This window comes from Simochromis diagramma, unplaced genomic scaffold (assembly GCF_900408965.1).
Source record: "Simochromis diagramma unplaced genomic scaffold, fSimDia1.1 OVJJ01000205.1, whole genome shotgun sequence".
In the NCBI taxonomy this organism is placed as follows: Eukaryota; Metazoa; Chordata; class Actinopteri; order Cichliformes; family Cichlidae; genus Simochromis; species Simochromis diagramma.
In genome coordinates, this window is record NW_024386782.1 from 3,110,006 (window position 1) to 3,252,524 (window position 142,519).

The window sequence follows — 142,519 nt, forward strand, 5'->3', positions numbered from 1 at the left end:
CATCTGCCTGCAGCTTCCCATGCCTGCCTCTCATCACCATTCGCACCGCTCTGCCTCATTTTTGCAGCTTTTACATTCTCAGCTCTACTTTTCAGGCTTGAAACCATCTGATTCTTCTGCTCTGCTCCAGATTTAAATCTTTATTTACTCAGATTGGTTCCCCTGGTTCTCCATGTGTCCACAATCCGCTACGCCACAGCTCAATATTCCATCCATGACCTTCAGTGAGCTAGGTGCTATGTTGATGATAATGGATGGCTAATGTGGGTGATTGCTAATAAACAGCTAACGTTACCTTGTGCACAGACCAAGTTAACATTTTATTTAGTTAATACTGGATATTGCTGAAACAGGAGCTTTATTGACCTTTGAAATTCCTCCTAAAGTGATATGAAACTACTTAACTACTAATTACGATATTCATTTGCAACAGCATCTTAATTCAATTTTAATGTTTAGTATGGATTGATGTTTTTTTACAACTCTATTTCATTGTATATGTGCATGTTTCAATAAATCAGTGCACCTATTTTCATTTTTCTAGCAACATGTAAAAAAGTGAGCTGTGACTCAAGACTGCTACATATCACTTTTTTCACACAGTTGCATAATGTGAATACACTGACTGCTGGAATGTTTTGCTTTTGGCAGGAATTAGCTACCTTCTTTATCATTTCCCTCCAATTAAAGCATATTTGGATCTTATTAATCTGTTCTTTACACCTGTAATTCATGTTCTGCAGCAGACATTTTTCACAGCCATAATCTTGACATGAAATAGTAGCATCCTCTTTTGTCACATCAACCATCTGCATTTCCTCCTTCACTAGATCCATGAATCTCTCTGTGGTCTTTCCCTTGTCCTCCTCCCTGGCAGCTCCTTCTCCAACATACTTTGTCTAATATATTCACTATCCCTCCTTTGCACGTGTCCAACCCATAACAGCCTCACCTCTCTAACTTTGAGTCTTTTACCCCCCTCTGATATACTCATTTTTAAACTTCCATCCTGGTCAATCATGAGATCTTCAACTCTGCCACTTCCACGTCAGCACCATGTCTTTTTGTCCGTGCCATCATCTCCAAACCATACATTATAGTGGATCTCACTACCATCTTGTAAATCTTCCCTTTCACTCTTGCTTGGTGTCCTTCTGTAACAAATCACCCCTGACACTCCTCTCCACCCACTTCACCCTGCCTGCACTCTCTTTTTCCTCTCTCTCGTGCAGTGTTCTTTGCTTTAGATAGCTGACCCAAGTTATTTAAACTCATCTACCTGCACTCTCTCTACTCCTTAGACGTTCACAATTCAAACACATGTATTCTGCTGTGCTTCTACACACCTCCACTTCTCTCCAGAGCATACCTTCGTCTCTCCAGGCTCTCTTCCACCGGCTCTCTACTCTCACTACAGATCACAATATTATCTGCAAACATCACAGTCCACAGAGACTCCTGCCTGTCCTCATCTGTCAGCCTCATACATCACCATTGCCACACTTACATACTTCTCTGATCCAGCCACAAGGGGGTCACATGCCGGTGTACATCTAGTGCCGGTCCAAGCCTGGATAAACAGGGAGGATTGTGGAAAGCCAGAATACTTTTTCCTCTGTTTCTGTCTACTGCCCTCACACAGACTTAACGTTATTTTATTAAGCATTTATTCGTGATTTATTACAAAGCAGTATTGACTTTGGCAGTTAGTGAATCAAAGGATTGCTATTACATGTATTAAAAGAAAGCTGGAGGTAGTGGCACAAATAATGGGGTCAAACAAGCAGAAGAATATAAACAGAGAATGACAAAAACAGAGTGACAAAGACCGAAGTAACATGAAGATAGACAGCTTAGATGCAAACAAGGGGGACAAAAAAACAAAAAAGGGAATCAAGTGGGAAGAAATAATAGCGGGAAGACAGAAACCTTCATCACAAAAGGCTGCCATGAAACAATGGTTCCCTGATGGAGGAGGCAGCTGTAAACATGAACACCCCCATTTGGCAGACCTGAAGGAAAGGGTTGGAGGAGAAGAGGTAGACATGAAGGGGGGTGGGGGGTGAGCAGGTGGGGTTAGAGACAGACAGACCCTGCCAAAGCAAGCCCCCATGACAAGCACCACCACCTCGTTAAACCTGTCCCCGGGAGTCACAGGCAGATGCTCTGCTTTTCCTATGATAATGACCGACCTGCTAAGCAGCTACCAGCGTCACGCTCCTGTGAACAACTATTGACCTCAAAGCTGTCACTCGCTTTCACGCCACTGCTGCTTCCAACTCGCCACACTCAGAAGGGGCTTGTTGCATCATTCGTTTTAATGCAGGCCTGGACATTTTAATACTGCCTGTTATCAAACGTTGTATTAAATCTCTTCCTGCCGATGCGGTCCTCAGAGGTTTTGTGCACTGCATGTGGACATCAGATACAGCGGCTACAGATTCGTGATCGTCAATTATGTCTTAAGAGCTTTGAAAACATGCTCCCCAGCCTGTGCAAATTGACATTAAGGATATGAAAGCATTACCCATTAATACACATTTATTCACCATTTTACATTTAGAAGACCCACCGCTGTCAAGCATCAAAGCGCAGTCAGCACATGGAGCCCATGAGTCAAGAGGAAGTAACTGGGGTGAGGGAGACACGGAGAGAGAGACAGACAGAGAGCAGCGGTTCTCTGAGGATTAGCTCATTTAGACTGCTTTGATCTGTGAGATCTTAATTGCTGGGTAGCACTGATAGAGTCCTCATGGAGACTTAGCAACACCATACAGGCGAGCAGGGAGGAGGGTGGCTGTGTTCTTACCTTCTCTTCTTCTCTTGTTTTACTGATTAACTCGTCTCAGTTCGACAGACCATTCAGCAATGGTGGCCTATGGCATACTTAGCAATCACTGCATGTGACTACAGCAAAAAGAATTAATGAGCATTTTCGACTTTGTCACCGATACTCACTAAGTCTTCTGTATAATTTCTTCTTTCCTCGATACCTTTCCTCATAATGACATTTTTGAAGCGTTAAAGTCAACCGCTCATACTTCTTCTATTCTCTTGTAGGCACAGAATTGATCATATCCCTAGGGTTTTCAAATAGGTCATGTGACTCAGGGCCTTTCTCCTAGTGGGCCAAGTAACTGTAAGGACTTCCAAAAAACAAAAGCACTGTGGTCAGATTGAGTTATTTTCTAGCATATAAATTAATGAATTAAGCAAAACTACCGTTCATGTTTGCTCATGTTTCTAAATGAACAATCAATACAGTTTTTTGTTTTTTCTTATGAGGGCAACTTCCCCATAAAATCCCAGTAAGAGCACTAAAAAGAAGAATAACACATTATTTTCAGATTTGAATCAGAATGTTTTGCATGTATGAGGTGGAGCTGCCATCAGATCATATATGTCATGTTATAACAATTCAATTCATCCACCCATTTTCTTCCGCTTTTCCAATTCAGGGTCGTGTGAGGTTGCTGGAGCCTGTTCCAGCTGCTATGGGGTGAAGGGCTAACACAGGGAGAGATTCACTCTCACATTCATATCTACAGCCAGTTTAGAACTGGCAGTTAACTGAACCCATTGCATGTCTTTGGACCGAAGCCAGAGTACACAGAGTGAACTCACACAAGCTCTACATACAAAGGCCGCAGCTGTACGACCCCAGCCGGCAGATTTAAACCCTTCTTGCTATGACGCAACAGCGCTAACCACTGTGCCATCATGCTGCACCCCTACCCATCCATTTCCGTTCACTTATCCAATTCAGGGTCAGGTTTGGGTTTTCTCATAAGATCTGATAACTTTTTCAATCATTCCCTTTTTTCTTGTGAGACATTTTATATGCACCTTCCCTCAGTGAAGAAAAACATTAGCTGCAGTTTTAGTTTGTAAGAGGTTTCATGGTCAGAAGTCATCAGTTGAATGTAAATCATACTGTTAAACTCTCTCAGAGAGCCGAGCCCCTTTGAGGGGACGTGAGAGCTCACTCTATTTGCAGTTTCAGCTTTTGCTAAACTCCCTTTTAGCCCCATATAGAGATCCAGAGGGACTGACAGGTGAAGACTGGGGTTAAGAAGATCATCCCAACAGATGAAGATGATGCAGGGCCTCCTTTGCTTTCTCTTTCTGCCTTTGTCGCTCTCTCATATCCATACACACTATCGTGTTTCTACCTGTTCTTTATCTCACCATACTCCATGCAGCCTTGTACATCCATTTCTCTCTCTCTCTCTCTCTGGCTGGTGTCCAACTTCTCTGTTGTCGCCTTTCATCTCCTTGGCTAAGACAAGAACAGACAGATTAAGGAGAGGAAGAGTATTAGGGGAGCCATTTTTTCTACCTCTTTTGTGATGGGAGGGTTACTGTTAGCTGAGCAGAACCCTCCCTCTGCTGGGTTTGGTCATTAGAGTGGCTGCAGAGCAGTGGGGGGAAAGAAAGCCTGAGGGAGTGTTTACATTACAAGAATACTGATACTGTGAGGCTCCAGTGTGTAAATCTATCCATTGTTATATTTGATAGAGAATTTCATCTATGGTAATATATGATCAGACTGTATAAAACAGCAGGAAATGCACATTCAGTAATTAAGAGAACTAGCTTACGGCATCACGGCATTAAAATAAACCGAAACCAGTAAAATGAACACACCTATAGATAAAAGAGCAGCATCTCACTAGATGCAGTGTCATCGGGATCACAAGGGATTAACTGGAGCATTTGCTTAATTTGTTTGCTTAAAATACATAAATTTAGCTAATTGTAGCAAATTCTGACTTTTGAAGTCAGTGAATACAAGGTGGAAACAATAATGTGAACCATGTCATCTCTGTACCAGCAGTCCCTCGAGACTGCCTGATGTGCCCATCTGCACATCAATAAAGACCTTTCCGTTGATGTTGTGAAACTGTTTCTTTTAGATGGTATTTTGATGCAGTTGTTACCATCTCTTACTAACATGACACATAAGAGCTGCGAAGTATAGTAGTGTGTAGTGTCTACAGCTTAGACACAAGTTCAGCAGTGAAATGCTATTATAGGCACCCCTGTTTTTGGTAATGCTAACAAAGACTTTCTTATTTTATTTATTTAGGTTTTGGTTTTCCATCATTATTTACTCAGTAGGACATTTTTCTGTAATGCTGACCTATCAGCCCCACAGTCCTATGACTGTTTTCTCTATAATAATTAATCTATAATCCACCTCCTACGCAATTATTCTAATGCCCACTTTGGGGTGCCTGCAGAAGCCCATCAATCCTGGCAGACTCCCATGTTTAATAACTTTAGCAAGACAAAATGCTAAAAAGACTTCAAAATGCAGGGTCAAAAACACTGTGCGACATCATACTGGCTATATCTATTTTTTTTTTTTTACATATACTATATGGTTATGACAAATACATGCATGTGACGAGTGTACAAGAAAATCCTTGCATTTGCAAATACTGGAAATCCTGCAGTCACATTCTTTTACTTTAATTGAGCCATTGCGCTAAAGTTATAACTAATTTAGGACAAAGGATCAACAAATATAATTTCCAAGAGAGGAAATATGTTGCAAATTTTAGCCTGTACAATGCAAATTTGCTGAAAGTGGCACTATTTTGTGCCAAATTCCAGTGTGGCAAAGAAAAAAAAATACTGTTCTACATCTACATGTTCCTACATCATAACGGTTTTCAGTCGTCTTCCCTGTTCTGTTTGTTTGGACATTATTTGAGCACTGCCTGTTCTCCACTGCGCCTCCAAAAACCATATCAGACACAGCTGTGATTTGTGATGCAACCTCGCAGAGCCTTTGTTCCTGCAATGTAACATTTGTCCGAAGAGGGAATAATAGCCTATCCCATTTTAAAAGTGCAATTCAAAGAGCGTGCTTTTATTAAATATTTATGTCAAACACATGGTTAGTGGGGTATTAATGTTTGAAGGAAAACAGCATCACTTAACGCCCTTGTGCTACCTTGCTCTACAGTGAACAGCAGTTACATCACCCTTGAATCATTCATACTGAAACCAAAAAAAAAGAAGAGAGAGAGTTGAGGTAAACACAAAATCCGTGGAATGCAAAAGGGCTCTCTGGTTTCCACAGTAAATGATCAAAAGATCAAGGAGCTCATAGTGAAGTATAGACCTATCCACACCACACATGTACTTTTAAAATTTATTTGGCTTTGTAATTCCTTTTATGCATACACTTTTTCTCTTTGATGTCTAAAAATGTATGAGAACTGGGCATTATATTTGCTCTAGTGTCATCAAATGGGAACACTGTGAAACCACCTTTTTCACTGTGACAAGTTGCCATATTCATTTGTAGTCTTGTAGGCCAGGAATAACCACGGCTGGAATAGGTTGATATTTTGGGAAATGCTTATAGAGTTTCTTGGCGAGTGTAACAGAGGACTGATAACTCTTGTGTCTTTCCACTAAATATGAACCTGCAGCCACAAGGAGGTTAGCTTAGCTTAGCATAAAGACTGGCTTCAGTAACCCAACTTGCTATGGAGATTTCAATACCCACCTACCAGCCCCTCTTAAGTTCTCTAACATCACTCGTCATCACTATGGGTTTGCCAGACAACCCACAGAGACATAAAAAAGTCCCCACTGACAAGAAAGTCCAACACATATACAAGTAAAACCGCACATTGAATGTTTTACAGTTTTGCTTTATTACAAATTGAACAAATGAATTCTAACCTCTCAATAAGTGAGCCTTTATGCCAATGACTGTTTCATACTTTATATTAAACAGATTAAATTCAGACTGGTATTAACCTTCTCATCTAATTTTGCCAAAGGAGCAAATAAGTACATTTCTCAAAATGTCAAACTATAGCTTTTCAGGCTAAACACATTTTTAATGATTTTCATCAACTCAATGTTTATTGAAGGCTGCACTTAAAGTTGAGGTGATTATTTAAATAAAACAGTATTTAAAAGGACAGGAATCTAATTTGAGAGATGTAGCTTTATCAGTGGCGTCCTATGGCCACATAATCAGCTGTTTCTCTGTAGATGTCCATCACTTCTGCGTCCACAGGTCCACTGACTGACAGATCAGTCCATCGTGGTTCCATCCTTTTCTTCCATGTTCCTTTTTACAATTAGGGTCAAATTCAAAGTTTGGCAGTTACAGTTTTATCAAAGGTTTGTGTCCACGCAGTTTGGAATGCAAAAAACAAGATTAAAGAGAACTGAACGCAAATATCGACACAGCCATGAGGGCTATAGTGTTCCAGGAAGAGTCAAAAACTTCTCAACACTTTCACTTTAATTCGGTACCTGAGCAGGGCACTATCAGCAGAATCTGTGGTCCAGCTAGATGATTGAGCCTTGCTGACCTCGATACATGACAACAACGAAAGGCAAGACTCATACCAGATGATGGAGTCATCAATAATAAGAGAAGTTGAGTGGGAGAGGACGGGAAGGAGGAGGGTTATCTAGGCACAGCACATGTACTTCCCAGTGGGCTGCAGGGGCAGACAGGACTGCGTAGAGGTAAGATATGACATGACGCTCCTGGAATCTGTTATTTGACATTTCTGTGTGAGAGTCTGTCAGAGGACAGGAGAAGGTTTTTAAGGGCACTGCCACCTCCTCTTGTGTCCAAGTCTCTGGATTTTTATCAAAGAGAGATATGACTGTGGGCCCAGACAGTGGCAGAGCAGCATGGCGTTCACTGGAGGGTTTCAGCCTGAATGGGTGCTGAATACGCGTTCCAACAAGCGAAGTCAGTCCTCCTCCTCCACATACGTAGAGGGAAACCATCCCACCTAAGAAGAGAAAAGTAGCATCTAGATCAGCATTTCAAATTCAACCAGACCTCCGCTGATCTTGTGAAGAATTCTTCTCCTGTCACAATGTACAGACTGTTATATGTAGTTTTGATCAGAATGGGTCAATAATTCTGACAATTTGGAGGTGAGTACAAGAGATAATTCATTGTTAACTCTAGGATGAGTGGTAACTGTGATACTGTGCCTGCATGGCAGGGTTGGAGAAGTGTGTTCACAAGCAGTGCCATACTCAGATGTGAGCAAATTTAGTGGCGAGTCGTTGTGCATCGAATTGCATAACAACTGATACTTTGGCTAAACAAACCTGGTAAAAAAAAATAAAAAATTAACTGACGGACGTTTTGTTGTGCCAATGTGACATGTCCCATTAAAACTAAGGAGCTTTTTTCCATTTAACTATGGATGAAGTGGTTCACCCTTCATGACATGCACACTCACAAGCTCCCTGCCAAACACAGCCATTTACTGATTCACCCTTTTTAATTTAATTTTTAATACAAAATATTTGTGAAATATTTATTTGTTGTCCCACTTTGAAACAAGTAAAAAAAAATCCTGCCAGCTGCAAAGAGCAAGTTTGTCAAAGACATACCCTGCCACCGACTACTCCCTTCCACCACCCATTGGGCATCTTGGTGTAGATAGTGATAACGTCTCCCTGTTGCAGAGAAAGCTCCCGCGTGTCTCTGGAGCAGAAGTCGTAGCGTGCAATTGCATAACCCACCACTCTAGGAGAAAAGACTGAAACAGAGAGAGATCTTATATTACTTTTGGACCCATTTACAAAATTTCACCTTATCTTAGACTCTGTGAAAACATCTGCTGACACTGATCCAGCAAGAAATATCACACTTACAGATCAGAGTTACACTCCTTACAAAAATGTAAGCTGAATTTAATATTTAAAGACAAAGTTTACAGATGTACTGCTGTTTTCAGGGTGAGATTAAACTTTCATGCTCACTTACTGTAAGAAAACTAACTAACAAGGATCAAGAGGGAACTTGAGCCAAACTAAATTCAGTTTATCTAGCTTTACTATACATGGCTATAAAATTATTATGGTTCATTGATTTTTTTTCTTTTTTTTTTAGTACAAAACATATTCCTCACAGGTATTAATCGTAGTAAACTGACTATGTCATTTTGTGAGAATGATAGGGCAGCGATTCTAAAAAGCCTTGACTCATGGGTTTGATTCATGTAAAAGCAAAACCGCAGAGACAGAAATGAGATAATGCTTAAGGTTCGCGGGTGAGAGAGGAGAAATGTATCCGACAGCTCAGCTTGGTGGGTCCAAGCACGCAGCCAGGATGAGAGAACTTGGGTTATCATGGTCATTCGTTCATCTTATTAAAAGTTAAAGGTGAATTCAAGCGATGCATCCAGCACTTATCAGGTTATCCAAGTTTGTTCCTACGCATGCAGGTCAGGGCTCATATCACACGTGAACACGGCTGTGCATAGGTTTGTTTACCTTATCTGTGAAAACACAGATGACACGACTGTGCAGATATGCTGGACGAAAGGAATACATCTATCCTCTCATGCACACAGACATCCAAAGTTAACCCACATCACAACAACTCAGGTGCTCAGTTCCACACACGCATGCTTAAAGTAAGCACAGAGAGAGATCATTTAATTCTTAAATATTCTTAATAAACTAAAATTTTTGCATTTGTGTCTTGCTGGAAACACGAAAATGTGAAAAACCTCCAGTTATTCTGACTCGGGAGCCCTTACTCATTATTTCAAGAGGGTAACCACCACTGTTGGCCTTAAAGTCACAACTTTTAATGGATACTAAAGCTCAATTAACTGTTTTATTGTGTAACATATTTGTCACAGTTCATTAAGTGAAACCATACAAATAAAAGCGCATGTCATCTTTTTAATTAGCTGAATTGATAGTGTTATTGTTGGATGTAGTAAAATGTAAATGCCAGCAATGGTGGCTTTGCAGCTCTTTGCCAGTGGTTTGCTGACATTTCTGCAGTTATCTTGACCAAATGGGAGATATCATAGTCGGCAGAAATTCATAACATCTGTGATATTTAATTTCCAGAAGACTGATGTGAGGGTTTTTCCCCAACGGGGTGACTTATACACTCTGTGTAATTACCAAGAAAAAAAACTGCATTATTTAAAAGAGACAAGAAAACAAGACAGCTCATCTTTAGAAACGTGGAAATGTGGACATACAGCAGGGGGAATTCAAAGAGAGTAGAAAAGCTGTACCTGTACCTGACCAGAAAGGCGAGGAGGAGGGAGGAACAAAGCTGCAGCCGCCAGGAGAAACTACAGAGAAACGAAGCGAGTGATGGGAGGGGGTTCAGGCCGTAGTGGGAGCAAAGAGAGAACATAAGCAAAGTAAACACAAGTTTGACAGAAAGAGAGCGTGTTTGTGTGAGGGTAAAGGAGAGAGAAAGAGTAAAAGTTGTCAAAGTCAAAGTACAAGCAAAAAAGCAAATAAGGTTGGGGATACGCAGTGAGAGAGGAGGGCAAAACAGTGAAACCATCAGACAAATTGTTACTGCCCCGGGCACATGCGCAAAATCTTACACAGCACAAACCGCAGTAAGGTGGGTTAAGTGAGTGAGCCTATAATGCGTTTTGATGCCTGAAAGTCAGTATAGGTATGACTTTTTTTAACACTTATATGTTGCTTTTTATGCCTCAGTACCAATTCAGCAAAATGTCAGTGGTAGGCAATGGACCAATATTTAAGACAATTGTGTGCTTTTGACGTAGCAGAAACAAGTCTGAGAAAGTATCATTCCTAATTCAGGATAAAAATGTGGAGACAGGAGCACTACAGTGTGGCAGTCCTACGCAGAACTGCCAAAACTGCCACAGCCATATCAAGACATTACAAGATATTTCACAAAATGCTGTATAAAGTCCTTTATTTGGTTACCACTTCTTCTCTAATTGTGGTCCAATCCTAAAAGAGAAAAACTTCAACAAAAATAATCAGAATATATAATTTAGTTTGCTTTGGCATACTAATATAGCAGGATAAAATGAATGATAATGTGTTTTTCACCAAAGGACCTAACCCAGTGAAAATGAAAAATTGATGGGAGACACTTAATTTGGAGATGGTATGAGCAGGACTGCTGGTCTGAATACTAAAGACTATTTGGGTATACAGATGGATCTACTTGTTTTAGGAATTTCTGTAAAGAATCCCTTTGCCTATTAACGTCCATCATTTTTGGTTTACTATGCTGAATAATAAGTCTCGGATGTAAACTTTTGGCTACATAATGTGGCTTTCTTCAACTTTGTGCTGGTTACACTGCATAAAAATCAGCAATAGCAAAATTTTCAGCTTCAGACTAAAAAAGCAGCGGCAGCTTGTGTGTAAGTATACATCTGAGCAGAAGCACGGTGCTGTGACAAGGCAGCGTCTGGGATTCCACACTGCAAAGCTAAGAGCTCCTGCTCCCATATGAAATCTCACCTGAGCCAGCAGACCCTCATGCTCAGAAAACAACTCCCGTCAGCACAGCAGTATGGTTTCATGCCCTCTCTTTGTACCGTACAGGCAGAGACCAACATGCGTCAAGTGTCTGACCAGAGTTCGCACAACTATTAACATACTAACATAGCATGAGTATTTATACTTTACATGAAAATATTTTTGATTCTTTTAGACAAGAACATATGTGCATGGACCGTGCACAGGGTGACACGAGTTTCTATTATTTAAAATATGCTATTTATATCAATGTGGGCCAGAGAAATGACCACAAAGCTACAACAACTGAATACTAGAAACCTTGTGAAAATGTATTGCAGGGCTGATGTATTCGATGTTTTCAGGTGAATGCACAAGTTGAGTATCTTAAAATTCTTTCAATAATTCTGTCATAAATATTTTCAGGACATTATACATCAAATTTAATGATATTGATATAAGATAACAGACTCCGGTGTCCCAGTAAAAGTTAGACAAAATGATTACCCTGACAGACAACACAGGATCATTGCATTGCTAATTAGTTCCCAACTCAAGCTTTCACACACACAGGGAAATGCACTCAGTCAGACTTAATTAAAAATTCTAGCTGGGGTTTTTCCAAGCAAATTACTCCAGAGTTTTGATGGCTTTACAGTAGTTCTGCATCTTGTGATTGTTTACTCAGCCTTGCATTCTATTTTCTTTGCTATGAGGTGTCTGTTTTGAGATTGTTGTTGTTTTGGCATGACATCTGTCTTTCCACAGAGGTTGTTTACCAGACAGAGAATACGGTGCCCACTCTAAGTCTGTCTATGGGGGTGGACGACTTAAGGCAATAATAATCTATCCCAGAATGCAATGAGGCAGCGGCAGGTCTGTCAAGAGTTTTTCAGAGACAGCGGCGCAGTGAATGGCAGCAATGCACAAACACGGCTCTTGCAGAGCTGCTTTGAAGCTTTATGCGCTAGGAGACCGATGCTGACAAAGGAGTGAGAGGGACAAGGATGTAGCAGAATTTTACATCCGAAAAGACACAAAGGGCTAACTTTGACTTTGTTCCTGTGTTCAGTTGCTTGCCTCTGCCACTCTTGCGGCAGCTATGGTTGTTTACACATACACCTTTCTTTAAGTTAAGACAGTTTACCTCCAGCTGCTTCCTGCTCTTTTACATCAGATCATATTTGCAAACTTTTCCCACTTTTGCGGAAACAGTCACGGTCTCTCAGTTGGACCAGGGGTATCCCCCAGGTGTGTGTCAGCAGGCGGCTGTCACAGGTTTTTTTTCCACGGCAAGCCCAAGTAAAATGTCATGTCCTGTCAGGAAAATTGTGAAGCCATCTCAGAGCTGAGCAGAGTGCGGAATGTGACGTTTGGAGTAGCAGGCTCCTGGTGCTTGCCTCGGGCACTGGGCTCTAACTGGGACCTCGCTTTCCCAAGCCTGGTGAGCTGCAGAGGCTCTTTTATATTTCTCTCACTCGCTGTCTCTGACTCTCTTTTGTGTTTTCCTCTCCTATCTCTCTGACTCCACATCCCTTTGTACTCTTTGCCTCTCTTTGCATCTATTAAGATGCAGTAAGATGTATAGGATGAAAACATACAGAGATTAACTTGACGCACAAATGCACACAGAATAAATAACAATTAGAATAGAAGTAGATCACATATAGGTGGTCTGTTTTATCAGGTCTCAGGTGGCCATGAATGTCACAAAATCAATGGATTTTAATGTTTTTTTCCAAATTAGTCATCTATAACTGTGAGTCATTTACAATGAGGGTAAAATCAACATAACAAGAACAGCTATTAATAGCCAGCGTAAATCATCATCATTATCCAGATTACGTATCCGGATGCATGTTAATACAACGTATCATCTTTTGCACTGCATTCTCTGTCTCGCCTGTTCTCGCCTTCTGCTGCTGTTATTCTCCGTCTCCGGGCTTCCTCCAAATGTCTATCCACATTTTCTACTTCTATTTTCTACTTTCTACTTCTAGTGTATGCTTCCTTCTTCACTGAAGACAAACTGAACAAATAATTAACACAGAATCAATTAATGAAGTCATGTTTTTTATATTCTTCATTTAAAACCTAGATTATACACCACCGCAGATACAGACAAGGACAGCTGGAGACCCAACTGCTGACTACTTCTTTGAAGTCCGCCACCTGGGGCACATGTGTAGTTGTTGTACTATAATGTAAATTCTCTACGGAGTAGTCTGTGCAGTCACAAAAAGCAGGCAGGCACACCGACGGTCACATGGACCCTCGTGCTCGCTGTCTGATGACGAAATTTACGTCAATGGGACCCAAGCGGACTCTAACAGGCTTACTGAACATATAATCGAAAAAGTTCATGCTGGTTTTTATAGAAAGGTGTCAGAATACAAAGTGCAATGCAGTTTGTTGTGTGCAATGCAGCTTCTTGGTGCTACATACAACAACACACCTTCAGGGGTCTAGTGAAGTCCATACGTCAATGGGTCAGGGCTGTTTTGGCAGCAAAAGGTGGACCAATACAATATTAGGCAGGTGGTCATAATGGCATGCCTGATCGGTGTACTATTAAATACACCGATCAGGCAGTTAAATCTTAAATGACATGAGAAGACCAACCAAGCAACAAAAAAAAAGAGGTTCGAAGATAAATCTGCTGCTGTCTATGCTATGCTATTCCAAGGGGAATCATGTTAGCTCATTATGCTGAACTAAGTGTTTCTAACATGTCTCAAATGTTAGGAATATGACAGCCTTGGTATCAAGACAGAGGTATTAGACACTTAAGTGTCTAATAATGAAACAACTGCTTTGTCAGCATGTTTTTATATATATATAAAGCAAGAGTGTATAGTACACTGACTTGACTGTAATGTAAGAAACTGTGTAGTAGGTGAGAAACTGATTCCAGCAAATGGTTTTGGGGTTTAGAGTGTTTTATTGTGTCTATGAGATGGCATGGGAAATATAGACCACTGACTATATCCATCATAAAGACAGGTCTAAACTTCCCAGGGAAAAAAAAAATACTACTCGCCTTGCTTTATCTGACCTGGTCTGTTGTAGCAAAAGTCTGACCCTCTGGTCCTCCAAACAGGTCAAAACAAACGCTCAGAATATCTTTCAGCTACAACTGGATAAAGCTCTGATCTGAACTTGGAGCTTTTCAGCCTGTCATACAGATACCATCAGGAAAGGAACCTGAATGTTTGCAAAGCAGACTTACCACTCCCGACCTTGGTAATGGCCGTGGGCACGTTTCCATTGGGCTGTTCCCTGTAGGGGTGCTGTAGAGTGGTGTCGAGACTGCTGAAACCCTCCTTTAGAGAGTGCTGTTGGTAGTATTCCACCAAGTCCTGTGTCAACCACACAAGAAAAAGAAATGTACCCAAAGCACCGCTAAGCCATAAAAATACAGACTGTATAGTGCACAAGTCTATAGAAGTGAATGCAAGGACAAGTTGAAAGGTTAGCTGCTCATTATTCTTGACAGTACAAGCAATGCAAATACAGAGAGTATTACAGAGAAAGTGTCCATGGGGCAGCGTACCACAATGTATTTTTTTGTTACACCAATGTCAAGTGCAAGCACTGAATACATTTGAATATCAGCTGCTGCGATACAAAGCCACAGCTTTAAAGCATGTCCCTGTGGCTTTCTAAGTGGGTACAAACATGTCAAAATAAACCAGTGGTAGTTATATAATTTTAATTTTAAAAAGTACATTTTTACTTGTATGGAAATTGCATTTTTCTCAAGAGAGGTCTGCCAAAATAGTGGAAAGTAAAAATGATTATGCTTATTAATGCTATAGCAGATTGTAGGCTGCAAAAATCCATAGAAAGATAAAGCCATTACCAGCACAGTTTTGAACACCCGACTCTCGGCGATGTAAAAGCCTCCATCCTTGGTCAGAATCTTAATGTGCTTGACTTTATCATTGAACCTGTGGAGGATGAATAAGACATGGGTTGTTAATCAAGTAGACATGCTTCTGCATCAGTCCAGTCTCTATGATGAACTGTCACTAAGGTCTGTCTGTGCTGAGAGTTGGTTACTATGCTGAGCCAATTTCTATCTCTTACCAAAGCACCGTATAGTCAAAATTATGCTAGAATTAGACTGATCCTTTTATTATAATTCACAAAAAATGTAGAAAAACTAAAAAATGAAGCCAGGGGCTTTGTTCGGTGCTGGCTTTGTTCAGTGCTGCCAAAAATATGTTGCCTACCCCAGCTTTAAATACATTAGCTGACACAACAGTGTCACAACTGTGCTCAGGGTTAGACAACAGTAATTATTTTACTCGTAAATTATACTCCGTAACAGTTTCTAATCAGCCAGTCACAAATAGACAGAATAACAAGAGTGTCAGCTTTTGACAGCCACCATAATACCAAAGTACAGCGTGCCCTCTTTTTACTAAGGAATGTGAATTCTGCAATAGAGTTGCCTAATTACTGCTGCTGATTGTATGGACTTGGTGTGTTTGCCACACTGAAAGTTAGTACAATTGCATCACAACCAAATGTAAAACATAACAGTTGCAACTGAGTGATATTGTGGATTAAACGACTAAATCATCACTCAGTGCTGTGCAAAAGTCTTGAGCCATCTCTCATTTCTTTATATTTTTCAACAGCTGTCCAAGGTTCATTCATTCATTCATTTTCAGTGCAGTCTTTGAACCTGACCGCTTTCAGAGGAATGCTTTTTGTTTGTATATTTTTTACTACGTCATATAACATTGAATCTTAGTCAAAGAGCAGCTGTTAAGAAGCATTTCCTAATTAAAGGAAACAGGCTGAAGTATGGCAAATTACACAGGAACTGGACTGAAAAATCACTGGCCAGGTCTTATGGACTGATGAATCAAAACTTTACATTTTTGCTGCATAGTTATCATACAGTATGTACTGAAAAGAGTACGACAGAGGACAAATGCTACAGTCATGGCTTGGAGTTGCACTTAAGTCAAATTTTGATGATCTTGACAAAAGTGATGAAATTATAAATGTAGAAACTATTGTCAGATTTTGATTCGGTGTGTAATACCATCTGGAAAGTATCTGATTGATAAACTTCTAGCATGACAATAACCCCGAACACACTGCCAATGCAGCAAAAGAAGACCTGGATAGAAAAAACAAACAATTGAATGTGATCTGCCATGGATTGGGCTCCCCGGGGCTAGGACCTCAACATTAATGTGATGTAAAAAGAAGAAGAAGAGCTTTAAATGTCCTTCAAGAGGCATGGACAACTATTCCCGGAGACTACTTAAAGAATATACAAGAAAGCCTGCCTATGATAGTTCAGGCTTTGTTGAAGAATAAGTGTGGTCTCTAGCTTGTTAAAATTGGACAAACCTTTTTTTTGCCTTGTAGACTGTATTCCCATGTATGTTTGCAAACGTTTCAATAAAACACTGCATCTATTTGAGATTATAATACTATATATAGTTCTATGTTTTAATGTAGGAGTGTTTGAAGTGGTAATGAAAGTAAGTTGGGAGTTTGAGCCATTTCCTGTAGTGTGCTGTATCTAACATGTCCTTGATATACGAAGACAGACTGAAAATCTCTCAGTGCAGTGTATAACCAATGAAAAGAATATTTTCAAGTTGCATGTACGACTGTATGGATGTACTGAATGTATGACTGTACTGCAAGTAACATGTTACTGATTTGCAGTCATAGGGTGCCTAACACACAGAGACAGATAACCCGTTTGGTGAAGGCAAGATGTTTCCTTCACTCGTAAAGGCTCCCAAGGTGTTACACACATGCAAACAGCATTCAGCACACACAAACTGACCGCTTGTAGTGTTTGACACCAGACAGTTCCAGTTGATTAGTAGCAGCTCTCTGTGTAAAGCTCCATTATCTCAAATGGCCATCCTGATAATGATCTTAAGCATTGAGACAGGCAATTAGGATTGGAGTGTTCAGAAACCGGCCCTGTACATCAAAGCTTTGAATGAGGAACGGTATGAGTCCACCAAACCAAATGGGCTGGAATGGTGTGTCTGAATAGTCTTAACATCCAAACACTATTTCAGAGTGCACCCTCACTTGTTATAATCTCTTGGAGCCATCATGGCAGGTCAGAGGGACTCTATAGTCCTTTCTTTTTTAACAGAGTGAACAAGCTTTGATGTGCCCTGAAACGTATTCACTAGTTAAATGGACAGGGCTGTATTTGAAAAGAGGAGTACGCAGGCACTCAGCTTGTAGATAAAGCAGTCATTTGTTGAGGCCTTAAGGGAAGTATATTTTATCTACAACTCAAGTGTGTTTCTAGCCATCTTTTGAAATACACAGACTGATAACTGAAGAGCATCAAACAGTCTGATGCAACGCTATCAAGTTTTCGTTGAATATACGTCTGAGACAGATGGTGAAATAGACTATCCGATTCCCCCTCTTTCCCATGCTATATTCAGTTGAATAACTGTCATACAATAACAAAAATGAACTTCTACAAACTTTAGGCATGATGTGCAAATGCCGGACAAGGTCTCCTTCACCAAAAAATGTTTTTAACTAAAACTAGAAAAGTTTTGAGAATTTTGTACTTTAGCAGTGACAATTGAAAAATGTGTCTTTCAAGGAACATTGTTAATCTAACTCTATATTGTCACAATTACAGGCGTTTGAGAATCAGAGTACAAATACAAAATGCAGCTTTTCAATGATGATTTCATTCATTAAGGGGAAAAAGCCATACAAACCTACCTGGTTAAAAATGCAAAAAAGTAATTGCTCCCCTTGTTAAATAATGAAATAACTGTGATTAACTTGGTTGTTTGGAAATCTGAGTTCAATTTCATTAGCCACACCCAGGCCTGGTTACTCCCACACCTGCTGATTCACTTAAATAGAACAGCGTCTCAATAACTGCAAGCCTCGCTTGGCTCAGTTAAAGTTTTTGTGATTCAACAATAAGGAAGATGCTGGGGAAAACGGCATTCATGGGAGAGATTCAAGGTAAAACCACTCCACCACGAACCAATATAAACACTAAGGTTCGACTCAAATTTGCTGAAAAACATCTTGATGAGCTACAAGACTTTTGGGAAAATATTCTATGGACTGATGAGACAAAAGTTTAACTTTGGAAAGTTTGGGTCCCATTACATCTGGTATAACACTAATACAGCATTTATTAAAAACAATGTTATACCAATAGTCTAACATGGTGGTTATGTGATGGTCTATGGCTGCTTTGCTGCTTTAGGACTGACACGACTTGCTTTAATTACTTAAACCATGAATTCCACTCTCTAACACAAAATCCTGAATGACAATGTCCGGCCATCAGTTTGTGCCTTGAAGCTCTGGTGCACTTGAGTTATGCAGCAGGACAATGATTCAAAACACACCAGCAAGTTGACCTTTGAATGGCAAAAAAAAAAAAGAATTGAGGTTTTGGAGTGGCCAGACTTAAATCAGATTGAAAGGCTTTGTTTTGATGTTAAACAGGCCGTTCATGTTCAAAAACTCTGCAGTGTGACTGAATTAAAACCAATGTGCAGAGAAGAGTGGGCCAAAATTCCTCCACAGTGATGTGAAAGACTCATTGCCAGATATCACAAACACTTGATTCCAGATTGTGCCACCCTCTGAAAATTTAGTGGATAATTACTTTTTCACATAGGGGCAGATCGATTTGGATGGCTTTATTCCGTTACAACATGAAATCATCATTTTTGAAAGCTTTATTTTGTATTTACTCATTTATCTATCTCTAGTACAATATTTCTAAGTATTATAAGTACTGTATTTCTAATTAATCTAATTAACAGACCAGTAAGCTCTAACTTGACATTATTTTATTATATAACTTTAAAATTATATAACTAGAGAAGGGCCAAGTTTAATTAATTATAGAAAAAGTTGTAAAATAAACCACAACAATGGCAAATGCAGTTTAGCGTAACCTTGAATAATAACTGCTGCGTGAAATAAACTTAACTGATGAAATTTAACCCACAAATGCGCTAAAGCGCAAAATTAAGTAACTGTGTAAAACCATAACAAGATGCATCCCTGGATCCATTTCAGCGAGAGACAGCGTTATAGAAAAATCCCCCAGGACGAAACTCTTCCGATTTTAACCAACAAAGCAACAACAGGATTTAATGAATTCAGTTTTATTTCTTCACGCCTGTAGAGCAAACGGCGGCACTTTTTGTTGGGTGAAGGATTTTTTTTCACTGTGAAAATGAATTTTTAATTTGTTGGATGCTTGTGTCAAGAATAGTGAAATTTTTTCGTTGATAAGATGGTCTCTTAGGAAATTAGCTACCTCAGCAGTCAGCACTGATGCATTTACATACTAGGAGGGCTGGGAACAGTATGTTTTCTCCCAGCTATTTTGTCAACATTTAGAAGCTTGTTAGAAAATTAGGGTGAAAGCAGACACTTCAAAACTTGGACCAAATAGGTTTATATTGCTAGAACAAACCCTAAGAAATGTTTCTTTTCTCATTTTAGACCTTTAGAAGCGACACTGCTTTTCCAAACGTTTGCACTTCAGTATAAACTGTGACTCATTACACCAGACATGATTTTTTTTTTTTTGTCAATCTTCAGTTACTAGATATTGTTGATTGTATAGTCACTACAACTTCTTATTTTGCAGTGACGACTGGAACACAGCATGATCTCCTTCTGCTGCAGCCCATCCACTTCAACATTTGATGAATTGTTTGTTTTCTGAGTTATTTGCATGTGGGCATTTTGTTTGCTTGAATTATTCCCACCATCCGTCTCTCGCAAGAAGGTGTTTTTGCCCACAAGACTGGTGCTGACTGCATGTGTTGTGTTTATTTCATTTTTATTTATTTTTTTTGGTAAAAGAGTGAAAAATGTTGGAGAAAATAAATAGAAAGCAAGATGTCACTTACTTTATGCTGATTGCATATTCAGTGCACTCTTTACTCCTGTGCCGAATCAGATACGTGCTGTTTTCCCGGTCCAAGAGGGCGACCTCAGCTTGGCATCTTTCCATAGGCCCTGCAAACCTCAACATCCATAAACAGCTACTGTAATTGCACGGATCCACTCACAATGCATTGTCATAGACAATGTATAGCCAACATTATCTATAATCTGGAGTAAGAATGAACTGTGGCCATCCTTAGACATTTATTTTTGCCACTTACCAGAGCTGGGCAGAATAATCGACAGGTTTTGGAACCTGGCATAGAAAAATAATTGTGGTTATTTTGAGTTTTGATTGAGTCAGATCAGAGGGTAGAGGTCATTTATGTGATATTCAGGGTATATCTAATAGCTAAAATCCATCTTCTACAGTGAGAAAACTGCAATATAAAAGCACTACATTCTTCTGCCAAAACATCAATACACTGAATGCATTGTAATGATACTAAATTTGTCTTATTGATTACAATAAACATGCACACTTACACACGGGCAAGGCCTCACAGCATCGCTTGGAAAGAAGCCAATCTTGCTTGTAGCCAGATTTTTGCCCTGCAAAGGCAACCGCTTGTTAATCGCATTATATTTGTCTGGGAGCAACTGCACCTCTCTCTCTCTCTCCTTCTCTTCCTTTTCTCTTCCCCTCCCACTCTTGCCTCAATAAATCCTCAGCAATTAGCACACAACAAGCACTGCATCTAATTTGTAGCCCGAGTTAATTATGGTTCAAACTCTGCCGGCAGTTAGATTTGTACTGCATCAAAACAAGAGCCTCGTTTAACACTAAATAATGGATCTTATTCTGGTCTTTGAATATCCAAACAGCGTGAGCTCTTGGGTTGGTGCTAAAGACTCACAATTGCATTTTAGCTAACCCGCCTGAAGCAACAGGCTTTATGTGAAATCATTAATTCCTCCAGCAAACATGGAGTAACAGACTTTTGTTCTCCAGTTAAATAAACCAATTTGGTCAAACAAATTACTTGTTGTTGTTTTTTTTTTTACATAGACTTGTCTCTACTTGGATTGTTTAGTTTATTGTATAACCTTGTTTCTCTATTATGTACCTTGTCTGGCAGACAGTAATAAGAATATGCATCAGCATTAAGCTGAAGATAATCTGAGTTTCCAGTTCCAAGTTAGAGGTCAATTTGAAGTCCATTGAGCCAATCTGAGAAGACGTTGAGTGGTGAAGGCATGTGGAGCTCTTCATTCGCCTTCCTGCCCCATTTATGCTTTCCTACTCACTCCTCCTTATTAGAGTATAAAATGCTTTTTGGGACCGTGCAAGCCCCGAAAGTAACTAGATTGGAAAGCAAATCTTTACCCATCTCTATGATTCATTCTGTGTAATAACATTTCATCAAAGGTTTTTTGAGAGCCCTTCTCTATTTGTTATGCTTTCGATAAGCGTATGATAAAGATTAAACTTATTACTCTGTTGGCATAAACAGGCAGGAGCCAAGGGATCAAATGAAATTACAGTGATTGATTGTATTGTTCTGCCAGTGGGATGGGGGATAATTGCCTTCTGGGTAACAGGGGATATGAATTCTCAATGTTCTGTAATTCCATCCTCTGGCGCCACTGGGGACATTGGAGATTAAAGATACCCTGTGGAGTTTTCATTGTAAGCAAACATGACTTTGTTAGGATTCAGGGTTTCTTTCCAAAATGTAGTGTGTGACTGTAAGACCTCACAAACTTACTGAAAACAAAACCTTCTATTCCTTCTTTTATTATAGGTATCACAGACCTCTTCTTCAAATGTAAAAAGTAACAGAGGCAAAAATAAACATTTTGAGGCTATATAGTTAATAATAACAAGAAGAAGAAGAAGAAGAAGAGAATAAAAGGCAATACTCTTTAAACTGATCGACATAGTGTTGAAATGAATGAGCGTGGTTAACTGATCCTTGCTGCATGCAGAATGCCAGATAACCAGAATGGCCCAGAGGTAAAAGTTCCAGAGGAATTTATCCCATGGAAAACTAGGCCCACATCATTATTCAAAACAACCACCTTTAGCTGCAGTAACTCAAAATAATCATTTCTGTGTGACTGATCAGTTTCTCACATTGTTGTAAAAGAATTTTGGTCCATTCTTCTTTACAGTGTTGATTTTGTTCAAGCATTCATTTCATCTGCTCTCCCTTATGTAGCAGGCTTGTCAGAGAAAAACTTTCTCCAAGTGTGACAATATGGTGCATTTTTATGACCGAGCAACAGCCTCAGACATAAACTGGTTCATCCCAAGGACAGAACGCCCAAACACAGGGTAAAAAACAGTTTATGAGCTGAGTGCAGTGAGGAGTGTTTGGACGTCTACATAGCAGAAACCAAACAGGGACTGCACAAATGCATGGCACAACATAAGAAAGCCACCTTAACAGGACAAACTTCAGCTAGGGTGGCCGTAGTTCAGGTGGCAGAGAGGTGACCTCAGAGTAAAGATGGACAAAGATGGACAAAGATGGCAGATGGGTTGAAAGAACAGTAAAAAAGGCCATCTACATCCATTGTGAATGATCAGCATTGAACACAGGTGATGGCTTACGACGCCAACTATCAGCCACCTGCAACCCAGTTCTGAGATCCCTTCCCAAGTACGTCAACCCCTATTCACACTATGCCTAAGGTGACCTCAATAGCTCATGTGATGCTGGAGTGGGACAATGTCTTACAGTGGTTTCGCCTGTCAGCCCCGGTGACAGGAATGACTCGTGCCTTTTTTCACACCTTGGCTCACAGAACACACCTCAGAACCTCAGAACCACCTCCAACTCCCACTAGGGGTTTTTAACCTGGGACTCTCCATCAGTTGTTTTGAGGAAACCTCTTGGATAAGAGGCAAAAAAACCCCTAAAGAAGTCCAGTTTCTTTCTTTTCAATTTCTGAAGGCTGCCAATACCAGGATGCCAATGAATCTACACAGTCCTGATAGATGATAAACTTCCGTAAAAGAATTTCTTGAAACATGCATTCACACCACTTGAAAACTTGTACAGTCATATTACAATAAGGTTGATTACAATAAGGCGGGTGTTGATAAACCTGGAAACTGCTTGTGTAGCCACTTCTCCCTGCTTTCATAGAGTGCTTTAAAAAATTCTGTGTCAGTGCACGTGTGGAAACCAGCTTCATATTTAAACCAATGGGAAAAAAATGATACAAACATAACAGGAATCCGCTTATCAAATACTGCTCCACTGTTGGTTATAAAGTCAACAGGACAGCTTTTAGTTAAGCTATTTACATTATCATTATGCAGAGCTGAGGAATACACAAATGTGTTTTATCAGATAATTCCTGTGATTATCCCCTTCCAACATGCAGGGTTACCATGGTAGCAAACAATGCAGTGCCATCAGGTCTGTGGCATGACATTCTGGTCGCTGCTCTATCAGCTTACATGAAGTCTCATGGCATTCATGTCCTCACCCTCCACTATGTGCTCTGTCACAACAGAGAGAAACATGAAGCACAGGAAATCGGGCTAACTGCCTACTTCCAGCTGCGCTGTTGGCAAAGGCTGCAGTACGATTGGACCTGTACCAGAGGAGAAGGATGAGGCTTTAGCACCAAAATAAAGCAGAGTGAGAAAAAGCTAAGGAGGCTGCCGGAAGACCCCAGATAAATCGCCATCCCTTCAAAAATAGAAAAGGTCAAATGCTCTCAACCGCTGGCTGACCTCGTGAGATGGTTGTTAATGTGCCGGTCCCCGAGGTTGCACACCACCATTAGAACGTCCTCCAGAGCCTGAGCTGTATGCCGTTTTATTGTTTCGCCGTGGCAGTCAATTAATCAAGTGGAGCCACTAATTGGTTAGATCATCTGATGTAGCCTCTAATTCAATCTAAAGAGTGAAAGAACAGCCAAATACCCCGTTTGTAATGTAACAGGGGTCCAGTGAAGCTCATACAAATCTTCAGCTGATATTTTTAATTGGAGCTGACCTCATCATGCTGTCACATTTGCGGCTCACCTGATAGGACACCCGATGTGATGAACAACAACAATGCAATTAGTGATTTATAGCAAACGGCGGCCAAAGGGAGATAAATTGTTGAAGTCACCACATTAATCGACATTTTTGAAAGCTTTTCTGTCACCTAACGGAGTCATCCAGCATTAAAAGAAGATGTAACATACAGCACAGATTCAAAGTCATGACAGTGCAAAGACATTGCGTGCACCACACCAAACCTAGTCAGCCATAACATGTTACTTTTTCATAGAGTCACAGATGTTGAGATAAAACAAGGTTGAGCTGAGTGACACGCACCTGCCACCAAGAGCTGTGCAAGTCGGCAAACATCAGTTCAATGATATCCCCCACGTGAATACTCAGTGGGGGCGCACACTGAGAAGAGGGGATGCCACTGTAGTCTCTGATCACAACCATCCTGGGCAAACCTAGCAGACAGGGAGCGTAAAGACATTAACACTCAAAATTAGAAACATTTTGTGTGACTTTTTTGAGCAACATAGAGAACTAATACATTGTGATCATTCATTTTATTTAAGGGATATAAATAGTGCAGCTACATGACCGAGAAATGTCATGAAAAAGGTGCTTTTGGTTGATTGCTCAACAAGCAGACCTGGGCTATGCAGTGAAAGATATGAGAAAATACACCTTTTTTTTTGGGAAATTCAAGTGAACCACCCATTCCATCATTTTATCCACTTTCACCACTAAAATGCTCAAAATAAATTTCCTGTATTCTTCTTACCCTGAAGGTTTAAGTACATTCTCTAACCTGATGTGTAACAGGTACATAACTACACAATTGATGACAGTGGATTCTGTCAATTTTGATAACAGCCTAAACCATCATACTGTCACTATTCTCAAAAGCAACAATTTGCCATTGCAGGAAATTCATCTCTTTGATTCCTGAATGGCTCAGTACCAATCTTTCCACAGCATGGCAGACAAATACAGCCATGAGCACGGGGCTAAGGCTAAGACTAAATACCCCTGCCAACTTAAAAGACACAGCCACTTACTCTCTCCTGACTCACACATCTAGACTTCTCAGACGCATCTCCCTTCCAGCCACAACTGCCTTGCAAACCAGCCTGGGGAAACTATTAGCTGGCTCTGACCTCAGATGAATGGAATATCTCACATTCATGTTTTTAATAAGAACAATAAGCACAGATGTCTTTCTCATAAAGGCCCTTATGGAAATTGATTTATCACAAAGGCACAGCTCAGCAGTTGAGGCTGAGGCATATAGACTGCTGGAAGTGTTTTTCTGCCGACATTTCTCCTGCCATGGTTCTCATAATGATTCCACCCACACCAATTCATCTCGGTGCTGTCTAGAGTTTAAGCATCACGGCATGAAGTGAGAAAGAGGTTTCTGTGGTCTGGTTAAGGATTTCTTCTGCATTCTATTATTCATTGGTTATTCTTGCTTAAGTATATTTGTCAAGAGGAAACTGTTGCTGTTCATTACCTCCCTTTAAACACTGCATGCATGTGAGCAAAAGAGATTTGAGTATTTGTGCACAAGTGCATTTCTAAGGAAGAATCTTGAGGATTTTTTGTGGCCAAAAAAAGAAGCATTTCAGTTGAGTAATATGTGATCAAAAGCGAATCACAGCATTGAAGGGTTAGCTTTAAACCACCCTCTATCTGTTACAAAACTCACTCTGGCCTGTGACTAACCATCTCCTTTTCATCCTGTCTGCGTTTCTGTTTTGCTACAGAAGTGAGATGAAAGAAGCTTAAGAGGTACCACGTAAAGCCCTTAGCAGGTTCACAAAAGTGGTCAAGCCATACTGACCTGGGTCCGCTGGTGTTGTGTTGTCCTGTGAATGGAAAGAGAAAGCAAGATGCAAGAGAGAGAAAAGAACATGAAACCAAGAAAGGAAGAAAGAAATATGGAGGAAGGAAAAGATTGATAAATATAGAGGTAGAGGTTTCTTACTCCCCGTGTAGGATCAGCCTGACTTGCACAGTGAGTCACATTCTTAATACATCATTCTGTGAGTGTTCTATTTTTAAGGTGGTTAGTTAAACAATATGAAAAGTTAAAGACGGAAATCAAGAGTAAATTGTTAAGGTTTCATCTTTTTAGTATAATAACCAAATAAAAACTGTAAAACACATAAATATTGTATTATTTTATCCTTGTTATGGCTACAATAGATTGTCTGCAAATTATGTGAACACAATGTCTTTATTCTGCAATTGCAGTTGAATAAGGAGAATGAAACTTGGCCATTTAAGGATATTTTTGAGGATTTTCTGCATAAACAGTTGGCTGTTACATGCCACAGATTTAGCTATGGACTTCTATACTTCTTAATTGAGGCTCTGTTTCAAAGTTGACACATAAAGACTGCCATCTAAATAGTCAATAAAGACTAAACTGGCGAGATACACCAGCTGCTGTGATTGGACAGCTGTTACATGCTAGTGCTCTGCCTTGTATTTCATTCAAATTGTAGGCGCTACACTCTGTACAAGTCTTTCAATTAAGGAGAGTCTTTAAATCAGTGTAATGTTGCTGCAAGACGAGGAACAATAAAATTACCACTTAAGCAAAGTTTTCAAAAGGGAGTTGACATTTGTACACCAACATCTTTTATCAATTTAACAAGTGCAAACTGTTCACTAGTATGACCAACTCACTGGAATATCAATGGTTTACATGGGCACAAAATCCTTTCTCACTTATATCTGTCCATAGATGAGAGTGCTTTTGTGCTCGGCGCTAGAGTTCATCTGTCTCCATAATTATGTTAGCTTAAGTGTCTAAGTCACAGAAGAGAAACAGACCGGGTCTTACCTTGGGTCTCAACTTGACAGGCTCTGCAGTGAGGTGAAGAACAGCTACAGTGAGAGGAATACAATATGAGTGCGTGGTGGCTTTCTGACATGCAACCTCAACTGTCAACCTCTGCTAGCCCTCATCATGCCTCTGAATGCATAAAGACCACAGCACTTCTGTTAAGAAGGCTTGTCAAAGGCCTCAGCTAGCTTTAGCCAGCCTGTGCATTCAAGTAGAGTAAAGAACTCAAACTACAGCACCAGAATGGTGACACAGGCCCACAACTAGACATAGGAATAAGATTCAGCAAGTACTAAATGAAGCAAACAATTATATATGTAATATATATAATTATATGTAATATAAATATTTTTAATTTGCTACTTTGTTTGCTACTTTGCTACTAATACAGAATTTAGATTTTCCTTCAGGGAGAAATAATCCTATCTGTACATTTTCAGAGGAGTAACAGTGTGTGAAAAACTAAGTACATCGAATTAATCGGTAGCCTTTAGAGCTACCTTTAGCAGCAATAACTTTAAATGACTGTTTTATCTCACATCATTGTGGAGGATTTTTGGCTCCCTGTTGTTCACAGCATTATTTCAGTTCACTGAGATTGTGCATTTCAGTCAGGTTGAGGTCTGCACTTTGACTGGGCCAACTTCATTTCTTATTCAGCCATTCTATTGGAAATCTGCTCATGTTCTGGGGATCATTGTCCTCTTAGATGACCCAGTTTTGGTCATTTCATCATTTTCATCAGCATTATGGCCAAACATCTCCATCTTGTCTGTCCAAAGGATACCGCTCCAGAAGTCACAAACCTAAGCCATGCTGCCATGTTCTTTTTAGAGAAAAGGTGCTTTTTCTTGTCAACTCTCCCAAAGGAGCCATACTCATTTAGTCTTTTCCAATCGTAAAAAGGTGATGTGTCTCTGAGATGTGTCTCTTGGGGTTCTGTTTTGGGTTGGGTTTGTTTTTTTCAAAATTTCTCTTGTGTATTAAACGGTCTGCTCTTGACCTTGAATTTGCCACTCCTGAGAAGATTGTGGCATTGTGTTAAGACAAAGATGATGAGTTAATTAAGTTCCTTTGATTAGCAGCAACTGGTTTCTACTTTCTCTCTTAATTCTTATAGCAGCAGTTTAGGTGTACTTAGATTTTTCACATGACTGTGAAAATCCACATGGCTGTAAATTTTCTATACAGTTGCAAATCTGGTACGAGTGTTTTATACCATAAAAAAACTCAAAAGAGTGACCAAACTGTTAAAAGGACTTTCTCTAAGGAGCACAAATGTGCTCAGTCGACTTCATGTTTTTTTTGCTTTTTAGATCTTTATATTTTGTGTGTTTTTAATCAAAACTGTGGCATGATGGTGATGACAAGGGTCACCCAAAATGTGGGATTGAGCAAAACAATTGGTTTGAGAGGTTTTTGTCTCACCTGTTCTCCCACAGACTCCCAGTCGACCCAGACACTCTTTATGAGCCCCCAGGCCACATTTTAGACAGAGATAACCCTGGTTAAAGATCCCCCTGGAGACAACACAGAATATATTTCATGTACAACAGCGCCCTTATAAGAAACACACTGACATTTAGAATTTGCTCTGAACACCCTCAAGATAAGAGGAATGGTACAGGACATACCATTCAGCTTTAAAACTGATGATTTCTGTCAAACACTGAGATTCAGTTCAGTATCATGCTCTTGATAAAATAATACTACTAACAATTAAACTAAGCTCATTTCAAAATAACCTTCTTTTCCCCCAGAAAAAGTGACTGAAAGCCAAAATATATAATGGGTCATTATGTTCCTTCATGCATTCAATGGAAAAAAGATTTGAAAGTTATCTTAAGAGAGCTATCAGTGAAATAACACATGATGGTTTGCTATCTTTGAGCTATTCATGTAGTTCGAGTTCATGGCAACCCTGTTTCAGGTACACGAGTGTTCGAACTTCATCCCAAAAACATAATCATCTTTAAAAAAAAACAAAAAGAGCTCACTGACAATTAATCTTACCTAAGCAAAAGATGACAGAAGCTGCAGGAAGTGATCCTTTCAAACGTGTGCATCTTAAAATGGTGGGAGTTGTGGGTGGCCTTCTCTGGTCGGATATTTGATCTAAGACAAAGAAAAATGAGCAAAACGTTGCTTAAACACTAAAATGAACTAGCAGCTCTGCATGGTTGTGCTTAACCAGAGCGCGTTAATGCTAACAAGCATGCATGTGAATATGGTTATGATCACAATGCTACCATATGCTTTGCGGCTTTCATGTTTACCACAACCTCTATTGTAAGCTGTTTCACATATGAGTGTTCTGAAAATGCCGTAACAATCAGGTTAGAGCTTGTCCAAAGTTGTCCTTCCTCACATGTAGCACACAGTAGAAGCTAGCGCATGTCAGCCACATTATTACTGAAATATTCTGTTTTTTTAGCCAAGTACTGGCCAGTACTTGAATGCTGTGACCACAACATTGCCTGCACTACTGTGAAATTGAACACCTGACATACTTTGTTTGAAGAAGTCGACAGGTTAAACCACCTAAAATGGTTCCCATGCACCTTTTTCAGGTAGGCTTAAAAAAAATCCAGAGCTGCATTGAATATGCACAAACAGCTTTAGTTTAACGTGTGAGGATGCTAATATTTGCTAATTGTCTCTAAACACAAACTACAGCCCTAGAATCATGCTGCTCATATGGCTAAAAACATGTAAGGACTATGTTTGTATGAGTGGGCGTCTCAGTAGTGGGAACAATTTTCTTCCTGTTTACTCAAATACAATTCATTCTTAATAATTTCTTCATCAACTAAACAGAGCAACTTTGTTGTGGGAAGAACAATCTTTAGTTTATTCCTTCAGCTGATTGAAATAAAAGCAATTTTACCTACAGTGCACGCATCCGAATAAATGAAGAGGACTTGAATGAGCCCAGGCAAATCTAATTTTGATCTGCATGTGTGCATCTGCACCATGAGAGGTGGAAACGTGAATAGCAGGAATAGGCAGCCTTTCTGGAACGTGAATAAACACACAAAACATTTTTGTATTAAACACGCCATCCAGAAGCCACTTAGACTGAGTGCTCCCATAAGTGAGTCCTTCATCAAAAGCCCACATCCTCTTAGGTAGGTACAATTTTCACTTTTTGAATTGGCCCCTTCTGGTGTCATTACTCAATGCACAGAGGCACAAGTCGCTGTTTTCAGGTGCAAACCCTGCCCGTGCGGCAAAACAGTTTTAAACCTGGGGTGAAAATGGATACAGCCTTTTCTTTTAAATTTTGGAAATTACACATTCAGTTTTTTGTGCCAGGGGCTTAATGGTAATGGAAGTGTAGAAATTCATACGTCACTGCATAAAGTTTAAGTTCAAGGAAAGACAGAGAAGTACTAAAACTGCACATTGTGTACTGTACAATTTGCATTGCTGGTACAGTAAACATATCAAGAATACTTTCACTGAGAAGTGTATTTAGAAAGGCCACAGCATACAGTTGGGTTTCACATATATATACAACCCCAACAAAAAAAACATTTGTTCAGTCAGAGTGTGATGTCAAAACAAGACAGTATTCTTCTAAATCAACCTAAAATAGGATGCGGATGGGATATCTGCCCGCAAAAGCTTCCTACTGTTACAAAATAATATGAAAGATATATCTCCATAAAGCACTGATTTGAAAAACCATCGAGGCAGAGTGACTTCTTTGTAGTTCTGCAGCTCTCTGGAACAGTTTATGTTAACGTGCAGCTGTATATGTGTGTGTGAGTGTGTTATCTTACTGTTGTCAGCAGTGTGTGCTTGGTAACAGCTAAGACCTGATCAAACAGTGCACATGAAAGAGTCAACACCTCTTTTGGCCTTGGAATAACACACATGCAAACAAAGACAAATAAACAGCGTACACACCCACACATAAGACCAGTGTGATTATGTGTCTGCAGCACGGCTACCAAACTGTCACCGCTGTGGTGTTCATGTCTCTGTATACTCACATGGCCATTTCAAACTGATCCAGCCACTTCTTCTTCAGCTCTCTGGTCTTAAAAAAGAGTTCAAAGCCCGTGTGCCCCTGCTGGTGTGTCACATAGAACCCGTAGCACCACTGTGGGGTTCAAGAAGAAGGAAATAATCAAATTCACTGGTGTGTTTTGTTTTCTTTTTCTTTCTGATGCATTTTGGGTGCAGAAGCATTTATGTGTGGGGCTAAACTGACTAAATGTATACAGGAATAATTACCTCACAGAATCAACACTTTCGTGGCGGGGGACACAGTAGTTTGGTTGGTGAAAATCTTTCTTCACAGCAAGAACAAACTTTTCATCTATGTCATAAATCCCCAATACCATGACAGGTTGTTGCAATGTAGTTATCCGTTTAACTGTAAATAGTGCATCGTGCTCTGTAATTGGGATGGATGCATTGTCTGAAATACCAGAGAATGACTACTGAGCTACTGGCTGTTAAAACAGCTGAATAAAAACCTTTAGGGAAAATAAAATACACCCAAGTAAACTCTGAGTGACTCCATCCGATGCTGTTGTTTTACTGGTTATCATATATTCCAGTTTGTGAGTTTGTATTTAAGTTAGGAATGCAGACGCCCACACGGTCTTTTGTCAAGCTGAAAATATTGTTACACATACGATAATAATAAAATAGCGCTGCATTTTGGGAAAACATGTTTATAGGCCTTTTTTTCTTTTTTATGAAAAAACAGGACAATTTTTACATTATTAAATATGAAACTCAAGTCGAGAGACAGTCACCTTAGCTTCAGTTAGTCTACACTCATTTTTTAATTTAGACTATAATTCAATTCAATTTACTTATATGCCATCTGCTGCAACTATAGTTCTGACTATACATTCATACAGTACTTTAGAAACCAATGCAGGCACAGTGACACCGTCCGCACATTGACAGACCTCGGGGGTCCAAACCTGCCCAATAAAGTCCTTGGGGCCCCTCTAGTGAGACCAGTGACACTTGAGTTATAAGTTACACAAACCCATACAAAGTGGCAATGAAAAACTAAAGACTCATATTGCTGATAAGCTGCAGTGTGAGCTCAATCGATTCAGCTCCCAGTAGTTGCTTCTAAGTGAGGACGATGGGCAGGTCAGACTTTGAGAACTACCCCTTATCTCGCTTTAAAACTAGCTTGTGAAGCTGTTTCACTCAAAAACTACAAATACGTTGGAAATGTGTTGAGGACACTGTGTGCTCACAGTCGTTGGTGATTTCCCTGATCCATTTCTGCACCTACAGAAAATGTCTCTCTTTTCTTTTTTCTATTTTGCCTCTGCAATCAAAGACAACCATGTTTGCACTGTTATAACTATAGCTACATTTATCTATGATTGTACTGCATGTATGTGCCAGTGCAAGTACAAGTGCAGTTTTTTTGTTTTCATTAAAAAGCGAAGTCACTTGAGCCAAATGCCCCCCCCCCCCGTCAAAGTTGCCTGTCCAGTTCATGTGGTCTGTTGCCAAGCTTGCACATGCAAGGAAACCTCCTGCTGTGAAGTGACAGTGCTAACCACTGCAACCAAAAGTGCTACAGACACAGTGCTTCTAGTGTATGTGATAAGTCGATCAGGATTAGCTTCATATCTACCATACAGACATAAGAGTGGTGCCTGTACTGCAGTATAGGGGAAATAAACCCATTCACCAAAATGCCAAATTCTTCCTTTATTGTTCCATCACACACGAGCCATGTCTAAAGAAAATATTATATATGCTATTAAAAAAAATATATATATATATATATATGCTATTCCTCATCACCAGCATTTATGCCTTGTATCTGACCAAGACAACTAAGGGCTTACTGAATCATGGTAATCTCAAAATATCTAAAATACAGTCTGGGTTTAATTTTATTTAGCATCATTTTGAACCACCTTGTAATTTGTAATCTTGCCAATCACACATTTCTTTTAGTTCAAACAATGACATGACAAGATAGACAAAAAGAGGAAGACCACAGAGAAAGGTTTAGAGAAGCAGTGACAAGAAGACAAGCAGATTGCTGGTGTGACAGAAGAGAAGAAGATGATGAAGGTGGAGAAGAAAAAGACAAAGAATGGCAAGGCAAAAAGAAATGCAGACACCACCCTTCTAACATAAAGCCATAACGCTTTTATCAGTCTCCACTGACGTCTTTGTGCCAAGATGGCTGCCACCAGCCTCACAGATCAGTGCATCAAGAGAGCAGCAGCAATAAGATTTTAACACGTGCTCTGCACAGAGAGTACTGAATGGCTTAAGCTGTGTTAACATTGAGACAGAGCGTTCTAATCTGTCTTAGAGAAACTAGAAAGCTTCGGAAAGTCCTAAATTTCAGAACATAACTTCTAGGCCAGAAACCGGCCAGCTATACCAGATCTTGACCACGTCTTCTGAATTTTAAACTGACAACTGTTTGCTTGTTGTCTTCAGAAGCATATTCAATTAACCAGCTATCCCCAAATGCATTTTTTTCAACCACTAGCTACTAAATAGCTCCACAGGAGCACTTTCAGTTTAAGTGCCTTGCCCATGGGTCCATTAAGGGACTTTTTAAATCATTTCCCAAACCTCTTGGCTTTTTCAAGTCTAATCTGCTTCAGCTGATTGTATCATATTTAATAACAGAAAAAGTGGTTGGGCTTTACCTGTCTGTGACTGGCTCTGAAAAGTCCTGAGAGTTTCTGAGTGTTAAATCATTGATAACCGTGAGGGTGCTCGGTGGTCACAGCGCTCAATGAAATCTACCAAAAAATAGGCTGTAGCTTTAAATGGCCTCGGAGGATTGCGCACATCCTTCACCTGATATTAATATCGCTGTCTTGTGTGTTCATGGGGGTAGGTACAGAGTATCTCTTTCTCTGACTATTAGCTTTTGGGTGCAAGTCTTGCGACAAAGAAATTCTTACACATGTGTCTGTGTCATTTTGTGCAGCATTAAATAAAGGTCGTATGTGATTGATGGAGCTTTAGGTTGAAAGCAGGATAAAAATGACGGGTAGAAATGTATCCGACCGTGTTAAGAATCATTAAGGGGTTTATGTCACTGCATGTTTCAGACGAGATTTTTAATTCAGAAATATTGAATAATCCTATCTAAAATATACCAATCACTGTCAAACGGAAAATAGACAATAGAGTAAATGAGGATGATAATAGAGTCTCTTTGAGAAAAACCACAGAGCCATTTCATTCTGGCAAGCTGTCACTTTCACATTAGCAATCAGCAGCAGAGTGAGAAGACACCATCTGTGGGCATACATCAACAAGACATCAACAAGTCCACTCCACTACAATACGGCCTGCAAATGTTCCCACAAGCCGAAAGATAGCATCGTGTGTAAACTGTATGCACCTTACGGGCTTCTACATCCGTGTTTGCCAAAAAACAAATAAACGCTACAGCCAAACTGAATGACAACATTCCTTAGTGTATTCATTAGCGTAATTTACAGACAGATAAAGATCCATTTCACAATAAAAGATGACTTAGAAAAATACTAATATAGTACACCGTGTCTGACCTTTTTACCCTCTCTGTCAGGCGTGGGGTTGTTTGTGATCTTGAAGTAGTTGAGGTCAAGTATGTCTTTCATCTCATAGTTGTCTCCTCTTCGCTTGCAAACAATGACGGCCACATCAAATAAAAAGATGTGCCTATGAAATAAGAAGACAGAGTGTTACATTGCTTCATTATTAACATGAGTATATATGTCACGTACAGTTGTTGCAAAGTAGGTTTGTTTTTATTGTTGTTACTTTCTTGCCTTAGAGGTTAAGAAAGCTGACACCAGTATTTGGCTTAACTCTGAAGGTAAATATATCAGATACCACAGTTTTAGTCTGACGTTTTCTTGGATGCCTGAAAGTGTTTGTATCCCGCAACTTTTGTTGTAGGGTAGGGTTCTTTTTTGTTGCCAACAAAACAAGAACCCTATGACCCCAAGTCAGTAAACTCAATATTGCTGATTCTTTCTTTCTTTTTTTTTATTTACAAAAATGAAACCAACTTATTTTCACTCCAAATTCCACATTTTTCTGAAAATTTGAAAACCATTACATTAAAATTAATTTAACATGCATGTGTTTCCTGTCTGCAATCCTAATTTTCCTTCCCAAACAATGAACTTGGAGGTACAACAACCTGTCCTGTTTCTTCTTGTCAACACTGGAGACTATGCGCACCTCTCCATCTCCCTTTGGCCGGCCGTAGGTGACTAGCGGCGTGTTCTGCAAACAAAACACGAAGGAGGTAAAAACGCTAGACTATACACTTTGGAGATCAAGCAACTCTTAAAATGTCAAGGCTCATCTTTCTCAAGGCTTGAAAAACATACAAGGATCATATCTGATTAAGTCAACATTTTGATGCAGAACTGGGACCTACCAACTGGAATCCAAGCGAAAGTTGAATTTAAAGAGTTAAAAAGAAGAGAAAAATAAATGAAGATAGTTTGAGAAAGCAAAAGGTTTTAATCACACCTAACAGCTACTTCAGGAATGCAATATATATTCAAAAGTACCTAAAAGTATACTAATATGAATCAAATCCCCATAAAATATTAACTTCTGCAAATAAATTTTCACATAATATTCACAATAAGACATCAGGTAAGTTTTTGGACATTCAATTGATTAGATCAGTTGATTCCTGCCACCTGATTCACTGATTAAAGTTCATTCATGTGCAATCAGGTCAAGACAAGGATGAGGGTCTTTGTAATCTGACAAGCTCTCTTGTCTCTGATGCTGGGTTTCACGACTCTCTGTAACCTCCCTGTTTTTTCTTTGACCAGCTTCTCTCAACTACTGAAACCTTCAGAAATGTAAAAACATAATTTACATTTTAATGTCAGCGGTAATGCTGAACAATAATATAAATATATTTCAGTGGATGCAGCTAAATTGCATTAATTATCCACAATTATGCAGATTACTTTTAAATCATTCTTAACTAAAATGTTTTATTATCCCATCAGACACTTATTATGATTCTGTTTTTAATCACAGTTGAAAAACCTACAAAAAAAAAAAAAGAAAAATTCTTCACATCTCGCACCTAAGAAGAATGACTGAAATATTTAGTAAGCTATTACCCAATACATTTTCTGTGGATAGTCATCACTGCAGCTCTAAATGGTATTATCTTTCTCTAAATCTCTGATATGGTTTAAGGCGGGATTTTTAAGACCTCAAAGATACATAAAATACACTTTTTACCTCTATTATTAGCCGTATATAGTGGCATCTTTTATCATTGTGCATGTTTGAGCTGAATTCTGTTTCGTGGTGGATTCCCTTAGACTACATTAAATTTAGACAAAGACTGGACTTTTTAAGCACTTGCGAAAACTAAATGTCTTCTAAAAGAAAAAACACGTTGCAGTGATATTTTACACTCTTATGTGGTCAATCCTAACAGCTGCTGCTAATTGTTGAAAAAATCTTTATTTTACCAGGTTTTCAATAGACCTCTGGTACTGGTCGATCTCCCTTAGAGTCTCATTATCTCTCTTCACCTCGTTGACGTACTGAGCCAGGTCCTGACAATACAGACCCACACAGACACAAAAACACACATATTATGTTTTGTAAGTTCAGTCTGAAGGAATTTAAACATGAAAAACAAATCGTGTTGTAAAGATAGTATCATGTCTTTTGTGCTACATTTTGGGGAAATCGCCCATTTAAAATATGTGCATGTTTCAGTGCTGAGAATTAGATGGGGAGACAAAGTGAATGACAATATTCTCCACACCTTTATTTTAAATGGATAAATGCGTGTTTGTATTGTAGTTTCTTTTTCTTGTTTGTTTCTTCAGTCAGAAAAGCCATCATGTCATGTTGTGTGTGTGTGTTTGAGTTTGCTTCCTATTTTTATTTAATAGGTATTGATAGCTGAATGGCACAGACCGTTTGGAATAATCTGCTGAATCAGCCTGCTTTTGCTAACAGTCTAAAATCACTATGATTACGTACCATTTACCATAAGCACTGCACTTACTTTCATGGCATCAAGAGCGATCTTCAGGTTGCTCTTGTCAGCAGCATCCTGAGTGTGTTTGACTAGCTCCTGTTAGAGAGGAAAAGAAAATAAGTGGCAGACTACATCCACTAACAGAACTACAATTGCATAGGCAAGCACATTTAGCATCACTGCATGGATTGATTTTATATTAAGGATCACTTTTAAATTGTATGAAAGACAAGATTCATCCTATACCAAATGGGTCCCTTCATATTCAGAGGACAGCTGTTAAAACATCAGGATAGCGTCAGGTAATTAGATAATTACACTCTGAAATCAAAATTAAATGAATGAAGAAAGAAAGGGAGGGTTTCTTTCTTCTGCTTTGTTTAATTTTCAAAGTATATGAAAAAAAAAGCTTCTCGGCAAAGGCTGGTGATGGGATTTATCAAAGTATAAATATCATTTGAAGCAAATGAAGTAAGTTTAATTCTCGTCCATGATCTTTCAGAACAATTAGAAATACAATACTGTGCAAATGTCTTGAGTCGTTCCTCATTACTTTATATTTTACATGGAAAGTGGGATAGTGCAGTGATTCGCTGAAATGTGCAAATATTCATGGAAAGCATACAAAGCAAAACAGTTCTAACGAACATGAAATTTTATATTTGGTAAGATCAACTTTATTTTTCAACACAGCCTAAAATCTTGTGGGCAAGCTTCGGCTGCTGCTGCCTTTTGTTCCATTGTATATGAAGTTGAGTCCACACTGCTTCACTAATGTTGAGGTTTGGGCTCTGAGGAAGCCTATAACTGACAATGTTTGTATGTTTTCGAATCCAGGTATGCTTTTACTGCATTGGTAGTGTGTTTGGGATCATTTTTATGCTGTTGCAGTTGGCAATCAGATGCTTTTCAAATGGTATTGCGTAGGAGAGCAAATTCTGATGGTACTTTTCTCTGTTTATACTTTCATCAGTTTGACAAGACCCCAACACCATCCATCGCCTTTGCCTCCACCATGTTTTAAAGATGGCTGTAAACACTCACTGTTGCTGTCCCAGCGTCCTCCTTAGTGGAGATTTGAACCAAAAATTTCAATTTTGGATTCGTGACTCAATAAGACCTGCTGCCACTTACTGTCAGTCCAGTTTCAGTATGGCGCATAATTGATCTCAGGTTTTTTTGTGCGGTTTCACATCCTCAAAAATCCTTCCGTGACAGCCACTCTTCCACCGAGACCATTTTTGATGAGGCTTCAGTGAGCAGTAGATGGATGAACTGAAGAGTCAGCGGCATCTCTCAGGTGTCGTGTCAGGTCTTTGTTGACTGTCAGATACTTTTCAACGACTAAAAACACTTTTTATGCCTAAACCTGGGCATTCTGGGGAAATTCAACTAGAGAAACGGGAAGAAATTATGTGGTCTAAGGCGTTTGGAAAGAAAAGCGTCTAGACTTCCAAGAAGCTTCTTCAGTTCTAAGGTCAAATTTTGGAGAGTCCCAGACTTAAGCCCTGTGGGAGTGTTCCCCCAAGAGGGACAATGGACCCCCTAGTGATCCTCTAACCTAATCACACGAACCAAGGTGTGAAAACGGGTGTAGGTCACAATCAGCCAAGGTTTCGGGTGAACTCATTGTGAAACCTAGCCCCATGCTATTATGTGATTTCCTGAGGTCAGAAGGCCCAGGATGTGAGTGGGTGTTAAGGTGTCTGGGATCCTACACAGACAAGAAATCGCGTGCTTCTGCAACAAGCTGCAAGTAACAAAGTGCCTAAATACACTGTTTAAAATAGGTTCTTTGCTAAGTTGCCTGTTATGTGTAGACACAACATTGACTCATCTGATGAGTTGGCCAAGAAAAATAAATAAATAAATTTTTAAAATGGTCGGGTACAAGGACTGGATGCAAAATGAGTGAAAAAGCAGCCAATGTCCAAAGATAAATGAGGAAGGAAAATATAAAGACTTGAGGAGTGGCTCAAGACTTTTGCACACTATATAAATATCAGTAATGTAAAGGTAAAGATAATTAATTCCATAATATATTCATAAAATCCATTATATAGGTAAATTTGACAGTGTACATCCATCCATCCATTCATTCGCTTCCACTTGTCCTCTTTCAGTGTCGTGGGGGGGGGGAGCCTATCCCAGCTGTCTTAGGGTGAGAGGCAGGGTACGCCCTGGACAGGTCACAAGTCTGTCACAGGTCGCAAGTCTAGCACATAGACACAGACAACTCTTCGCACTCACTCATAAAACAGTTTTAAATTTTAAAGTTCTTCTGTTCTTCAAGCTTGAAGTATAAAGATGAATACACACGTGGTTTTTCTCTTCCTAGATGCAATAAACAAAACTCATATGAATACACTGCACTGCTGACATTCAAATACTATTTGAATGTCAGCAGTTAAAGTGCAGGAAGAAAAAGGGATGTCACACACACACACACACACACACACACACACACACACACACACACACACACACACACACACACAGAAACACCTATTTCTTTAATCACATGAAAGTTACTGTTGTGAGCGCAACCTGCACAGGGGAATCAATCTGTTGATGAAACCTGTCCACAATCTCCCATGGAAGACGTTGGGTTCATTACCATCAAAACAACTGTTAAGCAATAAAGAAAAGATGCAACAATTCTAGACCACAGTGAATTGTTTCCACAGCAAATAAGACTACGTACTTGAACAGAAAACGTGTTTGCTAGCATTGTGCTTCATTTTCTGCTGACATTTTATTTTTAATTCTAGACAGATGCTGCTAGTTAAAAATACATGCCGCCAATACTCTGTTTGTTGCGTGCGTTTGATGTTCGTGGCAGAAAAACTGCGTTAGCGAGATTTAATCATTATTACAGCATTATGTATATTATATGTGCTTAATATTAAAAGTGGTAGAATGACTTTCGGTGTGACTAGCTCTGTGGTAACGTGACACAATAAGAGATTAACTATTGTTCAAACTGGTGTGTCTGCACCGTGTATGGCACAATGCTCTTTCCTAACTGTGCTGTAACCTCTTTCGCTTAATTTCCACCTCGCCACTTCTTTTCCCCTTTCATTCTTTTTTGTCCCTCCATCACACAGTTTTTCCTCAGGGGTGTCTGAGAACTCCCAGGATCAACACCATTCACCATGGAGGGCTTTACCTTCGACAACAATTTTTTTTAAAAGCTCTCCAGGCAAAGCCCTCATCTATCCTGCCAGCTGTAGTCTGACCTCTGATTCATACTGAGCTGGGGAGATGGTGTCATACAGTAAATCAGTATGCAGTGAAATCTGTGGGAATCTAACAAGCTTGAAGTCTGGAATCCAGTATGTGAATGAATACTTTATGTACAACTGTCCTGCAAAATGTGTAACAAATCTACATAAATTCTGAGAATGATTTAAAACAATCTTGGTTCAGTTAATTTTGGAGGAAAAAGGAGAATATATCAAAATGCACTAACATAATGAACTAAATAATAACCTAGACTTTTTTTTGAGTGTGGTTCTTCTGGGATATCAAAGGGAGAGAACAATGAATCAAATTTGTGGAGGATGTCGCCCTCAAGTGGTCACTGACATGCTACAAGGTAGTTGGAGCAACTAAAATAAAGTTGACAAAAGCCCTTTTCACTCTGAAGTGATTAAAACTTGCACCAAATGTAAAAAATATTTTTAGTATTAAATAAACATCAAACTTTTTATGGATTTTTCTAGGGCACACATAGAAAAAAACCAAACAACATCTGGAAATTCTGGATGTTCGTTCCTCCCATAGCAACAAGTAACAGTGCAAGCACCCCAGCAAGAAGCTGGGTTGCAACTGACAATTATTTTTATGACCAGTTGATGAATGCTTTAGTATTTAAAATATTTGCAAATGATGATAAAATTCTTTCAATAGCAGTATGTGTTCCGGTGTGTTTTTAGTGGGTTACCCATCTTTCATTTCTTTTTTTTTTTTGCCAAATTAAAAATGTTTCCTTTATTATCGCAGAAGATTAAGAGAAAAAAAAAATCCCACCTATGAACCTGGAACAACCCAATTTTTTTTCAATTTGACATTTTTGCTTTCTTTTCTGGGATCAATCAACTAATCTTTCGCTACACATAAACATAAATTATTCCACTGAAATTGCTCAGTATAAATGTAGATGTATATAAAGTGATAAGTGAGTCATAGATATTAAAATAATACCAAATACTTGTTAACCCAAAGAAAAAATAACAAAGCCACAAAGACTTTTCTGTCACATGTTATTTTTATGCTACTGCGTGAGTCAAACATCTCTACCTGCAAAAGGAGATGATACTTTAGGACTCTCTGCATTGGGACAACCAGCAGGTCCCTCAGTGTAAACTTCCCATTGTTGGCCCTTTTGGAGCACTCCTGGAACAAAAATGTAGCAACTGAACAGTACGACCTAGAATGCATCAAATACATTCACTTTAAGTGTCCTGTTGATGTAACTCTGACTGGCAGTAAGAATGACAACATATATATTTTAAATTCTAGTATCATTGTTGTTAAAGCTGAAGCAAAGGAAGCGCATAATGCATTATCTAAAGACGTGTAAGTGTAGTGAAAACAGTATACACTAGAGGTCACTGAAAGCTTGATCTGTATATCGGTGGTCATTGCATGTTATAGACAGGCCCGCTTCTTCTAATGTCTCACCTCCAGCTTCAGACGGACATCCTCCTTCTCTTTGCAAATGAGGTCTAAAACGGCGATGGCAATTTCCACTCGACTGCAGTATATTCCATAAATGAGCAATCTATAAAAATTCAATGGAAATGAGGTCATGATGAGTGGTGACTAGCAGGAAGGGACATTGGGTGTGCACGGAGGGCCACACATGTTGTTAAGGATCATTTCTCAAACAGCTGTATATACATATATATATTTAGTTTTAATCTGAACCTTTCTGAAACACACCTGTACAAAGTTTAAGGACTTAAAATGTGTGGGCTTAAAGAATGATTTTTTTATACAACACTGACAGCTTTAATATAAATTTTGCAGATAGCAATCAATGAAAATTAAATTACTACAAAAATCAGCACTTCTGTAGTTGCATATTTCCACAAGCGAAAGTTCAACTCAAATAACTGAGACTTTTCTTTTTTGTTACATGCAACATGTTCATAATTCCTCACATACCTCTCTTTGTAGCTGATAAAAATCTGGTAGAGATTTAAGGCATTTTTGTTTAAGATGGAATCCTGCACTTCAGCCATCAGGCTCTTGTGAAGTCTAACCAAGTCCTGCATCAGAGAAAGAAGCCGTCAGTATCTGAACAGAAAAGTGTATCTTTCAATTGTGTGTGGCAAGAGTGAGAACTAGCGTGACTTACTGGAATGTTTACAAAAACTTTGTCTATTTCAGAAGTAGAGAAGAATTTCTTCAGTGGGTTCAGGAAATACTGGAGACAGAAGCATTGAAAACCTAAATGAAACTGAATTCAGCTCCTCTTCTTAGGCCATTTTACTTATTTACTGTACAGCTGGAAACTACAAACAGCGTGAAAGTGAATTTGTAAATAATTTATAACTCATACTGAAACCATTTACACACGTCACGTAGGATGTTTGACAGCAAACAAATTAGGGAATTGGCAACTGGGGATTTCCCCAAAATTCCCCATAAAAACCCCAATATTGTGCTCCGTGTGTTGTATAAAATTATAACAATTACAGAATTTACTGTCACTGAGATTAGATTTAGCATTATGATGCAGTAAATCCATCATTTGTTAGTTCAAAAGAGGAAAAACAAGAGTTCAGTACCTTCTCAATTGACTCGAGGGTTTCCGTGTATTTCTCCTCTGTCTGTTTAATCTCTGTAAGGCAGCAGCTTCGGATATCAACCTCTGCTTGCTTCTAGAAAGACAGATATCTTAGAAACTGTTGCTTGAATGTTTAAAAGAAAAGAAAATCTTTTTGTTAAGCCTTTATTTCTATCTGCAGACAGGAAAGCAATGTTTTAACAGCCACCAAACAGAGAGTAAGGTGCAGCAGGTGGCAAGTGAATAGATGAAGAGAACAGAATTAGGCCCCTTCAAACCAAAATTTACTAAAATACTTTTAAAACTATCAAGAAATCGGAAGAATCTGCCTTTGATATGCTTTAAATTTTAGGATTAGTTAGGAGGATTTTTCAATTTGCAAGTATAACCCATATAAAATGTTTCAATAGTTAGATTTATTCTATTCTTTATTCTAAGTAGTAGGATTTAAATAACAGACTAGTAAGGTATCTCACCTTATTTTATAATATAATTTAGTCATTCATGTGTGTGTACATGTTTAGACATCTTTGTGAGGACAGAAAATTGTCATGCTTCTTTACTTGTGGGGCCCCACACTCACTTATGGGGACAAAATGCCCGTCCTCACGAGTTCGAAGGCATTTTTGAGGCTCAAAATGTGGTTTCAGTGTCAGGGTTACAATTAGGTTGTGGTTAGTACTTATGGTTAGCAGGTTAGTACTTTTTTTCACAGGACTTACAATCCCATGAAATTTTTCTACGTGACTCTATAGAGATTAGGGGCTGCAGAGGGGCGTAAGACTACTATAACATATACCGTATTTCCCGGACTACAAAGCGCACCTGAATATTAGCCGCACAAGCTAAAATCAGTGGAAAATCCTGTTTTGTACATACATTAGCCGCACCTGACCAAAAGCCGCAGGTGTTTCAATGTTGACTTATCATATGTAAGAGAATATGCACAAAGCGAATTGTCAGGAAAGAGATGGCTGTTTGGAGACACATCACTTTTATTAATATTTTGAAAAACAAGTTATGGGTACATATTTGCACATGTGCTGTGCTTCATAAATGAGTAACAAATGTAGTACATAACAGTAACCTACAGCACACCAGAAAAATAGATTCTGACTACCTTTTAGGCTCAGGTGCAGTGACACAGCTTTAACAAGGAGAAAAGTCAGTCATTCACCACCATCTTCCTGCGCACTAAAACCACCAAAGTCCTCTTCTCCAGTGTCGGATACGAACAGGCTCAGGATGGCTTCGTCATCCACTCTCAGCTTCTTTCCTTCGTTGTCACTTTCAAAACAAAAGAAGTCCTCGTTGTCAGTGTCAGAGTCGAACACCCTCTGAAGGGCCGTGGCGGTGTCCTCCTCTTCATCATGCAGCAGTCCAGCCCTTCGAAATCCGTTGGTGATCGTGGATGTTTTCACACTTTTCCACGCTGTCAGAATCCACCGGTGGAGTTGAGCATAACTTGCTTTTCGCAAGTTTATCGCCGCTGGTCATCCACGACTCCCGCTGAACGCGTAGCGCTACTTTGAAGTTTGTTTTTCGCGCTACTTGTACGGCACTATGTTGCCTGGCGGATGGACATGTGAACCCCGATCCTTCCGCCAGGCAACGTAGTGCCGTACAACAGCGGAACAAACAAAACAAATCGTCTTACGATATCACAAAAATCATGGACAATCCATAGAAAAGCCGCACCTGACTAAAAGCCGCAGGGTTCAAAGCTTGTGCAAAAAGTAGCGGCTTATAGCCCGACAATTACGGTATGTCTCTTAACTCATTATATATTAGTATATGACTGGAACATTTTTTACACTGTGGAAGTGTAAGTTATTTAAATTATGAGTCTTGCTCAGTAAAGATGTTGCAATGCTGAGTTTTAGAGGATTATCCTGCACCGGGTAAGAAGCTGCACTAAACTTTTAGTAATTAGGATTTTGTGGATTTTGTTTCCAACAACGCCCACCAACTATTCGACATGTGAGTTAAAGGTATTCAGTGTTTTGTGTGGTGTTTGAGAGGTGTGTGTGTGAGCGCTGACTAATTGTGGTACCAGTGGGGGAAGCTGCTCCGTTCTCATGAGGTCTTCATAGATCTCGCCACCAGCATAATCGTCTTCTAGGCCATAGACCGCTGCATACAAGTCATCTTCGTCCTCAGGAACATTCTCACTATGACATACACAAAAAATAAAAATAAACACCACTGAAATCTGCTGATTATCAGTAAATTTTTGCATTCACAAGAGATGCAAGAAGTAACCTTTGTTACACCGGTTGAGTAACTCAGCATTAAATAACAATCACTGCGTTTAACATTCAGGAATTATGTATTTCCAAAAGGAATGATTCACAGAAATGAAAATTCTGGAGATTATTAAAAGCCTTATTTGCCACGAGCGTAATGCAAAAATTGCTCTATACACCTGTGATTACTCTTCTCTGTCGATCAATCACATTGTCAGCAGCACCCATCCAGATCCCTGATGTGGGTGTGCAAGCACTCAGCAAAAACATGTAGAATTACTCATTCATTTCCTCTGACAGTAACATCGAAACGGAGCCAAGCCAGTTAACAAAACATGTGGGTGTCCAGACCCCAGGAGAGCATGGATGATGAGCAGAGCTGGTTCTGCTACTGAGTGAAATAATCACGTTCTATCAACACTAGTAATGGGCCCACAGAGAGAAGCTTCATACATACTCAATCATGTCTTCCAGATTGTTGTAAATGTCCTCGTTTTGTAGGCTCTCGTCCGTTGGAAATGGCCTGGAAGTGACAGTAAAGTAGTATAAGCTTCCGTATTTAACAGAATAAATGCTCCAGTCGGGGGGGAAAAGCACTGCTGAGTAACTTAGGACAAGAAAATAACTTTAGATAAATCAGCATGTATTTAGATATCAAGAGCAGTCTAATAGAAAAAGATGGAAACTTATAAAACCAAGCGTACTTTGTTCAAAAGAGGAAGACTTGCAATTGTTTAAAATATATTTTACACTAAAAAATGATTAATGATCACTTGTTAGAACTGCTGAACTGATCATTGAGATCAACAGTATCTATTCTTAACTACTTTGCAGCCTGTGCTTCATTTCTGTTTTTGACATATTGATTTTGTATACTTACTCAACAATTATATCTTGTCTTTTAATTTAATACCACTGTTTGCACAGTCAAGTATAAATAGAAACATTTTTAATCATTAACTAAAACAGCTGTTAAAGATGGAAATTAGCCATAGCTATAAATGTGCCTGCAGTGTGGGTAAGGTGAGAAGGAGGAGGAGATAAGATATAAGTGAAAGGAAAGTTCACATGGTTAGATGACCTTTTTTTCCTAGAAATAACACTTAGAAGCAATTTACTGAAAACTTGATGACTTACTTGAATCCTGCTTGCTGAGCAACTGTCGTGTGAGAAAGCTTGGACAGAGTGTCCATAACCTGGAGAAACAAAATGTGAAATTACATTTGTTGGTTTGGTATAGAGAGACAGAAAGAGAGGACTGACTGAAGAGAGAGAGAGAGAGAGATACATGTTTAATAATGCAAATATATGACGCTTATTGTGATTCCCAGTTTCAGAATTAAATCGGATTCACTGAGTTAAGCTTTCAATTTAAGCTTTAAATATCATATGAAAGTCAGATTTAAAGCTCTGATAGATTTCCTGCTTAATAACAATACCAGCTTGCAGGGTTAACAAGCCAAATCGAAACAAATATGGGTGCTTCACATAATTAATTACTTTTATCCAAATGTTCCAGCGTGGAAACAAGATGTATCAGGGTCTAATCGCAAGCAACACTGTGTACTTCAACCAAGACAGAGGAGCTGTCACAAAAACATACAATTAAATAACTAGCCTTCTTTTACTAAATTATGTATGGATGTGTTCCCATAGCAACATAAAGGGGCAAAATGTAGCTTTTAAGAAAACACTGAGCCCATGCATTTCTTATATAACAAACATTAAGGACGAATGGGCAGTTGCCGGGTTATTCTGTGAAGGAAGACTCGCACACTAAGCTGAATGCACAACTTGAGGAGTTTGTCCCAAAGAAAAAAAAATTGCCACTGTTTGGAAACATTTTTGGCTTTAGTAAAGAAAACAAACAAAAGGAAGACAACAAAAAATGGTTTCTGCTATCGAAGGTAATACCACCATTTATTTATTTATGAACAAAGCAGAACAGCACTACCACAAAGGTAATACCACTAACCTGTTACAACACTTGGAGCACAATTTTAATAGCTGATTATATTTATAGTACAAACCTAGTGAACTATGAGTTTAGGTTATGTCGCCCTGGAGCTTACTCAGTCAATGTCTTGGGTGTGTCATTAATCACAATCTTTAATGAAGGAGCATTTTTGATGAGTTTTCCACTTGCAATTAATAAGCATACAAATCTATCCCATCCCTAAAATCTATCTTTTGACATGAACGCAGCAAAGACCAACGCACAAACAAAAAGAAAGAGGCCACATGGAATTGCACAATAGATCATGTTATGACCATGTGAACAAACCTCACTTGCCCACAAGTAAAAGTTTACACTAAAACCACCAGTAAATAGCTGTAAGCCAAACTCACTGACCACTTTTAATGATGTAATGGTGTGAAGCACTGAGCATCATTTAAACGCCACATCTGTCCATCGCTTTATGTGTTTCTTGAACGCGACAGTGAGTTGTCTGCACTCAAATAGCCTACAGTTACCAGCTCTCAGTGCAATAGGGCATCTTTGGGAACTGCGGTGAAACAGAAAATTCACATTATGGATGTACAGCTGACAAATGTGCAGCAACTCTGTGATGCTATCACGCCAAGGCTTTCCAAAATTTATGACGAATGTTGAACATGTCATCAAGAATTAAGGCAGTTCCTAAGATAAAGTCAGACCCCACCACGTACTAGCAAGGCAGTCGTTAATGTATAGGTGACAGTTACAACAGTTTCCTTCACCAAAATAAAAGTTAGCTTCATTCAATTAGATTTTTTTATTTCAATTCACACAATTGTGTCGGGAAACTTCATTAAAGGTCCCTGTTAGTCAATATTAAGAAAGAAAACCCAGAGTGAAAAAGCACTTGGTGAGAACAGGTGGAAAAAGCTGCCTTGTGATAGGAATCAGTAAAATTATCAACTATTAGCCTCTTCTGTATGGCTGAAAGGAGAACAAACCCGCAAAAGTTAAGAAACGGGTCCCTACTAGTTAAACACCACATGATAGTAGCAAAATGTGTCAGCGCATGACACATGACAGATACACACGACACAGACGCAGCTGTTCCGAGCTGTCAGATTCACTGTTTCTTTGATTTTCATTTCTTTCTCAATTCCATCTTCTGTGGTTGTTAAATTACATATCAACTTATCTCACATCATAACCGTGAGAATTTTTTGTAACAGTTCACTCTCTAATAGCAGTCTCTGTGCACAGAAGCATTGCGCAAACTACTAGTTATTCTTTACCTATATTTTAAAAATTTTGTATTTATTTATTTACTTTATGTGTTTTAATGTGTATCGTGAATAAAATTCAAATTATGAATGCAAAGAGGGAAAGGCCGACAGTGACAGGGAGATGAATTCTCTGGAAGGAATGTTAAACTCACACCATGTGTTACACTTTGTAATGTTCCATAAAATAGTCAAATGTGTGTCAAATTAGTACAAATGTTGTTACACTGACACCTCAAACAGTGCGTATCTGTAAGGGTGTGTGCAGAATTGCATTAAATCGCTTTTGAGTTATGTGTTAACTACAGAAATACATGATCACCCTGCACATGACAAGGACATAAATACAGGTAATTCGCAGCTGTTCATCCTTAACATAAAAATGTAAACTCCTAATAATATTAATGCATGTGCAACATTGTTATCAGAAAAGTATTTGTCATATTTACTCAGAAAAAGGATTGGAAACATCACTTAAAAAAATCACTTAAAACTGTGTAATTATATTTTTTTAAGAGGACCTGTAAAAATCAGTTCATGATCATTATTTCTTTCCGCTGCGGTACTTGATCATTATGAGATGATTAATTTCTTAAACTTGCTGTAGTTAGTGTCAATATATAGTCTTGCCAAAGCTTACAGTGCTGTCAGAAGTCTCTACAAGTGAAACATTGCAATGTAATGCAATGTCCCAATTACAACAGAAAAGTAAAATAAATACCAGTTATCTCATTCACATCATAGTTTCTCTCTATGATAAATTATCCAGTGACAAAGCTGCAAAGTTCGCAAAGTTACATTTTTGGATTTGCAGCTAAGATAGTTATTTGGGTTAGATATAGCACCCTTTGAATCTTGAGTTTATCTCCCCTTCCTGTGTGAATAAGTCCTGTGGCTTTGGCTAAACCCAGGTGTGCTTATGACTTGAAAAGAGGCCTGTTTGTAAAGTGTACCCAGCTTTAAAAGTGCAACATTGTGATGTTTGCAGCACTGGAAATGTTTTGTTTGTTTGTTTGTTTGTTTCCCCTGCATCACTGTTTGCACTTAAAAAAAATTAGATGCCATAGTGCAGCATAACGTTCCACAATGCAAACAATTATATTGATCTCTGTGAAATTTCTGCGAAAATCTAAGACCACTGATGTAAATGTAACCCTGCTCCTGCACACTTTGTCCACATCATAGCTGGTTTACTTCTAGTGATAGTGATAGCTACTGAATACAAGATTGAAAATCTAAAGAAACATATTAAAGCCAAACTGTTTTTAGATGGATTCAGTGTAACTTGCACAAGAAAGGAGAAAGATCTCTTGTGAATACATGAAATGAACAATCTAACACTGGTTTAAATCACATTCATTTAGTGAAGTGTAAATCCTTCTAGGCTGTCTTTTTTAAAAAACAAGTTGTTCTCACACCTGACATGTCTGAAAGCCATTTGGCTGAAGCTACATGTGAGTTGAGAAGCAAAGCCACAAGCTAAGCTGAAGACCAACCGCCTTGGTTAGTGTGGCCTATTTACGATGTCTATCGTAAATCCCCGGAGCACTGTGAAAAAGACAGAGAGCTGTAACATCGGATAAGAAATCAAATGTTCATGTTTGCCACTCTGCAGGTGCAATGCAGCCACTTCTCTGTGAAACTTGTTCTAATTTTAGCAAGTACAAATAAATTCATCACACATTCTGCCCTATGTTGTTTTTGAGTCCCCGAAATAAAACGGTCCATCAAACTTCTGTAAATGCTCTCTTGTTTATGCAACTGCACAAAAGTAAAAAGATTGAAACTTCATAAAGGAGAAGCAACTTAGCAGTGAGGTGATTATTTGCCTCCTTACACTGGGTTTCAGTCCATTTCAGGATCCATTTAAAAAGTGTATTTCTTGTTTTTAAGACTTTCGATGGATTAGCACCACTTTCTATTATAGATCTTTTGAAAATCCACATACCAGAGATCTATGAGCCAAATGCTCTTGATATCTTCCTAGATCCAGGCTTGAAAGCAGAAGTAACAGAGCCTTTTCAGCAGGGCCCTCTAATCTTTGGAACAACCTGTTTTCACATAAGATCTGCCCAGTTTGAAACTCTTAAATCATTTAAAAACTCTTTTACACACACACACACACACACACACACACACACACACACACACACATATATATATATATATATGTGGAGAGAGAGAGAGAGAGAGAATAAACTTTGACTTTACTTGACTAGTGCAGCTGACAATGATCATTTTTCATTATTATTAACACAGAAATAACGGCACTAAATATAAAGGTGAAACTTTACATGGCGTGATGATACTAATGGACCATACAGTGATAATCTCTACATGACAGATTTTCAGTTTGGTTAAAGGAATAGATTGACATTTCAGGAAATACATATATTTGCAATAATCAAGGTTGGGGAAGAAGATTAAGATTACCACTGTCTAGTTTGAATGCTAAATATTAGCTTTACCCAGAAATAGGAACAGGCAGTGTGACAGTGTAGCTCTATCCAAAGGAAAAGCGTGTTAAAAGACATATTAATTTAATCGTTTTGGCAATATATATATGAAATTCATATTTCTTTTGTTTTGTGAAATTCTGTGCTGAGACAGACACCGAAGTTTAAAATGATAATTTTCCTGGTAGCAGACGGAGATTCTGATATTTCTTTCTAATTCTTTCTTTTATTTTCCAAGTTATTTGTTCAATATTTAACAGCAGAGAAACAAATACATTTTTTGTATATTTGCAGATTATTCTGTGCAGAATTAACGTGTTACTTAATTAATTAATTAATTACTAATGGTCACTTTAATGGTCAATTTGTAAATATATTCAGTTTTTTAAATAATAATCAAGCTGTTCCCGTCTATCACACTGTACAAAATATACATTTTTTTTTATTAGCTTCCCAAAACAAAATTAAAGTCCATCAACTTTCTGAGAATGCTCTGATATTTATTTAGCCACCCCAAGGATGATTCTACGAAGATACAGCCAGAAAGAGAATGTAGTGTCGTTAACACAAATTATAATCAGGAACACATTATTGTTGAGAGTTTTTTGAGGCTTTTGGTAATTGTCAGACTTTATGGGTTATGCAAATGCAACGTTTCAGAAGGGGCTACTTCACACTCTTTGTTTAGTTTTTACCAACCTTAATGTGAGCATTGCAGAGTTAAGCATCAAAGCACACATTTAAAACGGTATTTTCGCATTCTTCAGTGTGTGATGGTACCAACTGATCACACAGTGATAATCTGTGCATGAAGGTTGCATTTGGCAAGTTAAGGTAAGAAGACCGACAGCGCTCTTATTTCTAAACGCTAAATATTAGATTAGCGCAGAACAGTGAAGCAGATCGCTTGATGTAACGTCCACCTACCTACACTTAATTAATTAAATTAATAAATGTTTTATTTGTTTTTTTATTAAATGATGGGCAGATATGGACATTTAAGTTTAAAACAACAATTCCCCGACAACAATTCCAGTTATCCATGTGCTATCAGCGTATTTCTTTCATAACAAAAACCTGAATGGTTTAAATCGTTTTGTGTTTTTCACATTTTTATCACACAATTTTCAAAAAATTTGCAATTTGCAAAATTGATGTTTTGCAACAGATAAACACTGAAAACTGACATCGCTGAATACGATCCTGTTCGCCGATATGCCGATACCACTCAACAACACTGACACTGTTAACACTTTAATTTCATTTCTACAAAGATTTGAATGTAAAATATATCTGTCAAAAAGCTCAAATAATAATGTTTAGAATGTATAATAATGTATAGATACAGCAGTTCTGGGGTAGGCAGGTAAGGAATACACCATGCATAAATACGTAACATGATAATTATTTATAGTGGTAGGGAATTTTACTGACGTCTTTCGATGTTTTTAGCTTAAGCCAAACTAACAGGTTGCTAATAATATGATTATATTTTATGTGCTGACATGTGTTATCAATGTTCTTATCTTACTCTCAGGAAGAAAGAGTGAAGTTATTTCCCAAAAAGAAAAAACGCATGAACTTCGCACAAAAATAATGTTGTTTTGTGAAAATATTAATAATAGTTTATACTGAAGGAAGAAATAAACACACTTCTTGCCCCTCTGCTTTATCTCTCTAGCCTTCAGCCTTCTACGTGCAGTCAGTTTGACTCCCTGCAGTGAAGCCTGTAGTAACTCAGCTGAGAAATGTAGGTTACAGAGCTCTCATTAGATATTCAGTGGACTAATACTCAGTCCACAGGCAGAGCTGGCACAACTCGACCCCAAGTGGATTACACTGGTTGAGATTTGAGATGTTCCTTTTTTGGATTTTTCTGTAAAAAAAAGAAGAGATTGAGCATTTCTTCTTTAGACATACAGCCCTTCATGGAGCCAATCCAACCCAACTGCTTAACCTACAGTCACCCGTATTTCTAACTACCAATAAAAAAAAGCAATGATCTGGTGCAATCTTTATCCTCCAGAGGCTTGTTTGTTTGATGGACAACCCTTGAACATGGCTGAGATTATGCAGCCCGGCTTGGATGTAGTGTACATATTTGCAAGCCCTACCTCCCCTGTGGGATTATCAGCAGCCAGATTAACTAGAAGCTTCTTTAGAGCACAAAACACTGAACTGAAAGAAAAGAGAGCCTGTATGAGAAACTACACACACAGCTTGGTATGCACTCTCATAGTTCACGTATGACCACTTCCATTCTACAGAGGGAGGTGAATTCACTATTGCAATCATATATAGTATGCCTAAGTTATGATGTATATAAGATATATGGTATTACTTTACCAAACTAAACTCATGAGATACCGTATACATTATTTAGACACGATAAGCATTCAGGCAAAACAACTAAATGTAAAAAAAATGTAATAAGAGACAAACAAGCCTATTTAAGCTTCAATAGACTGGCGAACTGGCCCAGGTCTGCCCTGCCTCTTGCCCCATGTCATGTCAAATAGGCTCCGGCCTTTCTGGAACAGTGAAATGGATAATGAGTTAAGAAAACGCATGGATGGATAGCACAATCTAATGTACTTCAGAGGTAAAAAAAAATCTCAGATAAAATACATTCAGCATAGATTAATACATATGCTCCAATAGTTTTATTTAAAAAAAAAAACAAATTATAATTTTCTTCAAGCCTCTCAGTGCTTAGACAGCTCATAATGCCCCCAGGTAAAATGGTGTACTTAAATAAGGAAATGTGGGAATAAGGCTCCTCAGAGTAAGTGTGCTTTCCGTGGCGAAGTTAAATTAGGCTCCTGTGCTTTAAGCGACAGTCCGCTGAGTGGCTGCACAGAGCGCACTACAAACCCACTGACCTGGTAACGCTGTGTACACACACTAAAAACAGGTCCCACAATAACACAGCAATAAAAAGAAGTCAGCCAATCCCTTCAAAAAGCTCCATGAAAATGTAAGACCAGGCAATGGGTAGGCAAACAGCGAACGCTTTCAGACTCACACACAGAGAAGAAGCACACGTACACTATGCTTCCATCATACCTCAGACTTGTATTTTAAAGAGTTGGCAGGATTTATAGATCAATTAGGACAGAAAAACAGAGCAGGTGTGGCATCACTTACATCAAAAGTCAGCTACGAAGACAATAATGCAGACGTTATCCATCTTTTTTTAGATGGATAACGTCTAAGTTTGGACAAAATCTATCATAACACTTACTCTGAACTATTACTTATGTCTAATATCTGAGCAATGGAGAAAAACTGTAAACTGGTTAACTGGGACAGACAATCTGCACAGTTATTATTACCAGTTCAAATGTAATAGTGCTGTGACATGTAATGTATTCACTCAAACTAATTTACAGACTTTTATAAATTATTATAATAACTGTATGAAAGGAGAGAAGAATGTCATGATACATGAAATTACTGGACTGTTTCATAATGCAATGTTAGAAAATCATAATGACAGAAATGGGTGCTACCTTTCCAAAGTCTCGGACATCGAAGAGATCAAAGGCTTCAAATAAGTCACTCTTCTTCATCCCAAACACATCACAGCAAGAGGCCAGAAATGTCCGGATGTTTTTCAAGCACAGGAACTGCAAAGGGCAGAAACAGACTGTTATATAACATAAAAAGTTGTACGTAGATAGATTTAATTTTACATTGTTTACATTTTTTGTAACTAGTTTTTGTTTAAATACATATGTGCAAACATAAAAAGTTGTTTTTAAGGTTATCTCAACCCGAACTCAGTACAAATTACAGGTTTCAAGAGGGTTTTATCTCCACAAGATTTTTTAACACTCATCATATCGAAAAACTAACACCAAAGTACAGTAATCTGACTTTTTTTTAAATAAACAATTTTACTTGGAATTACTTTGAAGAAACGGATCTTATGTTCCGAAACTGCTGACAGCACTGTTTGCCTTTTTTCCTAGAATAACAGTCGTGCTGTTTCTGAAAATACCTGTCGCTGTTGAATTAGTTACGTGGGATCTCATTTAATTTAGAGCTAGCAGACAAAAATTAAGTCAAATAAAAACTAAACTACCAACATGAGTAGATACCACAATAACATTAAAAGTGTACTTTCCGTTGTTTGGAAAATAAAAACAAACTCTTTAACCTCCTTTGTAATGTAAATCAAGTTTAATTTACAGCATAATTTAAAGCACCAAGAATTTAAAGTCCCTTTTCTAAACATAAAAGTAAACTACAGCCCCTACAAACTGAAAATGAAAAATGAAAGTTTTATACTGTGAAATGAAACCGCCAACTATGTCCTCTGTTGGTGTCACTTCCTATTAGGATCTTTGTGTTAGTGGGAAGACAGCAGCCAACAGAAACATTGGACATAAAGTTATGGTTTAGAGTTCAAGATACTCGTCTTTGTCTAGTTTGAGCCACTTCAGTTAAAAAGAAAACGTATACAGCACTGTTAGATCGCCTCAGTTCATTTTTCCTGTCAAACACATTGCTGAGAAATGGCTGATTTAGAAACTGAATATTTAATAATTTAAGCAGTAAGTAAGAAAATTCTTGAGAACAGATAGGCTTCTTTTTATCACATCAGCTCATCATGGAGACGCCTGTAATCACTCCGCCGCCCCCAGGGGCCCTGTTTGTCTACGGAGGAAGTGCAAGAACATGATGGCTTTGCACCACCAACAGCCTCATGCTTTTGAACACAGTCACAGCCCTGGTGCACATTCTTTTATTCACATTTAGAGCAACACCCAGAATCTCTGGCTCCGCGATAATAAAAATACTTTTTTAAACACCTTTTAAGTTTATTATTTTTCATTTTTCATTTTCAGTTAATAGTGGCCTGTTTGTGATTTGTTTAGCTAAGTTTACTTCCTGTTATATTTAAACTAGACTACTTTAAAAAGCTTTTACTTTGTATAACTTTGGAAGCAAATAAGAGAGGCAGTGGGTATTTGCGTATCCAATGCGTATTTGTTCATATTTGTTCATGACTGACATAGTCAAAATGGTTATGTGAATTGTTATTTGAATTTGTACCAAAACTCAGCATACAACACGGGTCTTGGGTAACCTTTCATCAGTGTATACTTTAGTTGTGTTCACCAGTGCCCTTGTTTCTTTTTTTGAAGATAGCCCATCAGTAGATGACAATGAAAGAGCCATTTAAAATATGGAGCCCACTGACACACATGCCTTTTGCAACCATTGCCAAGTGGCCTACAGCTACAGGCTATGTCTATCCATTGTTTGGCCTGTTATGCCCTGGGTTTGCTTTAACTCTCTTTTAAAAAATATTAAAGAAAAGCACATAGGCACTGGTGAAGCAGATAGTGCAAAGCATAGCACATGTGCATAGTACAGTTTGTGAGACAGAGCCCAATCACTCATGCAGATCTATCACTACAAAAAAAATATCATCATGATGATCATATCATGGTGACAGCTCATTTCAACCAAACTGTATATAATTTGCTTTTAGTGCCTATTTGATGTCAGCTAACAAATTATAAAATGTATTTATGTTCTTGTGTGTGTGTGTGTGTGTGTGTGTGTGTGTGTGTGTGTGTGTGTGTGTGTGTGTGTGTGTGTATGCATCACGTCACTGTCTTTTTATGGTGTATTATTAACGGTTTCTTTGAGTTTAATCGTTCATTACTCTTTCAACTAGATGTAGAAAGATCTAATCACCTGCCTGAGTATGCTGCTGAACAGGAAGTGCTGCTGTTACAGTAACATAGGAGCACAGAAAACGTATAAATATATTGGTAACCACAGCAGGCTTTATTTATGTTTGTAGGCACACCTGCAAATACATATATTACACCAAGGAAGATACTTTTAATTTAAAACATTAAATTGTTATGTTTTGTTTTATTTTATTTAACTGGCCAAGACAGTAATGCAAGAGATTTAAATAAAAATTAGCTTAAAATTGGCTTATTTCACATGTCATATGCCATCAAACCAAACGGCAAGCCACTGCACAAAATGTAGTTTCCCAATTAATGGGTGGATCAAAGGCAGGATTTTATCAGATGTCTCCAGAGCCTCCAGCTCCTGAAGGGTTACTGCATGAGCAAGGAGAAGTCTATTTGGATGATTTCTTAGTGTTTCACAAACCAGACAAGTTTCACACAAGCTAAAGAACTTTCTCTCCTATCCAGAAAAAAACAAAGATCAAGACACCAGAACAGGACACAGAAAGTGAAACATCATCTTCACAATAAAAGAAAAGGGTGAAGATATCTGTCAGAGCCCACTCCACGGCCTTAGTGAAACTCATCTGTTGGACCCAAAGCCAAATAAGACAGGACACAAATAAAACAGTGTGTAACAGATGGAAATAATCTAAAGCTCGCCTTAAGCTGCAAATCCTTAGAATTTGCGGTTTTATTTTGAAAATATGGAATAACTTAAAGGGAAAATCTCACCTAAGTCTGCATTAAACCTTCAATAAAACTGGAACAGGCTTCTGTACCCTAATTACTGTAGCTCCTTGCAGGCAGAACAACAAAATATAAAACGCTCTAATATAGCTTCCACCATTTCTCTTCCATGTATTTAGGAACCTTATTTATAATTGCTACAGCTTGATCTTCTTAATAAGGAGCTGCAAATATGTCTTTGTCCACTTTCACAAATTTTTGATTAGGCGTCCTCTTCCACCAGCGGAACTACTTTGGTTCTTTACCAGTGGTTATTGGGCTAATAAACTGACTTTTCCTGGACACCACTATAGGTTTAGCCTATGGCATGCTAGTGAACGCATGAATTTGATTTCACAATATTTTTTACAAGTAATTCGTAAAGTAGCGCATAAAATGATGGATGTACCTGTGACATTTGTGGCCTGAGATTGATCTCCTTTAGGTTGATAGTGTGGGGTCTTAGGTTGTTGAGTAGCTGGCACAGCAGCACCCCGTCCCGCAGGGTTTGCGCCAGGTCGAACACCTGCGCCGTGTCCGCAGTTACCCGGTGGTTCGCAGGCAGCACGTTGCAGCTGATCAGCCACATCGCACATTGCCTCCAATACTCCATGTTGGCGAAGAGCGGAATAAACCGCAGGCCAATGTTAAATTTAAAAACTTTGTCCGCTTATGAAGTCTGTGCACGGCATGGGGAAGAAGCTGCGTCCTGAGCCATCCGCATGTCTCTTCAAACTCCAGCATCGCCTCTGGAGGACAGACGAGCCGCTACAACTTATGAAAGCTGCACAGATGGGGGTGGCTGTTCTGAAACCCCCTGTGTTTGAGTGAACTTCCTCTTCCTTATTTTGTAATCTTTCCGTTCCTAAGCGTCTTATTTTGCTTGTTTGTTTGTTTGTTTTCTTAGTTATGTCCCCTTATTTATGAAACGAGTCATGTGCAGAATTTTACGAAAAAAAAGCTGTGGAAAATCAGGTCTTTGTAAGGCGTCTGTGCTTTTAACACATGAGCAATTGTTTAATCATACGTCTGAGGCTGTGCAGAAATGTTCTCATGTTCGCCACATCTCTGTGAAAGAACATTGATTCACCTTTTTTTATAACTTTAATTTCTCTACTAAAGTTGCAGGCAACGGATAAAAAATATTCTTATTTACTCATAGATTTGCTGGTTTCTTTGTATTTGAGGAACTGTCAGTGATCATTCGCATGTTTCAATTAGAGCAAGGGGCAAATCACTTGAAACAGGTTTAATTCTTCTGCCACCATAAACACCACTTGAAAAGTCAGACAACCGCAGTCAGTGCCCTATACTGGCCAGACGGCTATGAACTGATATAGGGAACAACATAAAAAGACGTGGCTTCCATTATGCATTAAAAGTATTGGTAGGAAATTTGTCAGAACTCAATAAGCGTGCAGTTATCAAGGATCGCGATTTTTATATCGTGATAACGCCAGAGCATTTTACAGCAACCTGTAGGGGGCGCCAGAAATGTACAAACTTTCTTCAAAATCCTTGTGGATTACAGCCATAATTGTCATTTTATGACAGTTGTGTTGTGAGCCCGGACTTTGTGAACACATATACCTTGGCCTTATAAGAGAAAATCAAAAAAAGTCCCAAAATTAAAAAGTCCCAATCAGCCACATGCACTGAAGTTCCCCTACCCAGAAGACTTGGAAATTTAAGGCTACCATGATGGATTGAGTGTAATTTACATTATGTGGAAAATTGAATATGGATAAACTGAGCAACATACACTCAACAGTCGTTCCTTCGAGGTCTCCTCACAACAGGCATCTCGGTGAACTGTATAAATGAATGAATACGCTTGTGCTAGTAGTATCATCATTAGACTGAACTTGGATCATTGCAGTCTTTGGTCTGTGCTCTAAAGAATCACATGTAAGTAAGTGGGTGAATGAGTGTTTGGGGGGGGGGGGGGGGGGGTTCAGTGGTTTGTTAGGCTATTAATATGACCTTGTAGCCTTCCGGTGTTATTCTTGCTGTTTGCAATTGGTCTTGACCTTAATAACCTTTACATTTTGTTCAATAGAAAAACATTTAAATGAAATAATTAAACATTTGCAATTTCTTTTCAGTGTTTTGCAAATTCTGCGTTTTGCTGATGTTCAATAAATTAAATGTTCACTTGAATTAAATATAAACTAATTTTAAGTATTATTAATGTGTTCTTATTTTTATTATCATCATCAATGTTATTATTATTATTATTATTATTATTACTGTTGCCAAGGAAAAGAAGCGTTTATATGAAATATAACTTGTTCTCATTCACTAGCTTGTATTGTATTCCTGGCTTTTTTAAAGATAATCTCACTTTGTGTGCTGTAGAAGAGATTCTGCCTGTTTGTTGTACTGTAATCAGTCAATATGACCCATCCCAGTGGTCTCAGCAACTACAGCACAAAGGTTTTTGCGCATATCGTCTTGTTCATATTATTATTATTATTATTATTATTATTATTATTATTGTCGTTGTTGATGCCGATGGTTAATCTCTGCGTACCAGACTTCCGGTAGAAAAAAAAAACATGTGAGCACGAAACCGGAAATGTAACTAGAAAAAAAAAAGAAAAAAAGAAAAAGCTGAACCGTCAAAACATAAACAGAGCAGGCAATCTTATGTGAACGCAGCTAGCTCGCAATATAGTCTGACTTTTCAAAAAAGCTTTATGCACGCATTCCTCATGTCGTGTGTTTTTCGTCATAGAGTTCCTAGTCAAGGCACTTAGCTCATTTGCTGAGTAGCGAGGTGGAGCAAATAAATCTGCAATAAAGATTAAGACTAAACTAAGAAGTACGCCTCGTCGGGCCTTCGACTACAGGTAACGCTAGCTGTGCTAGTTAGCGAGTATAAGCAATGCTAGCCGCTTGTTTGCATTTTGACCAGTAGCTGGTTAGTTGTGCAGCACAACTTAGAAAACTGTGTTTTAGTTTCGACATTTGTTAGCCTCGAGTTTGCTACGTAGCATTAGCTTATGGTAATAACTGTCAGGCAGTCAAGCAGTTCTTTCATACAGGACAATACATACTTAAATATCACAAAGCAAAACAGGCCCGTGGTTCGGCTAACAAACGACTTAGTTTGTTTATATCTTTACATGCAGTGGTGTATAGCTTGTAAAATTAGCCAGACTGTTAGTTTGGAAGCTACGGGGCTAACAGGTAACTTGTACCCTATTGCAAAGAGTGTGAAGTCGCTATTTGGCAAGAGCTTATCAAATGAAAGCCGTGGCGTCGCCTCGTTTATAGCACACAAACTGTCCAGTCTGATTTTGAGTAGTTGTCAATGCACCATTAATTTTGTTTTTGTGTCCAACACGAGGTTGTACCTCGGGTCGACGCAGGACTTCACAGATACAATGGCTGAGGCTGACGGCAAATCCACGGTGCTTAACGGTAAAACAAGTCAGTTTATATACTAATGACAGCAGTGCATGGTGTCATACTCCGCAGCAGTCATCAGAGTTCATCAGAGAAAATGTTTGGCTTCAATAGGTGGCTCTGAAGAAAAGGAGCCTGGAGAAGACCAACACAAAGAGGGGGATGCCTCTGGAAGCAAAGAGGGGCAAACACAGTCTTCCTCTCAAGATGGTAACTCTTATAGTTTTAGTATGGTGGAAAAATTTCATAATGAGTTTTTCCTACTATATATGACTAACCATCTACATATATGTCTTTTTTTTATGTATTTTATGAATCTCCCTATGTGACAGTGTTGCTTTAACCTTATATTGGGTTTTTCTATTTCCATAGCTCCCAAAGAAACAGCTGAAGCATCTGGAGACAAATCTATGCCAGATGTAGAAGGAGAGACGGGCACAACCAGGGAGGGAGAAGAGGATGAAGATACAGACAGCATGGACGGCAGCGGCCTCTACTCTTTAACTGAGGATGGTGAAAGGGAGAGCGAGGGAGGAAGGCGAGAGAAGGCCAAAGAAAAAGATGGTGGGAAAAGGGCAGCTAGAAAGAGAAACAGACCTGGCGGCGGCACTAACCACTCCTCAAGTTCAGATGATGATGACGACGACGATGATGATGATGAAGAAGAACAGAAAGATGATGATGACGACGACGATGATGATGAAGCTATGGAGGCATGGCTCGGGGCAGAGCTCCGTGACATGCGTGGTCCTGTGTGGCGGGCGGTACCCTCGCTGCGCTCCAGAGAGATCGGCAGGGACTCACGCCAGTTTGTGAGGCGCGTGTGTGGGGCTCGTGGCCTCGTGCAAAGGCTGGAGCTCCAAGGCCGATTAGAGAGGCATACAGGTTGTGTCAACACATTGCACTTCAATCCATCAGGCACACGCCTGGCATCAGGCAGCGATGACTTGCGTGTGGTGATCTGGGACTGGGCCATCCGTCGTGCTGAACTGGAGTTTGACAGTGGACACAAGAGCAATGTCTTTCAGGTAAAACACAAAAATAGGACTACAGTAGAGGTTCATTATTAGTTAGTCCTTTAGTTATTTTTCCAAATAAATGTTAGTAATAGTAATGTGTTAGAGTATTCTATACAGCAGAAGGAAAAATCTGTGGGGGTATTTTAATGTTATAAAAACCTCAGTTTCCTTCAAGAGTTAATAAGATGATGTTTAAATTATTGAGTAGTTGTTTAATATTCTCTTCTTCTCTTATTTGATTGTTTCATCTGTTGAGACAAAATAAGTAGCTTTCTGGGACTTTTTCTTATAAGAAGCTATAATCATTATACCACAGAAACAGTGATAAAGAAGTAGAATGTGGAAACAAGACTAAGTTAGAGACAAGCAGTAAATTGCTATTTGATGATTTATTTATTGTTTTTATTATTTTATAATAATCCATTATTTAAAAAAAACCAAACTTACAAGACAGATTGAAGTGACTAATTCATAAGCATAATTTAATCAAGTTAAATTGTGGTTATAAAATGCATGATTGGGCTACCCCTGGCTTTAATTTAGGCAAAGTTCCTGCCTCACAGTGGGGACTCCACCTTGGCCATGTGTGCTCGTGATGGTCAGATCAGAGTGGCTGAGCTTTCTGCCACACAGCGCTGCAAGAACACGAAACGGGTTGCACAGCATAAAGGCGCTGCACACAAGGTCTGTGAGGGGAAATCTTTGTCCAGTGGTGTTTAAGACTCTTAGAGACAGCTGAATTGGTATCATATCAATTTTTTTGTTTTGTATTTTTTAGCTGGCCCTTGAGCCAGATTCACCTTGCTCCTTTCTGTCAGCTGGAGAGGATGCTGTTGTATTTGGTATTGACTTGCGTCTAGACCGCCCTGCCAAGTAAGACTCAAGATTTTTTATTATCATTATGTATTCACATAACTGAATTCTGTGCAATGGCTCTCAGCTAAGTACTATTAAGTTTCACATTCAGCTAGTTTTGTCACAGTGAGTGTAGAGTGAGACTTGCTGTGGATTGACAAAACTGTCTTGCGCACCATGTGAGCAAAACACATAAACAGATAAAAAAATTTTTAGGTTGATCAGTGGTAATACTGGTGTTCTTTTGTGTCTCCTTGTATCTTTGTGGTAGTAAACTGGTGGTTGTAAAGGAGGGTGATAAAAAAGTGGGGCTGTACACCATCTTTGTGAACCCAGCAAAGACACACCACTTTGCTGTTGGTGGGAGAGATCAGTATGTGAGGTATGAACCAGGGAATAGTAAAAATGCTTTTTTTCCCCACTCTAAAGAATCCATTATCATTGTGGTATGATACAATTTTGTCACTTAAATGTTATTCTTTGACTCTTTTTCTCTTCTGACAGTATTTTGTTTTCACTTTCTTTAGGATCTATGACCAGAGGAAGATTAATGAAAATGATAACAATGGTGTACTGAAAAAGTTTTGTCCCTCACATCTGGTATCCAGTGAGTCTAAAACCAACATAACCTGCCTTGTGTACAGTCACGATGGCACAGGTAAAATAAGTTTTCTCATTCTTTTCTTATTCTATTATGAACATTTTTAGAAATATTTCTTTAAAATAAGGACACAGACCCTTGATAATTCCTCGATCTAGTCTTTCTTTTCTTTTCTTTCCTTTTTTTTTTTTTTTTTTTTTTTTTTTTTTTTTTAGTTCAAACCTCTTCCCTTCTTGTGTGATGTGATGCAACCACTGTGCAATCTCAGTGACATTGAAATAGAACTAGGAGTTAACTCACTGACTAAAATTCTAGGATTTTTCTTCTTCTGAAATGCGTATCTTTTGTAGAAAACCAATAAGGTCAGATAAAGTGCCAATTACACCAATTTATCAACTTTTGTCTTGGCATATATAAATGATGTGTGTATAGTCAAAAGTTATGAAAGTCATGACTAGCTTCTGCCTTTATTGCATTAAAGGAAATTAAGCAAATGGCTGTTTGACATTTTGTGTATGTCCAGAGCTCCTGGCTAGTTACAATGATGAAGACATCTACTTGTTTGACTCCGACCACAGTGATGGGGCAGACTATCTCAGGAGATATAAGGGTCACCGCAATAATGCCACAGGTACTACTTTTTAAAATTATTTTAAATAAGCTGTATAAGGTATAGACAACTCTACAAAATAAAGCTGTCAGCAGGTCATTTTTGAGTTTCTGGCATTGATATAATACCGTCCTCTTGCTCACAGTGAAGGGGGTGAATTTCTATGGGCCATGCAGTGAGTTTGTGGTCAGTGGCAGCGACTGTGGGCACATCTATCTATGGGACAAATACTCTGCTCGTATTGTCCAGTTTATGGAGGGAGACCGAGGAGGAGTGGTGAGTCAGAGTGGGAAAGTACCACAGATTTTTTTTGAATGAGACAACTTTGTAAGACCCTTTAGATCAGCGGTCCCCAACCCCCGGGCCTCGGACCGGTACCGGTCCGTGAGTCGTTTGGTACCGGGCCGCGATAGTTGAGGCTCAGGTCTGAAATGTATGGTTTTCAGGGTTTTTATCATTTTTCAGCGTTATTTTGTTATTGTTTTTATCGTTAACTCGGTGTTCCTGAGTCTTTTCGCGTGTGTTATGAATAAATCTTCTTTTTTTTTGGTACCGATACTAGTTTTATTTTGTTGTATTTATCCGTGACACCTTAAAGGCCGGTCCGTGAAAATATTGTCGGGCATAAACCGGTCTGTGGCGCAAAAAAGGTTGGGGACCACTGCTTTAGATGTTGAAGGGTTCACTCCAATAACTTGTTTTTAGTAGCAATTTGCAGCATAAGACTTATGTATTTATACTTTTAAGTTTTCATTTTTATATATAAATTAGAACATCAATGTGTTATCTGCTGTACGTTTGACCTTTGAAAACCACAGGTGAACTGTTTGGAGCCACATCCACATCTGCCAGGTATGGCTACTAGTGGGCTGGATCATGACATCAAACTGTGGGCCCCCACAGCTGAAACCCCCACAGGACTCAAGGGTCTCAAAGAGGTATTGTATCCTGTTTTATTGTGTGAATTCAGACAAATGAATGCTTTACAATGATGTAATTGTGATATTGCAGATACTCACACAGATTTTTAAAGAATCCAGTTTAAGATTTTATCTAAACTACTGAAAGTGAAAACGGAAGTAAGTGTGCCCCAACACATTTGCCTGTTTGACTGTAAAACCTAATGTGTACAGACCTAATTTCATCTGTACAGTTGCTATTTATGTGAGAAGCCGACCGCTTGTGTGTTGTGTAACTCCACTTTGTCCACTCTGTGGGTAAAAAGTCCCCATTGTTTAGCATTAGAGGACCAACGTTGAAACATGGAAGCCTCACACCCAGAATGAAACGGATATGTTATAACTGTTTTATTTATTTATTTATTAGTCACCGTGATAATTGAAAATTTTCATCATACAGTACCTTTAGACCTTCCTTCCGGGAAATCTGACTGCATTGTTAGGCCGCTGGGTTTTTTTGTTTGGTCTGGAAGAGGCGTTACACCAAGTTCTTTAGAAAGAGATCAGCAAATGACATTTACTTGGTTCACAAATGGTAATGAAGGATTTAACCTACTGTAATGGGTAGATGAATGTTGGCTAAACAACCAGTAACAAAACAGCTACTCTTGGTCTTAAATTAATTTCAGTGGTAATATAATTGTATTAAATCTTACTTTATAACATATACTGTCTTTGCATCAAGGACATGGACATGTTAGCTAATATTACACCCTCTCTGTCCTCCATATTCACACTCGTTTTGTTTTGTTTGAGAAGGTAATGAAGAAAAACAAACGGGAGCGTGACGAGGACAGTGTGCGCCACGGCGATCAGTACGACACCCAGTTGTTGTGGTTCCTGATGAGACACATGAGAAACAGGAGACCTGCAAGGGTGAGATCTCAACAAGTCCAAAATTACTTTCTTTTTTGGGGGGTGGGGGTTGGACAGGGATTGACAGGGAAGAGTTAATATTTTTGAAAAAAGTTATGAAAAGTGTCTTTAGGGAAGCAATTTTCTAATACATCTATGTAATGTCTCTGCAAAAATAATTTATGTTGGAAGAAAATCTGAAAAAGTAACAATCCAATATGTTGAAAATGTTTCAGTTTTCTGAAAAGAACAGATGGGATGTTTTAGGGCTGTTCGATATAACGATATATATCGTTTGACGATATAAAAACGTCTATCGTTTCATTTTACGCTATCGTTTGTTTCGTGGTGTCGCAAAATAAACTGTTTACGGCAATATTTTTTTCATCATTTTGATGGAGACTGTAGTGGCTATATTAATTTCTTAAAGTTCTCTCTTTCTCTTATATGTAATATAACCACACTACGGACGGACAAGCGCCTGTTTTTATGCGTTGTGGTTAGCAACAACGACGGTAACGGCATCGCATGTCCGCTTGTTTATGTTCCACATAAACCTTTCACAATAAAGCTCAAGATCCTGTTGAGACTTTTCAAAATAAACTGAATCACGTGAAAGAGCATATTATTTACGGATGAGAAGTAAAAAAGAGCCGCCAGGTGCTAAAAAATAAACCTTAGACTCAAACGTTAGAACAGGCAACCCACAGCACGCCGTGTAAAAAAAAATACAACTTATGTCAAAAAATGTATAGTTTCATGCATCGGTTAAAACACTCGACTCCGGGTGAAGGACACGCAGCTGGAAACACTTCACGCAAGTCGAGTTGCCTGAGATTCACGGAATTTACAGGAAATGTTAAATTTTTGTGATTTATATTGTTATCGGGACGATGGAATTCTTATATCGGGATATGAGATTTTGGTCATATCGCACAGCCCTAGGATGTTTGCATGTGACTCATTTAACTTGCTCATTGTCACTTTTCTCTGGCTCAAATCCAGGCCCGCCGTGAGGGTGCAGATGCAGACACAGATGATTCTTGGAGTTCTCCAGATTCCTCAGATGAAGAGGACGGAGGTCCAGATCACGTCCAGTGCATGTCATCATGAGCCACACACATACATAAACACACACACATACATAAACACACACACATACATAAACACACTTTATTGCCCTTGAATTGATGCACATAGGCAAGCACTATTGACACACTGGCACATTCAAACACTGACGAGCCACAGACTTTTTTAACACACAAACACAGATAAACACACATTTACTTAAACATACTGTTGAAGCAGAGTGATAGTGACAGAGATGCTTAGCGCCAGGTTTCTCAGCAGTTACGAGTGTGCATATGGCAACTACAGACACACTTCCAGAATCCCTTTCTAGTTTTGTTTTTTTGAGAATTTTTCAAAGAGGTGAGGTTAGTAACTGCTTTTACACCCCTATGAATCATTTGGAGGTCCTTGGCTGTCCATACATCAATTAAATGCTCTGTCTAGGCCCAGAATGATGTACTGTGTGTATATGGCAACATATACATCCAGCTTTAGGCAACCTGTAGTAAGCTATACATCACCAGCACACAATCCCCTTTCTCTTAGTAACACACCTCTTGCTTTTGACCTTTCTGTGTTGAGGAGGGGTTTATACACTCAAGCCATCCCCTAAATGTGACTTCCTTTAAGATTTGAACTTTGAGGGAGAGCCCAGCGGCCCCCGCTCCCAGTATCATACTGATTCTTAGGCTGTTAGCTCAAACAGCTGATTGCATCCATCACTTGTTTGCTCCCAGAGAAGTACTAACTCTCTACGTGCTGCATTATCCTACATGCTGCCCTCAGCCACTCCCTCCTCTCCTCCTTCCATCATCTGCCCCCATCACTACTGAGTGCACTTTGAATCAGGGATGCTTTAGTTTGAGACACAGACAAAATGTGCACTGAGTGTGTGATAGGAAAATCCAGTTTAGGTTTTTTTTTTTTTTTATGTTTTTTTTTTTTTCTGAGACGGGGGTGTTTTGCACTTAAGTGTTTCATGACTTGAGAAGAGGTGGTTTCCTTTGTTTTGACCAGCCTTTCCTCACCTCTTTCTTCCTCTTCCTCCCTCAGTCTCTATTTAGTTCGCCTCTCAGTGATCACAGAAATTGAGAGGTAGAAGGTGTTCAGCATATGTGTAGGAATTAAGGACTGATTTGGGGCTCTGTTGGGGAATTTGTCATTTTAAAGAGCCAGAAACGACCTGGATTAATTGCAGTTGAAACACTGCCTAAGAGCCAATAGAGATGGGAGTGATAAAGGGCTGCAGATGTTTATGTGGTTCCTTAAAGAAATTTGGACATTAACTTTCATTTTCTTGCCATGAATCTTGAACAAGGGAGAAATGGCTAGCCTGGTTCAGTCCACATAGCAGCACATTTGAATCTCTCCACTTATCACATTTTATGTTGTTTGTTTAAGCTGTATGACAATCTTAATTGTCACTGAGGATGGTGGAGAGTAACCAGAAAGGAAGTTTTCTAGGCTTTGAGATTTGGCTTAAAGAATTGACATACAGTGTTATAACTTAGTGCTTATTAGTTGGTTTGGTTATCTCTGGACAGACCCAGCCTAGCCACATCCCTGGGTTGCATCCCCTTTGTATAAAACTATGCTAAGTACCTGATGGTGTTAGCTTCACATTTAGTATATTTAATAAGCCTGACCAATGTATCATCTAGCTTATGGCAAGAACAACAACAAAAGAAAAGGTTTAAAAATGAATTCCACCTGAGCCAGGTCGGGTGTTAGCAGCCAGCACATCACTCCTGTCTCTGTGCTGTGTTGACAGCAGCTCAAAGATGAGGATGGGGGGAGGAGCAGAGTCAATATGCTTGCCAGTCATTTGTTGTGTGAGAGCGATAAAAGTCCAGCTTTTCTCATTTTCTATGAGAACTGTAGTTAGTTGAATTTATATGTATATATATAAATATATATTAAAACTGTAAAAAAAAAAAAAAAAAGAAAAAAGAAAAAAAAGACTTTAGCAAATGCTGTTCGACTTCAGAAAAAAATGTCAGAACATTTGATTGGTAATGATCCAGAGGTTTATATTCTATATGAGGACAAAATACTTTTAAATCCAGAGAAAAACACGTCTTGACATGACCATTTTCTGGTTTTTTTCCTCTTCTTATGACATCTCTGTTATAAACAGAACTGCTATCATTTCAAGTATTGACTTTTTCTTTTTTTCTTCCCAGAGAAACAAAAAGCAGTGTTTCCTTTCTAGATATCAATCCATGATTTGAGACAGTTCTATCCAGATGTTCCCACTGGCTATTTTGGGTATCTTGTATACATATTACAGCTTTTGATGAACAGTTTTTTTTCCCACCACTGCCTAATATTGCGTTCTACCAGTTCAGTTGGAAATAAGTACGATTCGTGCAATAAACAAAAACAGTGCTCTTGATGTTGTCATTTTATGGTCTCATTCTTTTGCATTTGTTAAAACACTTGCTTGCCCTATTGTGTGTGTTTAAAATGTTGTCATTGGATTTGCAGAGACCTTTCTTGTGTGTCTTGTGGTAGCAAACTGGTGGTTGTAAAGGAGGGTGATTAAAAAAACAGTGGGGCTGTACACCAGCTTTGTGAACCCAGCAAAGACACACAGAGACCTGTTTAGGTTTTGAATGTTTCAACCACTATTGCTCTTTTTTTAAACTGTCTCATTTAAATGTTCACTGCTAAGGTTTACTAATTTCTAATGATGTACTCATCCACTTCATTGATGCTCGGTCAAATATGAAAATAACACAGACAAGCTAAAATATCATCACTTTGACTCTCATATTCAGGTAAATTGGTCCATGGCTCCATAGATTTTAGAAGGGCATAAAACATGATTGTAGTACAATCATGAATATCATGCTGTTTATTAACAGATTGATTTTTAAATTGACATTAATGTTGCTAAAATATGAAAAGTTGTAACTGATGATGAATCTTAAACAGTTGGCAAAAAATAAGATGCACAGATGAGGACAGAATTATAAGCCTGCCTTTGAAAAAATTATGTTAAACAGAGAATTTCTTTTAAACACAACTTTTCCAAACATACTAGATGTGTTTTTTTTTGTTGTAGGAAGACAAAGTGAGGACCTAGACCATATTTGCTGACTCAAAGATCTTTCAGACTCCTAAGATATCCTCTTTTCTTCATGATTTTTTCTACATTGATGAGATTCCCAGCTACAGACCAGGGCTGCCTCCAGAACTTTTTCATAGGGGTGGCCACTAAAAATATTGGGGTAGCACAGCAATAACAAAATTTCCAGTTTTCTTATGCTGTTGTCAAATATACTTAAAACAGATAGCAAAAAAAAAGAGAAAATAATTCTATGTCTACTTAATTTCCTGTTATTAAAGTTGATATCACTGAAAATACATACATATGAAAACCAAATATAATTTTTAATCCATAAAAACCTGTTTTCATAGATTGATTGTAGCGTGTCTTCCTCTCTTTTGTACTCAAGTTTATTGAAATTAGTACCAACTTAGACATTAATGGAATTGCATTTTTCTTCCATATGTAGCCAGTTTGCACAACAATCAAAGCCCTCTGCTGTCTAATGTATAATTTGGGATTCTGGTGTGAGGGTTCAGTACTGAGGTAAGTAGCCCTGAGCAGAAAGCATTGATTGAAGTCTCCACTCCTACGCTTTTTGTTCATCATATATTTGACAACTTTGGCATGGTCTTTCCTTTCAATTGCCTCCTCCGTCTTACGCCTGTGACAAGCACACATTTCTCCAAACCAGAGAAAAGATCTTCACGTGTTTTTATTCAAACAGTTTTTTGAGCAGAAACTTAAATTCTGGCAGTGACAACATTTATCCAGGCTTAAAACCTGCTGCACCAAACCTGTTCCTCTCATATGATAACCTCATTTATCATGAAAATAAAAAAAACAAAACAAAACAAAAAACAAACAAACAAATCATACAAACTGGTAACATGTACAAAAGCTGGTGTCTAATTTGAAAATGTATTTTGCTGAGCTGATACAGACAGATGATCAGTTCTTCTAGGCAGGTGATTAGACTCAAAACCAGATCTATGAAAATACATGTTCAGGATCCATTTCAGACACCCGTGAAGCCAAAAAAAAAAAAAAAGCTCATTACAAAACAAAGACAGCTTCTTTGTTAGCCCTCATGCCATCTCTTTTCAACACCAAAAATATTACTCAAGAGGACAGCAGCTGAAATATGAAATCCAAAGATGATGATGCACAGAGAGCCCTTTGTATCTCTTCCCCAATCAACAAACGTCATATATGAATTTCTCACGTTTCCTTGTGAGGAAAAATTTTTATTTATTTATTTTGAGCCTCTTACACTGTAGGGTAGATTAATATTTCCTAAACACAAGAGATAACAGTCCTTCAACCCGTTTCAGTCTGTCTGTTTGGCTTCCTGCTCCTTCCTGCATGTGAGAGATGTGATCTCAACCATCAAATATAATCCCACGGTATAGTGCAGACATAAATATTAAAAGAGGCACTATCATGGCCTTTCATTTGTTGACATCTTTATGCACAAAAAATCACACCGATAAGAATCTCAAGGCACGGCCAGCGTCAAATACATTACTCCTTGTACTCCAGAAACTGCTGCAATCTTTTCCGATGCTCTGCAGACAGCTGAACAGCACTGAGGATCAAACAAAAACACCAAGGGTTATGATACTCAGCATGCAGTTTTCTTTCTTAATCACACAAAATACTACTCAGATTTTAAATTGTAAGCAGCCTTACTTTAAGTGATCACCAAATGTGGTTGTTATCCTGTAGATGGCAATCTTTAGTGTGGCCCTGAGAGCAAAGCGCAGCGTTTTGTATGTCGAGTCTCCCATGCTGCTGGTCGACCTGACAGGCTTACTGGAGGCATGGGGCAGCTTGAAGTGTCGATCGACAGCCTGCAGAAGAGAAGTACAACTGTCCTGTACATGTACTACTTAAAATGGTCATTGTGCTTAATCAACCTGCGTTATAGTGAACTGGGCCCTATTAAAAATGGTCTCCTTATCCTAATGGAAAAGCCATTAGAACAGTTGTTTCTACTGTTCTTCTGTTTCTACTTTAAGGGAGCACAAGAAAATCTCCAGCAAGTATATCCAGAATAGGTAAAATAATATACTGTAATTTACCTCTTGTAAGACCAGCATGCAGCTGAGAATGCTGGGTAATGTAGTCTGCACAACCCCAAACTGATCTTCAGAGAATGAGGCTTGAACAAGGTAAGACAGCCCTGTAATGGAAGGAAATCAAAGAAAATAAATGAATATGTGGGATGGAAATTGAATTCAAATCAAATGTAAGTATTCACAGTTTCTTCCTACCTTCCAAAGCCCAGATGTGGGCCTGACTGTCAGCAAAGAGAGCCTGACTCGAGGCTTCTGGGAGCTGCAACACACAATGTTAGCTAGCAGGAGTTTTTTCCCTTTAAATTAACAGATGCAGACTCACAATGCTAAATTAGGAAGTTGTTAGTGGGGCACACTTAGTGTGACTACACTACAGCACTACAGCATGCAAGTGTGGTTAAAAGAAATATACATAAACCTCAGAAAGTAGACTAACCACATTAGTTTCTACACAGAGGAAGCAGGGAAATGCAAGTAGTGAGATTTTTGTGTGATCAGAAAAAGGAAATCTCTAAGCATATACTCCAAGCACTAAACTGATTGTCACATGACCCCTTAATTCAAGCTCTAAAGGTAATTAGTATGCTCACTGGAAGAGCAAGATGGATAGAAAAGAGATGCATTAGTAATGCCTCCACCATTAGGTCCAGAACCAGGAGATAAATTAGTAATGGCTACTACATGAGAACGCTAGATTTGTTTAAAAAAAAAAAAAGAAAAAAAAAAGACAAAACTCTACCAAGCCAGATAAGAGCATGCCAGAGCCCCCCCAGTGTGGAGAAGTTTAAGGGAGACAGCATGCACATGCCACACGTTCTTACCTTGTTAAACAAATACACTATCAGCACTCGCTTTGCCAAGAAATTTTTAACCTAAATGAGACAATTAAATGTAGAAGTGTTTTGGTGATAAAGTTTAAAAAGAGAAAAAAAAGACAGACTAACACAAATACTAGCTTTTCACACTTAACCCTGGGTCAAGTCCCTGACTTAAAGTAAAAGCGCACTTCTAACAATAACCATAAACAGGCTCCCGATTTGGCACATTTCCCAGAACCTTACATCTGAATTTGTGATATCCCTGTTAATTTTCACATCTGTCCACCCCTGACTGTAGGTTTTTGGAAAACTAGAAAAGCTGGCTGAAGTAGACCACAGCACTTGACTCCTGTTATATTATTCCTGAATTAATAAGTGTGAAAAGCCTTACGTCAGAAGCACAGTGCAGGACCAAAAACACATCATCATTTGGCTTTGAGACAAGGTTTTAGTACCTGTTCTCTTCTGTTCTGGAGGAACTGAGCCAGAAAACTTGGTTTGGAGGGTTCCTGCTTGTCACTGGGAACTGAAGCTGGTGATGGCGGGGGACTGCCATTAACCTGGGAATCTGTATCAACAGAAGGTTAAAGCTTATAATGTACCCAAAAAATGGATCAACCTATCAGACCAACCAAAGTAAAAAAGTATCACTTCATTTCCCCCAAATATGCCATCATAAAAAAAAAAAAAATAAAAAAAAAGGAACTGTACCAGTCAACACATTCTCTCTTTTGTCTAACATTGCATTTTATTGCAGTTGTACGATCTGAATGACCTGACGGCTCCCATTATTCCCTACTCACCTGTGGATGTGGACCAGAGTTTGGGCACTCGCCTCATGATGTGGGGGCTCTGCACTGTGCCGTACCAAGGTGAGCCTTGCTCCACAGGAGCAGCAAGACGCCGCAGTGCAGGAGACATAAAGGGGCTGTCCAGATCAGGGGTGAATGGGGCTGTTAGAGGGCTCTGCTGGCCTCCAGCAATGGACCGAGCGAAGACTGAAGCTGGAGTTTTCATAAAAGCGGTAGGCCTTGGACTCATGAAATCTTCTGTACCTGAGGTTAGGATTACAAAAAAATTAAAATATACATAAATGCCATAAACACACTCACACTATGTTAATATACTGTTATACAGTTGGCTGACATGGACAGCCACTTCTGTGATACTAATGTACCTGATGTTTCAGAAGAGGTCTTCCTTTCACTCCCACTTGACAGTGATTTGGCCCTGCCATTGGTTGCTACAGTGTCATGATAGGCTACAAGTCTCTGGGTAAGATCAGCCAGCAGAGAGAGGCACTCTTTACTGATAGCATTCCAGTTATGAGGATGTCCACCTGGGAATAAATAAATAAGAAATACATTCTGAGCTAGATAAAAGCACAATCTGAATATCTGACATACGTCAAGATTTATTCTTACAAAAGAACTATGGCTCCTGCCTTGCATGTTTGATGTTTGTGATTGATTTAACTTGAGGTTTGACGTGAGGTCAGAAGGAGCTTGACAGTTGATTACCAAACTCTACATATTATATGCCTGATGTCACAATCAGAAGAATGGGCTATACAGCTATAGAAATAATAAAAACTTCTTTTGTGCAAAGAAACTATGATCAGACCTGGTTGACTCAGACTGAAGACTTCACAGCGTCGTAATGGAGAATGCTGAGACAACAGAGCCAAGTCCTGCAAAGCTAGGAACTGAAATTTGGGAAAAGAGAGCACCAGAATTTGGTGATCAGTGGGGTTTAACCTAAAATGGATATGCTTGCAAGAATATAAATGTGTTTTGTACCTACTTTTAATAGCATTGGCTGCTTTTCAGTCAGTACTTTAGGAAGGCAATGGTCTGCATCCTCAGTAAAAGATGACTGCACAGGAAAACTGTACTCCTACAGAAGAAATGTATTATGTTTAATTTCATTTTATTATTTATTTATTATCTTTCATTAGAAACTGTAGTCAAGATGCTTTTCAGTCCTTAGAAACCCATTGCCTTGACACTGCTGCCCCCTAGTGTTTCCAAGTTATTAAAAATATAAATAGAAGTTGTGTAGTCTTGATTATGGATGTTATTGTGGTTACTATGTACTGTTTTCCACTGACCAAAATCATTTTGTAATGGTCAGCAGAACCTCTGTATGAAAGAAGGATATATAACATGACACACACACACACACACACACACACACACACACACACACACACACACACACACACACACACACACACCTCTAAATTGACAACTTAAAAAAAAAAAAACTAAACAAAAAAAACAGTTTGTGAATAAATGGCAATTTTGAAATAGGTCAATAGCTCCTAGAGGAACTGGACTCAAGATAGGATTTATTTTATTTAGGAAATGTAATTATCACAGTATTAAAACAGGAAGAAACAACCTTCCCTCGATGACTTGTTAATGATACTTAATATACTGAACAGCACAATTGGTTTTAAAATATTTAGAGATCTAAATTTCGCCTTTAACTGATACATACCTCAGTGAGAAAAATCCTAAAGAGCAGCAGCATGATGTACCAAGTGAAGAGGAGAAAGGTGGCACTGATCCAGAGGTGGTAGAGGAGGGAGAGGTCCAGCAATCCAGCTATGCTGTCAAGAGGGTGGGCAGAGCTGGAAGGGTAGATCACACATAACTATGATAATGCAGTGTTTTGCACGAGGCGAGCTACTGATCAGGCAAAAAGCATTGCTAAGTATTTTTAATAAATCATATATGATCTAACACTAACCTGCCCAAGTGAAGATTCAGTGTTTTACAGATCCATGTTCTTGGAATGTACCCTGTTGATATTAAATTTAAATAATGAACACTTCCAGTATGCTGTGCAGAGAAAGCCAAAATCCAGACAATCTATATCTATGTATCTATTGTTGTGGGATTTCTCTTTAGTGTATTGTCCTGTAATGTATTGTCTTGCTTTCATGTTACTTAGTTTAGTATGTCTGGTTCACACCTCATTCACGCTGGGAAACAGACGGTGAGAAACTGGTGAATGTCTCCCAGGATGCGGAAGCTCACACAGGAAGGCTTGACCCCAGAGTGGGGAAGATTCACACAGGTGATAGAGTCTGTCTGTTTAGAGCCAAGGTGTGAACTGCAACCATAAAAGCCTTTTGTTCTGTGACTGTGTATAAAAAGGACCTGAACTGTTCATTGTCAGAGACGACTTTCAGTGCCCCCTGACTGACGTCCCTCCTTATGCATGAGATAGCTGAAATAAAGGTGTTGTTACAACTCATCGTGTCTGCAGGCTTTGGTAATTAAAATTTCCACAACACTATCTATAGTGGGGTGTGCGTAATTATTCAGCCCCCTGAGTCAATATTTTGTAGAACCACTTTTTGCTGCAATTACAGCTGCCAGTCTTTTAGGGTATGTGTCTACCAGCTTTGCACAGCTAGAGACTGAAATTCTTGCCCATTCTTCTTTGCAAAACAGCTCCAGCTCAGTCAGATTAGATGGACAGCGTTTGTGAACAGCAGTTTTCAGATCTTGCCAAAGAGTCTCGATTGGATTTAGACACCAGACAGGTCAGGGATAAAGTTTTTGAGAAATTTAAAGCAGGTTTAGGCTACAAACAGATTTCCCAAGCCTTGAACATCCCACAGAGCACTGTTCAAGCGATCATTCAGAGAAATGGAAGGAGTATGGCACAACTGTAAACCTACCAAGACAAGGACACCTAAACTCACAGGCCGAACAAGGAGAGCGCTGATCAGAAATGCAGCCAAGAGGCCCATGGTGACTCTGGACGAGCTGCAGAGATCTACAGCTCAGGTGGGGGAATCTGTCCATAGGACAACTATTAGTGGTGCACTGCACAAAGTTGGCCTTTATGGAAGAGCGGCAAGAAGAAAGCCATTGTTAACAGAAAACCATAAGAAGTCCCGTTTGCAGTTTGCCACAAGCCATGTGGGGGACACAGTAAACATGTGGAAGAAGGTGCTCTGGTCAGATGAGACCAAAATGGAACTTTTTGGCCAAAATGCAAAACGCTATGTGTGGCGGAAAACTAACACTGCACATCACTCTGAACACACCATCCCCACTGTCAAATATGGTGGTGGCAGCATCATGCTCTGGGGATGCTTCTCTTCAGCAGGGACAGGGAAGCTGGTCAGAGTTGATGGGAAGATGGATGGAGCCAAATACAGGGCAATCTTGGAAGGAAACCTCTTGGAGTCTTCAAAAGACTTGAGACTGGGGCAGAGGTTCACCTTCCAGCAGGACAACGACCCTAAACATAAAGCCAGGGCAACAATGGAATGGTTTAAAACAAAACATATCCATGTGTTAGACTGGCCCAGTCAAAGTCCAGATCTAAATCCAATCGAGAATCTGTGGCAAGATCTGAAAACTGCTGTTCACAAACGCTGTCCATCTAATCTGACTGAGCTGGAGCTGTTTTGCAAAGAAGAATGGGCAAGGATTTCAGTTTCTAGATGTGCAAAGCTGGTAGAGACAGGCCCTAAAAGACTGGCAGCTGTAATTGCAGCAAAAGGTGGTTCTACAAAGTATTGACTCAGGGGGCTGAATAATTACACACACTCCACTTTGCAGTTATTTATTTGTAAAAAATGTTTGGAATCATGTATGATTTTCGTTCCACTTCTCACGTGTACACCACTTTGTGTTGGTCTTTCATGTGGAATTCCAATAAAATTTATTCTTATTTGTAGCTGTAATGTGACAAAATGTGGAAAAGTTCAAGGGGGCCGAATACTTTTGCAAGCCACTGTATATAGAGATAGAGAGGGTGAAGCTTCATTAATGGTATTTTAATTAATAAGGAAGTTACTTACCCAAAAAGTAATAAACAACGATGAAGTTCCTGACAGAGTAAAGTGCCTGAGTGGCACTGCACCTAACCACCAAAGGAAGAGATCCCTTGAAGCGAAGGTATTTGTATTGCTGGGGAAATAATATGTGAACATGAACAACAAATATTAACTCACACTAGACAGCTGCAACTGTTTTTAAATTTATTTATTTTATTTATTTATTTATTTATTTTTTTTGGGGGGGGGGGGGGGGGGGGGGGGGGATTTAATGGTAAATGGACTGATTCTCGTATAGCGCTTTTCTACTCTCCAGGAGTACTCAAAGCGCTCTATACAACATGCCACATTCACCCAGTCACACCCATTCTCACAAGCACTGACCCCAAACTGAGTGCTATCTAACCACATTCACACACATTCATACTCCGATGGATGCATCGGAGAGCAACTTGGGGTTAGTATCTTGCCCAAGGATACTTGGCATGCAGACTGGAGGAGCCAGGGATCGAACCTCCAACGTTCGGATCAGTAGGTGACCAGGGGTCCGTTCTTCGTACCTCGCTAAGTAAGTTAGCTGGATTTGATTGTTGACGATTTCGCGTGATCCTGAATCGTTCGGTTCCCCGAAGCTCATACGGGACTTGCTGTCATAGCAACAGATCCGTAAGCGTAAACCTGCTCGGGAGCAGGCTTACTTTATGTAAACAAGATTAGATCGCGGCCACTCAGGTATGTCCGCTTCATGTATACGAAAGCAACAGCGATATTTTACCACTGTTTTACCATAAATAAATATTATCAATGTAACTAAAGATAATGCAGAACTTGATCCTTTTATTGATTTCATACAGATACATACATGTCATTTCCTAAAAAAAGGGAAATGTACTATTAATCATTCCATTTGATGTATTTGATTATTTCAGATGTAATTCACAGTTCAGAGTAGTAATAGTAAATTACTTCATGTAAGCAAGATGAGAGACCACGGCTATAAAAGCGAAGGTGGATTTGGGAAGCCTGTCGCAACCATGTCCTGTCCGTTTACGCGAGCAGCCCATTGCGGAAGGTGTAAGATTGATAAGGAGAGTATTCAGAATTCAGCGTATATTGCGGGATAGACAGGATCCTTTAGCTCAGCGCAACAGTGTGCTCATAGAGAGATATCGATTTTCCCGTGAGGGTATTATTTACTTAACCAACTTGTTGACGAGGGGGTGCAGGACCACCACCTGTCTTTTTTTGCTCTGCCCTTTTCTTGGTTGCTGTTATAAACAAACAAACAGATTATTTCAGGGTCTCTTTTCAAGAGACTAAAAGCAATATAAGTGATAAATATTACCATTCTGTAGAATATTCTTATATTTCACTTTTACTTGTTCCCATGTTCTAGTGGGTCCTGTTGTGGCTCTAATGTGAAAGAGGATATAATGTAATATAATATAATAAATTTACCCTACCGCCTACTGGTGTTGGCCAGAGGGGCCGATGGCGCGATATGGCAGCCTCGCTTCTGTCAGACTGCCCTAGGGCAGCTGTGGCTACAACCGTAGCTTGCCTCCACCAGTGTGTGAATGTGAGAGTGAATGAATAGTGGTATTGTAAAGCGCTTTGGGTGCCTTGAAAAGCGCTATATAAATCCAATCCATTATTATTATTATTATTAATATTATTAAATTACTTACTAGTTTAATTTGTCAGCAACTTTCTGCCAGCCCTCTCTCCTTGCTTTTGCAGCCTTTGCAGTGTTCCCTTGCGTTTTAATTAAACTCTGAAACTCCTGAAATCCCTCACTCAAGAGTTCTTGCTCTGCTGCCATAAAATACTGAGCGCGCTCCTTCGACATTTTCGCCGACCAATCAAAGGGTTGCCGATCAATGTTTCTACTATCGATGCATAGCCCCTGTTAAGCCACCCAGTGATCTCACATTACTTCATCCAGCTATACTAATCGTCAACAACAGGTGTGTTCGGAGAACCGGAATAGCGAGCTCAAAGTTAGCGTGATGATTTGATCTTGGATGTGTCATTTGATCTTGGACGTAGTAAGCGAGGTACGAAGAACGGACCCCAGCTCTACCTCCTGAGCTACAGCCACCTCATTTACTTGTTTTGTCTCAGAAAAATATGTTGGAGCTATTCGCAGTCAGGATGCTAATTTTGATTCACTGTCACATGTGAGGCAGAATCACAGATAAACAAAGAACATTTTAAAGTCCACCGTTTACCTGAACAGTATGGAAGGAGACATAGTTCATGTTGTGGATCACACCCAGCAGACTGTGAGAGAATCCAACAAAAGCTCCACCCAGCAGAAGGATGAGATGATATTCATTCAGACACATCTGATGATAACTGTCAGGGTTGCAAATAAATGAAGGCAGTTAAACTGGAAGAAACGTTTAAAGCTCACCACCAAAGCTTAGTATGGTAGTCACTTACCCATCGGTCTGTGCACACGGGTGGCCAAGAGTTTCGTATCTAAATCCAATGGTAACGGCAGAACACCAAGCCACAATCATTCCCATGATGCAGTGGACCAGGGAGTTGACAAGCTGTCGAGGGTGGAGAAGCTGACCAAAGAGCGCGATTTTCGAGCATGCAATAGTTGGAATGACTGAAAGAAAAAACAGTAACAACAAAGAAGTTACATAATAGACAATTTTTTAGTGGAGTACCCATTATATTATCTTATCATTTAAAACCTGAGTAAAGCTTATTAAAGTAATAGCTGGCCCCATGGATGTGTTGAACCAGTACTAAACAATCAGGTATTTTAGTCGTCCTGAAAAGAAAGTAAAACTTAACTCATTTTACTTTCATTTTGTTTTATTATACAATTTAAAGAAAAACATAACACTAATCTTTTTATCCAAGGGAGAAGGATTGTGTGTTTTTCATGTTGTGGTGTCATTCAACAAACTATTCCCTATTTAACAGACAACATTAGTCCACAATCAAATTACTTAATTCTGTTAAACTAATGATAGCATTTTATTTATTATAAGCTCTACCATAACACTGAACTGGTGACATTAATTCCAGCTTCACTAATGAAAATGTACATATGATCTATCCACGTAACATGTTAGTAGTAAATAAAATCTTTAGGGAAGTTTTGCAGTGCTCTGTGACTCACCTGTGTAATACTCAAAGTTCAAGAAACCAACCATGATGATCACTCCACACAGCAGGATGAAAGAGAAGATGGCAGTTGCACTTGTTAGCATGGAGAAGCATTCTGGAATTTAAAAAAAAAAAAAGTGTAAGGTAAGCTTCATACACAGCTCTGAGTAATCTTAAAATGCAGCGTGGTGACTCACCTGATATGGTCTGGATGGGGTGGAGAACACTGAACTTGCTGAGGAACACAAAAATTGCTGTGCTGGGTGGCAACAACAGTACAGCCCAAGCAATACTGGCTGCAGCTCTCCAACAAATTACCTGAACAGAGCAGTCATTATTACATTATAGACATTATATAGTCCATCCTTGTCCATAGTCTTATTACGTCTCATATTGATTACTGCAATTCCCTCTTATTTGGTCTCCCTAAAAGGTCCCTTCATCAACTCCAACTTCTTCAAAATTCTGCAGCTCGGGTCATAACTCGTATTCCGTCAAGAGCTCATATTACCCCAGTTCTTCAGCAGCTTCACTGGTTGGCCATAGAAGCCAGGATAAACTTTAAAATCTTACTTCTCACATACAAGTGTATCTGCTCCTTCCTATTTGTGTGACCCGTTTCATATCACCACTTTCCCGCCCTCTCAGATCCTCATCTGCTATTCATCTTACTGTTCCGCCCGCATGTCTTATGGGGAACAGAGCCTTTAATGGTGGCTTTGTTCCTTGGCTCTGGGACTCTCTTCCCGCATTTAAGTCACAGCTCAAAACACATCTGTTCAAACTGGCTTATTCGCTTTAGTGCTGATTTTATCTGTTGTCAAGTTCTGTTTTGCAATTTTAACTTATTTTATGCATTTTATGACTTTTACTACTTTTAATAATTTTTCTCTTTTGTAAGGTGACCTTGGGTTTCTGAAAGGTGGCCTCAAATAACATGTATTATTACTATTATTATTATCATCATTATTATTGATCACCAAGTATTGGGAAAGAATAACCACTTGATTCAACGCTATAAAAAAAGAAATTTGAATCCATATGAAAAGGTCTTTTTTTTCTTTTTTTAAATTGTCTTACTTAAATTTCACATTCATTCTGTGCTAATCAGGTTGTAAAGGAAATCTCCAGAGAGCATGTAATTTAAAACAATATCTTCTGGGGTGTAAAATTCTGAAACCAAGATGCAAACATTCCCAATATTGCATTGCAATTCAATTTTCTCAAACAGTGATACCCATGTGGAACTGTTAATGCCTCGTTAAAGGTGTTATGTTCAAAATTTAGTTTTTGTCTTGCTAATAATGCAATGAAGTGGCTTCTGTTGAATATAGGTAGCTGGTTTGTTTTTGTTTGTTTGTTTGTTTTTCCCTTTAGGCTTGTTTTATAGGAAAAGGTAGGTATGAACTTAAAAGTGGTTTTGAATGACTGTTACATTAGAGGTAAAAGTGATTACTGGTAACTTCCAAAAAAAAAGGTTACTCATATTTAATAATGGATTGCATTTATATAGCGCTTTTCAATCAGAATCAGAATACTTTACTGATCCCTAGGGGAAATTATTTTTCGTTACAGTGCTCCATTATAAACAAGGCACCCAAAGCGCTTTAAACTGTAGTAGATCACTTATTGTCCAATAATCTGTCAGACATATCTTGCATGAAAGACATCAAATCAGTTTGAATAGGAAACAATACTCCTACCACAAGATAGAAGCTGAAATCATTTTTAGGCAAAGTCACTTTATATATTCTTTATTTTCCCCAGCTAAAAAAAAAAAAAATTACTGACATTAAACTTTTCCTTTTCAAGCCAGATCCGGTCAAAAGGGGGACGGATAAATGCAACAAACGTAACATAACAGCTCTATAAATATATTTAGGTGGCAAAAAAAATGGATTGATTATAATCTAGAACACATTGTAGGTACAATAAGTCAGAGTCATTAGGATACATGAAAAACAGGTCATTTCTCTATCATATATATAACGACTTCATAAATCCTATTGAGTACAGCCTATTTTCCAATAAAAACAAAATATCAGACATTACAATAAATAAATACATTTAAAAGAAAAAAAGAAAGAGAAACATCATTAGTCAATTTTTGGCACGACATCTTCACTTCATTCAATGTAACATAAATTTAAAATAAGTGAAAACATTTCAATTCAACATCAGCAATTCTTTTTCTGTCATTGTTTGGTAGAAACTACGGAGGCCTATATACTTTCAGTGTGAGCCCCCAGATGCCTATCGTTAATGTTTACAACATGCGTGAATCAAATATTTTCATATTTCAGTCAAATAATACAAAAAATCACTAAGTTAATTTTCCTTAGCGTTTTTGCTACCAGAAAACACGCTATACTCAAGTTGCTATTTAACGGTCGGGTTTAACGTGTGAAACTTACATATCTGTATAGTTGTTACTAACTTCACATTTGTAAAGACACTTTTTTCCCCTTTTACTTTGCTCGCGTTTCTTTCTTTTATTTGAATAGCCTCCATTCGCACCTCGGTTTCTCAACTTTCTGTAAACACTTTTAAAGATAATTGTAAATAAATAAAATCTGAAGACGTTCATTAGCTGCATTCAAAGAAGCTAGCATAAACAGATCTAAGTTTAGCAATCTAGGAGACACGAAAAATCACTTTCTAAATAGCCATCTGGTGTCAGAAGAAAAACACTCACCTTGCGGATAAACCAGCAACTCTGCTCTGCAGAAAACATGTTGTTTAGATAAATTTATGCCTCTCTTTGAGAAGAAAACGACAATCAAAACTATTTACGCCTCAGTTTCCCATATCGCGCCACATGCATTCAAAGGACCTCTGAAGGACCCCGATTAAAAGCTGTCCATCTTCCTGCCTGCTGCCAGCGTTTCATATTCATTCAGTATATGGATTTAACGTTGGGTCTTGAACTAAATATTGTACATATAAATTCACACTGACTGGCACACGTACACTACGTTAAATGTCATCATTACATTAAGCTCAGCTTACAAATGTTTTCCTGAAAGGTCGACTTTCACCGATCCTAAAAATCAGGTTACGTTTAAATTATGCAAATGCTATTAAAACAACATTGTCACAAGATGGAATTACACAAGAACATAAATCAGCTTTAAAATTGTCTCATTTTACTCTCAGTCATTATGTAACATTAGTCCAGTAATTAGTTGCCATCTCAAGTGCAGAGTCAGTAGCTGTCAGTGAAGTCAGTTCTGTATTCCTTTAGCTTCATCATGCACGAAAGCTTTCTTTCCGTGACTATAGCCGTTTCCGTAAGATGGGAAACTGTGTTTATCCAAAACAGTATTTTTGTCACTGTCCCGTGAAAATGGCTTTATCTCAAAAGCATTGGCTGGAAGCTTTTGGGCGGAACTGATGGACATGTCGGTTTGAACTGCTTTATGTACGGGTGGCTTAAGTCCAGGTTTCTGTATTATTGCAGGGAGGGCAAGCTGTTCCCTCTGGGACTTCTTGTCTTCCCACAACTTAAGCAGACGACGCTGGTTATTTGTCATATCCTTGAGATTTTGCTGTAATGACTGTACTTGATCCTCTAAAAGTGTTTTAGAGGTGACTGTATTTGCCAACTCTGAGGTCAAGCCATCAATGGTCAGACTCAGTTTTCCAGCCTTTTCCACCAGGGAGTTGCACTCACGTTCTTTTTCATGCAAGTCATTGATTATGTCCTTGGTGGTCTTTCCATTGAACTTAGGGCTGCACTCAAGTCCAATTTCAGTACGAAGAGCCTTCACCTGTTTCCTCAGCTCCCTGTTGTCCAGAGCCAGAGTCTTCAGTTTCTGTTTCATAGCCTCTGTTGAACGCATCCTTGACTCATACTGCCTGAGCTTCTCTCTGAGAACGCTTTCTTTGTGCATGGCATCATCCCTTTCTTTCCTGCATTTCTCCAAAAGTTTCAGCATCTCAAATTTGGACACTTTTTCACCTTTGCCATTTGAAGTGGCCATCCTATGGAAAGGTCTTCAAGTCACAATATATATGTCTATAGCTATAAAAAATAATTAAGGCATTCCCCAAAAATGAGAACAAATAGCAAATCAAGTCCTCCTGTGTTGTGCTGATAAATCTACAAGTATGTGCAGCTGTCTAGACTTCTGAGACTGAGGCAGGTGACATTCCTCCAATAGGGTTACCTGTTTGACAGGCAGCTCCTGTGTAACTCAAAGCTGGGGCTAGAATGACCATTAATTAGGACGCCACCATCCCTTTGACAAAGGTTCAAGTGACACTTTTTTCTGTTTTGTTAATTAATCAAAAAAAAGTAGCTCTACTTAATTAGTGGAAATATTAAGCATAGTCTTTACGTAGGTTCACTGAATGTAAAGTGCTGACCACACACCGTGTGCCTGCATGTGGTCAGCTTTGGATATATACTGTGAGATTTTCCACTGCGGGTGATCTGCGAATCCAAACGGTGATACGGCAGATTCTATCGGTTTGCTCGACCACGTGACAGTTTAGATGGATGAGCTGGAAAACGGTAGCAGCAGCTCACTTTTAAAGTTAATCTCTTTGAAATGTTCATCTTATACCTATTAGTTACAATCTCTTCTTTAAATATTTAAAATGTCCAATTGTTGACATGTATTGGAAAACAAAGTAGTTAGAAACCCAAAGAAATAAGTCACGTTGCACATGGACGTGAAAGCCGGGGTGACTCAAGGCTGCCTAAAATGAAGAATCACATGAAGTATTTTAAGCATTCATCCAATGCAACCACCCAGAGTTCAGAGTATGACTGTTAGATAGAAAGCACTTAGACATACAAAAAAGTGCTTGTATGAATGTGTGAATGGGTGAATTAGATATGTTGCATAAAGTGCTCAAGTTGAGTAGAAAAGCACTATATGAGATTTAGTATTTAATTAATATTAACTTTTGACCTATGACACCTGGGATGGATATCAATTTTCTGCAGGCATGACAAGAAACAATTAGGCAACTACTTATGTTATATAATATAAGGAAACCTGTCTCAGTTTGTGTTAAAGATCTGCAATGAACTAGAAATATAAAACAATGACATTCAAATACAGCATTTCCCACAATAACCATGTTTTATTTTTCTCCATGAATCAATAAATTCCACACTTCCGATCAAAAACATTACCAAATTAATTCCAGAAACACTTACATGACCATTTAAAAGTTTAGCACAGCTCTTTGGCATTAGTTGGGTGGACTTGTAGAAACTTAAGAGTAACGTACAACAGCTCCAAGTGTAATAACGCTAGTCGTTGGTTAACACACCATATGTATAATTGTTTACACAGAAAATTCTGTTTACAAATGATTCATTTCCCATTATAGGAATATAAAAATACATGCCATCGATGCTGTCACCAGTTATGAAATGTGTTGTTATAGAAATATTTAAAAATGTAACTTAAGTATAAAGGTCATACTAAAATATACAGTTTTTGTTGTTTTAAACCATACTCCATTTATATGCATAAAGTTTAGAATCCAGCACCCGTAAAAAGAAAACAAAACCCACACGCTTGCTATTATTGTGCATTTTCAGATGTCACACAGCTGATCCAAACACGCACTCAGGATACAGGGGTTAAGGTGTTAAGACCGGATGTACGAGTTCAGGTGAAATTCAGACGTTGCATGACTTCATCAGCACAGCAACTTGATTCTCTCTAATAAGGCAACATGAGAGCCTGCAATTTCAAAGAAAAAAAGAAAAAGACAAAAAAGGGGATAACACTTGCCTTGGCACGGCAAAATCATGTACAGGAAGTCCTGTGTCAGATTTAGTAGGTCAAAGTGACACACATGTGAGCCAAAGCTCCAAAAATGGGTCAATAATGTATTAAAGTCCTCCTTTGTGACACTACTGAGTGTAAATATGCAAACAACAAATGAAATAAACACAATGTAGATACATATTATAAATACATATCAGATTTTCAGTGTATATGTAAAAGCTTAAAAAGCTTCTGTGTCACTATTGGTACCTCGAGACAATGCAAGTCTTTCATGTCGTCGAATTTGTTGGCTTTACCGTCTTGTTCCCTGGAATAGTAAAAAAGTAGGCCTGCAAAAGAAAACCCAAATGAGTAAAAAAAGTGTCAAAGAACTTGTGCAAAGGAGTACTGGCAGGGCAAAGACATGTTATGAGAAACTGGTAAGCACGAAATCCAAACTGTGAGTAAGTGTGAAGCAAATGTTCAGGGGTAGAGAAAAGAATACAGGATTTCTGGAAGCCATTCATCTTGTTAAGCGTTCAGACATGGCTTAGTTTGTAGACTAATTACTTCAGTGTGGTGGGACATATGATATCCCTGAGGACCGGACAGTATTCATGATAGGAAGTTTACTAGCAGCCCTTTCTCACACCATGTAGTAATGTAGTCATAGTTTCCGCTGAAACGCATCTCCCCAGAGGGATTCAACTTGACACTATAAAGCATATTTGTTTCCCAAAAACCCACAGAGGAGTCAAATGCCAAAATATCAGTGTAAGTGATCGGATCTGCGAATGGCGAATGGAGAGGTGGGTTCAAAACTAGGCCATGCTGACATCACAGAGGATAAATTAGAAAGAGTCAATCATTGTTATCTAAATCCAGATGGATAAGCGTTATGAAATAGATGGATTAGCACAAATACTATTTTGTCATTAAATATCAAAAGTAGCCATATTTACCTTACAACCAACAGCCAGCAGGATGTTGAGCAACACAATCACAGACAGGAATGCTATCATAACTCTGGGGTGGTCATCTCTGACTGCAGGCCAGAAAGTCAAAACCAGTACTGAGCCAGAGAGGCAGAGTGCCACCACAATGGTGCACCAACTCAGCCAGTTAAAGGGGAGAATCCACAGAACCTTGATTAAGAAAATAAAGTTAAAAAACTAGAAACCAGCAAATCATGTAATTAAATATGTATCTGCTTTTAGGGGGTTATATAAATGCCTAAAACTTAGTATAGTGCTTCATTTGTTACTACTAGTTTAAAATGAATAAACAAAACACAAGACAAAACAAAAAAACAAAATTTCTTACCACTGCAGGTATATATATTGAAAGAGAATAGCCGTACACACAGACAATCTCCATAAAGGCATATGACACCAAGTTCACCATTTTATTGTTTCTCCATAGCAGAAAACCCCAGACGGCAAGAGGCACTAACCAAGCATAGCTGAAGATTATTGTTGCAGCAATGGTTACTGGAAAACATAAAGAATCAAAACTCAGTGTGAAATGGCTGTTTCCCTCCCATATTTAATGTAAACGTGTATTAGAGTAGGGCTGTTCGATATAACGATATATATCGGGTGACGATATAAAAACAAACGTCTATCGTTTCATTTTACGCTATTGTTTGTTTTGTGGTGTCGCAAAATAAACTGTTTATGGCAATGTTTTTTCATCGCTTTGATCATTGATGGTTTTGATGGTCACTATAGTGGCTATATTAATTTCTTAAAGTTCTCTCTTTCTCTCATATTTAATATAACCACACTACTGGCCTGTTTGTATGCGTTGTCGTTAGCAACAACGATGATAAAACCATCGCTTGTCCGCTCTTTTATTTTCCACATAAACCTTTCACAATAAAGCTCAAGATCCTGTTGAGACTTTTCAAAATAAACTGAATCACGTGAACGAGTATGCAGAGTATTTACGGATGAGAAGCAAAAAAGAGGAGTCAGGCGCTAAAAAAAATAAACCATGGACTCAAATGTTAGAAGACGCCGTGTAATAAATACTCACAAATAAAACGGCGGCCGTTACAACTTATGTCTAAAAATGTATCGTTTCATGCATTGGTTAAAACACTCGACTCCAGGTAAAGGACGCCCAGCTGGAAACACTTCATGCAAGTCGAGCTCCCCAAGATTCACAGAATTTTCAGAAAATGTAAAATTTTTGTGATTTATATCGGGACGATAAATGTCTTATATCGGGATATGAGATTTTGGTCATATTGCAAAGCCCTATATGAGAGTGAAGAGGAGCAAACCTTTTCGAAACTCTGGGGTATATTTGTAGTCCCGATCGCCTTGGTGGGCCAAAAAGTTGGATATGTTTCCACTTATGGCGGTGGCAAACACAAGAGTGGTGCAAATCCAGAACGGTCCTAAAAGCAGTTGTTACACACATGTAAGTTGTTTCCTTATTGGGGGTTTCCATGAAAATAGCATTTACCAATAGAATACAACATCAAAGAACAATACACCTAGTGTCATACAAAAAAAATCTGATTGAGACATATCTGTTAAAACTATGAAGAGCTAACCATAGAGATCAGGATTTCTACGGAGGTAGACATTAATAAAGTTCTTTCTGGGCCATGGCATCATTGATCCAATTATCCTATCCTTTACCTGAAAGAAATATTAGAAACCACTAAATATGGAATCTGATGAGACCTAGCAAAAATGGTACCAAAAAGTCAGTGGATACATTAGAAAAAAAAAAACTTACATGATGGGTCTCGATGTCAAAGAACCTTTGGTAGTACTCAAAAGACCAAAAAGAGGGACTTTTCTTTTGCCCTGAGAGAAGCTTAAATTCAAGGATTTGGTGAAAAATTAAATTAAATCTTAAAAGTTAATAAAATATATTAAATTCAAAGGCTTGTCCTAACCTCTGCCTGGTCATCATTGGCAAGTGGATCCTCAGTATCAGCTTCAGTGGAGAAACCAGTCGCAGTGCTTTGCTTAAGCTTCACATCTTCATCATCGATGCTGATGGTAGTTGCATCTCTGTTGGCTTCCAACAGATCGCCAGCTTCGTCAAATTCTAGTTAGTTGACATGGATTAATGCAAAATGTCAACGATCGCTTCTTGTGAGTTTAAAGTTTTCACAAAAATAAACAAATACATTTCCATAACACAGTGGAAGATTGACACTCACCCTGAAATTGAAACGGATCATTTTTCGACGCCATTTATAAAGATTCGAAGAGCGAAGTCCGTCTCAAACGCACAGGAAATTAATTGTCACACAAGAGCAACAACTTAACCTCAGGAAGATATGGAGAATGATTAAGACTTCGCACACTATAACCAATAAAGGAAAAAGACGTTATGAGTTAGCTGAGTTAGCTACCAAGTTCTTACTTAGCAGATCATCAACTTTGACAACTATGTAAAATCTGATTATACAGAAAAACAACCATTAAAAGTATCAGTCTTTTTAAAATATGTTTTAGCTATCATCTTTGGAAAATCAATTACCAAATTATCCTTCCAAACCCATAAAAATCACTTAATTTCTGTCGTATACGTTGGCACTTCCGGGAGCAGGCTAGATCAAGGATGTAAACAGGACTTCTTCCTAAACATTTTCAAAATAAGGGTTTGGATTTTTGTTAATTTAAACTACTACTTGGTGAGATCCTGAGAGGTTCATTATAAAGTATGTACACGTTTTCTCATATTACATTCTTGTTACTTATAATGCGCAATTTGGTAAGAAGTTCCTAAAAAAAACAAGCATTCGTTATTAACCATATTTTACTTTGAAGTGAGCAGGCACAGCTGCCAGTAACTTGCTTGCACTGTAGGAACCGCGGCTACCGTAGGAAACCCGGAATATTTGTCATAATACATACAAGTAGTAAAGAAAATGCCGTAAAATGTGAAATATTTGGAGCAAAAAAGTAGTAAAAGAGTTTAACTGCAGGGTTTGGGTGTCCTTTTATACTAATTTTAGCCAAGGACATGATACTATTTAATAGCTAGCTTGTGAGCTACTTCGAGTTTTTGCTGACTTAACGTGCAGCCCTTAATAGTGCGACCTTACTATGGACAATAGCACCATTTATGTCCGAGAAAGAGGAAGTCTTCGTCGTGTCAGCGACATAGTCCTGGCACAGCCAAAGCCAGCGTTATCGTGCAGAAGGACAAATCCGTTTGTGCCCAGAAAAGAGCATTTTATATTCACCTACAATGAAGAGGGAAGTCTGCGATATACCACAAAATCTCTCTTTGACATCACTTTGTTGTTTGTAGTTGACAATATTCATCATGTAGACTCTCTGATTGGCTTCCCTGAACAAATAGGTGATAAACTTTTTGTAGCAGCTGAGGAAAATCGTGTATTCTTAAACCCAGAAATTTCTTCAAAAGCCCTGCAGTTATTCGGTGATGCATATGGAAGCATGGTACTTGAATCACTGTGTTTACGAAACAGGTGAGTCGGGCTGCCACCAAAAAACTGCGAGGTTCCTTTTCTTCTTTACCACGGACAGCTAGCATTTTTTGCTCCTCTTTTATTTCTGCAGGTTTCCACTTCTGCACGAGCGAATGGATGAAATAAAAACATTTCATAATTTGAAGTCTCTGGATTTGTTTGGCTGCAAACTGGGTGACAATCATGAGCTTTTTCAACATCTAACATCCACCTCACTGGCAAGGTATTGCATTCCTAAAGAAATTACATGAAAGATTTAATAAAAGCTGTTGCTAACATTTTTTCCCCCACTTTAGGAGCCTGATTCAACTTTTCATCGGTAGTAACAGCCTGTCAGATGCTGGCCTCCAACGACTGACCGCACCTATCCGTATGATGCACAAGGGACTGGACTGTCTTCAGCTTCTGGATATTTCCTGTTGGTTACCAAACTATTAGTTGATTTCATGGTGATGGCACAAATACCATCCCCTCCAGATTTGAAGTATTCAAAACTCACATCATTATAAAATTGTTGATCAGCTATATTCTGTCTTTTCCAGACAACAATATCTCAGAGAGGGCTCTCGGATACCTCACATGTCTCCCAAAACTTGCAAGTCTTGATGTATCTGGAACCAGTTTGAAGGTATAACATCAACAGTTGTGTGTAACACTTATCTGTGGCTCATTGTTATACTGACATCTAAATGTAATGTATACCTCTAGCTTGGCACAGGATTGAAGGCAACAATGTCGAACCTGTTAGGACTAATTTATTCTGAGAAACCACTGACTACCTTTGATCACTCAAGATGCAAGACAGAAGGTTGGGCTGAGCAGGTAAGTATGTTTAAATGCGGATTTGACATTGATAGAAGAATAGAGTAGTGGTCAGATGTTTACATAAACTCATTATGGGTATGATGATGGTAAAATATTTCCCCCCAAGGTGGAATCACTGTATTGTACACATCTTCAATAACTTTAAAAAACATGTACATGTTTGAATTTATTCTGGAATTTCTGTATTCCACTCATACATACAGCCTCACCAACATTTGGTTAAATGTCCCTTAGCAAGTTGCACCTCAACCAAAACCAATTTTGATTTGTGTTTGGGAACATTGTCCTGTTGGAACACATAATTGTTTGCAAGCTTTAACCGTCTAGCTGTTGATTTGAGGTGGACTTTTGGAGGTAGTGCTCCTTCATTATTTAAACCACTTTGTGCAGTGTACTAGTACCACTGGCAGCAAACAGACTCAAAGCATAATGCTACCACTGCCATGCTTTAGAGTTGATACAGTGTTCTTAGGTTTGAAAGCCTCACCTTTATTTTTCCAAACATACCTCCTGTCATTGTGGCTAAATAGTTCAATCTTTGTGTGGTCTGAACATAAAAAAAATTCTCCAGGTGGCATTTGGTTTTGTTCATGTAGGGAGCAGCAAAATTCAGTCCTCCTTCTTTCTTAGTCAGCACCCTCTTGGTCCATAGCCATTTAAAACTTCCTTCAGTGTGGACCGTGATGCTGGTGTTACAGTCGTTTCCAGTTCAAGGCAGCCTTGGGTATTGGTAGTTTCTGGGTTGTTCCTGAATATCTTAACAAATTTAATTTCATCTGGGGGCGACAGTTTGATCAAAGTACCATTGTTTCAACTGATGATCTTGGAATCTGCAGTTCTTTAGAAATGGCTCCAAGAAACCTTGGAAACTTTTGTAAATCCACAATTCTTCTTCTTATATCTTCATTGACTTCCCCATTGTTCTGCTGATGGTCAAGTCAATGAGTGCTATAAAAACATATTCTGTTTTACAGCTCAAATAAATAATTAAAAGCTCAGAATAACCTGAAATTCATGCCATGATGAATGGATTTAAACTTCTGATCACAACTGTTTTGTTTTGTTTTTGTTTTTTTAAATAACAAGTGTCAGGAAGTAATGTTTGGCATGTTTTCAGGTTGTAAACCAGTGGGAAATGAATAGCTCACAAATGCCAAAACAGAAAAAAGTTGAAGAATCAAGAACATCAGCACTTCGTTTTTGTAAGTTCATCATATTTACACAGTGATGGCCTATTTTTAAATAAATAATTGGACACTTTTAAAATTTGTTTTTTCTGTAGTTGGCAGGCAGAAGTTTGTCAGAACGGTACTGAATGCAACACCTCTGACTCATAAGAGCACGGAAGAGGATAAGAGTGAGAGACTCCATTTCTACAGACCGGCGAACAATGACGTAAGAGAAAAACAGGTTCCCTCCAGGGCAAATGACTTAGAGAATCCCTGCCATGATCCCAGAAAAAGGAGGCTTCAGTCGGAAACGTGTGACACTTCAAATGAAAGCCCTCCGGGAAAATGTTCATCCTCACCAACTCTTACTGCACAGGACATTGACTTGTTGAACAGCTATTAAGGCATGCGTCCAAACTAGCACGCAGGTTGAAGAGCTACTTGAACATGTCAATGAATAGGTTGCCTTTAGACTCAAGGGAAGGAAGATGGTTTCCACTGGTTATAATACAAAAATGTCTTTTGGGATTAAATTGATAAGGTTTGTATATTTTTTAACAATAAAGTATTGTTTTTGCATTAGTCTTCTTTATTATCCATTTTATTGTGCAACAGTAACTTTAAACAGGACAAGGTGGATTATTGTCCTGGGCCTAATCTTGGGGATGTGTTTGGAAGAAATTTTTGCTCATGGGTCCTAGCAAGAACTTTACTTTTCTGGACTTTACACAGTGCAACTCAACTCAAAGGTTCTGGTTTGTTACGGCAGTAGGGGGTGATGACTTCAGGCTTTAAGCAGAGATGATGAGAAGGCTTCACCGGTCTGGGAAACCCACTTCTTTCAAATTAAGCAACCCTAGATTCTTCTTTCATTTTCAAACTTGGAAGTCCATGCGCGACTGGTGCTGATTCAACTTAAATCACTTCGGGCGATTTATATTGATGTTGCACACATTTCTCTAATGCCACAAAAGGTTTTGTCCAACTTTTTTCATGTAACTGCAGAAGTACTGCCCCAGACGTGTAAACAGACTTTGATGTGTCAAGTCTGTGCAGTTCCCCCCTAAAATCAAATTATCACACAGAAAACCTGGAGGCACAGTCGTTTTTCAATGTAGAAAAATGGTACATGTTCCACAGAGAGGGAGCAGCAGATAAATTTGGTCATGATTTTTTCCCCTTATATTCACCACGTAATTGTCTCTTGAGATGTCTTCTAGGACATTTTATTGACAGGTCTTTCTATAATGTTTATAACATCAGGTAGCTAGAAAATTGCTTTAGGAGGCCAATGGTAAAGTAGTCATACAAGAAAATGTTCAAATAAACTTGGTATCTGTTTTTTTTTCCCCTCTGCAGTTGTAAAGCTGTGTGAAGGCGCATTACTTTACACGCGGCCCATCATACAATTTTTAACCTCATAGCAGAGATTGAAGATAAACACTAACACAGGAAGTGTTAGCTACTCTCAGTTTTGCCTCAAAGAGTTTTTATAGAGCTATTCTAGAAAACAGTGAGGTGTAGCAATAAGCGATCAAAAGAAAGTTTTGCATGTCTTGCACTACATAAAAAGGCAACATTGTGCCCACTACAATGTACTGTCAGAGATGCAAATTAGACCACTGCAGTTAAATGTAATCTACTGTGGTATAATAAAAAGTAAAATCTACCTGTGTAGTTGTGTGAAGGCATTGAGCAAGAGTTCTACGACTCCTTTTGCAAACTATTATCTATTGCAATAGGAGTCATACGTTGGCATTTTAAACTTCAAAAACAAAAAACAGACATTAGATTCACTCTGTATTTAATTTGACTTATGATAAGAAGAGACAACAGTTAAGCAGGAAGGACTTACTGTTTGTACCATCACTATCAATTTATATAAAGAGCAGAGAATTTTGCTGTAAAATTCAATATCGTTAGGTTATCACCCCAGTAGAAACATAAAAGCAAACAGGGTAAGTCTGCAGTACCACCACAACCTATTTTATCAAAAGTTAACGGTTTGGAAGAAACTTGCATCACTTCAAGTCACAAAGAGTTAATTTAAACATTCAATAAAGTAAGCACACCAATAGAGAGCTAATGCACACCAAAATTGCAATAAACCCCCCAAAACCTAGTTGACTTGTACTGCTGTCACTGTGCTATAATGCCTCAATTATGCCAATATACAGAAAAACTATCACTCCAACTTTAAAAGCTACGATTGACAGGAGGCAAAAAGAAAAAAAAAAAAAAAAATAGGGGTGGAAAAAAAGTTCTGCAAGTAGTGAGACTCTGAAAGTAGTGACTTAAGACTACAATCAGGACAGGTCTTAAGCCAAAGGATAAAAATCAACTTGAGATTATACATAAAAGAGAATAACCCCCTCTGTTGTAGAGCTTTGGGTTCTAGATGTTAGACTGCCCTAGGTTCACTTTGGAAGGGAGTGGTCCAGCCTCCTCCTCTGATCCGTTGGAGGTGATGATCAGCAGGGAGGATGCTGGATATGGAATCAGTTTCTGTTCTTTAATGTATTCACTGTCTCCATAGATGCTTAATTTCTGAAAGAAAAAAAAAAAAAAAAAAAAAGGAATTTTTTTTTAAACATCGTTTTGATGATTGATTTTTTTCCTGTCAACACAAACCTCATTATTCAAGGAATTCTTTAAAAAACATTTTTGCCAGCCATGATCTCTAAAGCTTACAGCTTCCATCTTGTTTGGTCTATATATAAACCAGAAGTGTCAAAATGACTGTTCAGGAAATAACTTCAGCCCAAATGCACACACCAAGCCCACCCGCTATTTGTAAGGTGCCCTTTGTCTGGTATTCTGTTCATTCAGTCACTTTTTTGCCCGTGTTAGTCTAGTAAGGTGGCTATTACATTTCTTGAGACCAGTCTTTGGTGATACAGAGTGAAGCATTTTGAGTATGCGACCAATGCAGACATGCTTGCATGCACTTCTCTAAAACACACAATGATGGTACGCGCAGGCAGAATACTGACTGGCTGAAACATCTGCTTGAAGGGAGCAACAGTGGCATTTGGCACAAAACGGAAGAAGTGTATATACACTGTATGAAAAAGTATGCAGAAGAAACTGAATTAAGCAGAAGTGGATATCATATTTTCTTGTTTTAAACAGTGTTTCTCTTCACTGTAAAGAAGCCATTTGTCTGTTATGATTTCTGTGTTCTCTGCAGCTCTGCCACCAGCTGTCGTTGGAGACAAAATATTTTGATGCTGCCCCCTGGTGACAGTACACTGCTATAACATGAGGATAAAGGTCCACGTAGCTCCTTGAAGACTCCACAAAGGACTGGCACACATATAAAGCATAAAGAAGAGTTGGAAACAAAGAAATAGTCCTTTGGTATCATTCTGTGCTGCCACATTATAATGGGATTTATTACATATGAATGACATGTAGATTTGTGCAATTACTCTGCAGAGGGCTCTGGAAAGGGCATAATTTGAGAATCCTCGTTTTAGAAATACTGGTTGGGTGATTTTGGACAAGACTGGCATTTCCAACCTTTGTGCCAAGATATGCTAGTCACCTCGTAGCTGTAGCTTCATAATTACTATGCAGATGGGAAAGTGGAACCAAGTTTCTTATTTAACTTTGCAACAGCACAATAAGCAATTATCCATTTAAAAATAATTTATACGGAGTATAAAAACAGAACTACAGCAACTGAATTCACACATAGCAGATACGCCCAGATTAAGCTTGTGTGCTAAACAAACTGCTGTAAACCACTTAAACAAACAAGAACAGATATCATACCTCAGCAGGTACATACTGATCCACAGCAGTTGCCACAGTGGCACAGCAGATCCAGATCAGGACAAAAACAGACAGGACCAGAGTTGTGGTAAGGATCCACCCTGGTAGCCAAGGATTCCTGAGGAGTAAAGGATAAGTATCAAGGTTATGTAGCTGCACAAAGGCAAGACCCTCAATACCATTAATATCCTGTTCAAGTTAAGTAACAGCACCTCTTGGACAATGTAGACAGAAATGTGCCAACCAACCTTGAGAGAGAGCTGAAAAGATTGTATTCGTCATTATAGGTGTGGTCCCCAGTCATGTCTCTGTCCCTCTCCTGGATTAAAGTGCGTTCGTAGTCCTTAAATACAGGGCTGCTCAGTCCAGGAACTTGAAAACAAGAAACCAAACTCAGAAAGATATTCAGTGATGTCTGCCTTAACCTAACACATTCTTTGAGATCAAAACTACTTTTGTCCTTAACTAATTACTTTATTTATTTTTTAAGAGGATGAATGAAACTCTTACAGCTCTTCTGAGGTTCCTCTTTAACATATTTTTCCAGTTCAAACTGGGAGAAGAACTTGATTTCAGGTACAGCCTGTTAAATATAGGGCAGATTTTTATTTATTTATTTTTCCTAGTCATTTTGCTCCATTACATTTGCACATTACCAGGGTGAAGTGCGTTGTTTTGCATCTGGTAGATTAGGGGGTTGGTTTTCTTTTACTTACCTGGCAAATGATGACTTTGCCATCATCAGCCTGGAGGTAAAAAGTCCATGTGGAAGTGATGAAGCTGTGGGCCTGACTCATTACATCATCCCAGAAACCTCGGACCAAAGTCAATGGGTACAGAAGGTGAATCTTAGGCATCATGCTCTCCAACTGGGGGGAAAAAACAAACAAACATATTGAACAAAGGATTGTTTTAAAAGTGGGAGCTGAAGTGCAACAAATACAGAATCAAGAGAGATCAAACAGCTGACCTAAATGAAAGCTGCATGCTCCAGTACCAAAGCCATCCCTACAGTAAAGTTGCAAAAGCAATTTCAAGTCTCTGCATTTAAACTTTAGTTAAATGCATTCACTGAATCTGAACTAACTATGAAAAAAAACTACTAATACTGCAGATGTTTCTGTGGAAGCCACTGCGTGAATGCGTTATACACAGTCATACCTGCTTATTTCGCTGCTCAGCGAAGGGGAGCTGATTCTGACAGCCCAGGTTGCATGCATACTGTTCATCAGACTGGGTGTAGGCTTCGTGACAGGCTGCAGAAGTTTGAAAGAGGTGAGCGATAATAGATGATAGAGCCAACAGATCAAACTGGATTGTGGATACAGAACAAAGAGTCTCTAGAGCAAGCTTACACCATGGAACTGGATGTATTAAAACGGAAGCAGATTGTAAGAAATACTTTATTGTTACGAGCATAGCACGTAATTAGTTAGCAAACCTCTTCGACAGCACAGCTGTGAATTAACTGGGTCAGTGCATAGCTTACTTGATTCACACTCGGATTTGGTCTGATTTAAATCTTCGCTGTCACGGACAAACTGACAAATGGAGAACAGGCGGCAGCCTCTCTGACAGGCATATAGTTCTTCCTCCTGTACAATAAAAAACAAACGGGAGGACCAGTTGAATGACTCGACAAACAAGGATATCCAGCTGAAAGATGACGCACTTTCAAAACTTGTCCTTCACAAACAATATTCGCTGAAGAAAAATGCATTGCAAAAAAGGAAAAAACACACGCTTGTCCACTTATTAAACGCAAAAACTAGCTAATGGTAGCAGCAGTCGCTTTCCTTTTCAATATGACAACTTACCCGAGGATAGGTATGCAAACTGTATGTCATTTCACATGATTTATGGCAGGACGCAGTGTTTCCCAAGACGCTGTCAAATACATCTGAAGATACTAAGGTGCCTGCGAACAGGACGGCGAGTCCCAAAGTGCAGACAATTGAGGAAAGAGACCCCATTTCGCCTGCCAAAACCTAAACAAATAACACGATCCTCTTCCTCGTTCTCCTTATCGGGTTGTGTTCTCGCGGGAACTTTATCTCGCGCGAGACTTTTTTCAGAGTTTGCTAAATTTAAGGTTTGCTAAGTTTAAAAACCCTAAAATCTTGTTTGGAAAACAATGTTCCAACATGAGAAGTTCTGTTTTGTATTCAATGTAAACAGTTTGTGTTTTCCGTCTTCTTTTTTTCTTTGTAAACTATATCCACAAATACTCAACAATAATATTTTGACTAAAAAAAACCCTAAAATCCTAACAGTAACAATAATCAAACAATAAATAGTGGAAAAATCAATGTGTTCATTTGTATTGTTTTCCGAAGCAAAAATAATAAATAAAAAAAAGACTGATATCCGAAAAGTCAGAGAGGAAGATAAGGCCAAATTATTCAAAAGACATTTTACTGAGAATACCAGCGATGATACTAATATAATAATAGTATTATATTACTTTAAAATTAATATTCATATTATATAAAACGTTGGTCATTTATTTACTGAAATTTTGTACACGAGGGCTTCCACATCTTTCTAGTCTGCTGAAGAGATTCATTGTTTCCGAGTGTACGTAAAGGCAACATTGCCACTGCCATTATTTACCATAGCCACCCAGCTACTGTTAGCTCTATCAAAGAGATTATTTATCGCAGTTGTAGCGATAATATGGAGCTATCCTTTAGTAGACTATAGCGGAATTACATAATTAACACTGGCAAAGCATTTATTCAGTTAAATTTGGCTTGAGTTAGACAACGTTACCCGAAAGGCAGAAAGTAGCTGTTAGCTGAACCACGTAGGAAATCGGCTTCTTTTTAGTCAAACTGTTGTATTAAAATTTGTCAATCTCATTCTTTCTACAAAGGAGCTTCCTGGCTTGCCTTTGAACATGGACAAGTTTGTAGTGCGGCTTCCTAAGGGAGACGCACCTAAAAAATCGAAGACAGACGAAAAGGTGTACAAACAGACTACAATTGAATCTCTACGGGTAAGACATTAGGCATGCATGTATTGTGTGTTAACGCATTTATATAGTAATTGCTTGCCTTTTGTGTTTCGTAAAGCGAGTGGTTGTTATTGAGGACATCATGCGTTACAAGTCAATGCTGGAGCTGCCAGAACAGAGCAAAGACAACCTGCTGACTGCCCTGAAAGAGCTGAGTAAGAAGGTCCCTTCCAAGGAGGTGCTCAAGTCCACGAAAATAGGTAAACACAATTTTTAAATAACTCTTTATACAGATGGGCTGTCGTTAGAAAGTCATTTAAGTTTCCATTTTAGCTCAAAGATTGCACAACCAACCTTTATAACACGAATAACAGCTTACATGTGAGCTGAGTTTGCTTTTACTCTGTTATTACATGAGAATTATAACTCTGAAGAGCAAACCACTCATTAAAACAGTGTTCTCCTCATAAATGCCAGGCCAGTCAAATTCACAATATTCACATACGTAATCAAAACATCTTTCTGCTAAGGTCACACTGTCAATAAAATGCGAAAGCATCTGGATCCCGAAGTAAGTTCAATGGCAGCAAAGGTTTACACGGACTGGAGGACGTTCATCGAGGAGAATTCCAATAAGCCATCCATTGAAGTGCGCTCGGACAAACAGTCTGAAGGACTCAGGAGCAACGCTAGAAGGCTCATGTCTGAAGCACTAGAGGTCAAGGTAAGATGGAGAATCTCAGGGCAATCGTGAAACATGGCTTTAGAAAGATTTTTTTTTTTTTAAATTATTTTCATTTCTTTCCGTTTCCTTCCTTATCATGTTACATGTTGAATGTAAGCCTGAAAATCAGCATATATGATTTATTGATCGCTGTTTACGAGTGTATTTTAACTTATGCACATTTATTAATTTAAAATATTCCATTCCCAGCACTGGTATGTTCTTTATAAGAAGTATCTGAATGCTTGTTCATCTTACAGCTACTTGTTCTCTGTCTGACTCCTACCTGAAATATTTCTGTTCATCTTTCACGTACAGGAAGATTCTGGTCTTATAGACAACATCGAGAGGGAAGTGTTTCACCAGAGCTCCCGACTGGTCAGCACTTCATACAGACGGACTGTTAGAGCACTTGTGTTTGCCTTCAAACACAACCCTGAGGTCAGAACTCAGGTGAAGAACAGCACGATAGCAGTCAACAAGCTGGTCTCTAAATACAAAAAATAACAGAATAATAAACTATGTAGAGCCAGCTGTATATGGAAAATAGTTTTAATACAATTGGAGAAGGATTTTATGCACACATTTTTTTACATTTTATTTTTATTGTTTTCTTGATTTTCTGTAAAGAAGTTAAAAAAAATCTTTTTGTGGCACATCAGTAGCCTTGCACTTTTTGCAACTGCACATGAATCATTGTAAAGAATACTGTAGGTGATGATATTAATGCTATTCCTTTTTGTAATGTAATAATGTAGGCATTTTTTTTCAACAGGTGCATTGTTTTTTTGTCTTGTAAATGAACATTTTTATACAAAACATGATTTAAAGCATGACAACTTAAGTGCTGGAGTCCTGTCTTTGATGAAGAAGAGCTAATATAATCACATATATATATATATATATATATATATATATATATATATATATATATATATATATATATATAGCTAAAGAAGCACTAGCCAAACAATAGCTATAACCATGAGAATAACAGCCAGAACACAAATGCTAATAAAGACAATATCGCTCAAATCATGAGGCTCAGCTTCTGGATCCCCTTCACTGCCACTGCTACCATTGTCAGTTTGCTGGGCCTGCTCCTCCAGACGACGCTCCTCTGCAGAAATGATGGACACTGATGCTATTTTCCGCAGGGCATCGCACTGCAATTTATATTCTTGTACATTTTCCTGCTTCCCATCAGAGAAATCAATGTAGAGTTTGTTTACAAGCATGGTGATGTTCCGATGTTTCTGTAAGGGATCATTAGATACAGCATTAATAGAAGCAAGTCGCAAGTGTCTGCAACAAATGTTTAGCAGTTTAAATAGGGCAAATTGCTGCCTATTATAGTGTGCCAGTAAATGAGAACATGTTAGTCACCTGGCTGGCAGTACCACAGTCGACAAACTGAGCCACTATCTTGTATGAAGTGGTCGTTAACTGCGCTGTACAGGTCGGGTTTCCTAAGTAGATGCTCTCACGGTCCAGCTGAGGTAAGGACTGCTGGGGTATCACAATGGTGAATTCTGATCTTGTGCAGCTAACATTTACAGGCACCACTTGGATTGAGGAAAAAAAAAATCACACTTTTTAAGAGCAGTATAAGAATGATATGGAAAAAGTTAACAAAAAGATATTTTAGAAGTTAATCATACGCCTGTACAAGGAATATTTACCTCCCTGATAAGAAGCGGTGAATCCTCTGTGTGCTTCATTTCTGTCTGTGCTGAGCACGACCAGCAACTTGTTGCCCTTTGAGACGAGAGAAGAAGGATGCTCCCTGCCACACCAGCGTCCCATCAGAGCGTCCGTCTGGCTATTCCCATCATAAACTGCGACAGAGTCATAGTCGCACTCATCTGATAAACTGTTGCGGTCCTCCAAGTCCATTAAGGGGAAGAAGAGTTTGATGCGGTAGCCTGCGGCTAGAGTGATGCTCCAGTGGCAGTTAATGTTGTTTGGGTAGATGTTGGGGAAATTTGGGCTGCTAAAGTTGCCACTCACATGAGACAGCACCTGCTGGCACTCACCTATTAAAGTACAGCCAATCAGATAGTCATTTGGATTGCAGATGTTAGCTTGCTGCACTGCGTTCATTTTATGATTGGCTTTTTTTGTACTTCATCCTCTCCATGCAGCCTCATGTAAGTCTCGGACTAAAAGTTTATGTTTAAGATCCTGGTCACTGTGTCTGGCAAATAAATTTTAAATGGGCAAATGACATTACCAGAGCCTCCTCCAGATGTTCTGTTTAACTCCCACAGACCAAAGACATGTTTATATGACTGATTTAATCAGTGATTGTAAGTTGGCTGCATGTGTGACTAGTAGAGTGTGTGGTTGTCTGCCTCTCTGTGTTAGATCTGTGATGGACTGGGGGTTATATATGGCATTTATACAGGTGTCTCTTCAAGTTTTTTTTTTTTTTTTTATCCTTTTTGCCAGCTGGCTTATGCTCAACAAGGTCAAATGGGCACAGTCTGTGAGCAGCTTTCTAAAAGTTACTCTGCAGTTTCGACTGAACTCGAGTGTCCCTAGACCAGTCAAGGACCTTCACATTTGTGTTTATGATGGTGGTGTTTACCCAGTTTCTATGAAAGAGGATTTTTTTCTTTGCAACTGAAATGCTTCTATTTGATCAGATTGTTAGGGTATATTGTTTCATGCTCTTGATATCTCCTGTGGCTTGTTTCAGTCAAGCTGCAATACCTTTAGCCAATAATAAAATCCATTGTTCTCTATTTTTTAAAATCCAACATTCTCACAAAATGTTCCCTGTTGATCTTTAGCTTTTTGAAATAGATTTTTTTGTGGGTTTCAAGATATATTTTCTGTTCTGTGAGTGAACAGAAGTTTTTAAACATAATTTGCTTTAGGTCGAATGTCAAATTGTTGATAATTGAAAAAAAATTACCTTTAGGTTTCTGCATTTACACCAAAAACATGAACACTCAATGAGAAAAAATACAAAAGCACTTTGCATATTGATGTGAGAAAGCCGAAATCAAATTCACCTACCTGAATAATAGTAGGCCTTGAACCCACGTCCCCCAATGTTGAAGTCAGACTTGAAGACTACGAGAAGTTGGTTGGAAGTAGTGATGATGTTGGGGGGTTTATCTGTCCCACAGTATTTACCCAGATGCCGGTGGGTGACTGTTGGGCCGTCAAACAGGGCTACAAAGTCAAAGTTACATCCTTCATTGTTTTCCAGCTGGAAGTCCAAAAACACCAAGGTGACCACACTTGTGTTAGACACATGGATGGCCCAAGAGCAGTCGGCATTGTTGCTATACTCCTGGGGGTAGCCTGGGCTAGAGATTACTCCAGATAGTCCAGTCAGGACTCCACCACACATATCTAGAGAAGAAAAAATGCAGATTTAGATTTGCATTGGAAACCACATGCACGCTTTCTATTCAGTGTGCTGCATTTTTATAGCTAACTGTTAGTCCAAAGTTTAGGCAACAATTCAGGCATTTCTAGTCATGCTAATAGTTCTGCAACTTTTAGAAAATAAAACAGTAACTAAATTGTAAACACGATAATATGTTCACTGTGAGCATTATGGTTTTGTGAAATTTGCCTCACCTACGCAGCCACTAGGATCCGTATGAGCTCTAATTGAATATAATATACAATATTTAAGTGAGGTCAAAACCAAGAAATTTCACTTACAAGACACGACTTAAACTGTCTAAACATGGCCGGACAAAATCAACTCAAGTTTTGGCCAACTATCCCTGTCACATTGCATTAAGTGTAACAAGCTACCTTTTCTGTAGCCAACAGTGAAGCCCCTGTAGGCCACATGGCGGTCTGAATGAAAGATGATGGACATGACATTCCAAGAAGAGGTGAATTGAGGTGGAGAGATGTCCCCACAAAATGTCCCGAGGAGGTTCCCTTCATCCTCAGATATGCCATTGTATATTTTAATGTAATCATAAGCACAGCTTGCGTGGTACTCCAGCTCAAAGTAGTGGAAAGTGAGGAGGACAGAGGAGCCCTCTGCTACCACAATTAGCCAGGAACAGTGTGTGTTGTAGGGGTATAGGCCTGGGAAGTTTGGGCTGGAGAAATTGCCAGATGGAGCAGAAAGGATTCCTCCACATTTGACTCCTTATAATGACAAAAAATAAACAAAACAAAACAGAAAAAACATTTCATTTCAGTTCAGAGAAAGAAGTCATGGTTCACCGTGAAAGTGTATTACAAGCTGACATTGAACAATTGGATCCCACCATTCTCTCTATATACAGTACCTGCAAGATAAAGCACTCCCATGAAATGTAAGCATTGCTCCATCAAGATAAAGAATGGCAACTCACCTTTTTTAGAATCAGCCTTGTCAAAGAGCAGTACTAAATGAATCAGTATAGTCACCCTGAGAGTCATGTTGTTATTGCTGATTTGGCTTTTGTCACACCCCGGCTACAATAACGGCAGAAAGGCACAACGGCAATGTCAGAGCGCACAGCCTTGAGACATCAGCAGCGGTGCCTGTAGAGGTAAGAGGACTTTGAAAAATTCATCCGTAGCCTGAATGAGTAACCTGATAGCTGCCTAGGCCATGCTTTGCCTTTCCGCTAAATTTTAATGACTGATATCCAATGAGCATGAGTGGCTTGTCAGGACACTGTTTGGAGAGATGTTATACATTTTTAATGACACACACACACACACACACACACACACACACACACACACACACACACACACACACACACACACACACACACACACACACACCAGTACACTAAACACCAGCTGCAAATGGAGTTAATAAAGAGGTAAGAAGGAGAGAAGGATGATCGTATTTGTCACTAATATAAATGGCTTCATTAATGTGACGTGAAAGAAAAGATCCCACAGTCACAAAGTAATAAGGGCACTGTGCAGGCTTTGTGTTTGTTAAAGCAGCTTAAGCATGCATTTGCATTTTAATGCACTTGAGTATATATAATGAGGTGAAGCGCAGAAATAGTGTTTATTGTTTCTGTTACTACTGAGGTTCACACCTGCAGCTTCTGTTTGAATAGTCTCATTGTACCTAAGCACAATTTTTAAAACAATGGGTTTCAGGAGGACGAGAACTTTATCATATCAAATCTTTTATTCTCAACAAATGCTTCATAATTGCTTTGTGGCAGTTCTGTTCGTATAAGTTAAAGGGCTCATTTTTTGTGTAATAATGTGCTTGTTTTAAATTCAAACAAACACAGCCTGTGCCACTGCATTGTATCTGATGAGTAAGGTAATTTTCCTCAGAAAATGCAAACCTTTTTAATGCAAATTCTGTTTATACTCTAATTTCTGTTTATGGGAAGAGTAATGCGGCGACTCTCAGACAGAGATTTTGTGGTATTTGCCAAACGCCAATCATATTCCATGAGTCATTCCTTCTGTTTTCACAGCCTTATAGCCGAGCGGTGGAGACACATGTAGACAGTAATCCTGAGTCAATGTGATTGCACAGCAGACAGGGAGATAAAGTACTCTTAGTAAAAGCCTATTCTGCAAATAAATGTTTACTATTCCAGCAGTGCCGTAAAGGCAAGGCTTTTAGATTGAGCATGTCTAATAGCTTCAGTGAGCAACACTAATTCCTAAAGAAACCTGCTAGATGGTGCTGTTACACTGTGAAAATAAAGTGAAAATCAACACTGGGTTTTAAAAAGTCATGTCAAGCTCTAAGCTGAAATAAATAAGAATGTGATTAAAATCAGTCAAGTGTTTTTGCACAGGGGTTCCTGGAACTAAAATGAACCGCCTTGCCTTTGAATTTTAATTCTGTCCTCTCTGAAAGCTTGTCATTGTTCAAGGATGTGGGTGCTGGGCAGTAGTGAAATGTGTTTCTGAAAGATACCGAGTGTTTAGAGCAATTAAATCACCTATTAGCAAGTAAATACTATAAAAAACAAAAAGGTTGAAACTGAATTCCCGCAGAATAAAAATGAACTTCAGTCGCACAATAGCAGACGTTTGACTGAAGAGTTTAATTCAATGATTTAGTTCCAGAAATGCATGAAAGGAGTGTTAAAATTATATTCAGGAACATTAAAAAAAAAAGAAGCAATTTTAGTAAATATCAGAAGTGGGTGGTTATTTAGACATTTGGCAGTTGTGAAGAGTGGATGCTGTTGTTGATGGGCACACTCCACAGTCTGTCTAGCATCTTTTAATTGAAACCACACAATGGCAAATGCTATATTTGTGTGTGTTTTAAAAAAAATCTGTTTACTAAACATGTTTTTCCAAATGAAGACTGTCAAACTCAGCTGTGAGACTATGGTGGTAACTGCTGTTTGTGATGAATGGTTTTTATAGTTTACATAATCTAATTTATATAAGCAGGTGAAAAATTAAATGGAAAAATTAACAATCATTGTGGGAATCAGGTGTTTCTGTTATGCTGCGGTGGGGCATTTGATAATTGGAGTCCAGCCTTTTCTTTAAAGGGAAGAGTAATTCCAAAGTTATTCTAAGTGATCATTGCATAATGAAACATCTCTATCCTACTTAAAGTGGGCTCTTACAGGATGGCAACGCCACCATAATTGATGGGTATAAAAATGATGTAACTCATATGCTATGGCCTTTAAAGTCATCACCTCTGTACTCAGTATGAGATCTTGACAGGAGTTAGATTGCAGAGACTATATTGTGGAAAAATTGAATTTCTGCATGTGACACTACATGAAACAGTTAATCACCACAGTTTTATGATATGTACAACTGTATCCAGTGACTTCTTGCCGCAATGTGTCTTTTAATGTCATTTAATGCATGGTATATTTGTAGAAATAAGATCTAATGATAACTTTTGGTGAAACAGTGAGATCAAGGTGCATTAATAATATTTAAATCTTAGAGCTTTACCTCTTGACTTAATGAATATTTTAGATAAAGCAGTGGTGATCAAGCAAAATTAAACAAGGACTTAAACAGGGACACTCCACTACAGCCTTGTACCCTGTAGTCCTGTGCAGTGTTACCTTTCAGCCAGAAATTGTTTTTTTTCTCCATTGCAATGATTTTGTTAACATCTCCACCTTCTCTATACCAAGGACAATACTGATTTGTCATTGCGCCGCCAATTGGGAGAACTCTCAGACTGGATTATGGCCAATAATGAGCTAAGCCTCCCTCTATAGTTATGAGGGCAATGAAATCAGTTATTCGGGTTATGAAACAGAAAGGAGAAGGGATTAACATTCTCCTGGCAATTGTGGCTATACTATCATTACTTAACTGCACCAGATGAGATGAGATTTGTCTTGCTAGTGATAGTTTTTGATATAAAATTAAAGAGTGGAAAAACGCACCACAGAGAATTTACACAGAAAATATGATATATGTGATGGAAATTGGCTATATATATACCTTGTATGTCAGTATGATTAAAATAAGAACACTAAACCACTGATAAGATGTTTTTAAACAAATAGAAGTAAAACTTATTGTTAATAGTTACATATTTCAAATTTACCTTAACCTCCACTCCAAATGACAGCCCTGAAATGATATACTATTAGTCTGTCACAGTAAATTAAATGTTATGCCAGCTGAAAAAAAAGGATAATAACAAAAATAATAAAAAAAAATGTTTAGAGAGGAATGTTGGTGAACGTGCTGACAGAAATGTGAGAAGTACTTAAAGCACAAAACATGTCTCATCTTTCACAATGACCTTATTATTACACTGCACAAAAATAATGAATGCAGTGACTGGTGGTTTGAAGCCTCTACTTGTGAGTAGAATGGGTGCAGTCAGTGAAACCCAAGTTCCTGGTTAAATACCAAATTTGGTTAATAAGCTGTATCCCTGGCCAAGGGTGTGTCTTACAAAGAGTAAATAACATTTCAGTTAAATCCTAGAATTTCACTCACCTAAAACATAAACACACATCTCCTATAAAGGTTGGCAGATGGTTGCATTAAACCAAAAAGCACAATCCAGTTTAGTGACTCATATTAGCTGAGGTGATGCCTAGCAAACAATTAAAGGGTTAAGCATCCGCCTCGTGGGTATATCTCTTGTTCTGAATATTCTCTTATTCCTCGACTGGCACACAAAGCAAAATAAAGGAGGCAGGACTGTACTGAGAGCCTAGAGTGTCAGGTGTGACTGGGTGGTAATGGCAAATGGTTTACATGGCTTGAGGCTCAGACAGAAGGGCCCATTACCAGAATTTTGCTTAAGGGCTAGTGAGGTGAGTATGAGCTCTGTTTGAGTTGATGGCATGCTATAATGTTACTGTGTGAATATAAACATCTAAAGTGCCTCGAGTTGCATCTTGAGCTAAAGTCTGTGTAACACTTGTGATTTTAACTGTTACTCTCCCACATATGCACTTGTTTGCAATGTCACGGTGTTTGCACTTTGCAAGTTCTTGGTAACTGGTAAATTTCGCCTCATTTTGTGTTATTTTTATTTGTCGTGTAAATTATAAGGTCATAAGGTGAAGAATGGATTGGATACCGTGTTCCCCTTTTGGTCGTTACCATGCTTAGTGGGTCTCATTGGCTTATTCTGTCATTGTCCACTTGGGTCTCAATTAGAGATGAAGATTGTGTTATTGTAAGGATGATTGTTCTCATCCATGCAGCCTCTTCGCATAATTATTTCCCTGTGGTATGTGCCTCAAGAGAAGAAAAACATTGCTTTTAGCATCAACATAACGGATGTGTTCAAGACAACAGATGTTCATTTGAAGTCATGTCAGATGTCACACCACAGAACGATTTATAGTGCTATGTAAAGTAATCATTTCATTTTCTCTTTTTGTCGGAATGTAAAGCAAAGAGCAGGACTGAACAATAAATCTGTGTCACATTCACTGCCGATGGGGGAAAACTGCAATGAAAGAAGAATTTAAAGCAATCCTTTACGTTTTTTATTCTTCCATTACAATAGAGTAATGATGATGGTATCTATTTCACGTGCTAGTAATCTATTTTTTGTGAATATTGAAATTATTCTTGACATTGTGTTACAAATAGAATTCCATACTACAATATCAGTCAGAGAAATCATAATTATGTGTTTCCCTAAAAGGTTTTTGGCTTTTAGTAATCAGTTGAAATCTCATTCCCACTTCAAAATAATCTGCCAGGAAACTGTTCTTGCATGGCCAGTGAGTTGTCAAATGAGCCAAGTTCAAGTTTTTGTGTGTCTCTGTCGTTTGCTAGACCCGTCCATATCCAAGCAAGCATTAACCTTCTGGACTGAAAACTGAAGCCAGAGCAGAAGTGCTGAAAGATTAGTTTTTGGAATTACAGCTCAAGGCTGGCATCAATAGTAATTCAGTGTCCACAGACTGCCATATTAAAATGTACAACTTTAGAGTGGGAATAAACATGTTTATAGCATGGTGTAAAAAAAAAAAAAAAAGAAGCTTTTGGCAGGTGGTGCCAGTGCAGGTATCTGAAGTCTTGTCTTCTAGGCTTAACAATGAAGACACTGAACTTGAACTCTTCACCATTTATGTGGTGCTGGTACATTTTGAAGTAGTTTTAATTTTGTTTTCTGACCAACACAATTGTTTGTTGTGCTCTTAATTGTACAAGTGAAACTATAATATCTGTGTTTAGACATTGGACCAATACAACATATGAATACACTTTGTTAACCAAGCTCTGTAGCATCAGCTGTCCACTTTCTGTATGGTGATTATGTTATTACTGTAAGATCAGAGGTACAAGGTATAATGTTAAACCAATATGTAGATGATATCAGGTTTCTCACTCACTGTTGATAAAGAGATGTCTATTTTTTAAATGTATGGAATGTCTATAATTGTGATATCTGTTCTGTTGTGGTTTTAACTGGCAGTCACCAAGACACAAAAAAAATCTCAAAAAGAACAAAAAATGAAAATAACAAATATGGTCAATATATTACTAATAAAAGCTTCAAAATTTATGTTCACAAACCAGTGGATGACATTTTATTGGCTACATCTGCAATTTGTATACAGTGCCTATAATATACTGCCATTTTTTGCTATTTTCTATTTGCTCTCTTAACCACGTGTTTCGAAGAATGTATTGTTCAGTTAGCTCTGTCAGTTTTTAAGTCAATTTCATCATCTCTGTTGTAGTAAATTTGTAATCCAAGCTTGCTGGGGTAAAACAGGTCACATCTTCAGTGCCAAATACCAAAAAAACACTTTTTAAATGTTTAAATAAGCTGTTACATCAATCAAAAATACATTCTCCTATAGCACTGTCTGCAGTGAACAGCATGGCAATGTCTCTACCAAAATGCAAGTTTGGAAGTCTTTTAAATTGATTAATAACCCCTAAAACACAAACCATTCAATATCAGTTTTACTAAAAAAACAAATTATTTTGAAAGGCACCATTTATGATGCACTCCCATCAGTAATAAGTGAAATTTCTGTTTAATGTATTTAAAAATATCACAGCAAACACATCAGTGTATGACATCAAAAGCAGAGCTCTGTGTATCAGTTCCAACTGAGCTTTCTAGACGGCTGTGTTGTTTTGGGCAAAAGGCAAAAGCCTTTCAATTCATCATTCAAATAGTGATACTGCCATGTAAATGCTTCAGATAACAGGAATTCATAGGAGGAGAGGAGCACCCAGGCACACAAACAGACTTAAATCTTGGCCCTCAGCAAAACCACTTGATTAAGCTGTTTTAGTGCCCTTTAATCACTGGGTACTAAATATCTGACTCATAATGCATCAGTTATATCAGAAGATAAAACAGCTCTCGCTACGATCTGGCATTGATATTTAAAAAAGTAATCGAACAAATGGAATGATGATGTGGATGTGCAAGGGAATAAATTATACAAAAAGCTTAGATACTTGATGACAAATGTAAGAGCATTGACGTTATGTGAATTATTAAATCGCTTATGACACATTTTTAATCTTTTGAGTTGAATGATGTTGGATTCATTCAGATGTACGTACTGTATTGATGCTGTCCTAAAAACGCAAGCATAAAATGCCCGGAAATGACTAAGCCAAGTTACAAAACCTGTTGTATTCATAGTGATTACAAATACTTGAAAACCTGAATAAATGAGTGAAAACAACAAATGCAGATGCTTCCACAGAGGTGCACTGAATATTAACATTATGCAATCAACTTCCAGTAATTTTATTGAGTAATTTTATTTATAGACATGCTGAATTTGTATCAAGACAAGAAGAGGAAAAGATCCAAACAGGGGTGGGACTCACAAAATAACAATTCTGATAGGCTGGCCACAACAATGACTAGATCATGACAATCATCTACCGCTGTGTGACCCAAAACTATGTGGCATACACCAAAAGAAGAGTACAAGGAGAAGATTTTTTGTAGTTGTAGCAACCACTGTGCATGTGGTTTTTGTCCATTTGCTTGGTAACTGCAAATCAACACGAAATTGCTCTTCGTGATTGTCTTTATTTTTCGATTAAACATCTCCATTCGGATCAGGGTGGTGCCTTTCAAGATATCAGAGGCCCACTGTGCCGCTCTGAATGGTCTGATAAGTATGAACGCATAAGTACTTATTAAACACCTATCTGAGATTTTGGACTGCTGTGTGAACCACAACTCTACTGCTGTGACCAAAATACCAAATACACCCAGAGATATGTGGAATCGATACCAAGGTACAGGAGCAAAGGGAACAAAGGAGAAAAACCACAAAGTCTCTACTAACAGTCGTTATTTGAAACCATGACCACCAATTCTAATGAGCTTGAAAGTCAGTATTTGGTAAGATCATTTGAACCCTCTTAGACAAGCTTTCTTGCAATTTCTTTATAAGTAGTCTTCTGGAATATTTTTCCAGGTTTCTTGAAGGACATTCAAAGCTTCTCTGGATGTTGGGATTTTGTTCTGCCATTATGGGTCATCAGAGTCTAATCGCCAAATACATTAATGTCAGATTTTTTTAAGGACACACTGTACTCCCTGAGATATACCAAGTTTTCAGCAATAGCTGTTTGGGAATTACTTTGTTGTCATATAAATGCTATTTTGTCTGTCAGACTGATTCAACAAAAGAAGTGTCACAAACAAGGATGCAGTGGACTCAAGGACAGACTCAATTGCTCGAACTATGTACAATTTATTGAAAGGAAAAGGAACTTAAACAAGACTGGGTCTAACAGAAATCATTCGCAGGAACTGAGGGAGGCCTGAGCGCGGTAGAGAAACGGACGTTGAACACAAGGAGAACATGGGCGGGAACTTCTGCAAACACAGGAGAAGGGAAACAATTAAAGGGCAGAGGTGAGTGGTACTAGTGGAGAGTCTTGTGCTTACTTGAAAACACCGGCTATTAGGCGAGGAAGGGGTTGCCGTGGGAGCGTCCCAGGGATGGTTGAGAGTGTGGGGAAGCTGGTCCAGGTTCCAAGGTGTCCAGGGAAGTTGAAGTACGGGCTGGAGGGCAGGCTGAGGAGAAGGTGAGTGTGTGGTCCTAGGGTTCTAGGCAGACTGGAGAACGGGATGGAAACAGAACCAGCGCTGCTGATGAGTACGACGGGTGATGAATCTGGAGAACACAGGAGATGGAGAACACATTAACGCATGAGTCCGAGCACAGAGGAGTCCAAGTTTACCACGGGTGGTAGCAGGACGAACTGGCGAGGAGTGGCAGGCAGTGCTGGCTTAAAAACCCTCTAGATGGAGCCCCCGAAATTGGAAGCAGGTGATGAGCTGGCCAACTCCACCCCAGGGGATGGACAACAGGAACCTGGACCACACCCGACCAGACACTCCCACAGCATATGACAAGAAGCTGGAATCAATTATGTGTTTTGTGACAACCTGCTGATAAGAAAGGACCAAAAGGTAGTTCATCCATTTCATTCTTGAATGATTCATAGGTCAGTGTTAAGAGGTGTAACAAACAAACACCATTCCTCTAAAAATAAGACATGACAGGAGTGAAGATGAGTGGAAAAAGCAGCCAGTGTCCAAAGGAAAACTTTGAAAGACCTTCAGAAAGACTCTAGAATTGTTGTTTAAGGAGTTTAAGATTAAGTTCCCATTCCTCCAGAGAGGCCAGGCACAACAAAATGCACTGATCCGTCTTTAGAACTAGTAGCTCAAAATGTGCTATAATTATGATTTTGATAGTAATTTCAGAGGGATTTGCCTTATTTACCAAGTAGTTTAGGTTTGTTACAAACACACACACACAAAAACCCATGCATAAGGTTATTTATTATTCTGAGCAGAATAACGACCTGTCTTTGGCCACATTTTTACTCCATATCACTGCTGACCCTTTTTGGCCTTGGTGGCTTTTTGGATCTGAATCTGCCCTTTACTTCCTGACAGATGGTCAAGTGCTACCAGTCATGTCCTAGTCTGTGGGGGGCACCAGCTGAATGTACAGACTGAGCACATGCAGAATACCCTCAATGTACCTTTTCTTCAACATTCACACCATATTTATTTGCAAATAATGTCAAGTCTTACTTTGGTCAACAATATGAAAACCAAATTTACCAGTTATAGTACTTGTAAAAGGCCAAGCTGGCAGTGCTCCACCTGAACAGTTTGCATAACATTGCAGTACAGCACAAGCAATGTGGTCAAAAATATTGCAATGTACGACATAGCAGTACAAACTGTGAGTGTTTATCTAAGAAACCAATTCATGCTCTTAAGGAATAATACGCCTTGCGTGAACAGTTGGAAATGATCAACTCTTTATTGGGAACCAAGGAAAATTCTTCCCTGGTGTCATTTGGAAATGAGGCCCAACAGTATATTAATAGTTTGGGGGACAACAGCAGTGATAGAGACAGAAGGTTAACAGCTATTGGCCAGTTACACTCCTGGGATGCAGAATGACCAATTACTTTGATTAATAGGGGTCTAATTAAATCGCCTCTCTCCCAGCCATTGCCAGTAATGTTTTCAGTGTGATAAAACTGTAAGTAGATATTACTTGTTCTTTCTCGTATTTTTATTACTCCTATGTTGTCCATGTTTGTGAATCTGTGCTGTGGGCTGATTGCCAGTGCTTCTCATAAGACATTATTATTCTTTGCATTCAGACTGATGGGAGTGTGTTTGTGTATTTCTGCGTGTGCATGGGGTTGTTTGTGCCATGTTCCCTCATCTATCAGTAGGCTGCCCTTCTCCGATGACCACTGAAGCTCCATTAGTACCCACAGTCCTGATTGATGTTGCACAGTACTGTGTCGGAAGGCTAGGAGTGTTTTTCTGAACCAGCGACATGCTTATTACAACACCTTTCCACCGCAGAAAATGGAAATTGCTATGCTGATGTCGTGAGGCTCAGATTTGAATTGATGGTGAAATCGACAAATGCCTCAAATGACTTGCTTTTATATATAATATATAGAGAGATATTTTAAATATGACTGCTTAGGCAATGGACTACTTTAGGAATTCATTAAACAACAAGTTCTTTCATGCACAATGGCTCTGGAATGTGTCTGGTAAACTGTACAAGCTCCCTTAATTCAGGTGATTCAGGTGAGAGCAGCCAAGTGGTTACAACCTGTCAATATCTGCTTGTTTGGAAGGATTTAAGTAGTTGTTTTGGGGGTTGTGTCAGAGAAAGTCCAGCCCTCTGATGGATCATTTTATGAGCTGTCTGAGACATCATAAAACTGGATGGCTTCTCTCTTCTTTTTTTCCCGTATGAAATGAAACCAAGTAACCTGAAACCCTCCTGATCTGACAGAACCAAACAGCTGTGTTTAACATCCTTGATCAAATAAAGATGACATAGTTGGCTATTATAATGAAATCCCATAAAAGGCAAAAATGGTTTGTTTATGAGATCAATTGCTGATGAGGTTTCGCTGATAAAAACATACTTTTTCCATGTTTTCTTTCACCTGCTCTTCTGGGTGTTTTCACTCTCTCAGGTCTTGTCTGTGTCAGCAAAATGGCATGTCTAGAAAAGTGAATGCTTCAGTTATGTCGCTACGTCTCAACATGGCCTTTGAATTCTTGTCTGCATTTTTTAGTGGAAAGCAATGACACCATGAGTACAAGGGCCAGCTGCCAAAATATCCATGCCGCGAGACAATGAGGGAGATCGGGGGCTCTGTAGCCTGCTGATGAGTACACAGTCTCTTTGATTTTCCATTTGAAACAGAAATGTGGTACTTGTAGCCCGCTGAACTGTCAAAATGAAGCCTAGCAGAATCACTCAAGTTTAGATTAATTTGTGCTAACTTTGCTTTTCTTCCTTCCACAGTGGCTCTCTGTTGTCATCATCAAGGTCATAAATGAGTCATTGGTAGGAAATGAAAATAGTTATCTTGTTGTTTTCCGTATGTAACTGAAAAGTTTTTAATTCGTGTTTAAGGATTAGTTGCCTAAAGTGTAGGTTGTTGTTGATGATTCAAATTATCTTTGAAATTAGTTTTCTATACAGAGATGTAGGAAATATGAGGGAGAGCTGATGACATGCAGTAAAGGCTGAGTCAGATTGAAACTGACAGCCTCAACCAGCAGCGCTTCCCACGCACAAATTATTTTTTTATTGTTAAATTCGTGCTGTTTGGCAGATGGTGTACATTTTTTCCATCATTTTTTTTTGCCAGCAGTTTATGCATACCATTGCCTTATGTACAATGACATGTGACAAAGTGCAATGATTGCTTTGCTGCATATTGAACGTACCATTTTAGTATTCCAATGCTGCACGTTATTACATCCGTTTCCACACATTAACCTTTTCCAAGCTCTTTCCTTACTGTTGTGCTCATATCTGCCTAGACTATGATTAATATGCCTTTATTCTCATGTGATAAAATCTTGCCAGTCTCACTGCCTGCCTACCGACAACTCCAGTCACCGTATTATTTTCAAAAGGTTGTATGGTCACTGAGTTTAGATTATTCCATTCCCTGCTCTACATCTATGCCCCACATGTCCCTTCCTCATTCAAATCAGTTTTGTCTCCAGGAATTGGAATATAGAAATAGGTTTAAGCTTTTGTGCGGATGTGTTTCACTACTGTATAACCATTTCATCAACTTCCCACTAGGAAAGCTTGTGTGAGTTCCCTTGGTTTGGCTGTGTTTTCTCAGCTGGTCCTTTGTGGCAAAAAGTGTGCATTCTGACTCAAAGAGGGAAATGGGCCAAACACCACAGTATTGAAAAGAGAAAATAAGGATGTCATGAACCTCAGTATTTTTTTCCTAGCATAAGATTGTGCATATATACATAATCCCAGAGGATTTTTGTCCTGTTTGTTTGGGTTTTATGTGCTTGGGTTTGTGCACGCAGATCCTTTAAATAATATCTCTAGGATTTCTCTCTGTTCTTAAATGAAAGCAAATCCAGTAAAAAGAGTTAACTCAATAAAGCCTTATCTTGTTTATCAATATTTTTTTAGCTTTCTATCCTGGTTTGTTACTCTCAGCTCCAAGTCCAGCTAGTGTGAAGCACTATAGCGATCCAGGAGTATTCCAAGAGTGTAGCATTTGGTCTGCGTAGGGTGTTGTATTTTGTATTTTGAAAATTAAAGGAAAGCTCTATGCCCTTCCCATCTCTGCCTTCCTGCTCTCAAACAATAACCTCTGCACATATATTTAGTGTTGCTGAGAGCTGTTTTAGGGACACATTGACACATGTGATGGAATCAGTTACCACTCACATATACGTGTTGGATTATTGCTTGATCTAGGCCATTCCTGAACTTTTGGGGGTTATCTCTGCCGGCTCAATTATCATTGCAATCAGTAACATTTTGAAAACTAACCAGGCAGGCTAATATTGCCTCAAGTAGCATAAGCTTTGCTAACTGCCTGTGACTAAGTATAATGATATGAAATGGGGTGATTACTCTAAAATGATCAACTTTTCCATTTTGGTGTTGACTGCAAGCTGCAACTGCACTTCCTGAAATCTCTCATAATACACAATTTGATTGGTCAGTGCCTGTTCTGGAACATTTGACTGGCTGGTGCTTGTACTACAGAAAATCATCTTTCTCAGCTCTTCACTGCAAATGTGAATGCTAATGACTGCTAATGTGAATCCTGTTTTATATCGTTTTCAGTGGCCACAATCAAATTACATTTTGACTGCTGAGCTGTCAATGTTTAGGTGATGATCTCAGCTCTCAATTCTGCCTGAACAGACAACTAATCAGGTTCATATTGTATAAAAGACTTTTTGATGCCACCAAACTGTGTGTAGCAAAAACTGTATAGTTATTATTACCTAATGCTGCATTTATACAGTTTTTACAGCTTAACAGAGACCACTCCGTCTGTCAAAACTGTGCAGTGAGATACAAACAAATACACAACAATGATGTAAGTGCTTTTAACAGTCAGAATCATATGACTCAAAACTGGTGGTATAAAACTAACTGGACAGTGAGAGACATGTCAATCAACTGCTGTTTGTACACTTCCATGCAGCCCTGAAGCTGCAGTCATACTTAACCTGTAGAATTGCCAAAAGCAGCAGTAATGGAAAATTGAATGGAAAGGTTAAAAATAGGGTTTAAAGTCTGATTTTTCCACTGTAGGAACCTTAAGTGTTGGTGTAGCAGTGCAGCAGGTGGAAAAGACTCACTTAGAAATAAGTTGCACAATAATTCTGTTATGGCAACAGTAGATTGTTCTTTGCCTACAGGTTGGGATCAGCTGACCTGTGTTACTCTGAGGTTTACTGGTCTTTATAGATTTATCCAACCGCATGTAGTCTGAGGTATCATATCTGCCTGCCGCCCCTATCCAGTATAAAGACAGAATGAAGGTGCAGTTTTACAAACTAAATCACATGATCATCTTAAATTAAAATTTATGACCAATACTGAGACAAAAGGGTTGATCGGCTGTCTATTTCATGTGAGCATTGGATCAGAACAGCAAAGGATTGGTTTGGCTCTTAAATGGAACGAGCTAGATCTGCACATTGCTAATGAACTGCACAGACTGCCTACACCAGTCCAACACAGTCAGTTACTGTAAACTGTACCATAATATTGCAAACAGACCAGTTCAGCCTCTACTAAACTATCAAGTATTCTCATACAAACGTTGAATAAAACAAGACTTCATAATATTAAATATTAAATATAATATATTCTTCTTTAAGACATGATGTTCAGATCCAATTTCAGATTAAATAAATCTATAATTAATAAGAACATTTCATTTAAGCTCTACATTTCCAATTTTCCAGATTTCACTTGCTGCACAGACCTTACATTTGAAAATAGTCTGTCATGTATCTCCCCCGTCCTTTCCTTCTTACATCTTCCTCCATTTCTGAAAGTGAAGTTATCACACTTTACCGTTTCCCCCCCCCCCCCCCAGGACATATAGCAACTGTAGCATTAGCCAGCAGACAGATTGCATGCTTGTGTGCCAAACAATGTACTGTATGTGTTGGCAGTTTGAAAAGCTGTATTTGAAATTAAATGCCACAAAGTGTATGTCTGTTAATGCTCGCTCTAGTTCTCTAATGCATGCTTGATGGTGAAGATGACAAAAATATAGATCATAATATCAAAAGATCATTCAGTCATTTGGGTTTAAATTTAATGCCTAGAAAAGTTTTTCTGTAAATATTGGTGTAGATGTTTTTAAGACCTGCTTTTTGTTCGGTAGTAACCAAAGAGAAGATTGATAATAAATTCCATGGAAAATGGTTCTAAGTAAGACTGGATGCTCGGACAAGGCTTTTATGCCAATATGTCATTACAAAACAAGAATAAATGACACATCTCAACTTTTAAATGTTGTTAAAATTGATCTGGATTTTTTTATTTGTGCTAAAAGCATTGCACTTCTGGAATAAACTATTAATGTAGTGTAATGCACAAATAATCTGTTAGGCATGACAGTATATTTTACTTATTCCCTTTGGTGTTTTTGTACATGATAGGAAAAACGTAACTCTTGCTTACTGGTTTCAGTTATCATATTGCAAACTATGTCTTACAGATTTGAATAAAAAAGAAAAAAAATCTAAAATAAAAAGGTTAAAAAGAACAAACTCTGACATCCATTAAAAAAAAGGGTAAAATCCTTATGCCAAAATGTATTATCTCCTTTGGGGATGTTGTAAGAAAGTGAAATAGCTATTACTATTTTTCCTTTCCAGGGAGAGCCATTACTGCCTAACTCCCCTTGTGTCACTGACTATCTTTTGACTGTAGCATATGCGCAGACAAAAATCTCGATGCATTAGCTGCAGTTAAAAGCCAAGCCTGACCAAACGGACCACTTTGCACACAGATTCTGTTTCAATTAGCTCAGAGACAGCGATCAGAAGACATTACAGTCCATAGCAGGTCTTTGATTGTGAAAGTGAAGTTTTACATGGGAAGAAGAAGAAGATACAGGGGTTACTGTGGTTACTCTGAGCAAACCATTTTGTTCTTTAGTGCAAACTTCTACAGCGTCTCTTTCTGAGCTTTCAGCATTTGACATTTCTTGAATACTGTTAATTTTCCCAGTGAGAACCCTCTTTCTGGTGTGCTATTGCTGCACAATTCCTGTAGAAACAGGAATAGCGCCACCCTGTGCTACCTTAATTCATTAGAAAATAAATAAAAACAAAAAAGGATGTCAGACAATAAAACAGGATATTTAGGTAAACCTCCCATTATAACATACCACCGAACATATTTACAGAAAAGCTGGCAGAGGATATAAAAATGATAACCTGAGCACCCCTCACAGCTCATGTTACGAACCTTGTGGCTAACTTAACAATCATTTGTAGCAATTTAAAGATATCATAACAGACTCTGGACTGCTTAACATGTTGGAGTTGGCAGATTAATCGTTTAGCTGAAAAAAAGTCATAAAAATGTTAAAAAATAATATTTTGTTGGCTTTGAAAAGAGTTATTTATTTTTTAATGCAATGTGAAAGAAATTACAGTTTAGAAGAAGGTTATAGTTTTAAATAGATTTGTAACTCTTAGACGTAAGACTTATTTGTGCGCATTGTTTTCTGGAACACACTGTACTTTTATTATTAACCGTCCTCCTTTCTGGGAAGGGCACCTTGTCTTCTTAAATTATCCATGTATTGTGTGTGTGTTTGTTCATATTTATGTGTTCGCGTGTGTGTGTGTGTGTGTGCTTAGATCAGAAAGAAAATCTGTATCTTACCGTGTGTGTAGCCACTCAAAAGTGGGTAAATTTGCGTGTCTCTATTGCAAGTCTGATCTGGGTGGAGGCTATTAAAAAATGTACATGCTGTGCAAGTGCCCTTTCCATCATGGCAGGATCTCCACCTAATGTCACCTTTGTCACACTGACTGACAGCATCGAGGGAAGCAAGGGGGCATCACCTGCTTTCCTATACACGACCACCTGTCAGAGCCAGCAGGCTCACAACTGATGATGCTTAAGATCAAGCTGAGGGCAGCAGACTTCACTTCAAGGATATCCTGTATGCTCCATAAACTCCATTGTGGTGCATTCATTAGCTCTATTAACCCTAAACTTTTAAAGGGTAAGCATGTAATTGACCTGAATAGAGCGATTTCTGTTGGAATCATCATTCACTTAATGTCCTCATGTCTCCCGTCTTTCCTCTTGGGTCCTACTAGTCAACTTTCTTTTTAGCTGACGGTTCTTATTTGCTTTAGATCAGTGTCCCAAATTCCCCACTGCGAAATCACTGTTTCTGCGTGTCTTATATGTGTCACATTATTACACTCATGGTATCTCTATGTATGGGAATTTCCCAAGGATAGGTGGCCCCCCGCTACCACGGGATATTCAGTGATGCAGGAAATTGAAAAACGTGGAGGACCAGATTTATAGCCCATCGTCTTTATTAAGCCTTGTTTGCAGACAGAAAAGTGAGCGTGTTTATTTTAAGCTCAAAGTTTAAAGTGTCAGCTGTGCCCACTTTCTACTTATCTCGAAATGAGGAGTCAAGATCGATCTGCTGTTTTTGTCACGAGAGTTTTAACAGCTGGGACACATCACAGAACATTATCCCAGCATGCTTAGCTGTTGATGTATAATGTATTTGCACATGTGCAATCAGCAAAACCAGAGAGAAATATATGTGGATTTACCAGTTAAAAGTTGCTCTTAGATAAAAAGTAATATATTAGCAACATATTATTATTATAGTAGTAGTGATAGCATTACTAGAAATACTAGTAGTAATATTTCATTTTATTTAGAAAAATAAAAAGGGACCTCCAGTCGAAGGATTTACTTTAAAACAAAGCGGTTGTATTACATTTACACTGAACGTTTGCATTTGGTTGCTACGGCATTCCTCAATTGTCATTTAAATTTAAAATCAAATGACCAGTTTTCCCTGGAGTGAGCCCAGCAGACTCAGCAAGCAGTCCAAAAAAACAAAAAAAACACGACGCGTAAACGAGAACGCAAGTCCTGAGAGGATGTGTTTAGGAATGTGCGTACACATTCTGAACTGTGGCACCGAGGAAAAGCCGCGGCTGCTTGAGACAAAAGTGGGTCATGCAAGAACATCTTAAGGGACTGCTGTGAAATTCTAAAAAGTCATTTGCTGGGAATTGAATTTCTAATGACACTAAATGAAAATGGAGCTGTGAAAGTGTTCCTCTCCTGTGCGAGCCCCAGTTTCTACAACCCCACTGAGACCTCGAGGCGCCACGGGAGGGTGGTAAAGACAGGACTTATGGAAATGAATGGCACCATGTGAAAATCACATTTCATTGGGCTTTATTAAACTTTATATTTGTTTGATGAGGCCCACGGCTCTCAGATATGAATGTGATTAGTTTACAGTGTTGGGGGATGTTTTAGTTCTTCATTTTCATATATTGTAAACATTTAATCGAGTAAGACTACAGTATCAGCCTGGGGGAAGTTGTTGCGGAAAGTTTAGCTATTAAAATTACACGTTCCAAAAATCCCAGCACTCCTGCATTGTACAACAGAGTAAGCCGCTTCACTGTTGCAGCATAGTGTATATCTAGCTGTTACCTAGAAATCACAATAGAAACTGAACTAACTTAACCTTCCTGGACATTAGTCATACTCAGTATGTTTTATTTTGTGTATTTTGTTTATGATCCCTCTTTTCAAATCAAATCAAATCACTTTTATTGTCACATCACATGTGCAGGTACACTGGTACAGTACATGTGAGTGAAATTCTTGTGTGCGAGCTTCACAAGCAACAGAGTTGTGCAAAAATACAATAACGTAAAACAAGAAAAATATAAGAATGGCTAAATCTGAGACTAATAAATATATGTACAATATATAATACTATATGCATTACTGGATGTGTACTAAATATGTTTTTCTATGTGTGTGTGTGTGTGTGTGTGTGTGTGTGTGTATACATATTTTACAAATTAAATAGAGTAAACAATAAATATATAAAAAAATATACAGAGTTGGTTGAGATTTAGTTTTGATTTAATGGTTGATGGTTTAGTCCATAAAATGTCAGACAGGGCAAAAAGTTTAACAAAAAATAGAGAGCAAAAGCTTGTTTTGTCCCCATACTCACAAATACTCCACTGCAATATTATAAAATGGAATAATATTAATAAAAGTACACCGAGTTCTCATATTTTCTAAGGTAGAAAAGATGAACATGTGGCATTAATGTTTTTTACGTCACCAAAATCTTTTACAAAGTTTTTATGCTGTTGATGGGACAATCAATAGCTACTGTAAAAATCAGGAGGTAATGTTGATCGTGGAGTAAATGTTGGCCACTGCTCCCTTTTTCATCATCCTCATCCTTCCGTACCCTGAAAAAACCAGCTCTGTGTCTCAGGTCTGTCTTGTGATTGTGGTTGTAATGATCACTTGGCAGTGGAAGTACATTGATTATCGGCTTTTGCCCATATCTATTACCTTGTCTAGACTTTTGTCTGTGTTTGCCTTTTCTGCTTGTTGGAGTGAGTCACAATTACACTTTTATTACACTTTTTTTTTTGTTTTCTTTTTTTTCCGTCAAGAGCATTTCATATGTTTATGTAACATATACCATATATATATATGTGTCCATATATTTTATGGACACATAAGGACACATCTTTTATGCGTGTCCTTATGCATCTTGCAGCTGTTGCCCTTTACAAACACCCTGGTCTATGTTACAAAAACATATGAAATGCTCTTGATGGAAAAAAAACAAAAAAAAACCAACAAAAAGTGTAATAAAAGCGTAGTAATTGTGACTCACTCCAACACTGGTGAACACTTGAAGAGTTTTCTAATTTGTTTGATTATCTTTGAAGTGACAGTCATGCATAGTAATCTCTATTTATGCTAATATGCCGTTCCCCTTCTTAAACTGCGGTTGAAGATATTGGCATCTGTTGGTTTTGACGTGTGTGTGTGAGTCTGTGACAAGTTAGGGTCTGAAATATAAACTGAAATGAAGCAGTGTGATCTGTTGTGCTGAGTGCATAAACGCTGAGGCATGGATGCTCCTCGTTGGCCTAATGGTAGAGAGGCTAATTAACAGTTCGTTTGGTTGCCAACGCCAACAGAAGGTCATGTTCCAGATGCCAGCTGGTATCTAGAGGGTGGCTGCTTTTAAATTAATGGAGAGCACATCATAGAGGGGATGCTAAAGGTACATTTTTGTGGGCTCGGTGACAACCACAACACCACCTCCATTAAGAAACTGTTTATTTTAAACAGATTAATTACAGTGAAATCAAAGCAGTGTTCAAACCGAGGCTTTGTGCACACATTAACTGTGTTTCAAATTATTATCATTATTGTCCCTCAGTCTACACGTAATAAGCAATTTTACTAAGAAGAAAAAAATATATACAACTTAAGGAGATAATAATGTTCCAGACATACTCAAAACGTTTTATTTTGAAGTTGAAATTATCTGTGCAACATCTACATTTGATGTATTTTACATTCAGCTTGTACTGATGGATCCATAGCTGTTATGAACACAGAAAACTCCTGTCATGTTTTGATCCACCATGCAATACCTTGGGAAAGCATCTGATTGATAACAGCTTCATTTTTGCATATGACAATGATTCCAAACACCCTGCCAACACAATAAAAGCATACATGGACAATGGAACACTATCATCCCTGAATCCTCCCTTAGTTATGCTGCAATAGGTGTAAGCTGCTGGGGGGGATTCCCATGATGCATTGAGTATTTCTTCTCCAGTCACCTTTCTCACTCACTATGTATTAATAGACCTCTCTGCACTGAATCATACTTGTTATTAATCTCTGGCTGTCTTTTATCCTGTCTTTTTTCTCTCAACCCAACTGATCGTTCCAGATGGCCCCGCCCCTCTCTGAGCCTGGCTCTGCTGGAGGTTTCTTCCTGTTAAAAGGGAGTTTTTCCTTCCCACTATCGCCACAGTGCTTGCTCATAGGGGGTCATATGATGTTGGGTTTTTCTCTATATGTGTTATTGTAGGGTCTACCTTACAATATAAAGCGCATTGAGGCAACTGTTGTTGTGCTTTGGCGCTTTGAATTTAATGAAACTGAATTGAATTGAATTATCAGTCATGGATTGGCCTTCCCAGAACCTGCACCTCAACATCACTGAAGCAGCGTGGCATCATCTTGACACAGAATGCTGCAAAAGGCAGCCGACATGCAAAAGAAAAACTTTTAATGTCCTTCAAGAACTTTTTCTGAAGACTCGTTAAAGAAATAACGAGAAAGTTTGTCTAAGAGGGGTTAAGCTGTATTGAAATATAAAGTTGGCCCTACTATATGCTGACTTTCAAGCTTGTTAGAATAGTACAGACTCTATTTTTGCTTCATGTACTTCAAGTTTGTACTTGTTTTAACAAATTACTGCACCTATTTCCAATTTTCCCAGCAAAATGTAAACAAATCAAGGGCAACTCGAGACTTTTACACAGTACTGTATCTGAACTAGCATCCAAAACCAACTTCCCTGTGTAAAACAATAATCTAAAGTGAGCTGTCATCACCCTTTGTAGAAGTAGCTGAACTTAGTTAAAGATAGGACTAATCCAAACAAAAGTGTCCATTGGGAAGTAATAAAAAATTACACTGCAGTTGCTAGTTTAATTACAAAGAGAATGATCTGTTGCTTACTCTGCACAGCTTTAGTGAAACTGCACTCATACCTGGCGACAGGCAATGCAGTTTCATTAACACGCGATATGAGACTCTTCATCTTTGCAGGTAGGGCCAGTTATCATTCTGAAATGAAGGCTGATTAAAATGAGTGAGTATTAGTCAACTCTGGCACATTTACATTTCAGTGTTGATTACTGCGCAGTTTCTATGACATATAAATAAAATTAAAATAGATTACAAATAAATTAATAAATAAAATAGATTACATCCTTTTCAGCTATTTTGTGTGAAAAGCTGTTATGTTGCTGATGAAGTAATATTAAAGCCTCAATGAATGAGTCATCTTTGCTCAGTTCACATCTCCTGTAAATTGTGTATGAACTTAATTCTCTACTGAATACCTCTGCTGCACTGTGGGAGTGTAAAAGCCACTTTGATGACAGCAGTTCATTTCATATTGTGTCAACTAAAAGCAAAAGAGTGGCCATTTGATATGGTTAGCTTTGCCTTGTTCAATTTTCAATGTATAATGCCCAGATTTAATTTATTTTTTCAAACTGAATTTTATATTCCCACGCACCAGAACATTATGATGCTCTCTGCTGCAAAACTCAGTTTAAATTTTCTTGTGATGTGCACAAGGCAGACATTTTATCAGCAATAAAAAAGGGGAGATAATGTAAATAACTGTGCGTGTACTCCTCAGTCCCTCTAAGCATGACTGAAACACAAATAAGGTGTGTTTTTCTTGTTTTTCAAATTTCTCATGTTCAGAATAATTCATTCATTCATTTTCTGCAAATAAACCCATTTTCTTTTAGTATAGGTTCTAACACTGCTGGAGAAATTTACCATAACTCGCAGTGAAAAACCTACTTAAACATTGACTTGCGAGAATTCTCAAACTGCAGCATCTGTGTATGCTTTCAGATGTCAGTCAAGAGGCTTTGCTCTTCAATTCAAGGTAATATTTGCAAACAGAGAATAGAAAAGGGGGATTTGATTTCGAGTACAAACTCATGGCAGGAATTGAATTTTTGCAGACAAATGCCCTGGTCCAGCTCATATTTACATGCTTGCCTACATACATCACACTATGTTCATCCTAATGAAATGGAGATTCAATTATATCAGTCACTGCAAACCCCAAGTAAGAGCATGATTAGCATCTTTCTAATGCTTAAACATGTGACTGCTTTCTCATTCCTGCAAAGTATTATGTTTCGTTTTGGAAGAAGGTGGCATGAGTAAGAACTGATCACATTGGTGATGGCAAACACCTCCTCACATTCATTAGTAGTCTGCCTGTGTAAGTCTGTGGTTCTCCTGTCTAGCCACCCCATGGCTTGTTTGAGAAGAGAACTACACCTGATATGATGCTGAGCACTGTGCTCTTCCTTCTGGCGTTACAGAGATAATGACTGCTTCTGATTATATTAACAAACCAAACCATCATTTGCAGTAAAAAACAAGAGTAAAAAGTAAAAAGACCGAGAAATTTCAAAGGCGTTTTATACAACTTGGCTACAATATTAACATTTTTTCCCTACTTTTGTGCTCCTTGTCTAGCTAATGGTGACAGCTCTGCCTACAAAGAAAGGGCACAACTCTCAGATGGTCCACGATCGATCAGCTGAAGGCGGCATATATTCTATCTTTGTCAGTGAAGCAGGCGTTTGTAACAGCATGTAGAGAAACCTATGGGTGTACTAGAGCGCATAAACTGTAGTGCTTTACTTTTAATTCCTTAAGCTTAATATGTTTATGTTGTTTGAGCACAGATGTTTATCTCCTGAAAGTGAGAACAGTATCTCAAGCTTTCAGATATTTACTTCAGATAATTAACCAGAGGACTTTTGAACATGCATTATGTTTATGCACAAGACAAGCAATATAGGAACATCTCTGTGCAGAACTGCAGCTGTGCAGACTGTCTGCATACACATATTTGTACATTTTTACATCTTTCACAGAAAAAGGAGAAAAAAGAAACACTGCAGTTAGTGGTGACATAAATTATAATATAATGGCGTATTTATATTATGAGTTGTTTTAAAAACTATCATAGAAAGTTTTAGTTTAGCTGATACTTTGCAATTTTACTATATTGTGTGTACGTCTCATTCCTTAGATATTGTCATTATTTTTATTGTTACCTCTGTAAAGCAGATTGTGACTGTTTTCTTGCTTTTTTTGCATTATATGAATACATGTTTCTTACTTACTTACTTTATATCGGTTTAAGTCAAAACTTCAGCCCCAGCATTTATGATTATATCCTGCCCTTTTTTGTCTTTTAAGACTTTTATGTCTTCATTTTTGTAAATAATAGATGTTAAATTAAAAAATTCATCTAAATCATTTAAATTTAATAGATAATTTTGCCAATAACAACATATAGTAGAATTTTTGTGCTGTCAAATATGTCACATCAATCACTATTTATCTCAAAATAATTTTTATTTAAACATTTCAGTAGACTCAAATACATTTTGCAGTTTGGGAACCTTTGATTTATTCATCTAGCCCCAAGATCTGTATTAGTATATAGCTGGCTGAGGTGTAACCGTTTACATGGCTCTGTACAGATGTAGTCATTGCTGAAGATGCCTGGGGCATGCCTCTGTTTACAATCCCGCTGATATTCATCTTTAATCAGCTGGGCCACAGTTGGATTAGCATGCTACATGTAGAAGCTGTGTCAAACATTAACATGTTCCCCTTTAGTGGTGGAGAGGAGATGTAGGGGAGAGAAGATAAGGTCAGCAGTTAAATATTATCACTAGCTATGGGAGAGAGGCCTGAATTTGGTGAAGGACGGCAGGGAGGTAGCTGCTGTGCTAAAATGCTTCATAAATGCCAATCAATGAGCGCTAGCCAGTAGCTCCTAAGAACCATGGCACTGAGCAATACTTAAAAAAGAGGAAAAAATAGCGAGCAGGAATCAGGATAATGAGTAGTTAATGATCATATGTATCAGTCACAGATTTACCTCCATCCACGCCAAATTATACCGGGCTGTAAGTGTGTGATTTGTCAATGACGTCCTACACTGGAGAGATTACATCAGAGATTTTCTTCTTATTGACCTGTAATAAGAATGTAATCGGTCACTGTAACATCTAAAGTGCTGAACCAAAGCTGGTACATATTTAAACATCACTGTTCATACTGGACCATGTTTCTTTTTCAATCATCAGGGACTTCTATTCCATCTTGTTCACACTTCCATCACAGGGTAAAGCCTATAGTCTATTTCCTAAGTCTGAATCACGTTCAGTAGATCCCTCCAATAAGCACAGGTCAAATAGCCTCCATAAATCATAAAATACAGCACTTTTCCTCTGGTTTCACTGCAGCTCTGCAGTAATGCTACAAGGAGCCAAGATAAATTGTTATTACTGCTCCTATAGTAGAAACCACTGGTAGAAAAAAATCAATTGTATAATCACTTGTGGACGAGAGGAGGAAAGGGCGACATTGAAGTGTTCCTCCATTTCAGGTTATTCCTCTCATGGAGGCTTAGAGCTGCTCGTAACCTGGGTAAGGGGCAAAAGAGAGAAAACACTGAGAAAAATGATTCATACTCAACAGCTCTCATCCAACTCGATCACCCAGCTGTAAGGCATAAGGCAGGTACGCAGCTCTTTGTCGCTGGCATTTACAGTTCATTTGTTTTCCCAGGAAGTAATTTTCATTAAGAAAACCAATTTCCCCTCAAGTCCTCAACATGAATAATAAACACAAACTCTTACAGGGAGAGGGTGAGAAACAACGATTCAGATCAAACTCTTCTAAGCAGCGCTCTAAAATATTTCGGGATGCTCTTTTTTGTTTGGGCTCCGAGGTAAGAGGTGTCATAGTTTGCAGAGCATGTCGTAATCACTCGCCTTAGGAGAATACTGCTAGAGAGCTAATCATTACCACTCTGCCAGCTTGTAGAAGCGGGGCACATTTCTTCTGCACAACTTTGGGCTGTTTTTGTCTGTGTGGCTGCTGCCTGTCAAACAAGCCACCACTGGTTGAAACAGCAAGTTTACATCAAAGCCGCTCAAGTTCATTTTGAAGCTGCAATGAAAGATTCAATGCTCTCTCCCTTTAATCAGAGCACAACAGCACTTTTTGCATAGCTTGTTTACCTGAAAACAAGCTGCATTTCGCTAATAGATTTTTTATTTCATGTATGTGAGTTTGTGCACACGCCCTCTATCTAATGTAATATTAGGAGGAATAAACATTATATTCTATATTTATGCTTAAATATGTACAGGTATGGTCAGAGGTTTACATGGATTCATCTTGAGCATGAATGTCATGGTAATTTTGGGCTTTTGATGATTTTTTAAAAACTTTTCTTTTTCCTGGGCGGAATGATTGCACAGCATATATCTTTGATGAACCGGGTGCACAAGTTTGAATTTAATTAGGATTTTCTCTAATCCACACAAGGTCAGAATATACATAGAGGCTCAACAGTATACATACACTCAAATTAGTGGCCTTGATGGTTCTACGGTGTCAATTAATCTCACAAACCCAAGACCTATTAACTCGTCATTAGTGATCATGATTGACTAGAACTGCTAGTTTCTCTGTGACAGCTCTCAATGGATCAACCAATACTCGGAACAATGGAAAAGACTGAGATTTACACAAACAGTGAAGATCTATTGGAGCTAAAAAAAAAAAAAAAAACCCCGTAGATTCCAAGATCATCAGTTCAAACAATTATACACAGGTAAATGGTCTTCAACTTATATAAGGCTTCATGCAATTCACTGTGCTAATGCCGTGGCTCTAGGCCTGGCGATGACAGTCTGTAGTTGGTTAGTAAGTTACCGATATTTGACTGAACAACAACATTTAGATGAATTATTATGAAATTTAGTGTAGCAAACAGATGGTCGCCGCCACTCAGGCTTTTCCAGTTATGATTATTCTCGTCTCAAAGCTCAGGTGAGCACTCTCCCCAAATATTCACTTAGCAACAGTTAGCAAACAAGTATTGTTTGCTAACTGTTGCTAAATCATTGTTCACAAACTGAATTTGTAGTCACACATGTATACATCATCATAACATGACAGTGTTCCCACTGGGGCGTCCCGCTGCAGCTGTAATCTTCTTTTATTAGAAAATTGTTGCTACATAATTATTCTGTTGTCCAGTCATCTAAGAGTGTATTTTGTGATTTATTCATTTATTTCTTTGTTGATGATCAAGAATCTATCTGTATTTTTTACTGTGCTTAAATACAGACGTTACAGAAATGCACATCTGCTGCACAGTTTGCTGGTAAAGAAGGTAGTGACCTAAAGTAGGCCAGCATTTGATTACTTCTGATCAAATGCTGATAGCTCATCTTTAACATTCACAGCAGCACTCGGTCCACCCCCTGGAGCGACTAGATCAAATTCTCAATTAGTCTTGTTGTAAGTGTGCCATTGACCTTGAGAAGGGCTCTTTTTTTTTAAGCATAGTTCCTGGTTTGAATGTTAAGCCTTTCAAGTCACTTGAGGATAAATAGTTTGTGAAGCATACACAGCAAGTGAAGAAATGTAGAGATGCAAGACGACAGATATTATACATAACTAACATATGATAATTGAGCTGCACGTTACTGTGTCTGTTTCTTTTAAATAAATTATACTGCTAATGCAAATATTTTATGTTAAGTCGCTCTCAATAGCCTTATCTCTTGTTTACAAACAAATGATTTACAACAGATGCGTTCACGCACACAAACACACAACTGATTCATGGCTTCTAATTGGCCTTTAATGGAACCAGTGTGTGTTAATAAAAATCAGCTGCTCGTATCTTTTTAGGAGTGGTGAACCGTGGGAGGAAGGGATTAAACTGGTTATTAAACAGGTAAGATGCTGGAACCCTGGGGTGATTAATTCCCCAGGGACCACCTTTCACAGTGAAAGTAATTGTAACAATTCCCAGCCTGAGCTTGTCTCTCTCCACCCCAATTCACTGTCCCTGGTGCAGAATTACTGCGCAAAGCTAGACACAGAAATACTGTAGCTCTGCTAAGCGGAAAAAGGAAGCTGGAGTTGCTGAAGTTAGAATTCTTAAAATGTATTAAACTCAAGTCCACAGTGCTGAAATGGCAGTTTCAGACAAGAATGATCAGGGCATTTATTGAACAAAATGTTGGCTGTTGATGTCTCAAGGCATCAAGGACTCCTTTGTAACAAATAATTAATGCATGCCTTTCAGAATACAAAGTCTTTTTTTGCTGATTTTTACCAAGTAGCATCATTCACACAAACTTGGATTAGTTTGGTCAACATCTGGGTGTGTGTACAGCGGATTGTGTATCAGTGTTTAGCTTGTTTTTGATTATGTTTTTGTTTTTATAACAGTACTAGGGCTAATTCAGTAAATTTACTAGTGCTCAATCTCACTTGCCATGTTATTACTGTTCACTAACCCAAATAATCAGCCAATCCCATGACGGCAGCTCTGTGCATTTAGTTATATTGACATGCTCAAGACAGCCTGGTCAAGTTAAAACAAAATATAAGTTGCTCCGTAGTGTGGTGGTTTACACGTTCCCCTAACAGCTGAAATTTCCCTGGTTTTATCCTAGAAGGAGGCAAAAATCCCCCTTGTGTTAGTCAAAGCTAGAAGCTGTCTACTGTGATGACCTAAGGGAGCAGCTGAAAGCTATAATCGACAAACTGGGACTGAGAGAAAAGGAGAAATTTATGAAGCAACATTTTGGATGGTCACTGGTCACAGAATCATATTTACTTTTGTATTTTAGAATTTTTGTGTCTAAGCTAATGTAAAACTTTTCAGTTATTGTTTTGCACTCATTTAGCAAAAACAAAATAAGAATATATTTAAAATGGCATTTTCTTTTGTGCGTTTTGTGGAATGTGTTTTCATATTGATAGATTTAACAGAAAAAATTACAGCCAAAAGCACAACATCAACAAATTCTACTAGAAAATTATGTTTTGAACACATGTTTGTGTTATGTGCTATGGCTCCAGTACAATACTCTGGGCAAATGAGATGCTATCTATCTAATAAATGTACCATCCAAGGTTTATAGCAAAAGCAGCCTTTCAGTCAAACATGCTTGCATGGATTAGCTGAGAGGAGCTGCTAGTGAATAAAATGAGAGCTGTATCAGGTCTGTAGGTAGCACATCAAAGACTCATATACTGTATTTTTATATTTGAAAAGAAACATCCTACAATACTTTGCCCTCTGATTTGTCTAAATCACAACACTTGATGACTTTTTAAAGTGTTTGTAGCACTTCACAGTCTGAGGCCTATCATGGGATTGCAGCCTAGACAGAAAAATTGAAATGAACGAATTGAAAAACTGATAACAGCTGGCGGAGAGGATTGGGAATTATGAAGAATATTCAGGCGTTCCTGAAAAATGAAGCTTTCTCTGCAATACCTCAGGAATCCCTTGGATAGTTTTCAAAGTTTTCAAGCATTTCTCTGTAAAAACCTGAATGCGGGGGGAAATGCGACTGATGTACTTGTCTCATAGTGTTAAGAAAGTAGTCACTGCCTTGTCTGTGTTTTCTCATCACCCTCAGTGTGGGGTGCCACAAAAACGCCAGCACAGTGCGCGAGGTTGAAGGCGCATTTTCCAAGATAGCTGTTTTATCTCAAGAACCTTAGGTGTGCAGTGATGGTGGTATCCATCACCTTGCGATATAAACCATAAGCACCATTGTTTAGTAGCTGAAACAACTCGGTGCCTAGTCAAATATTTTCAGTAGTGACACCATTTACTCTTATCCAAGTTTCTAGGAGTTTTCCTGTAGTTTTCTGATACAACAGAAAATGCTTTGAATTCTAATTGAATGCAATATTGTGCTTGTGATTGTGGCTACTTTTCCCATTGGGAGGTGTCCCCAGCCTGTTATTCATCTTTCAGATTCTTTGAGTTGTTTTTTTTTCATTTGTTACTAAAGGACCAGATAATGGCAGACTGGAATCGTGTAATTGCTTCAAAGCCGTCTGCGTATTTTTTAGGTGAGTTCAGCGAAGCGTAACAGAAAGAATGTCTTCTTTTGTGTTAATAGAGTGATTCTGCATTTCTCTGTGGCCCACTCTTGTAAGATTAATGATGGGGGCCAAGCCCTCCTTAAGGCTCATTCATTACCATGGGCTCATCTCCCTTCAGACAAATATAACACCATGAATCACTATTCTCCTGTGCCATGTAGGTCTGTGGACATCACTGGATCAGTTTGCTGTCTGCAATTTCCTATTCAGAAGCACTGAAAAAGAGATGATTGTGTGTGCCTTTGTGGCTTTGAGGATATTAAAAATTTTCAGTGTGTTCTACATGTCCTTACAAGATGGGTTTTTATATCAACCTGGCAAGTAAGAAAAAGGATCTGTTGTAGGGCTCTCTCGCCATCCCATGTTTTGTTTTGTTAAACAAACATGACATTGGGCATGGGGCAGCATGGTGGCACGGTGGTTAGCACTGTTACCTCATAGCAACTGAGTTCAATTCCACCATCAGGCCAGGGTCTTTCTGTGTGGAGTTTGCATGTTCTCCCCGTGATTGCGTGGTACTCTTCCCAGTCCAAAGACATGCGCTTTGTATGGATAGGTTAATTGAATTAATCTAAATTGCCCATAGGTGTGGATGCGGGAGTGAATGTGAGTGCGAATGGTTGTCTGGCCCTGCGACAGACTGGCGACCTGTCCAGGGTGTACCCCGCCTCTCGCCCTATGACAGCTGCGACCCTGAAAAGGATAAGCACAAGCGAATGGATGGATGGATGGACATTGGTCTTCTGCAATAATGTGTTAACATATATTGAAACCTACAAGATTAAAACTACTTGTTTACTGTTGGGTAGGTTCCTCTCATGACGCCAAGGCAGCTCTAACCCTGCAAAGTATCAACATGATACCTCTGGGAGTGCTCTGTAATCTCGGAGCGTCCTCAGAAATCCCCTAAGTGTGATTGTGGAATACTTTTCCCATTGGTGGTGTGCTTGGTTTGCAACAGTGTTTGGGTAGATGGTATGTCCCATAAATCCAAGGGCTCAAGGTTTCCTGGCAGAACATTGTATCACAATGATAATGATAACCAAGGTTGCTCACCGTTCAGTGGTTTTAATGTTGTGGCTGATCAGCATTTATGAAGAGCACTGGAACAGAATCAAGTAAGAGTCTTGCACACAATTCCCTATATCATGTTCAGTCTACTGATATACTGAGAAGTATCACAATATAACGAATGTTCTTCATAGGATGTTTCCAACAGTGTCCAGTGAGAACGTTGTTGCTTAGGCTCTTCAGATATGAATGTAATGCTGTAAAACTTTTACTTTGTTAGTCCAATTCCATGCATTCATTTTATAAAGCATAAATATTTGTAGATTCAATGGACCAAGAGTAAATTCAATGTTTCAAAGTATGCAGGTAAGTAGGTAAGTAAAGATGAAATAAATACAATTATTGAACAAAGCATCGCTTCAGCAACAACAAGTTGCTTCCCCCAATAACAGAAAGTAATGGGCTTCAATCAGTAATATTCTCTCTACTTCTTTTTCACGAAATGAGCTTCAACCATCAGATCATGAAAGATTTAATAACCTATAATAAATCTTACAAAAGTATAGATGTGCTTCAAAAGATCTTCAAGTCTTTGCAGATTTTTCTTCTTTGAAACATAGGTTTTAAGTTCAAATAGAAGGGTGACTTATTGACTCAAGCATCATCAACTGCAACCTATATTACACCCAAAGTGCTTGCAAACTTTTGGCAAGAGATTACAGTGTGATATGTTTCTGTACAGGGTTGTGATTGAATCACAGCTGTAGTCCAGTTGGCAACAATGATATTGTTACTTTTCAGTATTGGCTGGCTGCACAAGTTGGAAAAAGGGAGTGAGTCAGAGATGTGATCGAGGTATAATGGAGTTCTTCACAGGTCAGCGCAGAACTATTGACCTCTCAGTGGGTTCTCTCTGTCCTCCGCTCATCCGCCACAACATGCACCTCTCATCAGCAGTCCATCAGACCAGGGTTTCCAGGAAGAGCTCGGAATTTCGAATTGTACTTTCATCCAGCTGCTGTCCCGTTTTACAATTTCAATTTCTCCTTCCCTCAACAGTCACTGTAAACTGTGGCCAGCAGTGCTCTCATGCATCAATCAAAATAGCAAATGGTTGTGTAATGAGATGAGATGGCTGCATACAAAATAACTGGCTGGCTTCCAAGCACATTAGTCTCTGTTACAATTTTCTCCTAATCAGCAATTTCCCCTGCTTATCGTGCTCCATTTATTATTCTCTTTTACATTTGCATTTTACATTTCAGATATAGGAGGAAACACTGAATTAGAGGTTATCCCTACCAACCCACACAAATTGAATTGTTTTTACCCCTCCATGCATATTTTCACAGCAGATGATTTGTATCCACTAGAGGTGTTTTACCCAGTGGTGAGCTCATATTGTAATTCCAGTCAGGATGACAGGCTCCATGTTTTTCTCTGGTTCTGTGCTGCTAGATTGCTCTTGATGCATTTGTAAAAAGTAACAATCACAACACATTTTTAGGTGTACTGGAGCTATATGCGTGTGTCTCTATGTGTGTGTGTTATGAAAGTGTCTGTATGGGTGTGGGTGTAGTTTAAGGGACAGCAGGAAAAGCTGTTGCAATGTCAGCATCTTTCCCGGAGGAATTTAAAAGGTGACTTTATCGGTGATTAAATACTTTTAAAGCCTGGGAGATAATCATAGATAAAGTTTGTGCAGTGCGTGTGCAAAAACTGATAAGCTTAGTGTTTACTGTCAACAAACCTCATGTAAAAAACCCAAACTAGCTGTGTATTAATCCACACCAGAGCTTGACGACTACTCTACCTTGGTTGTTGCACTTAACCACAAGTTCTTCGCTTCTTACTGAAGATGGAAAAACTGTATAGATGAATTACAAAAGTTGTAGCGAGTTTGAGTTTTCGGCTGTGGATCTTTACTCACTAAAGCCTTCTGCCCTGTCTGAAGGTCTTACGTTTTCACTGCAGAAGCTGCAGACAAATTTAATGATGCCTTCCTCAATTGGGTCTATCCCTAATGTAGCACTTCTACAAAATCCAGATGAACTATTAGCCTTTTTCAAAATTGAACGTCTTTCCATTCTTCCAAGAAAACCAGAAAGTTTAAATTGAACACCCCCCTCCGGCTAAATAATCTCACTCAGTCCCCAGTGCAAGTGAAATCCTACAAAGTCTATACTATGCAGAATAAGGATCAAATGAAAAAATTCAAGAAGGCAGAGAAAAGGGTGCAAGATGATAAATTACCATTGCTCAGTAAGACTCATTTTAGTGAGTTTAGTGAGTTATATCTGTTGTCTGTGGATGATCCAGTACTGATCCTGGGCCTGGTAGTGACTGAATAACTGTTTTGAACTTAATAAAAGCAAAAGCTCTCTTTAAAGACAACAACTGGTACAGAATATCACTTGGTAATTTTTAATTTTCACTATAAAACTTTACTCATGTGTTTACCTACTTGATGCTTACCATGCCAATTGTTCAGATCCCTGTGTCATCAACAGAGATGGGCAAAGTAACGCGTTACTGTAATCTGATTACTTTTTTCAAGTAACGAGTAAAGTAAGGGATTACTATTGCAAAAACGGTAATTAGATTACCGTTACTTTCCCGTAGGAACGCTGCGTTACTGCGTTACTAAAACCGTGATTTTTTGCGAGAATGTCTCACGACAGTGACGTAAGCGAGTGCGCCGTTAGTGACAACAGCTGTGTGCAGATCAACAATGGATCACATATTGATTGTGGGAGAGAGTATGAGCGTGCAGCGTGTAAAGCGTGGAAGTACTGACCTTACTTTGAGTTTGATTCCATAAAAAGTGACAAAAACATTAGCGTCCATCGTGCGTGGGAAGAAAACTTCTTTTTACAGCGAAAAAACCCCCTAAACTTCCAAGCAAGCACCGAGTGCGCAACGACGTAATGGGAAATTCACAGAGAAACTCGCGGATTCTTCAACTGACCGCAGCACACCTGCACCAGGGTAAACCTCTGCCTACCGCAGTCCTGCTTTATAGGTGAAAATAGAGCAACAGGACCGCTCTTGTCTCGAGTCTTTGACTTTTATTTATTTTCTGCTGTGTTTTACTTGCATCTATTTGAAAGAGTGAGTGTAAACACAAAAAATATTTTATTTTATGTGCTGGAATGTGCAGAAAATAGGTTTAAATGTTAAACTAATTTCTTCAAGTCAGAGAATGTTGCATATAATTACATTTTTGCTAGATGCATAAAGTTAAAAGATTAAAACTGATAAAACAAGTTTTAAAAATAGACTTTTCCATTTGATTACATTTTGTATGATGGATTATGTAGAAAAAGTAGAATTGGGCTGAAAGATCTATCGCTTTACCACCTATTCAGGTTGTAAATCGTGTTTTTAAAAAGTAACTAAGTAACTAAGTAATTAATTACTTTTGAAAATAAGTAATCAGTAAAGTAACGGGATTACTTTTTTGGGGAAGTAATCAGTAATTAGTTACTGATTACTTTTTTCAAGTAACTTGACCAACACTGGTCATCAAAATCCATTTTTATCAAATTTTTTTTACAGGAAAGCTTTGATCACCATGTGTCCAACCGTGTGTCCTTCATTAGGCTGTGGAACACTGTCTTACCTCAGCAGAGTGTTGTTTAAATGTATCCTGTTTAAAGTTTCAGTGCCCTATTTGTAGCTGTAATATTAAAATAGTTAATAACCAATACGCAGAAACAAGTAATTTTTCCCATGTTGAACTTGTTTAGTAGTACAGCCCTCATAATGTCTATGCAAAGATTTTGTCAACAAATTAGTGCCACTACCATACAATGTGACCATAATGGCTACATCTCACTTTTATAAAGGTAAAGATAAAGAACAAGATCACAGATGGATGTGGTATAAAAACCTTTTGGCAGAGCGAGTTGTGTCAGGCCACTGGAAGATGGTCTTTAGTTGGAAACTATTTTTAGTTTTCTGTAAATCCATCCTGTTAGTGTGTGCAGAGCTGTAGCTAAGAAAAACATTTAGCTGTGTTACTTGGTCATAACATTAGTAATGTATCTAAACAAGGTAGAATTCATAGTTTTCACATAATTTAATCATGGACAAATTAGCATTGATGATCCAGGGATATTTTATGTTTGTTTGTTTGTTTGTTTTATCTCTGAGGATAACATAACATTAACATTTGGTTTTAGATTAAATATATTAACTTGTCAGTGGCACAATGGTTCTGTGGTTAGTAGTGTCACCTCACAACAAGAAGGTCCTGGGTTTAAATCCACCAGCTGGGTGAAGCCTTCTTGCATGGAGATTACATATTCTCCTTATGGCAGCATGGACTTGGTCAGGTTACTCAAGCGTCATCCCACAATCAGATTAAGTTAATTTGCTGCAAATGGGAATAAATGTCTGTATGCGCCCTGTGACACACTTGCAACCTGTCTGGGGTGTACCTCGCCTTTCGCCCTGTAACAGCCGTAATAAGCTCTTGCAACCATGAATTGGTTAAGCGTAATAAAATTGATGGATTGATATTAACTGATTTTTATTGAATGAATGTCCATGAAATTTGGCATGGGCACACATTCCTCCCTCAAGATGAATTGTTAAATGTTTAGTCATTCCTCTGTCTTCTTCAGGTACAAGCTTCATGTCTGCACAATGCTTTAGTTTGAGGGTAGGTTGATATACAATGGTTAGCAAATTCATTACACCATCTGTCATGAAAATAAGAAAACACAGAAATCTGTCAAAAATGCGTTTAACACAAAAAATAATATTGTTATTTATTAATAACAAATTGAATTCACATTTATGTACCTACATTTGAGCTGGCACTCTGGACTTCTAATAAGAATACGAATAATGTAGTTTACTAAAACTGCTGATTTGAACATTTCTGGATAACAGCAATAGTTATATTTTACCATTATAAATATAATTTCACTTAAAGAGCTTGCACATAATTACAGAAACATTGAAAAATAATTGTGGTAATTACCATTACTGTTAATTTAAGCCAGCTGTAGCACAAACCTGAATGGTGATCTAGTAAATTTGCTAAGAAATGTATATGAAATGTGTTCATTTTAATCAAACTGGGTGTTTTCTCTGCTGTCGAACACCACCAGCACTGGTAGTGATGCATATTGTAAAATATAAGCTTTCCTTAGAGAAGCCTGCGCTTGTGTGCCTTGAATAATGACAGCAACAGCTGGTGAACGAAATTTTTCACAGAACTGTTTCACGAAACTATTTTATGCTAAATATCTGTATCTTACTGAGCCAACATGTATCTAGCACAAAAAGGTTAATTTGCTCTGCCGTGGCTGGTGTTTGACAGTCATTTTAGAGACAAATGCAAGGTGGCTTGTTGAGTGAATAGGGGACATACAAGTGAGGTTGGTCTCCATTTACTGTGCAAGAGAATGGATGCTCAAGGACCTTGACTACTCAGAAGAGCACCAGCCGAATATTGAGAGGATAAGAGATAGACCCATGTAGTAATTTGTAGTATTCATGCTACATTACACAAGCAGTTGTTGAGTTAAAGCACTCTAAAGAAGCAGATGAAATTGTAACTGCTGTCCTGGCTTAGAACATATCTGCCAGTAAAGGTTTTTGTGAAATATTTTTTTCTTACTTAGATCCTTTTTTATTTCAACGAGTGGATTTAAGTTAGAGCTTCAATGTGTCGTTAATGTCCTTGGAAAGGGTTTTTGTGTTTTGTCAGTGTACCCTCAAAGAAAAACCAGCGCTAGCAAGTGCTCCCAGAACCTTGTGTTTCCAATTACTGTCTGTGTGGCTCTTTTCAATATAGAAAGAGAAATGTTCCTGTGATCACAACGTTCTTGTAATGACAGAGTGAACCCATCAACAGGGTGGCGGCAGAGCCAGCCGGCATTAATGAATCTTCAACGTGAGACACAGAGCAATTACATGTGATGTTACTATGGCTTATTCTTTTCTTGTGGAGAACCATCCAATTATCAGTTGATCCGAGAGTTTCCAGGGAATCACAACAATTGTCACTTGTAATTTTGTTGTCGCTCACATGATGAGAAATGTAACTTAGCAACAAAATGGATGGGTTTACAGGACTGTGCCACACCAGGGCAGTTTGTTGTTGCACTCTAATTAGATCTGACAAGCATGTCAGCATCCACAATTTCCTGCCATTGCTTCTTGCTTCTTTAAAAACAAAAATGCACTTTTCGTAAGCTTAATAAAAAACAGAGAAACAGTAAACAGTAATTGTCACATTATTATCAAATACCAGACATATTAGCATAAGTATTGGGCTGACAAATTGCTGGTCCCTTTCTTTTAAATTTTTCTTTTGTTTCAAAGTTTAGTTTAAAACATCTGCCATCTCTTTTTGTTTGTGCGTGCTGTATTTTAATTTTTAGGATTATATCTGAATTTATTCTTTGAAGATTGTCACAAGTCTTTTGACTTCCTGAGCCTCCTGTAAATCAAAGTGACTCTGAGGAAAATCTAGTCAGAAAGTCCAGGTTGTAGAACACTTCTCTATTTGTGCTTTTTGTCTGATATCACAGGAGTAGGAATAGATTTCATTTTTTCCTTCAATAAACTATTGTTAGAATTTCATAAAGAAATCAGTCAGCACGAGCCACGGTGGGTTCTCGGCCTTTGGATGATTCTGCACAGCAGCTTTTGGAAGTGAGTCAACCTTGGTGTGTGGTTGGCACGATACCTGAACAGCTGCACGTACGACGCAGAAGGAGAAAATGTTCTACAGTGAATGTTTATGTTGTGCTGTTTTCCCTTTTTGAATATGCAAGCATGTTTTGTGTTTCTACAAAGGTACCTTGTGCTCCGTTCTGAAACTATATGGCAGATTCTGACTATGTTGGATATTTTAAGTTGAGTGGATAATGCATACATTACTCTGTATTTCAACCTGTCACTCAACTTCAGCTCCTTCACTTCTCCCTGTTTTTGACGAGCAGGACACTAGGGGGCACTATGTGACCTGCTGTCTCCTTTTTTATTGTGGACTGGTTTCCATTGCAAACTGGTAGGCTCCAGTTCTGTGCACAGACACTGCGCTGTGTGACCAGTGTTCCCAGAACCACACTATATAAGTGGGAGAATTGCAGACATACTCCCGGAGGCAATGCTACATTTCATACACGGAGGAGTTTGAACACTTGCACTGCAAGTCATCAGATCCACCCACACAATCAGAACTAAATGAGTGAAATGATTCTTTTTCTGCATTCACTGTTTTTAATTCAAACCTGACCCAGCCTTAATACATAGAACTGAGGGGAAGCGTATTCATTTCTTTTCTCTTTTCAATACACTTGCATTTTGTGAAAAACAGTGTTGTAATATAAGCCTAGATGATTTTATCATCAGAAATCTTAAACTGTTCAATATGTCAAGGAATAACTTTCCACAAATTAATCTTTAAATTATATAGTTTATATTCACTGACATGATTTTATATAAGCGATGAATATTTATTTTAGATAAGTCTCTTTTAAAAAGCTCTGCTCTTGAACCAGTGGATTCTCTCGCCTCATTTAAGGCACTGGTTTTATAAGTCGTCTGATGTAATAGCAGAATTACTCCTGTACTGCATGTTTTAAGCCGGACACCTACCCTTTCTATACATAAATGCACTGCTATTTAGATGCTCTCACGCAAGTGGGCTGTTCTAACAAAAAAATAAATAAATAAATAAATAAATGGTGAGCTTTGCATGGAATGCTCTTATACAATGTCTTCTAACGGTCATAATTGTACTGATATGCGGGTCCCGGCTGATCCGTGCATGAAAAAAGACAGGCATGTGGAGGCATGCAAACCTGTGTGGATGCAGAGTACATGCTGTCAGCTACAACACAACTATACATACTGTCACACTTAAGCACCTCTGTGCTTATCCTGCTGAACGGAAGAATGTCTGGTATGGGAAGCTATATGATATTGTCCTGGCACACGAACACAGAATTTCTTCCTTCTTTCTTTTTTTCTTTAAGTTTATTTATTCCTGAATAATGCCTCACTTTGCTTAATCAACCTTATAGCATCTGCATAGATGATGCATGTTGCAGTTCATGCTTATAGTAAAAAAAAAAGAAGAAGCTATTTAGTTTAGCATTAATGTGAAACCTTCTATCATGTAAAGTTTTATGGTTTTAGGAGTGTCTGTCTGTCCAGCTCTATTCTCCTTTTCCTGTTCTCAGTCTTGTGTTAAAGCCTTTATTATGCAATGAAATCTTTGCTGTCTTGGTGGCAAACCTACTTAATAAATTGGCCATAAAACACGGCAGTTGTCGGTTTTTGATTTTGACTTTGTAGCACAAC

The 142,519-nt window shown here is 38.5% G+C and overlaps 9 protein-coding genes across 14 annotated transcripts; 3 read left to right on the plus strand and 6 right to left on the minus strand.

Annotated features, from left to right (window-relative positions):
* Window positions 1-6,650: 6,650 nt before the first annotated feature.
* LOC120724320 (guanine nucleotide exchange factor VAV3-like) lies at window positions 6,651-57,968 on the minus strand. 3 transcript variants are annotated; one of them, XM_040016482.1, is made up of 27 exons: window positions 57,603-57,968; window positions 54,257-54,373; window positions 46,207-46,265; window positions 45,527-45,592; window positions 44,877-44,994; window positions 42,825-42,914; window positions 42,392-42,460; window positions 42,199-42,302; window positions 41,713-41,812; window positions 41,329-41,424; window positions 37,054-37,122; window positions 36,506-36,592; window positions 35,194-35,279; window positions 34,574-34,706; window positions 31,031-31,140; window positions 29,046-29,147; window positions 28,461-28,552; window positions 27,030-27,073; window positions 26,022-26,046; window positions 24,509-24,639; window positions 20,710-20,775; window positions 20,445-20,479; window positions 20,187-20,303; window positions 15,134-15,221; window positions 14,501-14,630; window positions 8,398-8,546; window positions 6,651-7,781 (listed from the first exon to the last, which is right to left on the minus strand). In XM_040016482.1, exons 1-27 carry the CDS (start codon window positions 57,804-57,806, stop codon window positions 7,740-7,742), a joined length of 2,529 nt encoding a protein of 842 aa, XP_039872416.1. In that variant the 5' UTR covers window positions 57,807-57,968; the 3' UTR covers window positions 6,651-7,739. The 3 variants fall into 3 exon arrangements, with proteins under 3 accessions (XP_039872416.1, XP_039872423.1, XP_039872408.1); XM_040016489.1 differs by having other exon boundaries at window positions 27,030-27,052; window positions 42,825-42,917; XM_040016474.1 differs by having other exon boundaries at window positions 42,825-42,917.
* Window positions 57,969-59,790: 1,822 nt separating this feature from the next.
* On the plus strand, window positions 59,791-68,969 carry dcaf8 (DDB1 and CUL4 associated factor 8). Of its 2 annotated transcripts, none has more exons than XM_040016520.1 (13): window positions 59,791-60,045; window positions 60,546-60,628; window positions 60,719-60,814; window positions 60,977-61,632; window positions 62,167-62,307; window positions 62,402-62,496; window positions 62,750-62,860; window positions 63,006-63,136; window positions 63,603-63,710; window positions 63,835-63,965; window positions 64,508-64,627; window positions 65,408-65,524; window positions 66,509-68,969. In XM_040016520.1, the coding sequence occupies exons 2-13, from the start codon at window positions 60,583-60,585 to the stop codon at window positions 66,614-66,616; spliced, it is 1,860 nt and encodes a 619-aa protein (XP_039872454.1). In that variant the 5' UTR covers window positions 59,791-60,045; window positions 60,546-60,582; the 3' UTR covers window positions 66,617-68,969. The 2 variants fall into 2 exon arrangements, with proteins under 2 accessions (XP_039872454.1, XP_039872462.1); XM_040016528.1 differs by having other exon boundaries at window positions 59,792-60,045; window positions 60,546-60,619.
* Window positions 68,970-70,323: 1,354 nt separating this feature from the next.
* ndc1 (NDC1 transmembrane nucleoporin) lies at window positions 70,324-83,265 on the minus strand. 2 transcript variants are annotated; one of them, XM_040016507.1, is made up of 19 exons: window positions 83,154-83,265; window positions 80,656-80,776; window positions 80,472-80,573; window positions 79,775-79,949; window positions 79,561-79,687; window positions 77,354-77,462; window positions 75,280-75,331; window positions 75,028-75,160; window positions 74,329-74,421; window positions 74,149-74,230; window positions 73,703-73,864; window positions 73,329-73,580; window positions 72,981-73,093; window positions 72,529-72,579; window positions 71,903-71,966; window positions 71,711-71,811; window positions 71,319-71,479; window positions 71,114-71,214; window positions 70,324-70,987 (listed from the first exon to the last, which is right to left on the minus strand). In XM_040016507.1, exons 1-18 carry the CDS (start codon window positions 83,190-83,192, stop codon window positions 71,151-71,153), a joined length of 2,001 nt encoding a protein of 666 aa, XP_039872441.1. In that variant the 5' UTR covers window positions 83,193-83,265; the 3' UTR covers window positions 70,324-70,987; window positions 71,114-71,150. The 2 variants fall into 2 exon arrangements, with proteins under 2 accessions (XP_039872441.1, XP_039872431.1); XM_040016497.1 differs by having other exon boundaries at window positions 70,324-71,214.
* A 134-nt stretch (window positions 83,266-83,399) lies between these two features.
* Window positions 83,400-85,418, minus strand: zgc:113691 (uncharacterized protein LOC503529 homolog). Its single transcript, XM_040016596.1, has one exon. It carries the CDS (start codon window positions 84,439-84,441, stop codon window positions 83,683-83,685), a length of 759 nt encoding a protein of 252 aa, XP_039872530.1. The 5' UTR covers window positions 84,442-85,418; the 3' UTR covers window positions 83,400-83,682.
* A 114-nt stretch (window positions 85,419-85,532) lies between these two features.
* Window positions 85,533-89,813, minus strand: yipf1 (Yip1 domain family, member 1). Of its 2 annotated transcripts, none has more exons than XM_040016579.1 (10): window positions 89,698-89,813; window positions 89,375-89,520; window positions 89,105-89,259; window positions 88,942-89,022; window positions 88,754-88,841; window positions 88,478-88,594; window positions 87,514-87,680; window positions 87,153-87,335; window positions 86,461-86,540; window positions 85,533-86,163 (listed from the first exon to the last, which is right to left on the minus strand). In XM_040016579.1, exons 2-9 carry the CDS (start codon window positions 89,406-89,408, stop codon window positions 86,481-86,483), a joined length of 885 nt encoding a protein of 294 aa, XP_039872513.1. In that variant the 5' UTR covers window positions 89,409-89,520; window positions 89,698-89,813; the 3' UTR covers window positions 85,533-86,163; window positions 86,461-86,480. The 2 variants fall into 2 exon arrangements, with proteins under 2 accessions (XP_039872513.1, XP_039872521.1); XM_040016587.1 differs by having other exon boundaries at window positions 89,375-89,483; window positions 89,698-89,797.
* A 178-nt stretch (window positions 89,814-89,991) lies between these two features.
* lrrc42 (leucine rich repeat containing 42) lies at window positions 89,992-93,231 on the plus strand. The gene is made up of 7 exons (XM_040016553.1): window positions 89,992-90,655; window positions 90,747-90,878; window positions 90,952-91,073; window positions 91,198-91,283; window positions 91,364-91,477; window positions 92,598-92,682; window positions 92,763-93,231. The coding sequence occupies exons 1-7, from the start codon at window positions 90,267-90,269 to the stop codon at window positions 93,050-93,052; spliced, it is 1,218 nt and encodes a 405-aa protein (XP_039872487.1). The 5' UTR covers window positions 89,992-90,266; the 3' UTR covers window positions 93,053-93,231.
* A 1,205-nt stretch (window positions 93,232-94,436) lies between these two features.
* Window positions 94,437-98,458, minus strand: tmem59 (transmembrane protein 59). Its single transcript, XM_040016566.1, has 8 exons — window positions 98,244-98,458; window positions 97,916-98,021; window positions 97,588-97,682; window positions 97,143-97,295; window positions 96,937-97,009; window positions 96,675-96,798; window positions 96,427-96,544; window positions 94,437-95,196 (listed from the first exon to the last, which is right to left on the minus strand). Exons 1-8 carry the CDS (start codon window positions 98,397-98,399, stop codon window positions 95,044-95,046), a joined length of 978 nt encoding a protein of 325 aa, XP_039872500.1. The 5' UTR covers window positions 98,400-98,458; the 3' UTR covers window positions 94,437-95,043.
* On the plus strand, window positions 97,682-101,564 carry tceanc2 (transcription elongation factor A (SII) N-terminal and central domain containing 2). Its single transcript, XM_040016606.1, has 5 exons — window positions 97,682-97,817; window positions 99,302-99,424; window positions 99,501-99,642; window positions 99,913-100,106; window positions 100,425-101,564. The coding sequence occupies exons 1-5, from the start codon at window positions 97,716-97,718 to the stop codon at window positions 100,611-100,613; spliced, it is 750 nt and encodes a 249-aa protein (XP_039872540.1). The 5' UTR covers window positions 97,682-97,715; the 3' UTR covers window positions 100,614-101,564.
* On the minus strand, window positions 101,039-104,677 carry cdcp2 (CUB domain containing protein 2). Its single transcript, XM_040016542.1, has 6 exons — window positions 104,444-104,677; window positions 103,887-104,234; window positions 103,131-103,472; window positions 101,789-102,142; window positions 101,493-101,671; window positions 101,039-101,362 (listed from the first exon to the last, which is right to left on the minus strand). Exons 1-6 carry the CDS (start codon window positions 104,508-104,510, stop codon window positions 101,057-101,059), a joined length of 1,596 nt encoding a protein of 531 aa, XP_039872476.1. The 5' UTR covers window positions 104,511-104,677; the 3' UTR covers window positions 101,039-101,056.
* Window positions 104,678-142,519: the final 37,842 nt, after the last annotated feature.

What these genes read in the sequence shown, in the direction of transcription:
- LOC120724320 (XM_040016474.1), bottom strand. Translation starts at nt 57,806, where the DNA reads ATGGAGTATTGGAGGCAATGTGCGATGTGGCTGATCAGCTGCAACGTG. An exon ending in GATTATTCTGCCCAGCTCTG is followed by an intron (nt 20,304 to 20,444) that starts GTAAGTGGCAAA and finishes ATGGATGTTGAG; the next exon opens with GTTTGCAGGGCCTATGGAAA. An exon ending in GAATATGCAATCAGCATAAA is followed by an intron (nt 15,222 to 20,186) that starts GTAAGTGACATC and finishes CATCCTCCACAG; the next exon opens with GTTCAATGATAAAGTCAAGC.
- dcaf8 (XM_040016520.1), top strand. Translation starts at nt 60,583, where the DNA reads ATGGCTGAGGCTGACGGCAAATCCACGGTGCTTAACGGTAAAACAA. An exon ending in TCACCGCAATAATGCCACAG is followed by an intron (nt 63,711 to 63,834) that starts GTACTACTTTTT and finishes TCTTGCTCACAG; the next exon opens with TGAAGGGGGTGAATTTCTAT. An exon ending in GAAACAGGAGACCTGCAAGG is followed by an intron (nt 65,525 to 66,508) that starts GTGAGATCTCAA and finishes GCTCAAATCCAG; the next exon opens with GCCCGCCGTGAGGGTGCAGA.
- ndc1 (XM_040016507.1), bottom strand. Translation starts at nt 83,192, where the DNA reads ATGTTTTCTGCAGAGCAGAGTTGCTGGTTTATCCGCAAG. An exon ending in GTTGCTGGTTTATCCGCAAG is followed by an intron (nt 80,777 to 83,153) that starts GTGAGTGTTTTT and finishes TGCTCTGTTCAG; the next exon opens with GTAATTTGTTGGAGAGCTGC. An exon ending in GAACTTTGAGTATTACACAG is followed by an intron (nt 79,950 to 80,471) that starts GTGAGTCACAGA and finishes TTTTTCTTTCAG; the next exon opens with TCATTCCAACTATTGCATGC.
- zgc:113691 (XM_040016596.1), bottom strand. Translation starts at nt 84,441, where the DNA reads ATGGCCACTTCAAATGGCAAAGGTGAAAAAGTGTCCAAATTTGAGATG.
- yipf1 (XM_040016579.1), bottom strand. Translation starts at nt 89,408, where the DNA reads ATGGCGTCGAAAAATGATCCGTTTCAATTTCAGG. An exon ending in TAGAAATCCTGATCTCTATG is followed by an intron (nt 88,595 to 88,753) that starts GTTAGCTCTTCA and finishes AACTGCTTTTAG; the next exon opens with GACCGTTCTGGATTTGCACC. An exon ending in CAATATATATACCTGCAGTG is followed by an intron (nt 87,336 to 87,513) that starts GTAAGAAATTTT and finishes TTCTTAATCAAG; the next exon opens with GTTCTGTGGATTCTCCCCTT.
- lrrc42 (XM_040016553.1), top strand. Translation starts at nt 90,267, where the DNA reads ATGGACAATAGCACCATTTATGTCCGAGAAAGAGGAAGTCTTCGTCGT. An exon ending in CAGAAGGTTGGGCTGAGCAG is followed by an intron (nt 91,478 to 92,597) that starts GTAAGTATGTTT and finishes GCATGTTTTCAG; the next exon opens with GTTGTAAACCAGTGGGAAAT. An exon ending in AACATCAGCACTTCGTTTTT is followed by an intron (nt 92,683 to 92,762) that starts GTAAGTTCATCA and finishes TTTTTTCTGTAG; the next exon opens with TTGGCAGGCAGAAGTTTGTC.
- tceanc2 (XM_040016606.1), top strand. Translation starts at nt 97,716, where the DNA reads ATGATAGAGCCAACAGATCAAACTGGATTGTGGATACAGAACAAAGAG. An exon ending in CTACAATTGAATCTCTACGG is followed by an intron (nt 99,425 to 99,500) that starts GTAAGACATTAG and finishes TGTTTCGTAAAG; the next exon opens with CGAGTGGTTGTTATTGAGGA. An exon ending in CTGAAGCACTAGAGGTCAAG is followed by an intron (nt 100,107 to 100,424) that starts GTAAGATGGAGA and finishes TTTCACGTACAG; the next exon opens with GAAGATTCTGGTCTTATAGA.
- tmem59 (XM_040016566.1), bottom strand. Translation starts at nt 98,399, where the DNA reads ATGGGGTCTCTTTCCTCAATTGTCTGCACTTTGGGACTCGCCGTCCTG. An exon ending in CAAATCCGAGTGTGAATCAA is followed by an intron (nt 97,683 to 97,915) that starts GTAAGCTATGCA and finishes AAACTTCTGCAG; the next exon opens with CCTGTCACGAAGCCTACACC. An exon ending in CTTTTCAGCTCTCTCTCAAG is followed by an intron (nt 96,545 to 96,674) that starts GTTGGTTGGCAC and finishes TTTACTCCTCAG; the next exon opens with GAATCCTTGGCTACCAGGGT.
- cdcp2 (XM_040016542.1), bottom strand. Translation starts at nt 104,510, where the DNA reads ATGACTCTCAGGGTGACTATACTGATTCATTTAGTACTGCTCTTTGAC. An exon ending in CACTGTTGGCTACAGAAAAG is followed by an intron (nt 103,473 to 103,886) that starts GTAGCTTGTTAC and finishes TTTCTTCTCTAG; the next exon opens with ATATGTGTGGTGGAGTCCTG. An exon ending in CACCGCTTCTTATCAGGGAG is followed by an intron (nt 101,672 to 101,788) that starts GTAAATATTCCT and finishes CCTCAATCCAAG; the next exon opens with TGGTGCCTGTAAATGTTAGC.